At 47.2% G+C, this 144,179-nt stretch overlaps 5 protein-coding genes across 6 annotated transcripts in view; 4 read left to right on the forward strand and 1 right to left on the reverse strand.

The window, feature by feature from the left end:
- Positions 1–916: 916 nt before the first annotated feature.
- On the reverse strand, positions 917–43,842 carry LOC141083199 (uncharacterized). 2 transcript variants are annotated; one of them, XM_073567364.1, is made up of 9 exons: positions 43,775–43,842; positions 34,816–34,886; positions 19,078–19,198; positions 11,369–11,409; positions 10,196–10,296; positions 9,963–10,071; positions 9,162–9,211; positions 8,840–8,906; positions 917–1,396 (listed from the first exon to the last, which is right to left on the reverse strand). In XM_073567364.1, the coding sequence occupies exons 2-9, from the start codon at positions 34,864–34,866 to the stop codon at positions 1,169–1,171; spliced, it is 768 nt and encodes a 255-aa protein (XP_073423465.1). In that variant the 5' UTR covers positions 34,867–34,886; positions 43,775–43,842; the 3' UTR covers positions 917–1,168. The 2 variants fall into 2 exon arrangements, with proteins under 2 accessions (XP_073423465.1, XP_073423466.1); XM_073567365.1 differs by lacking the exons at positions 34,816–34,886; positions 43,775–43,842 and adding an exon at positions 19,564–19,683.
- An 8,904-nt stretch (positions 43,843–52,746) lies between these two features.
- Positions 52,747–69,857, forward strand: LOC141083201 (E3 ubiquitin-protein ligase TRIM11-like). The gene is made up of 2 exons (XM_073567367.1): positions 52,747–62,441; positions 69,476–69,857. The coding sequence occupies exon 1, from the start codon at positions 52,767–52,769 to the stop codon at positions 54,375–54,377; it is 1,611 nt and encodes a 536-aa protein (XP_073423468.1). The 5' UTR covers positions 52,747–52,766; the 3' UTR covers positions 54,378–62,441; positions 69,476–69,857.
- On the forward strand, positions 65,572–69,857 carry LOC141083200 (E3 ubiquitin/ISG15 ligase TRIM25-like). Its single transcript, XM_073567366.1, has one exon. The coding sequence runs from the start codon at positions 67,128–67,130 to the stop codon at positions 69,117–69,119; it is 1,992 nt and encodes a 663-aa protein (XP_073423467.1). The 5' UTR covers positions 65,572–67,127; the 3' UTR covers positions 69,120–69,857.
- A 20,653-nt stretch (positions 69,858–90,510) lies between these two features.
- On the forward strand, positions 90,511–93,093 carry LOC141083202 (E3 ubiquitin/ISG15 ligase TRIM25-like). The gene has a single exon (XM_073567368.1). The coding sequence runs from the start codon at positions 90,618–90,620 to the stop codon at positions 92,550–92,552; it is 1,935 nt and encodes a 644-aa protein (XP_073423469.1). The 5' UTR covers positions 90,511–90,617; the 3' UTR covers positions 92,553–93,093.
- A 43,961-nt stretch (positions 93,094–137,054) lies between these two features.
- Positions 137,055–144,179, forward strand: part of LOC141083203 (E3 ubiquitin/ISG15 ligase TRIM25-like) — a 9,365-nt gene continuing 2,240 nt past the window's right edge. The window contains exon 1 of the mRNA XM_073567370.1: positions 137,055–138,383. Coding sequence (XP_073423471.1) covers positions 137,115–138,383 — 1,269 coding nt within the window. The 5' untranslated portion in view covers positions 137,055–137,114. The remainder of the gene's footprint in view (positions 138,384–144,179) is intronic.

A 144,179-nucleotide genomic window follows, 5' to 3' on the forward strand; every position in this document is an offset into this window, starting at 1 on the left:
CCTACAAGGAAGCAGTATTCCACCTATGAGGAAGATCAATGACTCCACCTACAAGGAAGCAGAATTACTCCGCCTACAAGGAACCAGAATGACTCCATCTACAGGGAAGCAGAATGACTCCATCTACAAGGAAGCAGAATGACTCCACCTATGAGGAAGATCAATGACTCCACCTACAGGGAAGCAGAATGACTCCACCTACAAGGAAGCAGAATGACTCCACCTACAAGGAAGCAGAATGACTCCACCTATAAGGAAGCAGAATTACTCCACCTACAAAGAAGCAGAATTATTCCACCTATGAGGAAGATCAATGACTCCACCTACAAGGAAGCAGAATTACTCCACCTACAAGGAAGCAGAATTACTCCTGATATGAGGAAGATCAATGACTCCACCTACAGGGAAGCAGAATGACTCCACCTACAAGGAAGCAGAATGACTCCAACTACAGGGAAGCAGAATGACTCCACCTACAAGGAAGGTGTACACCATCCCTGAGTCTCATGAAAAAACTGGATGACTTCACCCATGAGGAAACAAAACCTACAAGCAAGCACCTATGAGTAACAAGCATGGTTCCGCAATATAGAAGTATTACCCACTCAGGAAGCAGCATGATTACTCCTCCAATGAGGAAAGACAATGACTCCATCCATGAGGAAGCATTTAACTCCACCTATGAGTAAGCAATTATTCCAACCATGAGGAACCAAGATGACTCTATTCATGAAGAAATAAGATGACTTCACCCATGGAAGAAACAGAACCCACAAGGAAGCACCTATGAGGAACAAGCATGACTCCACCAATAGAGAATTACACTACTCATGAAGCAGAAGGATGACTTCTCCAATGAGGAAAGAGACTGGCTCCACCCAGGAGGAAGCAGAAAAATTCCACCTATGAGGAAGAAGAATTTTTAAAGGATTTCTCCACCTAAAACTTTATTTAGGAAAAATGTAATTACTAAAGCCAAGTCCAAAAACTGAACTCCCTAACAACTGTAGTGTGAGGAGTCTGGCAGCAGGTCCATAGCAGCTAAACTATTTCACTTTACTCCAAACTTCAAGGACAATAAGGATTACAAATTTAGATGGAGACTCTCAAGTCAAGAAGGACAATTCCCCATTCCTGCACCGGATCATGACTGGATATCTCCACAAGGTCACCTTTCGGTGCCAGTATCGGCCTCCGGTGCTATGCTGTCCACAAGACTGGAAGGTTTCTCCACCATCTTGGCACCTTGGTTTCGAGGCTTCATCGTAGATCCAGGAGAGTCCACGGCTTGAGGTCGTTTGTTCTTCTGACTTCGGGAATTCAGTAGTATGGCCTCAGCGGCCTTTTCATGGTCTCTCAAGAAGTTGGCATTGTGTCTGGTGTTGGGAATGGAGTCCTGGAAACAGTAAAAAAAAAAAACCCATAAAAATCACAAAAAATCTAAAAATGTCAATATAATCAATATAATGGGATAAAGGAGGACGTCCCCAACTTCTGCTAAACCCCCTTGCACACTGATTCTTTACTACAAGAGCAATGGATTATTTCTTGTAAGACAAGGGGAATGTTTATTGCAAGAGTAGGGCATTCTTCAGTTTATGAATAAGGAATTCTTTACTGTAAGGGTATGTGCACACACTGCAGATTCACCTGCGGGTTTTTTCCCGCGGAACCGCAGGTAAAACCGCAGGTAAAGTGACCTGCGGTTTTGCTGCAGTTTGGCCTGCGGTTTGACACCTGGACAATGGAACAGGTGGCAAACCGCAGCAGAATCCGCAGAAACAATTGACATGCTGCGGAAAAAAACCTGCAGCTTTTCCGCAGGTAAAAAACCGCAGCGTGAGCACTGCGGTTTTGAAAACCCATAGGCTAACATGGTAAAGTACCATGTCTGCGGAACTGCTGCAGTTCTGCAGGGCCAAAACCGCAGCAAAACTGCAGCAAAACCGCAGCATGTGCACATACCCTAAGGGTAAAGGAATTTTCACTGTAAGAGAAGGGGATTCTTTACTGTAAAAGCAGGGGATTCTTCACTGTTAGAAAAATACATTCTTTCCTGTAGGAGAAGGGGATTATTTACTGTAAAAGCAGGGGATTCTTTACTGTAAGAGCAGGGTATTATTTCCTGTAAGAGCAGGGGATTCTTTACTGTAAGAGCATGAGATTATTTCCTGTAAAATCAATAGATTCTTCACAGTAAGAACAGGGGATTCTTCATTATAAGAGTCGGGGATTCCTTACAGTTAGATCAGGGGATTCTTTACTGTAAAAGCAGGGCATTCTTCACTGTTAGAGCAGTGTATTATTCACAGAAAAAAAAATTACTTTAATAACAGTGAAATGGGGCCTTTGATTGGCCCCTGCTGTCATGGCAAACCAACAGCACTCATGAATTGCTTATCTGGGTCACAAATGAACCAAAGGAGGAAGCACTGTTCTTCTGTCAAATCCCTTAGATGCTGATTCCTTATTCTAAGAGCAATGAATACTTTCCAGTAAGAGAAGAGGATTCTTTTCTGTAACAGTAGGGAATCCTTCACTTTAAGAATAGGGGATTCTTCACTGTACAAGCAGGGGATTCTTTAATGTAAGAGCAATGGATTCTTCACTGTTAGAGCAGGGGATATTTCACTAAGAGAAGGGAATTATTTACTTTAAGAGCCATGGATTCTTCACTGTAAGAGCAGTGGATTCTTCAATGTAAGAGCAGTAGATTCTTCACGGTAAGAGGAGTGGATTCTTCACTGTAAGAGCAGTGGATTCTTCACGGTAAGAGCAGTGGATTCTTCACGGTAAGAGCAGTGGATTCTTCACGGTAAGAGCAGTGGATTCTTCACGGTAAGAGCAGTGGATTCTTCACTGTAAGAGCAGTGGATTCTTCATGGTAAGAGCAGGGGATTCTTCATGGTAAGAGCCATGGATTCTTCACTGTAAGAGCAGTAGATTCTTCAATGTAAGAGCAGTGGATTCTTCACGGTAAGAGGAGTGGATTCTTCACGGTAAGAGCAGTGGATTCTTCACTGTAAGAGGAGTGGATTCTTCACAGTAAGAGCAATGGATTCTTCACGGTAAGAGCAGTGGATTCTTCACTGTAAGAGCAATGGATTCTTCATGGTAAGAGCAGGGGATTCTTCATGGTAAGAGCCATGGATTCTTCACTGTAAGAGCAGTGGATTCTTCACGGTAAGAGCAGTGGATTCTTCACTGTAAGAGCAGTGGATTCCTCACGGTGAGAGCAGTGGATTCTTCCCGGTAAGAGCAGTGGATTCTTCACGGTAAGAGCAGTGAATTCTTCACGGTAAGAGCAGGGGATTCTTCACGGTAAAAGCAGTGGATTCTTCACGGTAAGAGCAGTGGATTCTTCACGGTAAGAGCAGTGGATTCTTCACTGTAAGAGCAGTGGATTCTTCACGGTAAGAGCAGTGGATTCTTCACGGTAAGAGCAGTGGATTCTTCACTGTAAGAGCAGTGGATTCTTCATGGTAAGAGCAGTGGATTCTTTACTCTAAAAGCAGTGTCACTGTGGAACTTTCGACCGTAGGTTGTTGTGACTGTTGTCTGGATACTTTTGTAGAATGAAAAGCTAATAAACTTACAGTTTTGGCTGCCTATATTTTTTTCCTTGAAAGGTTGTTGATCCATGTTTGGAGCCAGGAAGGATTTTCTTTGTCTGTCCCATTACCCTGCAGCCCCGCCATCTACCCTACTCTGGGAATCCATGGGCAGAAGGCTAGCTGAGCCTCCCAGCAATGTACCGAGCGAAACGCGTCAATGCAATGTGGTATTTTATTAGATTTTGTGATTTTTTTTTCCAGACTATATGTATAATGTGACGCTTGTCATCAGCTGCCAGGAGCCTACGTCTCTCGGGAGTCGCTGGTCACCTTGACGCTTGACACAAAGTTTAATCTCCTGTGGTCTCTATTTTAAGTCTTCAACAATCGGCCCTGGGGGCCCCTGATCCAGGATGGCTGGAGGGAAGCAGCTGCTGACACTACTGAGGACTCTGACTGCCAGGGGGGCAAGGGATGCCATACGCCAACCAAACCGGGCAGTCCACACGCCGAAGCTGGGACTCTGTTGTATCCCACTGCGAGAGTTTCAGAGTATTCAGAGCGATACTGAAGAAAGATGTATAAAAACCGGAGGCCATCAATCAATTATTGCCTCTGACTAGATCTCCGAAATATATACTGACTACAGACCAGACCCCCTGGACTAATAGAGACCCCCAAACCAGACCCTAAATAAAGACCCCAGACCACGAGGCTAATGACGACCCCAAACAAGACTCTAAATAAATACAAACAGACCCAAGACCTGACTTCCTAAACTAATAAAGACCTGAAATAAGACCTAAATAAATATAGACCCCCGGCCAGAATCCCTAGACTAAGAGAAAACCCATAAACACAGACCCCAGATCAGACCTAGAAGATCAGTGAACCTAGACCAGATCCCTAAATAAATATAGAACCCAAACCAGACCCCTAAATAGATACAGAACCCAAACCAGATCCCAAATCAATACAGAACCCAAACCAGACCCCTAAATAGATACAGAACCCAAACCAGATCCCAGATACAGAACCCAAACCAGACCCCTAAATAGATACAGAACCCAAACCAGATCCCAAATCAATACAGAACCCAAACCAGACCCCTAAATAGATACAGAACCCAAACCAGATCCCAAATCAATACAGAACCCAAACCAGACCCCTAAATAGATACAGAACCCAAACCAGATCCCAGATACAGAACCCAAACCAGACCCCTAAATAGATACAGAACCCAAACCAGTTCCCAGATACAGAACCCAAACCAGACCCCTAAATAAATACAGAACCCAAACCAGATCCCAAATCAATACAGAACCCAAACCAGACCCCTAAATAGATGCAGAACCCAAACCAGATCCCAAATACAGAACCCAAACCAGACCCCTAAATAGATACAGAACCCAAACCAGATCCCAAATCAATACAGAACCCAAACCAGACCCCTAAATAGATACAGAACCCAAACCAGATCCCAAATACAGAACCCAAACCAGACCCCTAAATAGATACAGAACCCAAACCAGATCCCAAATCAATACAGAACCCAAACCAGACCCCTAAATAGATACAGAACCCAAACCAGACCCCTAAATAGATACAGAACCCAAACCAGACCCCTAAATAAATACAGAACCCAAACCAGACCCCTAAATAAATACAGAACCCAAACCAGACCCCTAAATAGATACAGAACCCAAACCAGATCCCTAAATAAATACAGAACCCAAACCAGACCTCTAAATAGATAGAGAACCCAAACCAGACCCCTAAATAAATACAGAACCCAAACCAGACCCCTAAATAAATACAGAACCCAAACCAGATCCCAAATCAATACAGAACCCAAACCAGATCCCAAATAAATACAGAACCCAAACCAGACCTCTAAATAGATACAGAACCCAAACCAGATCCCAAATGCAGAACCCAAACCAGATCCCAAATCAATACAGAACCCAAACCAGATCCCAAATAAATACAGAACCCAAACCAGACCTCTAAATAGATACAGAACCCAAACCAGATCCCAAATGCAGAACCCAAACCAGATCCCAAATCAATACAGAACCCAAACCAGATCCCAAATAAATACAAAACCCAAACCAGACCCCAAATAAATATAGAACCCAAACCAGACCCCTAAATAAATAGAGAACCCAAACCAGATCCCAAATGCAGAACCCAAACCAGATCCCAAATCAATACAGAACCCAAACCAGATCCCAAGTACAGTTGTGAGAAAACACAGTAGTCTGACAATAAATGGCTTCACCCAACCACTAGCCATGAGTGGAGAAAAAGGTTTAGTGTTATCATTCACATTCTCTGAGAAAAGGCCAAGAAAGCAAAAATTCTGCTGGGGTGTGTAAATTTTTGAGCACAAATGTAAATAGATCTCCAGGCCAGACTCCTAAAGGAAGAGACCTCATAACATAAATACAGACCCATCTAGACTAATAGTACCTGTTAGGCCTGTTTCACATTTCCGTATTTTGATGGCCGGCTAAATCCGCCTGAGCCGTTAAATACGGATCCGTCTCCGTTGTGAGGCAAACGTATGTCACCGGATCCGTGTATTTGACGGATCCGCTGGAGTCGGCATGCAGGGAAAAGTTAAAGGAAGAGAGAGAGAGATTTTCGTCGCTCCCGGAAAGGCATTTCATGGTTAAAATTCTTCCCGGAGTAAAGCTTCTGGGCATGCGCAGTTCAAAATAGCGGACCGTCAAAGAAAAAAAAACGTTGCAGGGTCCGTCTCCTCCGCCCGGGAGACGCTAAAATCTTGGCGGATCCGTGAAAAAGACGGGTGGGACGGACGACCGTCAGTCAAGATCCGCCACTAATGTAAGTCTATGGGGGAAAAAAGCGGATCCGCCCCTTTTTTGGCTGATCCGGTTTTCTCAAAAATTGGCGGATTTAGACTGACGACAAAAAACGAAAGATCATGTCCTTAACTAAATACACACCCTAGACCAGTCCCCTTAAAAATGCAAACCTCATATAAGACCCCCCAAAAGATACAGACCCCAGACCAGACCCCCTAATTAAGTACAGACCTCAGACCAAACTCTTAAATCCAGATACCAGATCCCTCAAAAAGGCCCCAATGCAGACCCTGACACCGAGACCCCAGATTACAGGTGTAGGTAACTGATTGTCGCAGATTCTGTTTTCTACCCATGGCTACCAGCGGGTATGCCAGGTCACTTGACTGACAGCTGCCCATAAACAATATAGATCATTTTGAAGGCAGCTTTGGGTGTGAATGGAGAAGATGAAATCTCAAATCATAATAAAACTCTTTATATAGAGACAAAGTGATTTAGAATTTCCAGATCTTAAGGGGGCAGTACACCCAAATGTCCTGCGCTACTGACGGAAGCATCAGCTGTGAGCGAAGTCATCGCATCCACACGTCTTGTCATGGCCACATGGGTCCCGACTTAATTCTGGGCCGGCGTCATCATAACGATGGCACCAAATGGAACAAATGATCCGATAAACCCTGCGGGAATCACAGCTGATGGGAGCGAGACAAGGAACGCTGAGATCAGCTATTCTGGGTTTATTCTTCCAAAAGGAGGGCAGAAGGACCCAGTGTCTGCAAAACCTTCCCACATCTGACCGGAAGGACACAGAAGAACTCATGCCAAGACTCCCATTCCCAGGTTATACCAGCATGGTCCATACCACTATATACAAGAAAATGTAAAACTCATACCAGCTGTACATATGTAATGACCGTATATACAGGAGATACCCAGGTTATACCGGCTGTACATATATAATTATATACAGGAGATGCCCAGGTTATACCAGCTGTACATATATAATTATATACAGGAGATACCCAGGTTATACTGGCTGTACATATATAATTATATACAGGAGATGCCCAGGTTATACTGGCTGTACATATATAATTATATACAGGAGATGCCCAGGTTATACCGGCTGTACATATATAATTATATATAGGAGAAGCCCAGGTTATACCAGCTGTACATATATAATTATATACAGGAGACGCCCAGGTTATACCAGCTGTACATATATAATTATATACAGGAGATGCCCAGGTTATACCTGCTGTACATATATAATTATATACCGGAGATGCCCAGGTTATACCAGCTGTACATATATAATTATATACAGGAGATGCCCAGGTTATACCAGCTGTACATATATAATTATATACAGGAGATGCCCAGGTTATACCAGCTGTACATATATAATTATATACAGGAGATGCCCAGGTTACACCAGCTGTACATATACAATTATATACAGGAGATGCCCAGGTTATACCAGCTGTACATATATAATTATATACAGGAGATACCCAGGTTATACCAGCTGTACATATATAATTATATACAGGAGATGTCCAGGTTATACCAGCTGTACATATATAATTATATACAGGAGATGCCCAGGTTATACCAGCTGTACATATATAATTATATACAGGAGATGCCCAGGTTACACCAGCTGTACATATACAATTATATACAGGAGATGCCCAGGTTATACCAGCTGTACATATATAATTATATACAGGAGATACCCAGGTTATACCAGCTGTACATATATAATTATATACAGGAGATACCCAGGTTATACCAGCTGTACATATATAATTATATACAGGAGATGCCCAGGTTATACCAGCTGTACATATATAATTATATACAGGAGATGCCCAGGTTATGCCAGATGTACATATATAATTATATACAGGAGATGCCCAGGTTATACCAGCTGTACATATATAATTATATACAGGAGATGCCCAGGTTATACCGGCTGTACATATGTCATTATATACAGGAGATGCCCAGGTTATACCAGCTGTACATATATAATTATATACAGGAGATGCCCAGGTTATACCGGCTGTACATATATAATTATATACAGGAGATGCCCAGGTTATACCAGCTGTACATATACAATTATATACAGGAGATGCCCAGGTTATACAGACTGTACATGTATAATTATATACAGGAGATCCCCAGGTTATACCAGCTGTACATATATAGTTATATACAGGAGATGCCCAGGTTATACCGGCTGTACATATATAATTATATACAGGAGGTGCCCAGGTTATACCAGCTGTACATATATAATTATATACAGGAGATGCCCAGGTTATACCAGCTGTACATATATAATTATATACAGGAGATGCCCAGGTTATACCAGCAGAAATTATATTACGGTATCTATCAAAATCATAATTTCTGAGAGACACATGACTTGATACTCACCGGTTGACCTCTTCTTCCGCCATTCTTTGAGGAGCGCTCTGAAGATCCGTGGGCTTTGGATTGATTTCTACATCATAAAGACATTTTATTATAATGTATGCGACAACTAATATTAAACAATAAATATATAGCGGGAACACCAGATACACGTGCACCTAAAAATGTAGCACTTGGGCTGTGTCAGGAATGATGTTAATGCCATTAAGCTGCAATACCAGACACAGCCTGGGGACAGTAGTGGCGCTGTTTCTGAATAAAAACGTAGATGACTTACAGCTCCAGTAAAAATTTAGAACAATTATCTGGACACAATGAATCTTACCTATATTCCATAGCAGCCACGAATCCGGGAAAATCCAAGAAGACTTCAACCTGTGATACAGGATCAATAAGAAAGATTTTTCCAGTGAAAGTGTAACGCCTGGCCCAAGGACTGAGACTGGTGGCATCACCGCACCAGATGGGCAATGACGCCACATGCAGTAGACTGAAATGATGGTTTCATTCCCAACTAGGCTCTGATTTCCACAGAGGTGAGGTCTGGGGCCATCCTAGACCATTGAGAGCTTAGTCTTCACTTATCATGGGTAATTAAGTTTTACGTCACCAAAAAACACCATCACTGACCCTAAAAATACTCGGGGGTCACATTTGGTTGAGGTAACGTCTTGTTAGAATAGGCCATCCATTTGTGCTTAGACGGAGTCCTATCCCAGAGACCCCCAATGGTGACCTGTCAGTCTTTTCTGAATTAGATAAAGCCTCAGTACCAGGTACAACCCAAAGTACAGACACGGTTCTGTGCCTGGTTCTGAGGCTTTATCTCATTCATATTTTCTACGGAGGGTTCGGAAGGTTGAACCTCGAAGTATCACACATTGACGACTGACAATATTTCTGGAGAACCAGTTTAAAGGAAAAATAACAAATATTAGATTACTTAGGATATCGCCTCACAAATTGGTGGAGGTCAAACCTCTTGGACCTCTGTGCGATTCCGAAATGCGAAACGATCAGTGGGATCAGGTTTTTCTATACGCATAATAGGGAAGTCCTTTTAAGAGGGTGCCATGGCACAAATTCCAAAAGTTGAATGTATCACATTGACATTCCGACTTCTAACCTTTTCCTTGGCCTTGGTCCATTCCACATCCTCTTGGTCATCTTTCTGTGTCCTGTTGACGTTTTCCTCTCGTCGTCCTCTGCTGTTCTTTCTCGTTTTGGTGGAGGAGCTGTACAATAAATCGGTGGCAGGGGTTAGAGGCGGATGCCGGATTGTTATACTGCTCTACAATTAGGATTAGGAAAATTCTATTTGAACGGATTTTCTTTTAGTTGTGGTTTCAAAAAGCCTACCGGGAGGTCGTAGAATTTTCTGGCCTGTTTCTCTCTTTCCCGTCAATTAGGTGCACATCTTGTTGCACTTGTTCCATCAGTTTGGAACAAATGTCCACTTCCTACAAACAATTATAAAGAGAATATATCATTTCTAAAGATGACGTCTTGTGTTCCATATTCGTACATTATATCATGGAATGATGAGAAGGGTCTGGAACAAGTCTGTGAAGCATGGAGATGAAGTCTGTGGTATGGCAGAGGTAGCCCTCTTCTCTGGCTACTGGAGATGGATATTGACCACCCCAATGGGAAATAATCAAAGCAGTGGCCCTATCCCGGAAAAAAAAGGGAAACCACTTACACTCTCTGAAAGTTGGCAAATTCCCCATTGAAGAAGCTTCAACAATTTATTTGTGCATGAATTCAAGCACTGGTGCCCAAAGGCACATTGACATCAAGATCGGGACCTGTCCCGAGGATAGGAGGATCTAAAGGAGACAACCAAGACATCTGCTTAGGGAAGACCCATGTAGCAGGTTTCCCTAAGTTACCACATTCTCCTCCAAGTAGGAGGATCAAAAAAGATGCTACCAAGACAACTGCTTAGGGAAGGCTCACATAGCAGGCTTCCCTAAGTTACCCCATTCTTGTCCAGGTAGTAGGATCAAAAGGAGACAACCAAGACAACTGCTTAGGGAAGGCTCAAGTAGCAGGATTCCCTATGTTATCCCATTCGTCTTCTCCATGGATATTTGCAAACTCTTCTGCCATGCCCAGAAAAAATTGGAGACCGCCTAGGCTGGACCACCACCCATAAAAGACCCCATTGTGCTCTTGGAATTCTCTCTCCTCTATGGTCGCCTTTTGCTTGCTACATCCACATTGTTAACCTAGACTTTACTGATAAAGTTTAGAAAGGCTGATACAGATCTGTCCGCAAAGGTAGTCTATAACTTGAGGAAACCACAGATGTCTCCTGAAGGAAGGAGCCAAAATCAAATTGCCCCATCCTTCTTCTCCGTGGATATCTCAACCCTCACAAGTTTACTTTGATTTGGCCATCATCTCTTTGACTTGCCCATCATATTCAGGGGAGAATTGTCCTTCCTACTCTACTACTAACTAACCATTAACAAAAAGAACCCAATGCAAAGTAGTAGAATAAATTACCATTATTCTTGGGTTACTCACCCTTGCCGGATCTGACGCATTGATTTTCTTCTCTCTGAGCCCTGAATCAAAAATGGAAAAAGAAGAGAAAAAATGGAACTACAGGGGAGGCGATAATTACAGATGAGTCCAAAACTAGGTTCCCATTAATGAATCATATCCTAGCCATGTAGTAACCTAGCCGGCAAAAGTGGAAAGAAAGACTCACCGAGAGGCTTTTACGTCACGACCTCGTCGTTGAGCTAATGCACTTTCATTTTAGCCTGAAATTATGGATATTTTTAGATCTAATTTCACCCATAATTATAGATGAGTCTTAACCAAGAAACAAAAAGTTGCACGTCGTGTTCCAAGCCCTGACGTCTGATGACGAACCAGTGCCCCATTATCTACAAGGTTGGGTGAATGTGACCCAGGTTTCTCTACATTTCCTAATGCTCGGCACATAATTTCTTCTTCTTTGAATAACGGAAATTACCATAGGCAATCTACGTCAACAATTAGGCTTCTTCAATTATCTTGTTAGTCACCGTGAGTCAAATGGTGAAGAGCAGAAGACAAAATAATCCATCAGGAGATGAAAAACTGTTGAAAATTTCTGACTTGGGATCACTGGGTCTAAAAAATTCACAGCTTCTACTATGGTCATGATGGAAGGGTCCAATGGATACATCCACTATGGTCATGGTGGAAGGGTCCAATGGATACATCCACTGTGGTCATGGTGGAAGGGTCCAATGGATACATCCACTATGGTCATGGTGGAAGGGTCCAATGGATACATCCACTATGGTCATGGTGGAAGGGTCCAATGGATACATCCACTATGGTCATGGTGGAAGAGTCCAATGAATACATCCACTATGGTCATGGTGGAAGGGTCCAATGGATACATCCACTATGGTCATGGTGGAAGGGTCCAATGGATACATCCACTATGGTCATGGTGGAAGGGTCCAATGGATACATCCACTATGGTCATGGTGGAAAGGTCCAATGGATACATCCACTATGGTCATGGTGGAAGGGTCCAATGAATACATCCACTATGGTCATGGTGGAAGGGTCCAATGGATACATCCACTATGGTCATGGTGGAAGGGTCCAATGGATACATCCACTATGGTCATGGTGGAAGGGTCCAATGGATACATCCACTATGGTCATGGTGGAAAAGTCCAATGGATACATCCACTATGGTCATGGTGGAAGGGTCCAATGAATACATTCACTATGGTCATGGTGGAAGGGTCCAATGGATACATCCACTATGGTCATGGTGGAAGGGTCCAATGGATACATCCACTATGGTCATGGTGGAAAAGTCCAATGGATACATCCACTATGGTCATGGTGGAAGGGTCCAATGAATACATTCACTATGGTCATGGTGGAAGGGTCCAATGGATACATCCACTATGGTCATGGTGGAAGGGTCCAATGGATACATCCACTATGGTCATGGTGGAAGGGTCCAATGGATACATCCACTATGGTCATGGTGGAAGGGTCCAATGGATACATCCACTATGGTCATGGTGGAAGGGTCCAATGGATACATCCACTATGGTCATGGTGGAAAAGTCCAATGGATACATCCACTATGGTCATGGTGGAAGGGTCCAATGAATACATTCACTATGGTCATGGTGGAAGGGTCCAATGGATACATCCACTATGGTCATGGTGGAAGGGTCCAATGGATACATCCACTATGGTCATGGTGGAAGGGTCCAATGGATACATCCACTATGGTCATGGTGGAAGGGTCCAATGATACATGGAAAAATAGACATCAAGAACCTTAAAAAGCTCATGTCAACCCATTGGTTGGCTTTTGAAGGTGGCCTTTGACCATCTTCTGGTTTTGACCAAGTTGCCCATCACACAAGACTTATTGTAAATGCTAATTTTTTTGATGGCCAAGGGACTTCTCCAGATCATATTGAAACCACTATACACACTAGATTCCCACCAATTTGGTGGGACAGATGATGTTGGTGGAGATATCAAACGCTTGATACTTTTGTTCTCCAGGTTGTGGATGTAGGGAGGTAAGGAGACATAGACCAGCATTTGGCTTAATTTCCTTCATGAGGTCCAAATTCAGACCTCACCTTGGGAAAACCGCACCTCATTGGACATAATGAAAGATGTCATCACTATTTGGGGGTCTTCAAAAGTAATTTTTCTTGCCCAGACACTTCAAAAACCATCTCATTTGGCACCACACTGGTCATTATCATTTTCAGACGTCGAGCTATTGTCATCTCTGAACGCCAACAATGAATTAAAAGGAGAATATTGAATTTGGCCGGTGACTAAAAGTAAAGAGATTTTATGTCTTTCTGGGATTAGAAACAATGGCAGCTTATTATGAAAGACAACGCCACCCCTGTGAAGAAGGTTAAGTCTGGTACTGCAGCTGAGTAATATTTTACTGGCGAACAATATCTGAGACGGCGCTGCCTCCAGAATAATAAGGATTTCGCACCCAGCCAGTCAGCAGTTACCTGCATCCCCCAGGGACAGGCACCGTTAATTGTGTTTCCGAGACAGGTGAGAGAAGACGCCACCAGCGCCGGCTTCCCACAAACAAATATCCTCCGAGCCGAGGAAGATATCGAGATTTGTGATAAAATATCACGTCGCTTCCTAATTAATTTTTCCTTGGCAAAATTTCAATTATTCAATTATCATCTCCCAATTAGCAAAGCATAGCGAGTCGATGTGTCCGTGATGGGGGGAAAAATCATTCAGAAACTCTCATTTTAACAGCTTGGTTTAATCGACAGAGCCGAAGGTGATGCTGGAAAATCTAAGGTGCAAGAGGGCATTTGCTCCCAAAATCAATAAACATCACATGTAAACCTTGGCCTCGAGCCGCCCTTCTGTTCAGAGTCCTCTGATATTCTGTATTGTCTCTTCATCATGCAATGACAATTCTTCTAAAAAAATTTCTGGGACGCTGTCCCTTTAAATTTTGTCATCGTTCATATTTAGGGATAGTATGGCCCGAAGTTTATATTTAGTGGAGTCTGTGGTCTGCATTAAAGGCAATCAGTCATCAGGTTTTACTATGTAATCTGAGAGCCCCTAATTCCAGCGATGTGTCAGTTACTGGGCTGTATGCTCTGCTGCAGATCTAGAAATCTGAGCTCTGTATAACCCCGCCCACACCACTGATTGGATACTTTGTGACCCCTCCTTAACTTATTAAGATAAGATTTGGAAGGAGCAGATATTAAAGGAGATAGATTGGAGAAAGACAGTGTGGCTATAATTTTATATAATTTAAATAGGATCATTTATAATTCTGATCAAGTGTAATTCCCACCACTAGGGGGAGCTCCCTGTATACAGAGACACATGATAAGATCCTGTCTGCAGTCACCACTAGGGGGAGGTCCCTGTATACAGAGACACATGATAAGATCCTGTCTGCAGTCACCACTAGGGGGAGCTCCCTGTATACAGAGATACATGATAAGATCCTGTCTGCAGCCACCACTAGGGGGAGCTCCCTGTATACAGAGATACATGATAAGATCCTGTCTGCAACCACCACTAGGGGGAGCTCCCTGTATACAGAGATACATGATAAGATCCTGTCTGCAGCCACCACTAGGGAGAGCTCCCTGTATACAGAGATACATGATAAGATCCTGTCTGCAGCCACCACTAGGGGGAGCTCCCTGTATACAGAGATACATGATAAGATCCTGTCTGCAGCCACCACTAGGGGGAGCGCCCTGTATACAGAGATACATGATAAGATCCTGTCTGCAGCCACCATTAGGGGGAGCTCCCTGTATACAGAGATACATGATAAGATCCTGTCTGCAGCCACCAATAGGGGAGCTCCCTGTATACAGAGATACATGATAAGATCCTGTCTGCAGTCCCCACTAGGGGGAGCTCCCTGTATACAGAGATACATGATAAGATCCTGTCTGCAGCCACCATTAGGGGGAGCTCCCTGTATACAGAGATACATGATAAGATCCTGTCTGCAGTCACCACTAGGGAGAGCGCCCTGTATACAGAGATACATGATAAGATCCTGTCTGCAGTCACCACTAGGGGGAGCGCCCTGTATACAGAGATACATGATAAGATCCTATCTGCAGCCACCAATAGGGGGAGCTCCCTGTATACAGAGATACATGATAAGATCCTGTCTGCAGTCACCACTAGGGGGAGCGCCCTGTATACAGAGATACATGATAAGATCCTATCTGCAGCCACCAATAGGGGGAGCTCCCTGTATACAGAGATACATGATAAGATCCTGTCTGCAGCCACCACTAGGGGGAGCTCCCTGTATACAGAGATACATGATAAGATCCTGTCTGCAGTCACCACTAGGGGGAGCTCCCTGTGTACAGAGATACATGATAAGATCCTGTCTGCAGCCACCACTAAAGGGAGCTCCCTGTATACAGAGATACATGATAAGATCCTGTCTGCAGCCACCACTAGGGGGAGCTCCCTGTATACAGAGATACATGATAAGATCCTGTCTGCAGCCACCACTAGGGGGAGCTCCCTGTATACAGAGATACATGATAAGATCCTGTCTGCAGCCACCACTAGAGGGAGCTCCTTGTATACAGAGATACATGATAAGATCCTGTCTGCAGTCACCACTAGGGGGAGCGCCCTGTATACAGAGATACATGATAAGATCCTATCTGCAGCCACCAATAGGGGGAGCTCCCTGTATACAGAGATACATGATAAGATCCTGTCTGCAGTCACCACTAGGGGGAGCGCACTGTATACAGAGATACATGATAAGATCCTATCTGCAGCCACCAATAGGGGGAGCTCCCTGTATACAGAGATACATGATAAGATCCTGTCTGCAGCCACCAATAGGGGAGCTCCCTGTATACAGAGATACATGATAAGATCCTGTCTGCAGTCCCCACTAGGGGGAGCTCCCTGTATACAGAGATACATGATAAGATCCTGTCTGCAGCCACCATTAGGGGGAGCTCCCTGTATACAGAGATACATGATAAGATCCTGTCTGCAGTCACCACTAGGGAGAGCGCCCTGTATACAGAGATACATGATAAGATCCTGTCTGCAGTCACCACTAGGGGGAGCGCCCTGTATACAGAGATACATGATAAGATCCTATCTGCAGCCACCAATAGGGGGAGCTCCCTGTATACAGAGATACATGATAAGATCCTGTCTGCAGTCACCACTAGGGGGAGCGCCCTGTATACAGAGATACATGATAAGATCCTATCTGCAGCCACCAATAGGGGGAGCTCCCTGTATACAGAGATACATGATAAGATCCTGTCTGCAGCCACCACTAGGGGGAGCTCCCTGTATACAGAGATACATGATAAGATCCTGTCTGCAGTCACCACTAGGGGGAGCTCCCTGTGTACAGAGATACATGATAAGATCCTGTCTGCAGCCACCACTAAAGGGAGCTCCCTGTATACAGAGATACATGATAAGATCCTGTCTGCAGCCACCACTAGGGGGAGCTCCCTGTATACAGAGATACATGATAAGATCCTGTCTGCAGCCACCACTAGGGGGAGCTCCCTGTATACAGAGATACATGATAAGATCCTGTCTGCAGCCACCACTAGAGGGAGCTCCTTGTATACAGAGATACATGATAAGATCCTGTCTGCAGTCACCACTAGGGGGAGCGCCCTGTATACAGAGATACATGATAAGATCCTATCTGCAGCCACCAATAGGGGGAGCTCCCTGTATACAGAGATACATGATAAGATCCTGTCTGCAGTCACCACTAGGGGGAGCGCACTGTATACAGAGATACATGATAAGATCCTGTCTGCAGTCACCACTAGGGGGAGCTCTCTGTATACAGAGATACATGATAAGATCTTGTCTGCAGTCCCACTAGGGGGAGCTCCCTGTATACAGAGATACATAAGATCCTGCCTGCAGCCACCACTAGGGGGAGCTCCCTATATGCAGAGATACATGATAAGATCCAGTCTGCAGCCACCACTAGGGGGAGCTCCCTGTATACAGAGATACATGATAAGATCTTGTCTGCAGTCCCACTAGGGGGAGCTCCCTGTATACAGAGATACATAAGATCCTGCCTGCAGCCACCACTAGGGGGAGCTCCCTATATGCAGAGATACATGATAAGATCCAGTCTGCAGCCACCACTAGGGGGAGCTCCCTGTATACAGAGATACATGATAAGATCCTGTCTGCAGCCACCACTAGAGGGAGCTCCTTGTATACAGAGATACATGATAAGATCCTGTCTGCAGTCACCACTTGGGGGATTCTCATCATTTTTTCCTTTATTCGTCTGTTGACAGAAGCATTCCTCATTCTTCATTCCTTGTTCCTCATTCCTCACTCCTCATTCATCATTCCTTGTTCCTCATTCCTCACTCTTCATTCATCACTCCTCGCTCCTCATTCCTTGTCCCTCACTCCTCATTCCTTGTTCCTCATTCCTCGTTCTTCATTCCTCATTCCTCCCCGGAGATCTGTCGCAGCCACATTACTATTCCGATCAGGAATATCATTGACATTTGCGGAACAGAAATTTCACTTTCCCCTGAGAATTCCCATCACAGGTAACAGCGCAGACGCCAGAGACAGAAGAAAAAATGAAAAAGAAGAATCCCCTGAAGTTCAGAGAAACTCCAAATTTCACCTGTCATTCAGGAGCCTTGGAAAGTTTTCTAAGAACTTTGTGACAACCGTTATTGGCAAAAGTCTCCGTTTACACCCAACTTACTCACAAACAGATACAAAAACTAGAAGAGAAATCTGAAGGACTTAAACATCCAGAAGTGTCTGCCACAATTAGCTCTGCTGCATCTGATGCACTCAGCTCTGCTACATGTGACAGACTCAGCACTGCTGCATCTGATGCACTCGGCTCTGCTGCATGTGACACACTCAGCTCTGCTGCATGTGACACACTCAGCTCTGCTGCACCTGATGCACTCGGCTCTGCTGCATGTGACACACTCAGCTCTGCTGCATGTGACACACTCAGCTCTGCTGCACCTGATGCACTCAGCTCTGCTGCATCTGACACACTCAGCTCTGCTGCACCTGACGCACTCAGCTCTGCTGCACCTGACACATTCAGCTCTTCTGCACCTGACACATTCAGCTCTTCTGCACCTGATGCACTCAGCTCTGCTACATCTGACGCACTCAGCTCTGCTACACCTGACGCACTCAGCTCTGCTACACCTGACGCACTCAGCACTGCAGCACCTGACGCTCTCAGGTCTGCTGCACCTGACGCACTCAGCTCTGCTACATCTGACGCACTCAGCTCTGCTACATCTGACGCACTCAGCTCTGCTACACCAGACGCACTCAGCACTACAGCACCTGACGCACTCAGGTCTGCTGCACCTGGCGCACTCAGCTCTGCTGCACCTGACGCACTCAGCTCTGCTGCACCTGACGCACTCAGCTCTGCTACATCTGACGGACTCAGCTCTGCTACATCTGACACACTCAGCTCTGCTACATCTGACACACTCAGCTCTGCTGCACCTAACACACTCAGCTCTGCTACATCTGACACACTCAGCTCTGCTACATCTGACGCACTCAGCTCTGCTGCACCTGACACACTCAGCACTGCTACATCTGACGCACTCAGCTCTGCTGCACCTGACGCACTCAGCTCTGCTGCACCTGACGCACTCAGCTCTGCTACTTCTGACGCTCCTCTTTACCTGTGGGATCCGCTTCCTCCACCGTCCACAGTGCGATCTTGGCCGGAATCCTGAGTGTCGGAGAGTCGCCGTCGATCACGGTCATGTGCGCCACGTGCTCAAAGTGTCCGGCGCGGCGGCTCTGAAATGACAAAAGGACAGAAACAATGGACATAGAAAAGCCTGAAGCTTTATCCTCCAGAGCTGCGCTCACAGTTCTACCAGTAGCTGCCGGTTATCAGCAGTGTAATATGCAGACACTGAACCAGCAGGAGCTGCCAACAGCACATTGGGTGCAGCTTTGGCTGTGACTGGAGTAGAAGTATCAGCGTTTTCCGCTTTATCCTCAGCAGGGACCTCATTTTCTAGAATTCAGGTTGCTTGCGCACAGCAGAGGCGACAGGTTTGCCCCGAGTGTCGGAATTAGAGCGCAGCGTTGCGCTCCCGGCGTTTATTCCGCTGCTGACAGCGATTTCTGAGGACGCAGCTGCGGCTTTAGAGCATCACCTGCGACCTCCAGGTCATAAGAGCGCAGGTGGAGTGGATGCACGGTGGGTACAACCATTCCGTCTGATTAGCTGCGGAACGTTACCGCCATCCTGCGATCCGTCGCTCGGGTGACGGGAATTGTAGGGTTTTGGGTTTGGTCACCTGCTGCCTATGGGGAGATGCAGCTGCAGCTGCTGCGCCCGATCGCTACAGCACTGACATCTGGTGGCCAAAAGGAAATCTGCACTCTCATTTCACGCAAAGGCGCATCAATGGCGCTACACTTAAAGAGTTAAAAAGGTTACGGGCTTCCTCTTTACTCATTCTCAGTCCCTCTGATATGGAGAAGCCAACCTGCTCCTGGGTGCAGATTTCTTTCTTTTGGTCGTGTTCCTCCCAGTAATACAGGCTGGATGTAAGGTTAGGGTTAGGGTTAGGGTTAGGCCTGAGTACAGCTTCATTCCTTGGCTGATTTCTCCTTCTACAGCTCCACTGTAGGGGAAATGTTGGATTTCCCTCCCAGAGTCTGTAGTGGGCTCAATACCTCCTCTTCACACTCATACACGGTCTAGGGGATTCACACGCTCTCCCTCCACTTCTCTTTGCGTGCTTTCCTTCCTAGTTGTATTATCTGCCCTCCACGAAGACATGAATCCCCCCGACCACCATCCGTTCAACCATAAACAACCCCCCCCCACCGATAAATGTGAAGATGGAGGAAAAAGAGCAAAAAAAAAAGCGACAGGTGTGAATTGTGCGCTATCGTATCTGCGTTAGGTTTCAGGATTGCCGGATGTGTGAAGGAGTTGCACAGACTCTACAACAAGAAAAGGCGAAAAAGAAAAAGAATGAAGACTAATGTGAAAACTGACCAATCAGAGACATAGAGGCATAAAGTCATATATGGCTACTAGGGAATGACATTCATAGAGTGAAGGCAACAGGGGTCAAGTCTTCTGCTCCACGCCCGACAAGTAGTGCTAGATACAGTCCTCAACAACGACTGTGTCAGAGCGCTGTGACCCGGCAGAGGGCTGTGACCCGGCAGAGGGCTGTGACCCGGCAGAGGGCTGTGACCCGGCAGAGGGGTCCCATCTACCCCACAAGCCGTCTCCTCGTTTATGGTAGATACCGGACTGAGAAGATCAAAAAGGTCTCTTGGAGTACGGTCACCACAGGTCACGGTCTCTTGGAGTACGGTCACCACAGGTCATGGTCTCTTGGAGTACGGTCACCACAGGTCACGGTCTCTTGGAGTACGGTCACCACAGGTCACGGTCTCTTGGAGTACGGTCACCACAGGTCACGGTCTCTTGGAGTACGGTCACCACAGGTCATGGTCTCTTGGAGTACGGTCACCACAGGTCACGGTCTCTTGGAGTACGGTCACCACAGGTCATGGTCTCTTGGAGTACGGTCACCACAGGTCACGGTCTCTTGGAGTACGGTCACCACAGGTCACGGTCTCTTGGAGTACGGTCACCACAAGTCATGGTCTCTTGGAGTACGGTCACCACAAGTCACTGTCTCTTGGAGTACTGTCACTATATGCTTCCGTCTCTTGGAGTACGGTCACCACAGGTCATAGTCTCTTGGAGTGCGGTCAACACAGGTCACGGTCTTTTGGAGTACGGTCACCACATGTCATGGCCTCTTGGAGTACGGTCACCACAAGTCACCGTCTCTTGGAGTACTGTCACTACATGCTACGGTCTCTTGGAGTACGGTCGCCACAGGTCATGGTCTCTTGGAGTAAGGTCACCACAGGTCACGGTCTCTTGGAGTAAGGTCACCACATATTACGGTCTCCTGGAGTACGGTCACAACAAGTCACGGTCTCTTGGAGTACGGTCACCACAAGTCACGGTCTCTTGGAGTATGATCATCACAGGTCACGGTCTCTTGGAGTACGGTCACCACATGTCATGGTCTCTTGGAGTACGGTAACCACAAGTTAATGTCTCTTGGAGTATTGTCACTACACGCTACGGTCTCTTGGAGTACGGTCATCACAGGTCACGGTCTCTTGGAGTACGGTCACAACAGGTCACGGTCTCCTGGAGAATGGTCACAACAAGTCATGGTCTCTTGGAGTACGGTCACCACAAGTCACGGTCTCTTGGAGTACGGTCACCACAGGTCACGGTCTCTTGGAGTACGGTCACCACAAGTCACTGTCTCTTGGAGTACTGTCACTACATGCTACGGTCTCTTGGAGTACGGTCACCACAGGTCACGGTCTTTTGGAGTGCAGTCACCACATATTACGGTCTCCTGGAGTACGGTCACAACAAGTCATGGTCTCTTGGAGTACGGTCACCACAGGTCACGGTCTCTTGGAGTACGGTCACCACAGGTCACGGTCTCTTGGAGTACGGTCACAACAGGTCACGGTCTCTTGGAGTACGGTCACCACAGGTCATGGTCTCTTGGAGTACGGTCACCACAAGTCATGGTCTCTTGGAGTACGGTCACCACAAGTCACTGTCTCTTGGAGTACTGTCACTATATGCTTCGGTTTCTTGGAGTACGGTCACCACAGGTCATGGTCTCTTGGAGTACGGTCACCACAGGTCACGGTCTCCTGGAGAATGGTCACAACAAGTCATGGTCTCTTGGAGTACGGTCACCACAGGTCACGGTCTCTTGGAGTACGGTCACCACAGGTCACGGTCTCTTGGAGTACGGTCACCACAGGTCACGGTGTCTTGGAGTACGGTCACCATAAGTCACGGTCTCTTGGAGTACGGTCACCACAAGTCACGGTCGCTTGGAGTATGATCATCACAGGTCACGGTATCTTGGAGTACAGTCACCACGTCATGATCTCTTGGAGTACCTCACCACATGTCATGGTCTCTTGGAGTACGGTCACCACAGGTCATGGTCTCTTGGAGTACGGTCACCACAGGTCACGGTCTCTTGGAGTACGGTCACCACAGGTCACGGTCTCTTGGAGTGCGGTCAACACAGGTCACGGTCTTTTGGAGTACGGTCACCACAAGTCACCGTCTCTTGGAGTACTGTCACTACATGCTACGGTCTCTTGGAGTTCGGTCGCCACAGGTCATGGTCTGTTGGAGTACGGTCACCACAGGTCACGGTCTCCTGGAGAATGGTCACAACAAGTCATGGTCTCTTGGAGTACGGTCACCACAGGTCACGGTCTCTTAGAGTAAGGTCACCACAGGTCACGGTCTGTTGGAGTAAGGTCACCACATATTACGGTCTCCTGGAGTACGGTCACAACAAGTCACGGTCTCTTGGAGTATGATCATCACAGGTCACGGTCTCTTGGAGTACGGTCACCACATGTCATGGTCTCTTGGAGTACGGTAACCACAAGTTAATGTCTCTTGGAGTATTGTCACTACACGCTACGGTCTCTTGAGTACGGTCATCACAGGTCACGGTCTCTTGGAGTATGGTCACAACAGGTCACGGTCTCCTGGAGAATGGTCACAACAAGTCATGGTCTCTTGGAGTACGGTCACCACAAGTCACGGTCTCTTGGAGTACGGTCACCACAGGTCACGGTCTCTTGGAGTACGGTCACCACAAGTCAATGTCTCTTGGAGTACTGTCACTACATGCTACGGTCTCTTGGAGTACGGTCACCACAGGTCATGGTCTCATGGAGTACAGTCACCAAAAGTCACTGTCTCTTGGAGTACGGTCACCACAAGTCACGGTCTCTTGGAGTAAGATCACCACAGGTCACGGTCTCTTGGAGTACGGTCACCACAGGTCACGGTCTTTTGGAGTGCAGTCACCACATATTACGGTTCCTGGAGTACGGTCACAACAAGTCATGGTCTCTTGGAGTACGGTCACCACAGGTCACAGTCTCTTGGAGTACTGTCCACTTCATGCTACGGTCTCTTGGAGTACGGTCACCACAGGTCACGGTCTCTTGGAGTACGGTCACCACAGGTCACGGTCTCTTGGAGTACGGTCACAACAGGTCACGGTCTCTTGGAGTACGGTCACCACAGGTCATGGTCTCTTGGAGTACGGTCACCACAAGTCATGGTCTCTTGGAGTACGGTCAACACAAGTCACTGTCGCTTGGAGTACTGTCACTATATGCTTCGGTCTCTTGGAGTATGTCACCACAGGTCATAGTCTCTTGGAGTGCGGTCAACACAGGTCACGGTCTTTTGGAGTACGGTCACCACATGTCATGGCCTCTTGGAGTACGGTCACCACAAGTCACTGTCTCTTGGAGTACTGTCACTACATGCTATGGTCTCTTGGAGTACGGTCACCACAGGTCAAGGTCTCTTGGAGTACGGTCACCACAGGTCATGGTCTCTTGGAGTACGGTCACCACAGGTCACGGTCTCTTGGAGTAAGGTCACCACAGGTCACGGTCTCTTGGAGTAAGGTCACCACATATTACGGTCTCCTGGAGTACGGTCACAACAAGTCACGGTCTCTTGGAGTACGGTCACCACAAGTCACGGTCTCTTGGAGTATGATCATCACAGGTCACGGTCTCTTGGAGTACGGTCACCACATGTCATGGTCTCTTGGAGTACCTCACCACATGTCATGGTCTCTTGGAGTACGGTAACCACAAGTTAAAGTCTCTTGGAGTATTGTCATTACATGCTACGGTATCTTGGAGTACGGTCATCACAGGTCACGGTCTCTTGGAGAATGGTCACAACAAGTCATGGTCTCTTGGAGTACGGTCACCACAAGTCACGGTCTCTTGGAGTACGGTCCCCACAGGTCATGGTCTCATGGAGTACAGTCACCACAGGTCACGGTCTCTTGGAGTACGGTCACTACATGTTACGGACTCTTGGAGTATGGTCACCACAAGTCACGATCTCTTGGAGTACAGTCACCACAAGTCATAGTCTCTTGGAGTGCGGTCAACACAGGTCACGGTCTTTTGGAGTACGGTCACCACATGTCATGGCCTCTTGGAGTACGGTCACCACAAGTCACCGTCTCTTGGAGTGCGGTCACCACAGGTCATGGTCTTTTGGAGTACGGTCACCACAAGTCACCGTCTCTTGGAGTACTGTCACTACATGCTACGGTCTCTTGGAGTACGGTCGCCACAGGTCGTGGTCTCTTGGAGTACGGTCACCACAGGTCACGGTCTCCTGGAGAATGGTCACAACAAGTCATGGTCTCTTGGAGTACGGTCACCACAGGTCACGGTCTCTTAGAGTAAGGTCACCACAGGTCACGGTCTCTTGGAGTAAGGTCACCACATATTACGGTCTCCTGGAGTACGGTCACAACAAGTCACGGTCTCTTGGAGTACGGTCACCACAAGTCACGGTCTCTTGGAGTACGGTCACCACAGGTCACGGTCTCTTGGAGTACGGTCACCACAAGTCACTGTCTCTTGGAGTACTGTCACTACATGCTACGGTCTCTTGGAGTACGGTCACCACAAGTCACGGTCTCTTGGAGTACGGTCACCACAGGTCACGGTCTTTTGGAGTGCAGTCACCACATATTACGGTCTCCTGGAGTACGGTCACAACAAGTCATGGTCTCTTGGAGTACGGTCACCACAGGTCACAGTCTCTTGGAGTACTGTCCACTTCATGCTACGGTCTCTTGGAGTACGGTCACCACAGGTCACGGTCTCTTGGAGTACGGTCACCACAGGTCACGGTCTCTTGGAGTACGGTCACAACAGGTCACGGTCTCTTGGAGTACGGTCACCACAGGTCATGGTCTCTTGGAGTACGGTCACCACAAGTCATGGTCTCTTGGAGTACGGTCACCACAAGTCACTGTCTCTTGGAGTACTGTCACTATATGCTTCGGTCTCTTGGAGTACGGTCGCCACAGGTCAAGGTCTCTTGGAGTACGGTCACCACAGGTCATGTTCTCTTGGAGTACGGTCACCACAGGTCACGGTCTCTTGGAGTACGGTCACCACAAGTCACTGTCTCTTGGAGTACTGTCACTACATGCTACGGTCTCTTGGAGTACGGTCACCACAAGTCACGGTCTCTTGGAGTAAGATCACCACAGGTCACGGTCTCTTGGAGTACGGTCACCACAGGTCACGGTCTTTTGGAGTGCAGTCACCACATATTACGGTCTCCTGGAGTACGGTCACAACAAGTCATGGTCTCTTGGAGTACGGTCACCACAGGTCACAGTCTCTTGGAGTACTCTCCACTTCATGCTACGGTCTCTTGGAGTACGGTCACCACAGGTCACGGTCTCTTGGAGTACGGTCACCACAGGTCACGGTCTCTTGGAGTACGGTCACAACAGGTCACAGTCTCTTGGAGTACGGTCACCACAAGTCATGGTCTCTTGGAGTACGGTCACCATAAGTCACTGTCTCTTGGAGTACTGTCACTATATGCTTCGGTCTCTTGGAGTACGGTCACCACAGGTCACGGTCTTTTGGAGTACGGTCACCACATGTCATGGCCTCTTGGAGTACGGTCACCACAAGTCACCGTCTCTTGGAGTACTGTCACTACATGCTATGGTCTCTTGGAGTACGGTCGCCACAGGTCAAGGTCTCTTGGAGTACGGTCACCACAGGTCATGGTCTCTTGGAGTACGGTCACCACAGGTCACGGTCTCTTGGAGTACGGTCACTACATGTTACGGACTCTTGGAGTACGGTCACCACAGGTCACGGTCTCTTGGAGTACGGTCACCACAAGTCACGGTCTCTTGGAGTACGGTCACCACAAGTCACGGTCTCTTGGAGTACAGTCACCACAAGTCACGGTCTCTTGGAGTATGATCATCACAGGTCACGGTATCTTGGAGTATGGTCACCACATGCCATGGTCTCTTGGAGTACGGTAACCACAAGTTAATGTCTCTTGGAGTATTGTCACTACATGCTACGGTCTCTTGGAGTACGGTCAGCACAGGTCATGGTCTCTTGGAGTACGGTCACCACATGTCATGGTCTCTTGGAGTACGGTCACCACAGGTCATGGTCTCTTGGAGTACGGTCACCACAGGTCACGGTCTCTTGGAGTACGGTCACCACAGGTCACGGTCTCTTGGAGTACGGTCACCACAAGTCATGGTCTCTTGGAGTACGGTCACCACAAGTCACTGTCTCTTGGAGTACTGTCACTATATGCTTCGGTCTCTTGGAGTACGGTCACCACAGGTCATAGTCTCTTGAAGTGCGGTCAACACAGGTCACGGTCTTTTGGAGTACGGTCACCACATGTCATGGCCTCTTGGAGTACGGTCACCACAAGTCACCGTCTCTTGGAGTACTGTCACTACATGCTACGGTCTCTTGGAGTACGGTCGCCACAGGTCATGGTCTGTTGGAGTACGGTCACCACAGGTCACGGTCTCTTGGAGCATGGTCACAACAAGTCATGGTCTCTTGGAGTACGGTCACCACAGGTCACGGTCTCTTAGAGTAAGGTCACCACAGGTCACGGTCTCTTGGAGTAAGGTCACCACATATTACGGTCTCCTGGAGTACGATCACAACAAGTCACGGTCTCTTGGAGTACGGTCACCACAAGTCACGGTCTCTTGGAGTATGATCATCACAGGTCACGGTCTCTTGGAGTACGGTCACCACATGTCATGGTCTCTTGAAGTACGGTAACCACAAGTTAATGTCTCTTGGAGTATTGTCACTACACGCTACGGTCTCTTGGAGTACGGTCACCACAGGTCACGGTCTCTTAGAGTAAGGTCACCACAGGTCACGGTCTCTTGGAGTAAGGTCACCACATATTACGGTCTCCTGGAGTACGGTCACCACAGGTCACGGTCTCTTGGAGTACGGTCACCACAAGTCACGGTCTCTTGGAGTATGATCATCACAGGTCACGGTCTCTTGGAGTACGGTCACCACAAGCCATGGTCTCTTGAAGTACGGTAACCACAAGTTAATGTCTCTTGGAGTATTGTCACTACACGCTACGGTCTCTTGGAGTACGGTCATCACAGGTCACGGTCTCTTGGAGTACGGTCACAACAGGTCACGGTCTCCTGGAGAATGGTCACAACAAGTCACGGTCTCTTGGAGTACCGTCACGACAAGTCACGGTCTCTTGGAGTATGATCATCACAGGTCACGGTCTCTTGGAGTACGGTCAACACATGTCATGGTCTCTTGGAGTACCTCACCACAAGCCATGGTCTCTTGAAGTACGGTAACCACAAGTTAATGTCTCTTGGAGTATTGTCACTACACGCTACGGTCTCTTGGAGTACGGTCACCACAAGTCACGGTCTCTTGGAGTACGGTCACCACAGGTCACGGTCTCTTGGAGTACGGTCACGACAAGTCACTGTCTCTTGGAGTACTGTCACTACCTGCTACGGTCTCTTGGAGTACAGTCACCACAGGTCATGGTCTCATGGAGTACAGTCACCACAAGTCACGGTCTCTTGGAGTACGGTCACCACAAGTCACGGTCTCTTGGAGTAAGATCACCACAGGTCACGGTCTCTTGGAGTACGGTCACCACAGGTCACGGTCTCTTGGAGTACGGTCACGACAAGTCACTGTCTCTTGGAGTACTGTCACTACATGCTACGGTCTCTTGGAGTACAGTCACCACAGGTCATGGTCTCATGGAGTACAGTCACCACAAGTCACTGTCTCTTGGAGTACGGTCACCACAAGTCACGGTCTCTTGGAGTAAGATCACCACAGGTCACGGTCTCTTGGAGTACGGTCACCACAGGTCACGGTCTTTTGGAGTGCAGTCACCACATATTACGGTCTCCTGGAGTACGGTCACAACAAGTCATGGTCTCTTGGAGTACGGTCACCACAGGTCACAGTCTCTTGGAGTACTGTCCACTTCATGCTACGGTCTCTTGGAGTACGGTCACCACAGGTCACGGTCTCTTGGAGTACGGTCACCACAGGTCACGGTCTCTTGGAGTACGGTCACCACAAGTCATGGTCACTTGGAGTACGGTCACCACAAGTCACTGTCTCTTGGATTACTGTCACTATATGCTTCGGTCTCTTGGAGTACGGTCACAACAAGTCACGGTCTCTTGGAGTACGGTCATCACAAGTCACGGTCTCTTGGAGTATGATCATCACAGGTCACGGTCTCTTGGAGTACGGTCACCACAAGTCACGGTCTCTTGGAGTACGGTCACCACAGGTCACGGTCTCTTGGAGTACGGTCACCACAAGTCACTGTCTCTTGGAGTACTGTCACTACATGCTACGGTCTCTTGGAGTACGGTCACCACAAGTCACGGTCTCTTGGAGTAAGATCACCACAGGTCACGGTCTCTTGGAGTACGGTCACCACAGGTCACGGTCTTTTGGAGTGCAGTCACCACATATTACGGTCTCCTGGAGTACGGTCACAACAAGTCATGGTCTCTTGGAGTACGGTCACCACAGGTCACAGTCTCTTGGAGTACTGTCTACTTCATGCTACGGTCTCTTGGAGTACGGTCACCACAGGTCACGGTCTCTTGGAGTACGGTCACCACAGTTCACGGTCTCTTGGAGTATGGTCACAACAGGTCACAGTCTCTTGGAGTACGGTCACCACAGGTCATGGTCTCTTGGAGTACGGTCACCATAAGTCACTGTCTCTTGGAGTGCGGTCACTATATGCTTCGGTCTCTTGGAGTGCGGTCAACACAGGTCACGGTCTTTTGGAGTACGGTCACCACATGTCATGGCCTCTTGGAGTACGGTCACCACAAGTCACCGTCTCTTGGAGTACTGTCACTACATGCTATGGTCTCTTGGAGTACGGTCGCCACAGGCCAAGGTCTCTTGGAGTACGGTCACCACAGGTCATGGTCTCTTGGAGTACGGTCACCACAGGTCACGGTCTCCTGGAGAATGGTCACCACAGGTCATGGTCTCTTGGAGTACGGTCACCACAGGTCACGGTCTCTTGGAGTACGGTCACCACAGGTCACGGTCTCTTGGAGTACGGTCACCACAGGTCAAGGTCTCTTGGAGTACGGTCACCACAGGTCATGGTCTCTTGGAGTACGGTCACCACAGGTCACGGTCTCTTGGAGTACGGTCACCACAGGTCACGGTCTCTTGGAGTACGGTCACCACAAGTCATGGTCTCTTGGAGTACGGTCACCACAAGTCACTGTCTCTTGGAGTACTGTCACTATATGCTTCGGTCTCTTGGAGTACGGTCACCACAGGTCATAGTCTCTTGGAGTGCGGTCAACACAGGTCACGGTCTTTTGGAGTACGGTCACCACATGTCATGGCCTCTTGGAGTACGGTCACCACAAGTCACCGTCTCTTGGAGTACTGTCACTACATGCTACGGTCTCTTGGAGTACGGTCGCCACAGGTCATGGTCTGTTGGAGTACGGTCACCACAGGTCACGGTCTCTTGGAGTATGGTCACAACAAGTCATGGTCTCTTGGAGTACGGTCACCACAGGTCACGGTCTCTTAGAGTAAGGTCACCACAGGTCACGGTCTCTTGGAGTAAGGTCACCACATATTACGGTCTCCTGGAGTACGGTCACAACAAGTCACGGTCTCTTGGAGTACGGTCACCACAAGTCACGGTCTCTTGGAGTATGATCATCACAGGTCACGGTCTCTTGGAGTACGGTCACCACATGTCATGGTCTCTTGGAGTACCTCACCACAAGCCATGGTCTCTTGAAGTACGGTAACCACAAGTTAATGTCTCTTGGAGTATTGTCACTACACGCTACGGTCTCTTAGAGTACGGTCATCACAGGTCACGGTCTCTTGGAGTACGGTCACAACAGGTCACGGTCTCCTGGAGAATGGTCACAACAAGTCACGGTCTCTTGGAGTACCGTCACCACAAGTCACGGTCTCTTGGAGTATGATCATCACAGGTCACGGTCTCTTGGAGTACGGTCACCACATGTCATGGTCTCTTGGAGTACCTCACCACAAGCCATGGTCTCTTGAAGTACGGTAACCACAAGTTAATGTCTCTTGGAGTATTGTCACTACACGCTACGGTCTCTTGGAGTACGGTCACCACAAGTCACGGTCTCTTGGAGTACGGTCACCACAGGTCACGGTCTCTTGGAGTACGGTCACGACAAGTCACTGTCTCTTGGAGTACTGTCACTACATGCTACGGTCTCTTGGAGTACGGTCACCACAGGTCATGGTCTCATGGAGTACAGTCACCACAAGTCACTGTCTCTTGGAGTACGGTCACCACAAGTCACGGTCTCTTGGAGTAAGATCACCACAGGTCACGGTCTCTTGGAGTACGGTCACCACAGGTCACGGTCTTTTGGAGTGCAGTCACCACATATTACGGTCTCCTGGAGTACGGTCACAACAAGTCATGGTCTCTTGGAGTACGGTCACCACAGGTCACAGTCTCTTGGAGTACTGTCCACTTCATGCTACGGTCTCCTGGAGTACGATCACCACAGGTCACGGTCTCTTGGAGTACGGTCACCACAGGTCACGGTCTCTTGGAGTACGGTCACCACAGGTCATTGTCTCTTGGAGTACGGTCACCACAAGTCATGGTCACTTGGAGTACGGTAACCACAAGTTAATGTCTCTTGGAGTATTGTCACTACATGCTACGGTCTCTTGGAGTACGGTCACCACAGGTCATGGTCTCTTGGAGTACGGTCACCACAGGTCACGGTCTCTTGGAGTACGGTCACCACAGGTCACGGTCTCTTGGAGTACGGTCACCACAAGTCATGGTCTCTTGGAGTACGGTCACCACAAGTCATGGTCTCTTGGAGTACGGTCACCACAGGTCATTGTCTCTTGGAGTACGGTCACCACAAGCCATGGTCTCTTGGAGTACGGTAACCACAAGTTAATGTCTCTTGGAGTATTGTCACTACATGCTACGGTCTCTTGGAGTACGGTCACCACAGGTCATGGTCTCTTGGAGTACGGTCACCACAGGTCACGGTCTCTTGGAGTACGGTCACCACAGGTCACGGTCTCTTGGAGTACGGTCACCACAAGTCATGGTCTCTTGGAGTACGGTCACCACAAGTCACTGTCTCTTGGAGTACTGTCACTATATGCTTCGGTCTCTTGGAGTACGGTCACCACAGGTCATAGTCTCTTGGAGTGCGGTCAACACAGGTCACGGTCTTTTGGAGTACGGTCACCACATGTCATGGCCTCTTGGAGTACGGTCACCACAAGTCACCGTCTCTTGGAGTACTGTCACTACATGCTACGGTCTCTTGGAGTACGGTCGCCACAGGTCACGTCTCCTGGAGAATGGTCACAACAAGTCATGGTCTCTTGGAGTACGGTCACCACAGGTCACGGTCTCTTAGAGTAAGGTCACCACAGGTCACGGTCTCTTGGAGTAAGGTCACCACATATTACGGTCTCCTGGAGTACGGTCACAACAAGTCACGGTCTCTTGGAGTACGGTCACCACAAGTCACGGTCTCTTGGAGTATGATCATCACAGGTCACGGTCTCTTGGAGTACGGTCACCACATGTCATGGTCTCTTGGAGTACCTCACCACAAGCCATGGTCTCTTGAAGTACGGTAACCACAAGTTAATGTCTCTTGGAGTATTGTCACTACACTCTACGGTCTCTTGGAGTACGGTCATCACAGGTCACGGTCTCTTGGAGTACGGTCACAACAGGTCACGGTCTCCTGGAGAATGGTCACAACAAGTCACGGTCTCTTGGAGTACGGTCACCACAAGTCACGGTCTCTTGGAGAATGGTCACAACAGGTCACGGTCTCCTGGAGAATGGTCACAACAAGTCACGGTCTCTTGGAGTACGGTCACAACAGGTCACGGTCTCTTGGAGAATGGTCACAACAAGTCACGGTCTCTTGGAGTACGGTCACCACAAGTCACGGTCTCTTGGAGTATGATCATCACAGGTCACGGTCTCTTGGAGTACGGTCACCACATGTCTTGGTCTCTTGGAGTACCTCACCACAAGCCATGGTCTCTTGAAGTACGGTAACCACAAGTTAATGTCTCTTGGAGTATTGTCACTACACGCTACGGTCTCTTGGAGTACGGTCACCACAAGTCACGGTCTCTTGGAGTACGGTCACCACAGGTCACGGTCTCTTGGAGTACGGTCACCACAAGTCACTGTCTCTTGGAGTACTGTCACTACATGCTACGGTCTCTTGGAGTACGGTCACCACAGGTCATGGTCTCATGGAGTACAGTCACCACAAGTCACTGTCTCTTGGAGTACGGTCACCACAAGTCACGGTCTCTTGGAGTAAGATCACCACAGGTCACGGTCTCTTGGAGTACGGTCACCACAGGTCACGGTCTTTTGGAGTGCAGTCACCACATATTACGGTCTCCTGGAGTACGGTCACAACAAGTCACGGTCTCTTGGAGTAAGATCACCACAGGTCATGGTCTCTTGGAGTACGGTCACCACAGGTCACAGTCTCTTGGAGTACTGTCCACTTCATGCTACGGTCTCTTGGAGTACGGTCACCACAGGTCACGGTCTCTTGGAGTACGGTCACCACAGGTCACGGTCTCTTGGAGTACGGTCACCACAGGTCATGGTCACTTGGAGTACGGTCACCACAAGTCACTGTCTCTTGGAGTACTGTCACTATATGCTTCGGTCTCTTGGAGTACGGTCACCACAGGTCATAGTCTCTTGGAGTGCGGTCAACACAGGTCACGGTCTTTTGGAGTATGGTCACCACATGTCATGGCCTCTTGGAGTACGGTAACCACAAGTCACCGTCTCTTGGAGTACTGTCACTACATGCTATGGTCTCTTGGAGTACGGTCGCCACAGGTCAAGGTCTCTTGGAGTATGGTCACCACAGGTCATGGTCTCTTGGAGTACGGTCACCACATATTACGGTCTCCTGGAGAATGGCCACAACAAGTCATGGTCTCTTGGAGTACGGTCACCACAGGTCACGGTCTCTTGGAGTAAGGTCACCACATATTACGGTCTCCTGGAGTACGGTCACAACAAGTCACGGTCTCTTGGAGTACGGTCACCACAAGTCACGGTCTCTTGGAGTATGATCATCATATGTCACGGTCTCTTGGAGTACCTCACCACAAGCCATGGTCTCTTGGAGTACGGTAACCACAAGTTAATGTCTCTTGGAGTATTGTCACTACATGCTACGGTCTCTTGGAGTACGGTCATCACAGGTCACGGTCTCTTGGAGAATGGTCACAACAAGTCATGGTCTCTTGGAGTACGGTCACCACAAGTCACGGTCTCTTGGAGTACGGTCACCACAGGTCACGGTCTCTTGGAGTACGGTCACAACAAGTCACTGTCTCTTGGAGTACTGTCACTACATGCTATGGTCTCTTGGAGTACGGTCACCACAGGTCACGGTCTCTTGGAGTACGGTCACAACAGGTCACGGTCTCTTGGAGTACGGTCACCACAGGTCATGGTCTCTTGGAGTACGGTCACCACAGGTCATGGTCTCATGGAGTACAGTCACCACAAGTCACTGTCTCTTGGAGTACGGTCACTACATGTTACGGACTCTTGGAGTATGGTCACCACAAGTCATGATCTCTTGGAGTACAGTCACCACAAGTCACTGTCTATTGGAGTACGGTCACTACATGTTACGGACTCTTGGAGTACGGTCACCACAGGTCACGGTCTCTTGGAGTAGGTCATCACAGGTCACGGTCTCTTGGAGTATGGTCACCACAAGTTACGGTCTCTCGGAGTATGGTCACTACATGCTACGGACTCTCGGAGTATGGTCACCACAAGTCACGGTCTCTTGGAGTACGGTCACCACATGTCATTGGCTCTTGGAGTACGGTCATCACAGGTCACGGTGTCTTGGAGTATGGTCACCACAAGTCACGGTCTCTTGGAGTATGGTCACCACAGGTCACGGTCTCTTGGAGTACGGTCATCACAGGTCACGGTCTCTCGGAGTACGGTCACCACAGGTCACGGTCTCTTGGAGTACGGTCACCACATGTCACAGTCTCTTAGAGAGCGGTCACATGTCAGTCTCTTCTAGTACTGTCATGACATGTCACCGTCTCTTGGATTATGGTCCCCACAGCAGATCTGCACATCTGTAGGGTGAATCTATAATGCCAGACATATGCCTTAAAGCATCACAGATTAGCCGACATGCCGCCCCACCACAAAACACAATAAGTGACAAAATCCTGGTCGCCTGCAGTCACCACTAGGGGGTGCTCACTGTCTATGGATGTATAATGTGCAGGGAGTTCCCTCCAGTTGTGGCTGAAGGTGATGTGCTCATGTCCTTTATTGACCTATGAAGCCGCCTCACACCACATTACAGAATTAACAGGTAGTAAAGTTATTTTCTTACTTGGGGCAAATCCTGATCCTCTGAAAGGAAGTCAGTGTGTGGAGCCTGCATTCCTGCGTCAATGCTGCCCTCTAGTGGAGGAAAGGTGGAAATACAGTGAAAGTTCATTATATTTAGATGCTTGAAAAAACTTAAGAAACATTCTAGGAAGTGACCAAATACTGAGCGCAAAGCTTTCACCCCAAAACATACAGACATCAAACACAGAGCCAGAGGAACCCCATAAAAGCACAGGACATAACAACATTATATGCATAGTAAATGATACAGTATTCATATAAACTGTGTAGCAGAATTATTTATATACACAGTATATGGCGGTTATTTATGTGTAATTAATGTGGTATCATTCATATGCACTGCATTACAGTATTATTTAAAGAAAAAAGTACAATAAATAGACAGTATAAGGCGGTGTTAATTGTGTGTAAAAAATGTGCTATTCATCTGTACTGTGCTGCAATATTATTCAGACATAAGCAAGTCCAATCAATAGATATACAATATATGGTGGCATTGTTCATATGTATAATCAAGGCGGTGCTATTTATATGTGTTGTGTTTCAGAAATATAATGTATATATTAACAGAGTTTGGCCATAACTATTCATAAATTACAAGCAGGGACCCCAAGGTCAACCCCAATACAAGAGGAGACCTCCCCCAATACAAGAGGAGACCTCCCCCAATACAAGAGGAGACCTCCCCCAATACAAGAGGAGGCCTCCCCCAATACAAGAGGAGACCTCCCCCAATACAAGAGGAGACCTCCCCAATACAAGAGGAGCCCTCCCCCAATACAAGAGGAGACCTCCCCCAATACAAGAGGAGACCTCCCCCAATACAAGAGGAGACCTCCCCCAATACAAGAGGAGACCTCCCCAATACAAGAGGAGCCCTCCCCCAATACAAGAGGAAGCCTCCCCCAATACAAGAGGAGACCTCCCCCAATACAAGAGGAGACCTCCCCCAATACAAGAGGAGCCCTCCCCAATACAAGAGAAGGCTTCCCCCAATACAAGAGGAGCCCTCCCCCAATACAAGAGAAGGCTGCCCCAATACAAGAGGAGCCCTCCCCCAATACAAGAGGAGCCCTCCCCCAATACAAGAGGAGCCCTCCCCAATACAAGAGGAGGCCTCCCCCAATACAAGAGGAGCCCTCGCCCAATACAAGAGGAGGCCGCCCCAATACAAGAGGAGGCCTCCCCCCAATACAAGAGGAGCCCTCCCCCAATACAAGGGGAGCCCTCCCTCAATACAAGAGGAGGTGTCCCCCAATACTAGAGGAGCCCTCCCCCAATACAAGAGGAGCCCTCCCCCAATACAAGAGGAGGCTGCCCCAATACAAGAGGAGCCCTCCCCAATACAAGAGGAGGTGTCCCCCAATACAAGAGAAGCCCTCCCCCAATACAAGAGGAGACTTCCCCCAATGCAAGAGTTTCCCTCCCCAATACAAGAGGAGGCCTCCCCCAATACAAGAGGAGCCCTCCCCCAATACAAGAGGAGGCCTCCCCCAATACAAGAGGAGGCCGCCCCAATACAAGAGGAGGTGTCCCCCAATACAAGAGGAGGCCTCCCCAATACAAGAGGAGGCCGCCCCAATACAAGAGGAGGTGTCACCCAATATAAGTGGAGCCCTCCCCCAATACAAGAGGAGGTGTCCCCCAATACAAGAGGAGGCCTCCCCAATACAAGAGGAGCCCTCCCCCAATACAAGAGGAGGCCTCCCCCAATACAAGAGGAGGCCTCCCCCAATACAAGAGGAGACCTTCCCCAATACAAGAGGAGGCAGCCCCAATACAAGAGGAAGTGTCCCCCAATACAAGAGGAGCCCTCCCCCAATACAAGAGGAGGCCTCGCCCAATACAAGAGGAGCCCTCCCCCAATACAAGAGGAGGTGTCCCCCAATACAAGAGGAGGCCTCGCCCAATACAAGAGGAGGTGTCCCCCAATACAAGAGGAGGCCTCCCCAATACAAGAGGAGGCCGCCCCAATACAAGAGGAGGTGTCCCCCAATACAAGAGGAGCCCTCCCCCAATACAAGAGGAGGTGTCTCCCGATACAAGAGGAGGTGTCCCCCAATACAAGAGGAGGCCGCCCCAATACAAGAGGAGGTGTCCCCCAATACAAGAGGAGGCCTCCCCAATACAAGAGGAGCCCTCGCCCAATACAAGAGGAGGTGTCCCCCAATACAAGAGGAGCCCTCCCCCGATACAAAAGGACACCTTCCCCAATACAAGAGGAGGCCTCCCCCAACACAAGAGGAGACCTCCCCCAATACAAGAGGAGCCCACCCACAATACAAGAGGAGCCCTCCCCCAATACAAGTGGAGACCTCCCCCAATACAAGAGGAGCCCTCCCCCAAAACAAGAGGAGACCTTCCCCAATACAAGAGGAGGTGTCCACCAATACAAGAGGAGACCTCCGCCAATACAAGAGGAGGCCTCCCCAATACAAGTGGAGACCTCCCCCAATACAAGAGGAGACCTCCCCCAATACAAGAGGAGCCCTCGCCCAATACAAGAGGAGGTGTCCCCAATACAAGAGGAGCCCTCCCCAATACAAGAGGAGACCTCCGCCAATACAAGAGGAGCCCTCCCCAATACAAGTGGAGACCTCCCCCAATACAAGAGGAGGTGTCCACCAATACAAGAGGAGCCCTCCCCCAATACAAGAGGAGACCTCCCCCAATACAAGAGGAGCCCTCCCCGATACAAGAGGAGGTGTCCCCCAATACTAGAGGAGCCCTCCCCCAATACAAGAGGAGGCCTCCCCAATACAAGTGGAGACCTCCCCCTATACAAGAGAAGACCTCCCCCAATACAAGAGGAGGCCTCCCCCAATACAAGAGGAGACCTCCCCCAATACAAGAGGAGACCTCCCCCAATACAAGAGGAGCCCTCCCCCAATACAAGAGGAGCCCTCCCCCAATACAAGAGGAGCCCTCCCCCAATACAAGAGGAGGTGTCCACCAATACAAGAGGAGACCTCCCCCAATACAAGAGGAGCCCTCCCCAATACAAGAGGAGGTGTCCCCCAATTCTAGAGGAGCCCTCCCCCAATACAAGAGGAGGCCTCCCCAATACAAGTGGAGACCTCCCCCAATACAAGAGAAGACCTCCCCCAATACAAGAGGAGGCCTCCCCCAATACAAGAGGAGCCCTCCCCGATACAAGAGGAGGTGTCCCCCAATACTAGAGGAGGTGTCCCCCAATACAAGAGGAGCCCTCCCCCAATACAAGAGGAGACCTCCCCCAATACAAGAGGAGGTGTCCCCCAATACAAGAGGAGCCCTCCCCCAATACAAGAGAAGACCTCCCCCACTACAAGAGGAGGCCTCCCCCAATACAAGAGGAGGCCTCCCCCAATACAAGAGGAGGTGTCCACCAATACAAGAGGAGACCTCCCCCAATACAAGAGGAGCCCTCCCCCAATACAAGAGGAGACCTCCCCCAATACAAGAGGAGGTGTCCCCCAATACAAGAGGAGCCCTCCCCCAATACAAGAGAAGACCTCCCCCAATACAAGAGGAGCCCTCCCCAATACAAGAGGAGGTGTCCCCCAATACAAGTGGAGACCTCCCCCAATACAAGAGGAGCCCTCCCCCAATACAAGAGGAGACCTCCCCCAATACAAGAGGAGGTGTCCCCCAATACAAGAGGAGCCCTCCCCCAATACAAGAGAAGACCTCCCCCAATACAAGAGGAGGCCTCCCCCAATACAAGAGGAGGTGTCCACCAATACAAGTGGAGACCTCCCCCAATACAAGAGGAGCCCTCCCCCAATACAAGAGAAGACCTCCCCCAATACAAGAGGAGGCCTCCCCCAATACAAGAGGAGACCTCCCCCAATACAAGAGGATTCCTCACCCAATAGAAGATGAGGGCCAAAGGCTCAGAATACCTATCCTGTGTGATACTGACTGCTGAGCCGTGTATCTAATCCTATCCTGTGTGATTCTGTCTGCTGAGCTGTGTATCTAATCCTATCCTGTGTGATACTGTCTGCTGAGCCGTGTATCTAATCCTCTCCTGTGTGATACTGACTGCTGAGCTGTGTATCTAATCCTCTCCTGTGTGATACTGTCTGCTGAGCTGTGTATCTAATCCTATCCTGTGTGATACTGACTGTTGAGCTGTGTATCTAATCCTCTCCTGTGTGATACTGACTGCTGAGCCGTGTATCTAATTCTCTCCTGAGTGATACTGTCTGCTGAGCTGTATATCTAATCCTATCCAGTGTGATACTGACTGCTGAGCTGTGTATCTAATCCTCTCCTGTGTGATACTGACTGCTGAGTCGTGTATCTAATCCTCTCCTGTGTGATACTGTCTGCTGAGCTGTGTATCTAATCCTATCCTGTGTGATACTGTCTGCTGAGACGTGTATCTAATCCTATCCTGTGTGATACTGACTGCTGAGCCGTGTATCTAATCCTCTCCTGTGTGATACTGTCTGCTGACCTGTGTATCTAATCCTCTCCTGTGTGATACTGACTGCTGAGTCGTGTATCTAATCCTCTCCTGTGTGATATTGTCTGCTGAGCTGTGTATCTAATCCTATCCTGTGTGATACTGTCTGCTGAGCTGTGTATCTAATCCTATCCTGTGTGATACTGTCTGCTGAGCTGTGTATCTAATCCTATCCTGTGTGATACTGTCTGCTGAGACGTGTATCTAATCCTCTTCTGTGTGATACTGTCTGCTGACCTGTGTCTCTAATCCTCTCCTGTGTGATACTGACTGCTGAGTCGTGTATCTAATCCTCTCCTGTGTGATACTGTCTGCTGAGCTGTGTATCTAATCCTATCCTGTGTGATACTGTCTGCTGAGACGTGTATCTAATCCTATCCTGTGTGATACTGACTGCTGAGCCATGTATCTAATGCTATCCTGTGTGATACTGTCTGCTGAGCCGTGTATCTAATCCTATCCTGTGTGATACTGACTGCTGAGCCATGTATCTAATCCTATCCTGTTTGATACTATCTGCTGAGCCGTGTATCTAATCCTATCCTGCGTGATACTGACTGCTGAGCCGTGTATCTAATCCTCTCCTGTGTGATACTGACTGCTGAGCCGTGTATCTAATCCTCTCCTGTGTGGTACTGACTGCTGAGCCGTGTATCTAATCCTCTCCTGTGTGATACTGACTGCTGAGCCGTGTATCTAATCCTCTCCTGTGTGATACTGACTGCTGAGCCGTGTATCTAATCCTCTCCTGTGTGATACTGACTGCTGAGCCATGTATCTAATCCTCTCCTGTGTGATACTGTCTGCTGAGCTGTGTATCTAATCCTCTCTTGTGTGATACTGTCTGCTGAGCCGTATATCTAAACCTATCCTGTGTGATACCGTCTGCTGAGCAATGTATCTAATCCTATCCTGTGTGATACTGACTCCTGAGCCATGTATCTAATGCTATCCTGTGTGATACTGTCTGCTGAGACGTGTATCTAATCCTATCCTGTGTTATACTGACTGCTGAGCCATGTATCTAATGCTATCCTGTGTGATACTGTCTGCTGAGCCGTGTATCTAATCCTATCCTGTGTGATACTGACTGCTGAGCCGTGTATCTAATCCTATCCTGCGTGATACTGACTGCTGAGGCGTGTATCTAATCCTCTCCTGTGTGATACTGATTTGTTTCCAATTCTATTCTGTGTGATACTGTGTGCTGAGCCGTGTATCTAATCCTATTCTGTGTGATACATCTGCTGAGCCGTGTATCTTATACTCTCCTGTGTGATACTGACTGCTGAGCCATGTATCTAATCCTCTCCTGTGTGATACTGTCTGCTGAGCTGTGTATCTAATCCTCTCCTGTGTGATACTGTCTGCTGAGCCGTATATCTAATCCTCTCCTGTGTGATACCGTCTGCTGAGCAATGTATCTAATCCTATCCTGTGTGATACTGACTGCTGAGCCGTGTATCTAATACTATTCTGTGTAATACATCTGCTGAGCCGTGTATCTAATACTATCATGTGTAATACTGACTGTTAGGCTATGTATCTAATCCTATCCTTTGTGATACTGTCTGCTGAGCAATGTATCTAATCTTATCCTGTGTGATACTGACTGCTGAACCGTGTATCTAATCCATTATGTATTATACTGTCTCCTGAACTGTGTATCTGATACTATTAAGTGTGATATTGTGTGCTGAGCTGTGTATTTAATCCTATCCTGTGTGATGCTGTCTGTTGATATGGGTATCTAATGCAATCGTATGTGATCATCTCTACTGGGTTGTACATCTAATCTTATTGTGTGTGTGATACTGTCTGTTGAGGCATGTATCTAATCCTATCCTGTGTCAAACTGTCTGCTGATAGATTTTCTGTATACAAAGTGACTTGTGTAACCCCAGGCAGAATTCCTCTGTGAGGCAGTAAGTTGCTTCCCAGAGATTTGCTGCATGAAAAACCAGTGTGATCACAACCTGACTCTCTGTGAGGCATCACATGATCTTGGGCCCTGATTAAAGATCAGTCACATGAACATGCAACTAAGAGTGTAATCTGTAACCATCAAGCACACTGTACTACCTCCTGTGATCTGTAACCATCAAGCACATTGTGCCACCTCCTGTGAACTGTAATCCATCAAACACATTGTGCCACCTCCTGTGATCTGTAATCCATCAAGGACAATGCGTCACCTCCTGTGATCTGTAAATTACTGTAATCCATCAAGGACACTGCGTCACCTCCTGTGATCTCTAACCATCAAACACATTGTGCCAACTCCTGTGATCTGTAATCGATTAAGCACATTGTGCCACCTCCTGTGATCTGTAACCATCAAGCACATTATGCCACCTCCTGTGATCTGTAATCCATCAACCACACTGTGTCACCTCCTGTGATCTGTAACCATCAAGCACACTGTGCCACCTCCTGTGATCTGTAACCATCAAACACATTGTGCCACCTCCTGTGATCTGTAATCCATCAAGCACACTGTGCCACCTCCTGTGATCTGTAACCATCAAACACATTGTGCCACCTCCTGTGATCTGTAATCCATCAAGCACACTGTGCCACCTCCTGTGATCTGTAACCATCAAACACATTGTGCCAACTCTTGTGATCTGTAATCCAGCAAGCACACTGTGCCACCTCCTGTGATCTGTAACCATCAAACACATTGTGCCAACTCCTGTGATCTGTAATCCAGCAAGCACACTGTGCCACCTCCTGTGATCTGTAATCCAGCAAGCACACTGTGCCACCTCCTGTGATCTGTAACCATCAAACACATTGTGCCACCTCCTGTGATCTGTAATCCAGCAAGCACACTGTGCCACCTCCTGTGATCTGTAATCCAGCAAGCACACTGTGCCACCTCCTGTGATCTGTAACCATCAAGCACATTATGCCACCTCCTGTGATCTGTAATCCATCAAGCACACTGTGTCACCTCCTGTGATCTGTAACCATCAAGCACATTGTGCCACCTCCTGTGATCTGTAATCCAGCAAGCACACTGTGCCACCTCCTGTGATCTGTAACCATCAAGCACATTGTGCCACCTCCTGTGATCTGTAATCAATCAAGCACATTGTGCCACCTCCTGTGATCTGTAACCATCAAGCACATTGTGCCACCTCCTGTGATCGTAATCAATCAAGCACATTATGCCACCTCCTGTGATCTGTAACCATCAAAGACATTGTGCAACCTCCTGTGATCTGTAATCCATCAAGCACATTTTGCAACCTCCTGTGATCTGTAACCATCAAGCACATTGTGCCACCTCCTGTGATCTGTAACCATCAAGCACACTGCATCACCTCCTGTGATCTGTAACCATGAAGCACACTGCGTCACCTCCTGTGATCTGTAACCATCAAGCACACTGCTTCACCTTCTGTGATCTGTAACCATGAAGCACACTGCATCACCTCCTGTGATCTGCAACCATCAAGCACATTGAGCCACCTCCTGTGATCTGCAACCATCAAGCACACTGTGCCACCTCCTGTGATCTGTAACCATCAAACACATTGTGCCAACTCCTGTGATCTGCAACCATCAAGCACATTGTGCCACCTCCTGTGATCTGTAATCATCAAACACATTGTGCCACCTCCTGTGATCTGTAACTATCAAACATCAAACACATTGTGCCGCCTCTTGTGATCTGTAACCATCAAGCACATTGTGCCACCTCCTGTGATCTGTAATCATCAAACACATTGTGCCACCTCCTGTGATCTGTAACTATCAAACATCAAACACATTGTGCCGCCTCTTGTGATCTGTAACCATCAAGCACACTGCATCACCTCCTGTGATCTGTAACTATCAAACATCAAACACATTGTGCCACCTCCTGTGATCTGTAGCCATCAGGCACACTGCGTAACCTCCTGTGATCTGTAACCATCAGGCACACTGCGTAACCTCCTGTGATCTGTAGCCATCAGGCATATTATGCCACCACCTCTCATCTGTAACCATCAAGCATGTTGTATCACTGTTGTATGTTCAGCTGCAAAAGTTTTCCTTATTGCAGAGGTAGAGACTCCCGAAAAAGTTTGAAAGAACAAACTGTGCTGAATACATTGATTCCTACGATACCTACCATCACAAGCTGGCCTTCACGAAAACTGGGGGGCGTCTCACTGGTAACGCCGCTCCACAGCTTGAGGAACACTGTGCTAGACCACCACTAATTTCCTGAATGAAGGGCTTGATAGAGTGATACGACCCCATTAACAATACCTAGAGATTTCTGGTACTGGAAATTTGACACAATGATTGAGGCACAGAACCCTTCATACCCATGACAATTTGCTGAGTAACAGAAATCTCTGAGTCGTTCTCATCCTTTTATATCACAGTGGCCAACGATACATCCTGGACTACCGACCCTGGAAGGGGAAACATTACAGAAGCCGCAGTGAGGCAACCGATCGCAATCAGTAGGGGATTTATTATTACTTACCTTAATCTTGTGCTAAAATAATTAATTCCACTATTTACCCTCCGGTGTCCTCCCCTCGGTGTGTTTGTGGCTCTGGAGTAGAGAAGTGTCCCCATGTACACAACCTGACTGTCATGGAGATGGGTTTGGAGCCCTCCCCCAATACAAGAGGAGGCCTGCTGAGCAACCAGGAACCTGAGTGCCAGAGGCACAGATTGCCTTTCCTTTATGATACCATCTTCTACTGAGCCAAGTATCTAATCTTACCATGTGTGATACCAGTCATGATGGAAGCTGCATAATATATCATGAGAGATAATTGTCCAAGGGTGTTGACCATTGGGTGACAAATTTAGGGACACAGGAAACCACACATGTTCTATAACTCTTTCTTTTTACCACTTGCTCCCCAAATTTTTCAATCGGCTCCTCTTTCTTTTTCTTCTCCCTCTGGGTGTTCTGACGCATTGTGACTCGAGGTCACAGGCAGTGGTGGCATAAGAAGAAAGAAGAGGAGACGATTGGTGGACCGGGAGGGAAGCCGAGGGGTATAGGGAAGGTTGAGGAGAAAATATCCTCAAGATTCAATTTCATCTAACGTCACGAATTTTGGGAAATTCTAAATGAATTTGTTGGGTTTTCATGGATACATTCATCCCAAGTCCGAGACATCAGAGTCTCGCACCTTTTCTCCTTTGCAAGGATTATTATCATTTTTAATCTTTGCCTATAAACCTCTCGGTAAGAATGTTCCTTGACTGTCTTTATTCGATTCACTCTTCATTGCTGTAGAAATGGTACATTCTAGAGACCATCTGTTTCTGAGCGTCTATTTGTCAAAATTGTAGCTGGGATTACAATCTCAAAAAGGTTTGAACTGATGAAAAGAACATGCTGTTCTCGAAACGCGTTGTTCTCTAATACAGGAATATTTCAGCCACTTCTGCACCTGGGCATCTTGGCATTCCATTCTGCCAGCACATCCCAAACTCCAATGCTTTTACTTGTGGTTTGTGACCTAAGATTGCTCAAGAAAGCTGTCATGCACTAGATTAATCTATTTGACCTGTCAATAAGCACCTAGCGACACTTTTTGGGAGCTGTGTAGTGAATAGAAGCATGGGTATTGTTCTGTAAGTGTCCTGCATCGCCGCAGGGTGATGTTCTCCTGTTATTCCGGTTCCTATAGATGAGACATGAGAAAGCTAATGGACAGATCTGGTTAACATACTCCTTAGATGTTCAACCCAGTCCCACATTAGTAAATGGCCCCAGTTACCGACTGGTCTGCCATTTCGAGTGTTGCATCCTGCCGACAGCGCCAATGTTAACAGGTGCACGAATGGAACAGAGCAGAGAATGAGGAGACAGTGGCAATTTATCCCACACAGTTAATGGGGTGCCTATGGAACAAAACCAATGAATATAATAAACAGTGAAAATACAGTAAAATTTGGCTACGCTGAATATTTGCACAATTCTAACTGCACACACCTATTCCTATTATTACAGCTAAACACTAGTATCGTCAAAGGCGTCTTGGTCCTAACGTCTTAACCCTAACTGTGTCACTGACTCTATCGGGCTCGAAAGGCAATATGAAAAGTGGTACAGGCCCTAGCAGGAGTCTATGATACTCCGCCGTTAGGCCGCAAGTCCCAGATCTAAGTGTCACTTTCCATGCCCGTCACACTGGCATCCTCCGAACCCCTGAAGCACTGTTTTTGTACCGTACATCTACAATGGAGGTTATAGCTCACACGAACATCCCTCTTCTGCGACCTGGTGGTCTTTCTTTCGGCTTTGGCTCTGCTCACTTGACTTTGATCTCTCAGTCTCTGGTTCTGGTCACTCGGATCTGATCTCTTGGTTCCTTCACTCGGATCTGGTCTCTTGGTTCCTTCACTCGGAAATGGTCTCTCGGTTCCTTCACTTGGATCTGGTCTTTTGATTCCTTCACTCAGATCTGTTCTCTCAGTTCCTTCACTCTGTTCTGGTCTCTCATAATGGTGGCTATAAGCCAACTCAGCAGCCTCACACGTCTGTCCTGCTACAGGTCCAGATGTCGACTTTGCTTCTTCTCCACCCTTCTGAGCCTTTTATAATTATCTGCGTCACAGCTACCACCTGATCTGGTGTATGTTTCATCTTCTCCCTCTCAGGAACCAGGTATGTCATCTTAAAGTTCCTGCTCATGCGACTCTCAGTACTTTCTATCACACTACAATATTTAACCAATAGATTACTATCAGACACTCCATTAGGTCTCAAACTGCAGGGATCTCTGTTTTTGTCCACCTCCTTACATTCCTCCCTTCTTTAAACTCGCCAGTTCTGGGGTGAGAAGGATCACTTCAGACCTTGGATGCTCCTTGGGGTCTGTTACCGCATAATATATTGCCAAATGAAATCGTCTACAGCATACGCCGTGAATGGGAAACCAGCATTGGCACGCTCACTTCTATGAGGCCCCTCTTGGTTTGTCTCTTCAAAAACATTCTGTCTTTCTTGCAATCCTCATCATGGGTTCAGTCTCTAATCTATTCTCTGGATCAGCTTGGAGTGGTAGTGTTGCTTCCCTTGGCATTATAGGTACTACCCAAAATTCATCCTCATCCACAAACCTCTTTGATGCAGCATCCGTCTGCTCTTTCAGGCGTTAAGTCACTCTCTCCACTTCAGCGACACATGCATGTTGCGGTCTAGCACTCTTCCTGGTGCCTCATCTTCTCCCTCAGTTTGGACAACATATACTGGATTTTCGGGGTGCACTCTCCTTGTTACTCAGTGGGGAGTCTCTGCCCATCTGTAATCCATCTTGTCCCTATGGCGCTTTGCTCATATTAGCATTCAATCTCTAGGTAGTAGGGGCATCTTCTGCACCATGGTCACATCAAGATGACCAGACACCTAAAATCTTTGTTCTATGAATCACCTCAGCGTCTACAACCAATGTCGGTGCTCCAGCACCCCGGTGGACGTACTCATCCTTGTGTGTGTAATCTTCCTCTGGGTCAAGATCTATCCACGATATTTTGTGGCCATTACAGCCAAACAGCAACATGTAGGGCATGAGCTCGGTTGTTGTATATCCAAACTAACTCCTCATCAGCCGACGCCTCTGTGACCAGAGGCAAACTTTTACTGCCAGTCATAGCTGCTGGCTTTTGCAGTCATCTGACATTTGTGGTATCTGAATGGAATGTTTTTTAAAGGTTCGTCCGGACCCGAACATCCAGGGGTTCGCCCATCACTAATGATTTTAAATTGTTATATCACTTTTGTGGTGACCGTTAATGAAAGTAAGGAGCCACACAATGGTAGATGAGGTTAAAATATGATACTTTATATACAATTATTAAAACACAAATAACAAGATAGTTTGCAAGACAGAAAATATGGAGGGACAAAAACAAACATAGGACACCCACTAATATTACCAGGCAAGAAACAGAGTTTAGTTACTCAAACTGGAAAATCATTTGCTCATAATACTGATGTATAAAACCACCTGCCTAAGAGTCCTTATTCAAAATTACACGTGGCTCTCATGAGCATCACAATAACTAGGACACTAAGCAGCAATAGCTCTATGACTATCTATAACATACGCCAATAAAGTGCATCGTGCAATTAAAGTGACATGTGAGGATAGAAATAGACCTACCGGCGGCTGGTAAGTGGGGATCCCCGGACGTCCCTCTGCCCCGATGCGCGTTTCGCCCAGCTTCTTCAGGAGGCGTGATTTTAAATTGGACAAAACCTTATCGATAGAACAGAGTGGAAAAGGAGAAGCTACTCTGTTGACATGATGTTACCGGAAGCCACGGAATCCCCAACAGGAGCAGTCCTTAAACTCTGTGAGCTGCAGAGATAGGTATCGGGCGCAACAGGCAGGTAGTTAGCAACTATCTGCCAGCAAGTTCTTAGACCCATATGAAAATAAAAGTAGTCCAGTGGCCAGTCCAGGCAGTGGCTAATATAGGCAGCCTAGGATTCAAGCAGTGTCAATCTCATGGCAGGTTCCCTTTAAATATGTACCAAAATCTTACCGACACCCTCCTATTCATCAACTGCAGAATTAATGCTATAGAAGACCTTTTGAGCAGTACTTCTGAGAAAAAAAAGCACATTTTTTGAGTTTTTAATGCCACGTGGTACGGCAATTTGGGTGGCCAAGGCCCAAGAGGGCTGAAAAGTCCAATATAATTAAATATATTACATACTTTACATACCCTTCAACTTACAGGGGATTGTCTATTACACATCAATAAAACTGTTAATTTGCATTAACATAATCAAAACTGCCATAGGTTTTTGCTTGAATATATTCAGACTGAAGAATAACTATAGACCCCAGACCAGACCCCTTAAAGTAATACAGGCCACAAAATAACTACAGACCAGAGATACGAACCCCAAAACTACAACAGACCCCAGAATAGAAGCCACAAAATAAATATACCGTAGATCCCAAAACCAGTACCCCAAAACTATTACAGACCCATAGAATACAAACCCCAGAATGGAAGCCACAAAATAACTATAGATTCCAAAACCAGTACCCCAAAACTAATACAGACCCATAGAATACATACCCCAGAATGGGTACAGACCTAAGACCAGACCTCAAAAACTAATACAGGCCACAGAATAACTACAGACCACAGAAGGACTACACACTGTAGACCAGACCCCAAAAGCTAATACAGACCCACAGAACACAGACCCCAGAATACAGACCACAAAATAACAAGACTTCAGACCAGACCCGGAAAACTAATACAGGCTCCAGAATGAATGCATACCCCAGACAGGTCCCCAAAAATAATAGAGAGGTAGCGACCCCATACCTGATGCTAACACTAATAAATATCTCAGAAGAATTTAAGACCCCAGACCAGACTCCCTAAACTGATACTGATCACAGAATAGGTACAGACCCATGATCTGACTCCAGGGCCGATTTTGGACAAAAAGGGCACTTATCCAATGATATATAGGTAATTTCTTCCCTTTTACACTGCAGAGTCCTAGTGTATCGATATATCGATGCAGCTTTAGCCTGTGTTCCTGACTCCTGCTTGAGATAGGTTTCTTTGTCAGCTCTTAGTAGTGCAAAGCTACATTGCATAGAAATAAACTGGAGACTCTGCACACAGCACGTCCTTCACCATCTTCAGACCTCCATCAGGATAGATCAAGGGATACCCGGTTTGTTTTAACAACCCAACGTTTACTGGACAGTTCAAGTTCATCAGTACCGAGCATAACGCTTCTTGTTTCCTTAACACAGTACATTCTCAGCATTCCTATCCGTTCCTCCTGGACTCTCCCTTATGTTTACTGGTTCCTTCAGCCACAGAGACTTCCCGTCCAAACCCGAAGTGCACCCAGGATCCATTACGTTTCCTTCACGCGGTTCCACGTCCATCGTCCCCTGTGCGCCAGAGGATAAGGCACTCTCCATAGTACCTATACCGAGTCTTGAGCTCCGAACCTTGCATTAATTTAGAAAAAGGAAGTGAATAACGGTAACACTATAAAAGTGTATAAGGTCATCATGACTACAGAAAGCATATAAGGGTATAAGGTCAACAGTCCGGAAACTTACACCTACACTTATTAAACCAAAGTCTAAAACAGTTCTCACAATTAATGACCAACAAACTGGTAATTTTTACAAAGGACACACTTCTTTACAACACATAGAACCTGGTGATAACCATAGAATAAATACTCTGTGTCACTGGACTTGTGTGGCGCCCTGCGTCTTTACCGCCACAAAAGGGTTAAATATGTACTGTTTTCTATGTGTTTTGTGAGCAATGGGAGTTATGCTTTCTCTGCTAGAGTCCACAACACACCCACACAATTTACCTCACTCCCTAGCTTGTCTGAAGCTTAGAGCTTTGCAGACATACCCTAACTGGGAGGGGGAGGAGCAGAGTTGTTTTCAGTGAAGAAGGAGGAAGATGGAGAATGCTCTTGGAAGCCATGACATGCGCTTCCTCCAGGAGCAAAGCTAAGATGAATCAGGGAGTCAGCCTCTAGGCTATCCATGCTTTCAAAGCAGGATGGTAAGCTGAGAGACTGTGTGGGTTTATACAACCAACAGCAGAGTGTTTTCCCCGGGAAGACTGCAGCAAACTAGGATCAGTGATGGATTGTGCGAGAAGAAACTGGAGCTTCACACAGGATCCAAGCTACAAGTTGCCAGAGGAGGAATACACAGTGAGTAGGGGCTATACTGGAAGTTCTAGACTCTGGGAAGTCTTGGTCCCAGGAGGGATTAGATTAGCAGGAAACTTACACCGAGTCACAGCAGAGTGAAGGATAACTCCCATTCTGCAGAGCAGACTGTAACCTGGTGAGAGTGTGGTAAGGGCCCGGATTGGGGGGTGGTCCACTGCTTACCGTGCATAGACGACACAGACAACAGACGGAGGCAGATTTTGCTTGTAACAGGTCTGAGTTTATTGGCCGTCCTACTCCCCCTTCCTTTGTCTATTGTCGTCCCCGATAATCGTACTCCCTACCTACGTCATCCTGAAGCTTGCCCACTGTCTGTTGTCGGACCGGTTGTTGGGCCAAACCCGCCACACGCGGGGGGCCGAACCAAACCGGGAGCACCATGCTCCGAGCCACCTACTGCTACTCGCCGGCGCGCACGCCACATGACAACTTTTTTCAGGTTGGCGAGATCCACCCGGACTACTCTACGGCATGTACCTCCCACTACTCTCCCCTTCTGTTACCTTCAACTGTCCGGAACGCCATGACCGAGGCCTTTCGCCTACCAGGTCATTGTTAGTGCCCGCCTATCCTTTTGGGGTGTCCGTGGTGTCGGGGACCTGACTGATGGACCACTGTCTGGTTCACTCACTTCCGTCTTGTTGTCCTTCAATTTTTTAAAAAGACTCATGGCCAGCATTTTTATCCTACCCTGTACCCGGGACCTGTTACACATTTTTATACACACTACACATTAAATCAACTTTTAAGCATACCGTTACCTCTACTTTAATAATAATATGAGTTACTCAACAGGAGTAACTCCTTTTTCTTTGTTTGCTTTTTTTTTTGTTTTTCTTTTTTTCTTTATTTCCTTCTTTAAACACACTATTTTAAACATAAAATGGAAGTACTCCCCCTTCCTTTAACATTAACACTTCTTTCTTCGCATCCACGCTATATCAGAAGAAAACAATAAACAATAAAAACATTTTCCTTAACTTGGACGCATAACTGTCCTTTTGGGCCTGCACAACGGTGCAGCGAAATCCCAGAAGTCCGGGTCATCTCCTGATAGCCGATGTCTCATCAGTAGTAAGGGGCTCCACAGCCGTGGAGCTCCCAGGATGCTGGGAGTGTCTCTAGGGGTCCTCTTACGGGGGCTCGTGGCTTTCGGGTTCAGCAATCACGGCTACCGCGTAGTAGCCGCAGGGACAGTACTCCTTGTAGTATGACACTAAGTCCCCCTCCCGCAAAGCCCGGCCGTGACGGATGGAAGTCACGTTGATATATACCTTCTGGCCAGTTTGGGATATCCCGAATTAACCCGTATCCTTTGTCCAGTACAGCTGCAAATGCCTGTGTCTCTTCCTGGCGTTGGAGTACCACAGCCATGTTGTCCGGCTTTTGTACCGCCCCGGATCTTCTGACGACAGCCAATGATCCGGAACAAAGTCTCAAATTTATAATCCACAGGTGAGCAATTCAAGTCCTTTTAGGATCTTCTGCCGCAGGCCTGCCGCTGAAGTTGTAGTATTAGCGGCGGCAATCCTGTTGACTACACCAAATGTGGTAAGGGCCCGGATTGGGGGGTGGTCCACTGCTTACCGAGCACAGACGACACAGACAACAGACGGAGGCAGATTTTGCTTGTAACAGGTCCTAGTTTATTGGCCATCCTCCTGACGACCGTAGCCATACACCACAGTCCCTTTACAGCTCTCCGTATTCAGGCCCGGGTACCTTCACCTTTCTTTCAGTCGTAGTGACATTCCTCGCGGATCTTTCGCTGGGGCTACCCTAGGCCTATCTACCGCCAGCGCTTCACCAGTCCGAGGTCGTCGTCCAATCGGTACCCCCGGGGCCTCGTCTGTCCTGCGGTTCCTCGTGTCAGGGCCACCCCCCTGACTGTCTCTTCCTGTCAGTCCCCTCTCCACCGTTGTCAGTCTTCTGTACTGAGTCTTCTCCTCCTGAGCTCCTCCCGGGACTAGCCTAGCCTGGAACCCTGTCCTGTCCTATATATTCCCTTCCTCGGGAATTTCCCTCCTGGGTTCCTATCTCCCCGCCCCCATAACTAAGCGGTTTCTATAGCCCTAAGCTGCTGTCAAGTCCTGAACTATGCTCCCCCTGCCATCTTGTGGTCAAATCTAGGTACTGCACTCCTTTTCCATCTTCCCCAGCTGTTTCCCTTCTGTCATTGCCAATATCCGTCTATAGTGCACAAACCGTCCCTTCTCCCTTCAGACAAGTCCGTCCGTCAGGTCACCTTCCCTACAAGAGTTGTAATGTCTCCTCTGAACTGCACCTAAACTACAGTAAATGATAAAGTGACTTTCCTTGTCTCCTGCCTTATTACTCCGTGCCTTCTATTTCCGTGCCTTCTATTTCCATCACAATCTCTGGGGGCCAGCCCTGGTTGGAGAGGGTTAAACATCTGCACTGCCATCACCATCTACTCCCCCAGGGATCATCTACAGTGCCGGCTATACTACAGTCGAACACTCCAACTGGCGTCACGAATCACTATATAAACTTTATTCCCATTCAATTCTACCCCTTTTACATGACTGCCTGGGGCCATGGACCGGGTCACTGCCACTGTGACACATCCCTTTAAGACGACCGTCCCGGTACCGTGTATCCCACGGCCCCTGGGGCGCGTCACTTGCAGCATGAAAATACAACCGGGAGGACAGGTTCAGCTGCTCCCTTTCTGATAAAAGTGGATCACACACACAGTGTGTTTGCTGGAGAATTCTACTTCCTTCTGCTGTCCGCGATGGCGTCTGCAGGTCTAAGAAAGGAGCTGGAATGTTCCATCTGTCTGACCCTGTATACAGATCCCGTAACCCTGAGATGTGGACACAACTTCTGCCGGGACTGTATTGATCAGGTCCTGAATACACAGGACGAGTTTGGAGAATATTCCTGTCCTGAATGTAGAGAAAAGTTTCAAGAGCGACCGACACTGAAGAAGAACATAACTCTGTGTAATGTAGTGGAAAACTTCCTGTCTACACAGCCACATCAGGAGGAGATCACCGGGATCTGCTGCACTTACTGTATGGACTCTCCTGTACCTGCTGTTAGATCCTGTCTACACTGTGAGGCTTCTCTGTGTGATAATCACCTGAGAATTCACAACAAAGGAGCAGAACATGTCCTCACTGATACCAGCACTTCTCTGGAGACCAGGAAATGTTCTGTCCATAAGAAGATCCTGGAATATTACTGCACTGAGGACGCTGCTTGTATCTGTGTTTATTGTTCAGCAGGAGAACATCGAGGACACAAGGTTGAGACCCTGGATGAGGCCTCTGAGAAGAAGAAGACAACACTGAGAAATGTTCTGCAGAATCTGATAACAAAGAAGGAGAAGACTGAGGAAAAAGCCCTGAGTCTGGAGGAGAACTTTAGAAAAACCAAAGAAAATGTTAACGAGAGAGTCACTACCCTGTTTATAGACATAAGGAGCCAAGTAGATGACCTGGAGAAGAGGGCCCTGAGTCAACTCTCCAGGTGGGAAGAGCAGGTGTCACTGTCACTGTCTGATGTGATCCAGAAGCTGGAAATAAGGAAGGACCAGCTGTCCAAGATGATTAAGGATATTGAGGAGCTGTGTAACATGACGGATCCACTGACTGTCTTACAGAAACCAGACAAGGGTGATGTCTATGGTTTCGGGGAGTGGAGAGGTAATGATGAGGGCTTTGGGGTAATCCATGGAGAAAATTGGGGAAAGGAGCTGATCTCACACATATCACAAACATTATCTGATATAATGACAGGTGTAAATCTGATCTTCTATGATCAGGATCCTACAGACATATTACTGGATGTAAAGACAGCAAATGATAACATTAATATATCTGAAGACCTGACAGGTGTAGACTATACAGAGATTAAAAGGTTTCGTTATACTACAGATGAAAGATTCAGCTATCATCCCCAGGTGCTAAGCAGCACTACATTTTCTTCAGGGCGACATTACTGGGATGTGGACATCGGTAGATCAGATTCATGGAGGGTGGGGATGTGTTACCCCAGCGTAAACAGAAGGGGATATCGGTCTCTCTTTGGACATTATGACTCCTGGTGTTTATCTGGAGGGAGCGAAGATTCTAACAGTACAGTGATGTATGACGGTTGCACAAAACATTTACCTTACTGTATCTCCCGTGGTAGAGTCAGGATCTATCTGGACTATGAGGCCGGGCAGCTGTCCTTTTATGTCCTGGGTGACCCCATCAGACACTTACACACCTTCACTGCCACCTTCACCGAGCCTCTACATGCTGCGTTACATGTAAAGGAAGGTTCTATAAAGATATCAAATCAAAAAGCATGGTCAAAAAAATCTGATTGGTACACAATATATTTCAGGAATTAATAGTGAGAGAAGTTAATGTTTTTCTGTTTTCTCTAGTTCAACACAAAAGATAAGGACATGATAAGGTGTAGGTGTAGTTATTGAGTTACATTAGGTCTGAGGCTTCCACCTTCATTTCCGCATTCATTCTCAAAGTTTCTGATATGAAGTTTACAATCTGTTCCTAGTTTCAGACTCTTCATGTCCCTTTCAGTAATACAGGCTTAATGTGACGTCTTTATATGCAGGCTCCTGCTGTCATCACTAGCTCTCATGGATCAGCACAGCTTCATTCCTGGAAATAACTAGAAAGGAGTGTATTGGTTTGTGCAGCATCTCCAGAATATGATTTTTTTTGCAATACTGCAAGATGACGACCAGCTGACTGCCATTTTACTGAATTGCCGAGGGCCAGGAAACTGCTTAAAAAAATAATAGTTCCTGTCACGCACAGTGTAGTAAAGACTAAGTGCAACACGAAAGGATGACGGGAAGGGTATCCAACACTAGGGAAGGGGGGTGAGTGGAGACCCCTAGCAGATTTAAAGTCACCTTGTCTGCCCTAAACGTCCCTATATAGGTTCTGCACCTATCGTTAAGCAGGAACCTAATCCCTGCTTGACCCTGGCAATAAGCCCTACTTAAGGAACGACGGGGTGAGCACTAGTCGATACCCACTACCACTAAAAACAGGTGGGATAGACGAATACAGGGAACATTTATCTTGAGTAGACTCAGAGATGTAACACAGACGTCCTCCAGCAATACCAAATAGGAAGATAGCCGACTGCTATAGCTCCAAGCCTCAACAGGGGGAAATTAAAATATCACCGGTAACTCCCAGCAGCAGGCAGGGAGTCTATAAACACTCAGGTCCAGGTGTGTCAGAGCCGGAGAAAAGGTTGCCACTTGGTCAAAGAGTCTGAAGGGTTAAGAATATGTCTGTAAGGCCAAACACAGAGACCTTCTGCAGCTAGATGCAGTGTGACTGTCTGCATCCTCTGACACACCTGTGACTTTTCCTTATCAATTACGCATCCTGACAAAGCTGCAGCCCGACATTTTTTTCAGCCTTTCTTCATCGCGTTACATCCTCTTTGGCCTTCTTCCTTATTGTGTTCCTAGGCTTTCGGTGCTGACAAGGCCTCGAATGTCACGACACATGACGTTGCAAAGTGTGCAGTCATCTCATAAAGTTACGATCTGCATCTCCCAGGGCACTGGTTAGGCCTCAGTCGTTTCCCTTCCCAAGACATTGGCTAGGCTGTAGTTAATACATGTCATAATGTTATAGTGTGCACCGTTACGTCAGAGGTCTACTCTGTGCACAGTGGAAAAGGCTGAAGAGGAGGTCCCATGGTGGAAAAAGGCAGAAAGAAGGGACTGGATGGCAGGGAGGGCCAGATGTTCAGCTCTGGCTGGACGGGTGAGTTGTGATGATAATATTAACTTTTTTTTATTCACACCCAACTTTTCTTATGCTCTGTAGACTGGCGAGACCTCAGAACATAATAAGGAACATTCAATTAATATTGACTAACGTTGATGCAAATTAACTTTCCTACCAAATGTGAGAAGACGCCAAATTCTAATCTCTGATAATGAACCATAAAACAAATAATAATACATGGTGTCCACATAGATTTAATGCTGATCTGATGTATGCCTTTAAAGCCAGTCTTCAGCTTTTCTTTCAGGTATATAGGGTTGCATAAACTAAAGTATAATGTGGAGAATTTTGCCTATGTCTGTTTTTGCTGATATACGATATAAGTTATCTTCCTTTTTTGGTTCAATGTTCCCCTCAGATATGGCTCCTTTATTGCTGCTTGCATTTCCTATGATGCCTCTGCTGATGGCTGCCCTTCTTCTGATCTGAGTCCTATATAAGAACAGTGATAGATCAGTGGCACAAAAATTCTCTTCACTCACACTGCAGAGTCTCAGTTTAGCCCAAGGTATACAGCTTGAACCTGTTTCCCCGCCTCCTGCTTGTAATAAGAGTCTCTCTGGCAGAGCTGAATAGTGTCCGCCTCCTGCTTGTAATAAGAGTCTCTCTGGCAGAGCTGAATAGTGTGTGGCTACATCTTATAGATATGCAACTAATAGTTCTATACATTCACCCACTATATCACTAAATTTCAGAAGCACTATATGCAATGAATATATACAAACACCGAGAAGGCAAAACTTTAGACATTTAAGCCTCGCCATCAAGGTCCCCAAAATTAAGAAGTTTGGATGAGGCTTTGCAAAGACTCAATCTTTTTGAGGTACATTTCACGGAACTGACTGGTAATATTGGTACGGTCAGTAAATTTTGCATTTCGCAGACATACAAAGAAGTAAAAAGAGTAGAGAGCTTGGTGAGAAAATGAGAGTTAAACTGACACCCCCACAGTGGAACATGTACTAAACTGGTGGTTAGACTGTGGTTACACCACGTAATTGCTCATAATATGAGGGTGCAAAATGTATGGCTATAAATGAGCTGAGAAGACGCAGATTACACTGATAGATTACACTGGCCTACAAAATTTTACTTTTTTGTGTTAAATTCATGAAATAGGGCGTTTCTTATGGTAATTTGTCCCCTGAATCGCTGCACTTTTTATTGTTTTTTTTTTCCTCTTGGCATTCCGAGAGCCATAACTATTTTTCTGTAAGTTATTGTGAGATCATTTGTATTTTACAATATTCTTAGAGAATTTACATTATTCCGGATTTTTTTTTTGTAATACTCTGATGGAAAAAAGCACGTTCGGCAATTTATGAGGTTTCGTGTCTATACCATTCACTGTGTGCTGTAAATGACAGTATATCATTATTCGGCAGGTCGTGATTATGGTGATACCATGGATTTATACATAGTTTGTGGTGGTGGTGGTGGGAGTTATTGCTAATTACAATTTTGTTCTATTGTTTTGTGCTTTTGTGTTAATGTACAATGAAGTATTAGTAAGAAAGATTCGGGCCAAGGTCGATTATTTATAAATCAACAGGAACATAATGTTGAAAGCTGTGTATGTGTCCCCTGCATTGTAGAATCACCATTATACAATGTGGTCCTGTTTGTGATATAATGGGGCACAGCGATAACTTGATAAAAAGCTAGTGCGGGAACATTGCCAGAATTCACCTTGTCTGTGATTGTCTAACAAGACCTGGAAATGTCACCAGAACTCACCAGTTATTATGTAATTGTGTGATTTACCATTACAGATCAATGATTGATTTATTGTTATTTTGATTTATATGCCATAAAAAAATGACAATAAAACACGGCGTCTGTATGTTCTGATGAGTGTAAAGTGGAGCTGACACAAAGGGAATCAGGTCTTATGTCTTTCTAAATAACAGCCACTGTACAAATACATTTTTTACAACTTTCTTTGCTTTTGTCAAGATCTCCGCTACCTTCAGATGTCAGTGTGTCTGGTACGTGTGGTGACAATTTTCACACGTGTCAAAGACACTTAAGGCCCCATTACACACAACAATATTGTGAATGATATTGTTTCAACGTCACCAGTTTAGTGACGTTGCAGCGATGTCGAAACGACATCGTTGCGTGTGACATGTAGCTCCAGTGCTTTTCTCTCAAACCATTTTCTAGTGCTTTTTGAAGTGTGTTTTGGGTCATTGTCCTGCTGGAAGACCCATGACCTCTGAGGGAGGCCCAGCTTTCTCACACTGGGCCCTACATTATGCTGCAAAATTTGTTGGTAGTCTTCAGACTTCATTATGCCATGCACACGGTCAAGCAGTCCAGTGCCAGAGGCAGCAAGGCAACCCCAAAACATCAGGGAACCTCCGCCATGTTTGACTGTAGGGACCCTGTTCTTTTCTTTGAATGCCTCTTTTTTTCTCCTGTAAACTCTATGTTGATGCCTTTGCCCAAAAAGCTCTACTTTTGTTTCATCTGACCAGAGAACATTCTTCCAAAACATTTTAGGCTTTTTCAGGTAAGTTTTGGCAAACTCCAGCCTGGCTTTTTTATGTCTCGGGGTAAGAAGTGGGGTCTTCCTGGGTCTCCTACCATACAATCCCTTTTCATTCAGATGCCGACGAATAGTACGGGTTGACACTGTTGTACCCTCGGACTGCAGGGCAGCTTGAACTTGTTTCGATGTTAACATGCATACCAGAAAAGGGGGGTGAGGGGGACCATGCATAACAGGAAAGGGGGGGTGACGGGACTAGTAATTCAGCACTTTAGCTTAAGATATTTGCACAGATTGAATTATCTATAGGCACATTGCACTTTATATTAATAGGGTGTACTTTTTCTGGTTTAATTTATTTTTGTTGTAACTTTGAAATTTTTTTTTTTTTTTACTCTTATTATAGATACCCTGTAAGTCGGTTTATACTGCTATATGAGCACACTGTGTACTCTAAATTTATGTCCTTAATGAACTGTTTTTATAATCGGCACCCGATGTGTAATTAGCATTTAGCACTACAGCACTTTATTTGTCTATTGTTTTCAGAGTCTGGTCCATTTATTAGCATATTGCACTTTCTTTAAAATGGTGGCTAGTTTATGTCTAAGGTTTTATGTGAGCTGACTTATTTGGTTCTTTTTCTGTCCACAATATTATATTGTTCCGGATAAACACTGTGTTCCTGTTCATATTGGTGTCCGGCAGTCTTGTATTAATTTATAATTTTTGATGGAATAATAAAATTGATTGACTGTAGAAGTCAGGGGAAGATCCAAGACATTAGGCCTGGCTGTAAATCTTGAGATGAAGAGAAAGGATGAACCTCCAGGCTTGGAGCCTGGAGGGGGTCAGGAGACCCCTCACATGATGACTGCTCAGGGTCACATCTTGAACCAGACTCCTCAGTGAACCTTCCAGAACCCTGTCTTGTCTCCACAGAGACTGGAGGTAGTTCCTCCCATTGAGCCTTGGTGACAGGGTCACCAACCAATAGGATAACTCTCAATTCTTGTGTCAGACTTCACATTGTGAGAATAATATATAAATCATGAATGTATGAGATTAGTGAGTAATGGATTCATTTACACCATATAACAGTAAAATGATAACTTAGGGGTGAGTTGAGGTGTACAAAAGCTACTCACGGTCCAGGGTTACTTAAAGAGGCATACCCAGTCTGGACTGGGTCACCACACTCATCTCTTGGCAGCACAGACTTGGCCCTATCTTGGATTGCGTCATACCTTACAGACCGGTCATTCAGCGTCTCGCACTCACACACCACCTCCTCACCGCGCCCCCTATCTGTCGGAGTCCCACAAGGTTCAGTCCTTGGGCCCCTGCTGTTCTCTATTTACACCTTTGGCCTGGGACAGCTCATAGAAGCTCATGGCTTTCAGTATAACCTCTATGCTGATGGCACACAGATCTACATCTCTGGACCAGATACCACCTCCCTACTAACCAGAATCCCTCAATGTCTGTCCACTATTTCATCCTTCTTCTCCGCTAGATTTCTGAAACTTAATATGGATAAAACAGAATTCTTCATCTTTCTCCCATCTCACTCGACCCCCCTCAAAAGACCTATCCATTAAAGTAAATGGCTGCTCACTCTCCCCATTCCCACAAGCTTGCTCCCTCGGAGTAACCCTGGACTCTGATCTCTCCTTCAAACCACAAATCCAAGCCCTCTACACCTCCTGCCGACTCCAACTCAAAATATTTCGGATCTGCACATTCCTCAACCAACAATCTGCAAAAACACTAGTGTATGCCCTCATCATCTTCCACCTTGACTACTGCAACCTCCTGCTCTGAGGCCTCCCCTCTAACACTCTCGCACCCCTGCAATCTATTCTAAACTCTGCTGTCAGACTAATCCACAATCCGCTATTCCCCGGCCTCTCCCTTCTGTCAATCCCTGCATTGTGTGACAAGTGTTAGCTTACGCTGAGTCGTTCTTCTTAGAAAGAGTGGACCCTCTGGACCGTGGCACCCACCCACCTAGGGCGAGCTGACCTAGTGAGAACCCACCCCCTGTACAGGGAGTGTCAGGGGCAAGACCAAGGGGGCGAGCCACCACGGCAGCTGGACCAGACGGCCGGCTCAAGGAGACACTATTGAGTGTCTGTCAACAAGACGGACTGGATACCAAACAAAGTGAAGTCACACAGTTTCTTCCTCAAACGTGGATTCACACTTTATTCAGGTGCAAGGCATAACAGGGAATCAGGTGCAGGGCACAAACAGTGAAACACGGCAGGATACGTGCAAGGGCACGCCAAATGTTCCAGGCATAACACGTGCATGAAAACATACCAGGGTCCAGGACAGGATACGTGATAGGGATCACACAAGAGTTCCTAGAAGGAATGCTTGCTAGGACACGCCAGGATCCAAGACGGGGTGCGATGGCATCGGACTCCGGACTACTGGCAACGACCGACAGGGTCCAGGCATCAGGCTGCGGACATCAGCTCTGGACATCAGGCCGCAGTCATCTGGTTCCGGACCTCTGGCAACGGTCGGCAGGTTACGGGAATCCGGCAGGCAAACCAGGTTTCAGGCAAGGAGGCAAGACAGATCTCCAGGCTTGGTGCATGTTAGGGAACATGCCGAGGTCCAAGGCTAGGTGCGAGACAAAGGTGCGTGTGTAGGGGACACGCCAAGGCACAAGACAGAGTGCGTGTGTAGAGACACGCCAAGGCACGAGACAGAGTGCGTGTGTAGAGACACGCCAAGGCACAAGGTACGAGATAGAGTCCTGAGCGTGCAAAGGGGCACACCAGGGTCCAGGCGAGACAGAGGCCTGCGCGTGCAGAGAGGCACGCCAGGGACAGCGTTCAAGGACCAGGTTAGGACCTGTGCGTGCAAGAGGGCACGACAGGGTACATGGCCAAACCTGCGCGTACTATAATAGAAGCACGGGGAGGTATGCCATGAGCAGGCAAGGGCCTGCGCGTGCTTTAGAGAGCACGCAGAGCACAGTGCGGAAACAGCGTGAGGTGCAAGAGAGCACAGAGAGCACGGCTGGGGCACTGGCTAGCTGATCGGGCTGCGGCACTGACAGACGGGCAAGACTCCAGCGAACCCGGCTGAGGCATGGCAGGCGACACAGCTGTCACTGACCGACGAGCACGGCTGAGGCACAAGCAGGCGGGCACGCTAGGGCGGGCACGGCTGAGGCACAGACAGGAGGCTAGGAAGGCCAGGAGCATGCAAGAGCATACGAAGAAACAGAGCAAGGGAAGACAAGACGAGAAACAAGGCAGAGCTTATGCAGAGTAAAGAACCAGGAACGGAAGCAAAGGCAGAAACACGGAATCAGATCAGAGCAAGAACAGAGCTAGCAGCGGAGCGTAGGCCGAAGCCCAGAGCCGGGCCAAGGGAGAACCTTGGGACTAGACATGGAAAAGAGCACAAGAGGAAAGAGAGAAGGAATGGTGCGTGTGCCAGGGAGCACTACAGAGCACCATAGGAGAGAGAGAGAGGCAGAGCAAGCAAAGGCAGAGACCATAGGGAGGAACAAGGCAGAGAATAACAGAAGGACTACAAGTCCAAGCAGGACAAGGACGAACATGGCACAACGGACAAACATAAGACAAGGCACGGGACAAGAGATGGAGTACGAGCACGGAGCGTGTGCAGAGATGCACAACAGGGCAGAGTGCAAGGGCACAGAATAGAGGGAGCACCCCACAGACCAAGCAGCCATGCAGGGACACTACACAATACTCAGCCCCTGAGCAAAGGAAGGGGCGGCCTGATATAGGGCATAGCACCTCCTCTTCCAGGTCAGGACCAGGGGAGCACTTCCGGGTTCAGATCCACAGGATAACAGAGCACAGTCACATGATCAGAGTTCCAGACACGACGAGACGACTGCAGATCCAGTGCTGAAACCTAGACAGGTCACATGATCATAGTTCCAGACATGACGAGATGATTACCGAACCAGACAGTGCAGGATCTTTAGGAAACGTCACATGATAAGCGTTCCAGACATGACGAGATGATTGCAGAACCAGACAGTGCAGGATCCAGGCAGGGACACATGATCAGGGACTCCTAGACATGATGAGAAGATCACAGAAGGCAGAGCAGAAACGCAGGCATCCTGTAGCTCAGACATGAGGTGAGTGTGCACACTGCTCTAGTGAACATGCAGGACAGCAGACAAGATATGCACATCGCTCCAGGAGTTCTTGAGACAAAACAGACATGGCGGACATGACACACTGGCTCCCCATTACCCAGAGACTCCAGTTCAAAACCCTAACCATGACATACAAAGCCATCCACAACCTGTCTCCTCCATACATCTGTGACCTCGTCTCCTGGTACTTGCCTGCATGCAACCAAAAGATCTCCTTCTCTATTCCCCTCTTATCTCCTCTTCCCACAATCGCATACAAGATTTCTCCCACGCATCCCTCATTCTCTGGAACTCTCTACCACAACATATCAGACTCTCACCTACCATGAAAACCTTCAAAAAGAGCCTGAAGACCGACCTCTTCCGACAAGCCTACAACTTGCAGTAGCCACCGATCCACCAAACCGCTGCACGACCAGCTCTACCCTCGCCTACTGTATCCTCACCCATCCCTTGTAGATTGTGAGCCCTCGCGGGCAGGGTCCTCGCTCCTCCTGGACCAGTCGTGACTTGTATTGCTTAAGATTATTGTACTTGTTTTTCATTATGTATACCCCTCCTCACATGTAAAGTGCCATGGAATTAATGGCGCTATAATAATAAATAATAATAATAATAATAATAAGAAAAATATACAAAAAGCATGAGAGGAGCTAACTATAAATGTATTTTCAAAAATTCCCAATGTGGATGTAACTGATGACACTACATGGTAAGGTCCCCGGCATACTGCCTTGTGTTCAGCTTTTTAGCCATTTTTTAACCTTTGTTGTTAATAAAATTGCTCTTTTTTTCATTCATTAGGTGACACTGTCTTGTACATGGCGCCCTTTTTCTCCATTTGTTGTTCCTCTATAGATCCTGATAAGAGTTGGTCTGTTTCGTCACCCTCCCCTCTCACCTCCTGCAGAGAAGGATAAAGCTGCTGCCCCTAATCACTCCCCCTGACAGGACATCCCAGCCCCCTCTCAGGATTCCCTCAGGTGTCATTTACTCTCCAAACTGGTGTGAAAATCTTCAGTCTTCATTATTGAGCTGTTGTTTCCTGTCAGGGGGCAGAGGGGGCAAAGCCGGCCTTGTCCTCCTCTGCAGGGTGTGAGGGGTCACCAGGACGCGGTGCTCATCAGGATTTATAGCTGAAAAATAATAATAATAATTTTATTTTTATAGCGCCGACATATTCCGCAGCACTTTACATTTCAGAGGGGATTTGTACAGACGATAGACATTACAGCATAACAATAATCACATAGATCATAACAGATACCAAGAGGAATGAGGGCCCTGCTCGCAAGCTTACAGTCTATGAGGAAAGAGGGAGACACGAAAGGTGGGTGGTAGCAGTTGCCCTGATTGTATGGACCAGCCATAATGTTAAGTGTGTAACAGTACAGACACAGAGGGCTAATGGTTGCATAAAGCATGTGGGAACATGATGCGGGGAACCTGGTTATGATAAAACTTTTGGCTGTGCCACAAAGGGATAGATTAGGTTAATGTGTTGAGGCGGTAGGCCAGTCTGAATAAATGCGTTTTCAGGGCACGCTTAAAATTGTGGGGATTGGGGACTAATTGTATTGACCTGGGAAGTGCATTCCAAAGAATTGGTGCAGCATGTGTAAAGTCTTGGAGACGGGAGTGGGAGGTTCTGATTATTGAGGATGCTAACCTCAGGTCATCAGCAGAACGGAGGGCGCGGGTAGGGTGGTATACTGAAACAAGGGAGGAGATGTAGGGTGGTGTTGAGCCATGGAGAGCTTTGTGGGTGAGGGTAATAAGTTTGTACTGGATTCTGGAGTGGATGGGTAACCAGTGTAATGACTGGCACAAGGTAGAGGTATTGGTGTAACGATTGGTGAGGAATATGATCCTGGCTGCAGCATTCAAGATAGATTGGTGAGGGGAGAGTTTGGTAAGAGGGAGACTGATTAGAAGAGAGTTACAATAGTCCAGACAAGAATGAATAAGAGAAACAGTAAGAGTTTTTGCAGAGTTGAAAGTAAGAAAGGGTCGAATTCTAGAAATGTTTTTGAGGTGCAGATAACAAGAGCGAGCCAGTGATCGAATGTGGGGGGCAAAGGAAAGCTCGGAGTCAAGTATGACCCTAAGACAGCGGCCATGTTGCTGGGGAGTAATGGTGGAACAACACACGGAAATGGCAATGTCGGGCATAGGTAGGTCAGTAGAGGGAGGAAACATGAGGAGTTCAGTTTTTGACAGGTCCAGGTTCAGTTATAGTGAGCACATGATGTTAGACACAGCGGTAAGAAAATCACTGGTGTTTTCAAAAAAGGCAGGCGTGATGTCAGGAGAAGAAGCGTATAATCGGGTGTCATCAGCATAGAGATGGTACTGGAAACCAAATCTACTGATTGTTTGACCAATAGGGGCAGTGTACATAGAGAAGAGGAGGAGGCCTAGAACTGATCCTTGAGGAACCCCAACAGTAAGGCTGCGTTCACACGTCGTGTTTTTTTTCACGGTGGTTTTTAACGCGCGTTTTTGCCGCAAAAACGCAAAAAAAAATTCCATGGATTGCTATGGGATTCCCCAATGCTGTGCTAATGCTGTGGATTTTCCGGCAGCGGAATCGCATCGCGGAAAAACACGCCCACATAGGAATGCATTGCTCTGCTTACTTTCCGCATGTGGCTGTGCACACCATGCGAAAAGTAAGCAGAACATTTGTGGATGGTACCCATGGTCACGAGGAGACTGTCCTCCAGGCTCTGGGTACCATATCCCTATAAAAAATAGAATTAATAGAAAAAATCGGGTTATATTCACCTTCCAGCATCCCGCGCAGCCTTCCCGGGTCTCAGCGATGCTCCCGTTCCCAGTAATGCCTTGCGAGACCTTTGATGACGTCGCGGTCTCACGATGCTGTAGCGATTTCGCGAGGAATAGGGACCGCTACAGCATCGCGAGACCGCGACGTCATCAAAGGTCTCGCAAGGCATTACTGGGAACAGGAGCATCGCTGAGGCCCGGGAAGGCTGCGCGGGACGCCGGAAGGTGAATATAACCCGATTTTTTACATTTTTTTAAATTATTTTTAACATTAGATCTTTTTACTTCTCATGCTGCATAGGCGGCCTCATTAGTAAAAAGTTGGTCACACTCGTCAAGCACTATGTTTGATGAGTGTGACCAACCTGTCAATCAGTTCTCCAAGCAATGCTACAGATCGCTTGGAAAGCGTTAGCATTCTGCAAGCTAATTACACTTGTAAAACTCTAGTTTTTCCGTGGGAAAATCGCGAGAATTTAAAATGTGATTTTCCCACGGAATGGAATTCCAGAATTCTCGCGGTAACTTCCGCGGGAGTTCCGCAACGTGTGCACATAGCCTGAGGGGAAGATGAGAGGAGGAGGAGACAGCAAAAGATACAGTGAAGGAGCGGTCAGAGAGATAGGAGGAGAACCAGGAGAGAACGGTGTCTTTGAGGCTGATGGAGCGGAGCATAGTGAGGAGGAGCTGATGATCCACCGTGTCGAATGCTGCGGAGAGATCCAAGAGAAGTAGCATGGAGTAGTGACCATTAGATTTAGCTGTTAGTAGATCATTAGATGGCAAAGGCCATCCTAGTGATGTGCGCAGTTTGGAGGAAAAGGAGGTAGCAAAAGAGCTCCTTGGTGTGGCATTTCTTCAGGCAATGTGCTGCTGACAACAAGCAACAGGTGGTTTTCATGCTGTGCCACCAGAGCCTGAAGTGAGGCATAAATCTTCTGAACCTGAGCACCACCTGTATGACAAGGCATCTGAATTCCAAGCACGAGGCGCAGTGGAGTCCACACCTTAATGGGAGTCTGTCACCTCATTTTTCCGATATGAGATGCTGCCACTGCCATCAGGGGCTTATCTACAGCATTCTGTAATGCATTCTGTAATGCTGTAGATAAGCCCCCGATGCAACCTGAAAGATAAGAAAAACAAGTTAGTTTATACTCAACCGGGGGTCCGGTTCGGTCCGATGGATGACGCGGTCCGGCGCCTCCCATCTTCTAACGACGATGTCCTCCTCCTTACTTCTGCCGCAGCTCCTGTGCAGGCATACTATATCTGCCCTGTTGAGGGCAGAGCAGAGTACTGCAGTGCGCAGGCGCCAGGAAAGATCAGAGATGTCTTATCTTTTATATTGTTTTAGACTATAATCTATTTACATTGGCCCTGAAAGAAATTTTGGTTGTACATAGCAGCAGGAAGGACTGTAAAGCAATAATTCCTGACTGAGTGCCTCTAATACGCTATCCCTACTCAAGCAGCTAACCCTACACTTAGTGCAGGTAAGAGTGGTATTAACACAGAACAGAATCTATTAAAATTGGCCCTGGGATTGGTTCAAATACCACCAAGGACAACATCTGCAAGGAGTTTGTATGTTCTCCCCGTGTTTGCATGGGTTTCCTCCCACATTCCAAAGACATAGGGAATTTAGATTGTGAGCCCCACCGGGGACAGTGATGATAAGGTGCGCAAACTGTAAGGCGCTGCGGAATATGTTACCGCTATATAAAGATTATTATTATTACAAAAGACCCTCGGTGGGGTTAAACCTGTGGCTACAGTAAGAAGGAGTTCAGCTTTCTTTCGGATTCTGGAATCACACCCATATTGTATGCATGGGGGAAGTGCGTTTGTTTTCACTTCCTCCTGCCTTCAGTGATGGCGTCTGCTGGTCTTGAGAAGGAGCTGGAATGTTCTATCTGTATGGACATTTATGAAGATCCTGTAACCCTGACATGTGGACACAACTTCTGCTGGGACTGTATTGATCAGAATCTAAATGCACAGGAAGAGTCTGGAGATTATTCCTGTCCTGAATGCAGAGAAGAGTTTCAGGAGCGGCCGACACTGCAAAAGAACATAACTCTGTGTAATGTGGTGGAGAATTTCCTGCCTACTGAGCCACATCGGGAGGAGATCACCGGGATCTGCTGCTCTTACTGTGTGGACTCTCCTGTACCCGCTGTTAGATCCTGTCTACACTGCGAGGCTTCTCTGTGTGATAATCACCTGAGAATTCACAGTAAAGAACCAAAACACATCATCACTGATCCCAGCACTTCTCTGGAGACCAGGAGATGTTCGGTCCATAATGAACTCTTGAAGTATTACTGCACTGAGGACGCTGCTTGTGTCTGTGTGTCCTGCTGTCTGATTGGAGAACACAAGGGACATAAGTTGGAGTCTCTGGATGAGGCTTCTGAGAAGAAGAAGAAAAAGCTTAGAAATGTTCTGCAGAAACTGAACATGAAGAGAAAGAAAGCTGTGGAAGAAGATAGATGTCTGAAAACGAGCAGGAGAAAAGCTCAAGATAAAGCATCTGGAGAAGCCCAGAGAGTCAATTCCCTGTTTACAGACATCAGGAGGCGGGTGGACAACCTGGAGAACAGTATCCTCAGTGAGATCTTCTGGTGGGAAGACCAGGAGTCACTGTCTGATGTGATCCAGAAGCTGCAAATAAAGAAGGACCAGATGTCCAGGAAGATGAGGCACATTGAGGAGCTGTGTAACATGACGGATCCACTGACTGTCCTTCAGGATCCAAACATCAGTGCCTTGTGTGATTCTGAGGGGGAGAATGAAGGTGATGTGGCCAGAGGAGGACATGATGGAGGTGATGAGGCCACAAAAGGACATGATGGAGGTGATGAGGCCACAGGAGGACATGATGTAGGTGATGAAGACACAGGAGGGCACAATGGAGTTGATGAGGATGGAGGAGTGCATGATGGAGATGATGAGGACACAGAGGGACATTATGAAGGTGATGAGGATGAAGGGGAACATGATGGAGGTGATGAGGACACAGAGGGACTTGATGGAAGTGACGAGGACACAGAGGGACATGATGAAGGTGATGAGGACAAAGAGGAACATGATGGAGGTGATAAGGACACAGAGGGACAAAGTGAAGGTGATGAGGACACAGGGAGACATGATGGACATGATTACACACGGGGACATGATGGAGGTGATCGGGGTGCGGAGCTGATCTCACACATATCACACACATTGTCTGCTATGATAAGAGATATAAATGTGATCTTCCATGTTGAGGATCCTGCAGACTTTTTACTGGATGTAAACACGGCTGAAAATAATCTCCTTATATCAGACGACCTAAAAACTGCGACCTGGACAAGAATAAGACAGAATCGTCCAGAAAGAGCCGAGAGATTCCAGGATTGTCCTCAGGTGATGAGCGGGAGGGGATTTACCTCAGGACGACATTGCTGGGATGTAGAGATCGGAAACTCAAGATTGTGGATGGTGGGCATGTGTTACCCCAGTATAGACAGGAGGGGGTGTCAGTCATGCATTGGATATAATAACAAGTCCTGGTGTTTACTTAGCGGGATGTTGCTTAATAATCGGTCTGCAGTGAGACATGAAGGTAAAATAATCAAATTTCCTCACCAGATCTCCAGTGATAGGTTCAGGATCTGTCTGGATTATGAGGCCGGGCAGCTGTCCTTTTATTTGCTGTGTGACCCCATCAGACACTTACACACCTTCACTGCCGCCTTCTCCGAGCCTCTACATGCTGTGTTATGTGTATGTGGTGGTTCTATAAAGATATCAGGAGGAGAAGCTGTGAGGAGCCGTAAACGTAGAAGAATCTGCCTTGAGAATGGTGACATCATAGGTTGAACTATTATTATTATTTATTGTTATAGCGCCATTTATTCCATGGCGCTTTACATGTAAGGAGGGGTATACATAATAAAATCAAGTACAATAATGTTAAACAATACAAGTCATAACTGGTACAGGAGGAGAGAGGACCCTGCCCGCGAATGCTCACAATCTACAAATATCCAGATCTCCACACCTTATGGGCTATGGACACCTCTGATTTTGAAATAATTTTTTTTGTCCAACTGTTACTGGTTTCTTGAGTTCCTCTAGTGTTCAGGCTGCAATGTTCATTCCGACATTAATGTTTAGACCTCCTGTTATGCAGTTTATAAACTATTCCTAGTTTCAGATTTTTCTCTTGTTGTCAGGTCCCTCTCAGTAATACAGGCTGGATGTGATGTCTTTGAGTTAGCACAGCTTCATTCCTGGACTGATTTCTCCTTGTGACTCATAGCAGCAAAATGTTAAAAAAAATAATGTGTTATGAAGATTACTTAGAAAGGAAACGAACATGAAACATACGGTGTGAAGGTGTCTCTATTATTAAAACGGGTCCGCACATTTTACCCATATATTATAGTGTAGTTTATTATAAAAGTATAATGTCGAGACTTTTGTATGTCGCTTTTTTAGCTGATGTGTCATATTTGAAGTGTTATTCTCAGAATTGTATTATTTGTCACAAAGTACAGTAAATGTATACTTATTGGAATATTCTGATTGAACACAACATAAAGTTTCTTTCTTACAGCCTGTGTCTTTTTTTTTCTCTCCTTCCCTCTGTGAATCCAGTGTTACATAGCTGAATGGGTGGTCCTATTCTTACTCTGCCAAAACTACATTTCCCAGCAGCTCTTGCTTCTCCTCAGTGCTGCAGAGCCCTCCCTCCCCTGTGTGCTGCTGACCGGCCTTACCTCTCAGTGCAGTTGGGGGAGGTGGGAATGTGGGAGCTGCCAGGGGAGATCTGGAGATGATCGGAGCTAATCTTGTAGCTCGTAGGATGTCCTCAACACGGAAGGGATCGATATTCAGGCTGAACAGGGGGATCATGTGCGGGGTCTACATGACACATTTGTCCATGTTTTAGGTTTAATACTGAAAAGATATAGCTGAGCTGGGATGAGGCGGATTACACTAATGGATTATATGCCTCATATAAAATCTAGTGCTTGTTTTTGCATTTTTGGAGCGGGGGCGGGGAATTTTACTTTTCACTGGTTTTGTAGTTTTAGGGGGCGGTGTACCAGGTGGTTAAATAAAGGACATAATAAGTAATAAGGTCCTTTCAACTTTTGTGGTTTTTAGCTGGCATCCCTTATCTAACGTACAAAATAAGGTGCCATAGCTTGTTCTCTCTGGTATCGTAGGTAATAGAATGCTTACGGTCAAGCTACAGTTGATATCAGAAGTTTCCATCCACTATATATTATTATTATTATTTATTTCTACAGCACCATTGATTCCATGGTGCTGTACATGAGAAGGGGTTACATACAAATTACAGATATCACTTACAGTAAACTAACTAATAATCACAGACTGATACAGAGGCGAGAGAGGACCCTGTCCTTTCAGGCTTCCATTCTACAGGACAGTGGGGAAGCTTCTCACAATAGTTGGTCGGAATTTATGCCTATTTCTCCTGACAAAACTGGTGTCACTGGTCCTGGTTTGTAGGTCGCCTTGCTCTCACCGGCCTTTTTAGCTTTGCCCATAAATTTTCAATAGGATTGAGATCAGGGCTTTGTGATGGCGGCTTCAAAACATTGACTTTGTTATCCTGAAGCCAGTTTCTTACCAATCTGGCAGTATGCTTCGGGTCATTGTCCATGTGGAAGACCCATTTCCTCCCAAGCTTTAACTTCCTGGCTGATGTCTTGAGATGTGGCTTCAGTATTGCTACATAATCTTCTTTTATCATGATGCCATCTATTTTGTGAAGTGCACCAGTCCCTCCTGCAGCAAAACAACCCCACAGCATGATGCTGCCACCACCGTGTTTCACAGTTGTGTTGGTGTTCTTAGGCTTCCAAGCATCTACCTTTTTCCTCCAAACATAACAAAGGTCATTATGCACAAAAAGTTCAATTTTAGTTTCATCAGCCCACAGGACATGTCTCCAAAAATGCATATGTTCCTGTGTGCATTTGAAAAGATTAATCTGGCCTTTTATGTTTATTTTGGAGTAATGGCATCTTCCTGGCAGAGTGGTGTAGTGCGAATATAAAAATGGCTATTTTGAGTCCATATTGAAATATGCAGAATGCATTCAAACCATTATTTAGCTGCATTTCTGGTCAAACAGTTACAGACAAGACAATGGTTACAGTGACACAATCTTGAGAACTGTTGTTTCACAAATATTTCTAAGTTTATCTATGTTTGTTTGTCATTGTAAAACATTAAGGTTTATTTAACCTCTGTCTGTGGTGGTTTTATCTGAAGATCTCTTGTGGCTTTTATATTCTAAAGCCCCCGTCACACATAGCGATCGTGCTAGCGAGATCACTGCTGAGTCACAAGTTTTGTGACGCCACAGCGATCTCACCAGTGAGATCGCTATGTGTGACACTGACCAGCGACCGGCCCCCCGCCGGTTATCGCTGTTCGTCCTGGATTGGCCAGGACATTTTTTTGATCACTGGTCTCCCGCTGGCCAGCACACATCGCTGCGTGTGGCAGGCGGGAGACCAGCGATCAGCGCACTGGTAACTAAGGTAAATGCAGGGTTTCTAAGCACTCGGCATCACTGGTGCTGATCGCTGGTGAAGCTGTCTGTGTGACAGCTCACCAGCGATCATGTAGCGACTCACCAGCGATCCTGACATGTTGATATCGTTGTCGGGATCGCTGGTGAGTCGCTATGTGTGACGGGGCCCTAAGGGTTTACGACCCATTGTCTGATGATGCCATATTATCTGTGAAGGCTGGCCACTGGAAGGGTTGGATGAAGCTACTATTTAAGACCAGAGAAAGATGACTTAGGGTCCCGTTTCACACAGTGACAACGCACCAGCAATCCCGACAACGATACGTTGTCACACAGCTGCTATTCTGACGACTCACATCTTGATCCCTGAGTTCTGTATCACCAACGAGGTCGCTCGTCGGCGTCACACACAATGAGGCATGCTGGCCAGCGGGACGCCGACGATGAAAAAATGGCCCAGGACATTCGAGCACGATCAGCGATATCCAGCAGGGGGGCCGGTCGCCGCTATGTGTCACATGTAGCGAGATCGCTATGTGAGATGGGGCCTTTAGACAGAAGCAAAACTTGGACACCTGTACACATGTGCTGTGCTGATACCTGCATAAGTGGGGACGCCCGTGCAGTGTTGTGAATCTTCCAGGGGTCTCTGTCTTGGTGTGGCTTCTCTGATATTCCAGACGGATGATGTTTAAAAGCCTCTTGGTGATTGATGATGTGAGTATACTGTATATAGTTAATCTTTATATATACCTAATCATTATATGTATTCAATCTTTATATGTACTTAACCTTTGTATCTTAAAATATACAAAAGTGTACGCAATCATACTATCCAATCATACTATTCCTTTAATTTTGTACTTTGAAATAAAATTGTGTTATATCGCAAGCAGTAGCCGTCTTTAAAGCCGTATCCGAACCTTAGTGTTGAAAACTTGGCAATACAAGTGGCCTTTCAGCCCATGTTGATACAGTGCTCTCTTCACTGTGGATATTGACACAATCTTACCAGCTTCAGCCATCATCCTCACAAGGTCCTTTGCTTTTGTCCTTGGGTTGATATGCCCATGTCGGACCAAAGCACGTTTATCTCTGGGACAGAGAACCCGTGCACATATACTCATCATACATATCTTCTATCCCATAGTCCAGTGCCCATATACCATCACACATCCTCCATCCTATAGTCCCGTGCCCATATACCCATCATACATCCTCCATCCCATAGTCCGGTGCCCATATACCCATCACACATCCTCCATCCCAAAGTTCCGTGCCAATATACCCATTATGACATCATCTTCACCATGGCAACCTATCATGACATCATCACCATTGCAACCATTATGACATCATCGTCGCCATGGCAACCTATTATGACATCATCACCATGGCAATCATTATGACATAACTGTCACCATTGCAACCTATTATGACAACATCGTCGCCATCGCAACCATTATGACATCTTCGTCGATACACACAAATGCACACACATGCACGTTTTTATATATATAGATAAATGTGTGTTTGACGGACTCGCACGATAAGCCAAAAGACTTTCTCCGGACTTAAGTTTTATGTACGTTATTTATTAAAGTGATGGTCTACCAACACTGCATGGTCAGGGACGACCATATTTAAAGGAGAGAGATGTGTAAGGGGGTACAGAGACACACTCCTTGAGCACATCCCTGTAAAGCTGGTATATCTGATAATGTAATGTATATTTGATATGTGTCATGATCCAGGATGGTGTTTCGCTTTGGCCCGTCCTGATCAGACTGGGGGTTAATTGTTCAGCCTCTCTCTGGCAGAGGGCGGCTATTTAATGCTCACTGAACCTACGTCCGGTGTCAGTTACACTCCTGCCCTCCGCTGAGTTAGTTGACCTTGTGCATACGTGTGCCTTGTGCTTGATATCTTGCTTGCTTGTTTGGTTTTGATCCGGTTCTGTCCCTGTTACGAGTTCTGCCTGGCCCTCTTGTACTGCGCTACCTCTCGTGTATGACTCTCTGCTTGTGACCTCACTTCTCTCTGCTTGTCCCGTTGGTACCACGTCGCCCTCTTGTGTATGACCTTTGGCTTTGTCTGACTACCCGTCTGTTTGTCCCTCCTGTGCCTCGTTTGCCCATACTGTTGTGACCTCCATTTTGCCTGACTCTGAGTTGTATGGTGTCCTGTCATATCTGAAAGCAGGACGCTAAGCCCCGCCCCCTTGCAGTCACCTGACCATAGGTCCTGTGCCAGCTTGCTAACTTCAGTGTCCGCAGGTCCTGTGCCTCTTTACTTTCCGGTGCTGACTGGACCCTGACACTAATAGTTTGAAGCACGCATTGTCACCTCTGCTGCCCGCTCCACAGGTATCTTTTAGCACTGTTTCTGTACTCAGGACATGCGCACTGGCTCTGTGAGTGAGTGTAGTGCGGTGTCTCTGACAATATGTCTTATAATGCTGCTATATTGTGTAATGAATTGTATATATATTCCTTGTATTAAATAGATGTAGAGAAAGTGTAGGATTTAGGTTAGCTCACTAGAGGGGGCACAATAGAATAGAGTAAGTTAGGAATTAGACCAATAGGATTTAGTTAGTTAGGAGGGGCCATCTGGGTGTAAGTTAGAGAGCTTCCTGAGTTCAGTTAGTAGGGGCTGGGAACCCAGAAAGGACAGTTGAGTCCCGTAACTTTTAAGCAAGGAGCCTAGTCGTCCAGGGCCTATGGGCTGACAGTCACATGGTAGTGGAGGAATACAGGGCAGCATCAACATGGTAGCAGCTAACTTTGTGGGAACAACCCTAAGTGTCTGGGGCGAAACGGATGAGGTACTCCTGAAGTGAATTAGTCTGGCCAGTCAGAAAGCTGAGGTACCGAAGGAGACAGTACGACCCTGTGATATTCCTGGATAAGTGAGGGACAACACAGGGAAAGGAATGGCTATACTCTTTGAAGAACCTTATGCTGTTTCTGTGACTAAAGTGGACGTGCCCTGAAAATAACTGAGTAAAGTTGTTTTATTAAAAATGGATCCGGATTCTGCCTGTCATTGTGTGCTGATGAAAGGGAAGAAGCCCTGGCAGAACAGAGAGGACCCTGATGGACAGGAGAGAGGACTAAAAGGTACACTACAGCAGAGACAATGTATTTATGTGGCGGGAGGCCAAAGCAGCCACCGTTAGTCATGACTACAGCCCTGGCCACCGTTGCACCATGCTAAGGCGATTCTCGATATTAGTATGCATTAGCCTTCTGACTGAGCACTCTACCCCTTAGCCTCAGGCATTTTTAATTGCACCAGGTTTCTACCCCCCATTGAGATATAGACTTTAGTTCAAGAGAGGATTCATATTAGTCTCCAAGAGAGATGTAGACTGTCTGAGAGAGGATTGACATTAGGTCCTGCCAGGGAGAATTGCCTTATCGTGTCTGCCAGGTACATATGAATTGGCTAATTTATGCGCTAAGCATTCTCAGTTTTTCATATTTCTAGTGCAGAAATGCAATTCAATTTTCATATTTCATGTTTGCATGCTATAGCACTACAGAGAGCTGCTTAATTTGTTTCATTGTATATGAGTTGGCGACTCTAGGTAAGCGCCTGTTCACACCTGATTTGTGTTTGGCTGTGACAGTCAGTCTTTTGATATTTGTTGCACTTTATTGTCTCTAGCGCCTACTTTTGCATTTTGCCCATTATTGCTTATTTTGCAAGTTAGTCTTGGGTGTCCTTTTGGAAATATTATTATACCACTGGTCATTTCTATGTGAATACTAGCTGAAGAGCCCGGCGCTGCCTGGGCATAGTAACTAACTGTGGTTATAGCAAATTATAATTATCCTCCATCCCATAGTCCCGTGCCCATATACCCATCATACATATCCTCCATCCCATAGTCCCATGCCCATATACCCATCACACATATCCTCCATCCCATAGTCCCATGCCCATATACCCATCATACATATCCTCCATCCCATAGTCCCGTGCCCATATACCCGTCATACATACTCCATCCCATAGTCTCATGCCCATATACCCATCATACATATTCTCCATCCCATAGTCCCGTGCCCATATACCCATCACACATCCTCCATCCCATAGTCCCGTGCCCATATACCCATCATACATATCCGCCATCCCATAGTCCCGTGCCCATATACCCATCACACATCCTCCATCCCATAGTCCCGTGCCCATATACCCGTAATACATCCTCCATCCCATAGTCTCATGCCCATATACCCATCACACATCCTCCATCCCATAGTCCCGTGCCCATATACCCATCACACATCCTCCATCCCATAGTCCCGTGCCCATATACCCATCACACATCCTCCATCCCATAGTCCCGTGCCCATATACCCGTCATACATACTCCATCCCATAGTCTCATGCCCATATATCCATCATACATATTCTCCATCCCATAGTCCCGTGCCCATATACCCATCACACATCCTCCATCCCATAGTCCCGTGCCCATATACCCATCATACATATCCGCCATCCCATAGTCCCGTGCCCATATACCCATCACACATCCTCCATCCCATAGTCCCGTGCCCATATACCCGTAATACATCCTCCATCCCATAGTCTCATGCCCATATACCCATCACACATCCTCCATCCCATAGTCCCGTGCCCATATACCCATCACACATCCTCCATCCCATAGTCCCGTGCCCATATACCCATCACACATCCTCCATCCCATAGTCCCATGCCCATATACCCGTAATACATCCTCCATCCCATAGTCTCATGCCCATATACCCATCACACATCCTCCATCCCATAGTCCAGTGCCCATATACCCATCACACATCCTCCATCCCATAGTCCCGTGCCCATATACCCATCATACATATCCTCCATCCCATAGTCCAGTGCCCATATACCCATCACACATCCTCCATCCCATAGTCCCGTGCCCATATACCCATCACACATCCTCCATCCCATAGTCCCGTGCCCATATACCCATCACACATCCTCCATCCCATAGTCCCGTGCCCATATACCCATCACACATCCTCCATCCCATAGTCCCGTGCCCATATACCCGTCATACATATCCTCCATCCCATAGTCCTGTGCCCATACACCCATCACACATCCTCCATCCCATAGTCCTGTGCCCATATACCAATCATACATATCCGCCATCCCTTAGTCCCATGCCCATATACCCATCACACATCCTCCATCCCATAGTTAACCATTATGACATCATAATGAGCGGCGGGGCTTGCAACCTATCATGAAATCAGCGTCACCATGGCAACCATTATGACATCATAATGAGGGGCGGGGCTTGATACGCACACACTTTTTCCCCCAGTATGTAGATAGGGGCAAAATTGTTTGGTGAATTGGAACGCGCGGGGTTAAAATTTCGCCTCACAACATAGCCTAGGACACTCTCAGGGTCCAGACGTGTGACTGTGCCAAATTTTGTGGCTGTAGCTGCGACGGTGCGGATGCCAATCCCGGACATACACACACACACACATACATACACACACAAACACACACACACACATACACACACACACACATACACAAATACATACACACATACATACACACATACATACACACATATACACACATACACACACACATACATACACACATACACACACACATACATACACACATACACACACACATACATACATACACACATACATACACATACACACACACACACACACACATACATACATACATTGAGCTTTATATATGAGATTTGAGGCTTCCTCTTTATCTAGCCAGCCTTATTTTCCCATGTCACACTTATAATCCTGTGTGACCTATTGTCGGATGTGACTGGTGACACTACATGGTAAGGTCCCCGGCATTCTGCCTTGTGTTCAGCTTTTTAACTATTTTTAACCTTCGTTGTTAATAAAATTGCTCTTTTTTCATTCATTAGGTGACACTGTCTTGTACATGGTGCCCTTTTTCTCCATTTGTTGTTCCTCTATAGATCCTGATAACAGTTGGTCTGTTTTGGTCACCCTCCCCTCTCACCTCCTGCAGAGAAGGATAAAGCTGCTGCCACTAATCACTCCCCCTGACAGGACATCCCAGCCCCCTCTCAGGATTCCCTCAGGTGTCATTTACTCTCCAAACTGGTGTGAAAATCTTCAGTCTTCAGAATTGAGGTCCTGTGTCCTGTCAGGGGGCAGAGGGGGCACGGCCGGCCTTGTCCTCCTCTGCAGGGTGTGAGGGGTCACCAGGACGTGGTGCTCATCAGGATTTATAGCTGACAAATAGGTTCTCCTTCCTGAGATGTGAAGTAATCACGCACACATTATATATATATATACAGTATATAGTGTATACATATCACAGGCACAGTATATGTAGGAAGCAAAAATTCCACAGTATTACAAAAATAAAGGTAATTGAGGCCGGACTCCAGCATGAGAGGCTGATGAGAGACAATAGAGAAGATGGAGAAATTATGTTCTCCATCTTCTCAATGTGCCTCGAATCTCTCATCCAAGAGAATCAGATCACAGTAAGCTGAAACTCGGATGAGAGCCGGGTGTCGGTAGCATAATGGAGCCGAGTATCTCACATACCAACAATTCTGAGAGTCTGAGATCCCTGTGATTAAGGGCGGTGAGAGATCTCCAGGTGACCCAATAAAACTGTTTTATGAGTGGACGTACCAAGCATTCATGCCTACCTCACCTCACCCCCCACTCATTGTATAGAGACAGCTCTCACTAACGCCAGGTCACATATGTGCCACTGATGCAACAACCCTCAATAATGGTGACAAAGTATCTCAGACTGGAAAGGAAAGGTGCCATGTATGAGGGTGGGGAACAGAAAATGATGAATTGTGGGTGAGGGACAGGGGACAGCAAATGATGTACTGAGGGTGGGTGGTGTGAGCACAAATAATCATGAATTTAGGGTGAGACCGAGGGACAGCAAATGATGAATTGAAGGTGAGGAGAGCAAATAATTGATTTGGCGAGGGAGAGACCATACACTAATGAATTGGGGATGGGGGAGAGTAAATGATGTATTGAGGGGGGGTTCTGTTACTGTGCAGGGCGGTACTATGTCGCTTTTTTCTTTGCCTGACGTAGTGTAGAAGTTGGAGAAAAAGTGGGGAATGTGCTCTGGAAGAGGTAGATAGATAACTGTGTCTTACTTTCTGCAGAGACAAGTCCTGGACAGAGTTCCAAGGGGGCCTGAAACTTTTGCCAGTATGGAGTCCTGAAACTTCTGGTGGCAGCCCTGGACATAGACACAGCCTGTGTAAAATCCTATGCGGATAATGCAAGAACTGCCAAACATTAGAAGGAAGAGGGACTCCGACACTCCCTGTATAAGACAGAAAGGAGTGATCACACACACTCTGTTCAACTTGTTAGGTAGTGGGACTCCTAGTGTACAGCAGGAATCCGGAGCCATACATCCAGCCAATGGCGGATCTTAATAGGGGCGGATGGGGCGGTCGCCCCGGGCCCAAGGTTTTTTGGGGGCCCAGGGGCAGGGGCGGGCTGGGCCGGGTGGCAGAGAGGCAAATGCCACCCGGGCCGCTCCCCCAGCACCTGTACAGGGCCGGCCGTGCCCTGTGCTGTGACGCCGCCGGCAGCAGACAGCCGCCCGCGTCACATTCTATGAGGGGCCGGGAGCTGTGCACGGCCGTCACCTTGACGGCTGCTCAGCTCCGGCTCCCTCCGGCTGTACTTCCGGGTCAGATGTCGGGCGTGCGCGATGACGTCATCGTGCACGCGCCGAAATGTCCCGGAGGATGCTGAAAGCAGAGGCGCTGCTGGGGAGCGAGCCGGCTGTGAGGTAAGTATGGGGAACTGTTTTTCTTTTTTTTTATTTATAAAATGAATTAAATGGGGGAGGGGGTGAGTGGGGGCTGTACACAATGAAGGGGGGGTGACTGGGGCTGTACATGATGAAGGGGGGGTGACTGGGGGCTGTATATGATGAAGGGGGGTGACTGGGGCTGTACATGATGAAGGGGGGGTGACTGGGGCCTGTATATGATGAAGGGGGGTGACTGGGGCTGTACATGATGAAGGGGGGGTGACTGGGGCCTGTATATGATGAAGGGGGTGACTGGGGACTGTACACAATGAAGGGGGGTGACTGGGGACTGTACACAATGAAGGGGGGTGTCTGGGGCTGTACATGATGAAGGGGGGGTGACTGGGGCCTGTATATGATGAAGGGGGGTGACTGGGGCCTGTATATGATGAAGGGGGGTGACTGGGGCTGTACATGATGAAGGGGGGGTGACTGGGGCCTGTATATGATGAAGGGGGGGTGACTGGGGCCTGTATATGATGAAGGGGGGTGACTGGGGACTGTATATGATGAAGGGGGGGTGACTGGGGCTGTACATGATGAAGGGGGGGGTGACTGGGGCCTGTATATGATGAAGGGGGGGTTACTGGGGACTGTACACAATGAAGGGGGGTGACTGGGGCCTGTATATGATGAAGGGGGGTGACTGGGGCTGTACATGATGAAGGGGGGGTGACTGGGGCCTGTATATGATGACGGGGGGTGACTGGGGGCTGTATATGATGAAGGGGGGTGACTGGGGACTGTACACAATGAAGGGGGGTGACTGGGGACTGTACACAATGAAGGGGGGTGACTGGGAACTGTACACAATGAAGGGGGTGACTGGGGCTGTACATGATGAAGGGGGGGGTGACTGGGGCCTGTATATGATGAAGGGGGGTGACTGGGGACTGTATATGATGAAGGGGGGGTGACTGGGGCTGTACATGATGAAGGGGGGGTGACTGGGGCCTGTATATGATGAAGGGGGGGTTACTGGGGACTGTACACAATGAAGGGGGGTGACTGGGGCCTGTATATGATGAAGGGGGGTGACTGGGGCTGTACATGATGAAGGGGGGGTGACTGGGGCCTGTATATGATGACGGGGGGTGACTGGGGGCTGTATATGATGAAGGGGGGTGACTGGGGACTGTACACAATGAAGGGGGGTGACTGGGGCCTGTATATGATGAAGGGGGGTGACTGGGGCTGTACATGATGAAGGGGGGGGTGACTGGGGCCTGTATATGATGACGGGGGGTGACTGGGGGCTGTATATGATGAAGGGGGGTGACTGGGGACTGTACACAATGAAGGGGGGTGACTGGGGACTGTACACAATGAAGGGGGGTGACTGGGAACTGTACACAATGAAGGGGGTGACTGGGGCTGTACATGATGAAGGGGGGGGTGACTGGGGCCTGTATATGATGAAGGGGGGTGACTGGGGACTGTATATGATGAAGGGGGGTGACTGGGGACTGTACACAATGAAGGGGGGTGACTGGGGCCTGTATATGATGAAGGGGGGGTGACTGGAGACTGTACACAATGAAGGGGGGTGACTGGGGCCTGTATATGATGAAGGGGGGTGACTGGGGCTGTACATGATGAAGGGGGGGTGACTGGGGCCTGTATATGATGAAGGGGGGGTGACTGGGGACTGTACACAATGAAGGGGGGTGACTGGGGCCTGTATATGATGAAGGGGGGTGACTGGGGCCTGTATATGATGAAGGGGGGGGTGACTGGGGCCTGTATATGATGAAGGGGGGTGACTGGGGCCTGTATATGATGAAGGGGGGTGACTGGGGCCTGTATATGATGAAGGGGGGTGACTGGGGCTGTACATGATGAAGGGGGGGTGACTGGGGCCTGTATATGATGAAGGGGGGGTGACTGGGGACTGTACACAATGAAGGGGGGTGACTGGGGCCTGTATATGATGAAGGGGGGTGACTGGGGCTGTACATGATGAAGGGGGGGTGACTGGGGCCTGTATATGATGAAGGGGGGGTGACTGGGGGCTGTATATGATGAAGGGGGGTGAGTGGGGTCTTCACATGATGAAGGGGGGTGAGTGGGGCTACACAGGATGAAGGGGGTGAGTGGGGCTACACAGGATGAAGGGGGTGAGTCGGGGCTACACAGGATGAAGGGGGTGAGTCGGGGCTACACATGATGAAGGGGGTTGAGTGGGGCTAGACATGATGAAGGGGGTGAGTGGGGGCTTCACATGATGAAGGGGGTGAGTGGGGGCTTCACATGATGAAGGGGGGTGACTGGGGTTGTACAGGATGAAGGGGGGATGAGTGGGGGCTTCACATGATGAAGGGGGGTGAGTGGGGCTGCACATGATGAAGGGGGGGTGAGGGGCTGCATAAGATGAAGGGGGGTGAGTGGGGCTGAACATGATGAATTGGGGGTAAGAGGGACTGCACATGATGAAATGGAAGGGGGGATAAGGGGCTGCAAATGATGAAGCGGCACTGCAGATGAAGTGAGTGGGTGATAGGGGACTGCAATGGATGAAGTAAGGGGACTTCAAATTAAAGTGGGGACATTAAAGTGGATCCCCTATGGCCAGGATCACGTTGGGCGATTTTGTGCGTATTGGCTGTAGGCCTACAGCTTATGTGCAACGTCTTTTTAGGCCATGTCCACACGTGGTGGAATGGTGGCGGGTTTTCCGTATGGACCCGCAGCAAACCAAGTACTGCGGTCCGTACGGCTGTCAATTCCCACACGGGTACCTCAGCGCTCAGGTGGGAAGGGGGGTACAGGGGCCCAGGTTTTATGAACAGCCCCGGGCCCATAGTTTACTTAATCCACCACTGTATCCAGCAGTCTCCCATTCCTTTCCAACCGCTCAGGGACCTGCACAGCAATCTCAGCGATCCAGGCGTTCTGCTCAGACCAGCTCTCTGGGTCTGGATGTTGCTGCCACCTCTGGTCCAGCAAGGGTAGCGCAACCTGCTTTGCAGGAAACCACTCCAGAGGCTAAGTCCTCTCGCCGCGCTACTGGGCATGCCCACGAGACGATCTCCCAGTGGAGATCGGGAGTCACGTGCTCAGGTCCTTCTCCTGATCTGATTGGCCCATCTCAGAGATCTGGAAGGTCCCGGAAGCGCATAGCTATAAAAGGCCTGCATGGCCGCTCGTCCATGCACTAGTATAGATTATACTTGCTATGTGTGAATGGTGACGGATGTATGATTCTGGTGACTGACTCATTATGAAACCCCTTCCCTCTGATATTACGCATGTGGATAGGGAATTAGAGTTATAGTCAGCGCCAGTCAGTGGCAAGCCATACGCCACAGTGCATACCGCACCGCTACACTAGCGTCCGATAGTGTGATGCCTCACGGCACCATCATATAGCGGCAGTAGTTACTGCCACGCTGCAGTTAGCAGCACTTACCGGCGTCTGCGGTAATGACGCCGCACGCACGGTAGGTGAGTCTAACAGAGTCCGCTCTGCGCTCCTCAGGTGACGTTTAACCCGAGTGCAGTATACTGCCATATAGCGAGTCTGCCTTTACTCAGCAGCGGTTGTTACACCTACTGCACGGTGGACCCCAGGCGGCGAACGCACTTCCTATTATTTATATTTAGTGCGTTCCGCCGTCCCTAACACCTAGACTGATAAAGCCTATGCACTAAGTGCAAGGGATGGCAAAACTTAGAAGGAGGGACGGCAATACACCCTGGAAGACACTTCGAGTAGGGCCTCAGAATTAATTATTTGACAATTGTTAAAAGACTGTGAATTGTAAATAGATTGTATCACACGGATACACCTTACGACACATGTCTACTAATTCACATGCTGGCTTACCTGTCCCACCGCCGGAAATCCACGTCCACTGCAGTTCTCGCGGTATGCTAAGTTCTCGCGATAACTTAGCTTACCGCGAGAACTGCCGTGCACGTGATCGGGGGTTATCTCCTGTCACACTAGGCTGGTTCTCACAGTCAGCTGATTGTGAGAACGCTGCATTGTAGCGGTCATCTACAGGCTCTGCTATGTCTGGATGTCAGGCATCCAGATGTAGAAGAGCTGGACTTGTCGTGGGACACTCATTATTAAATGGACTACGTCGGACTCAGGGAGTATACTGTTGGTTTTTTATTTTTCATTTTTTCTAGGAGACGAGGGCTTCGCTTGGATTACCAGTACAATAAAAATATGGTCAAAACTGTGTGGTGTTTTATTTAATTAAAATACTTTATTCTGCATGTGTTGTGTTTTATTAACCCTTTCACTACTTTAGGATTAGTAACGGTAGGTGTCTCATTGACGCCTCTCCATTACTAAGCCAGCTTAATGTCACCTTACAGAGGTGACATTAACCCCTTATTACCCCATATCCCACCGCTACTTGGGAGTGGGAAAAGAGAGGCTAAGCACCGCAATTGGCGCATCTTAAAGATGCGCCATTTCTGGGGCAGCTGGGGCTGGTATTTGCAGCCAGGAGGGGTCAATATCCATAGTCCCTCTCTAGGCTATGAATATCAGCCCGCAGCTGTCTGCATAGCCTTTCTGGCTATAAAATATAGGGGCACCCCACGTCATTTTTTGGGGGGGGTCCCCCTATTTTAATAGCCAGTAAAGGCTAGGCATACAGCTGCGGGCTGATATTCATAGCCTGGGAGGGGCCATGGATATTAACCCCTTCCCAGGCTACAAATATTGGCTCCCGGCCCGTCGGCTTTCCCCCTCTGGCACAGAAAATTGCGCGGGAGCCCACGCCATTTTTTTTCCTTTATGTTAATTAATCAACATCAGCCTATCTATGGATATATCTATGTATAGATATATCTATAGATACATAGATGTTTCTATCCATATATCTATCTGGCTAATTTTACACATCAGGTTTTTGCCGTCAGGCACAATCCGGCGAGTTTTGAAAAAAAACGATCCCTTTTTTTTCTGCTGGATCAGTTTGTTCTCATAGAGTTGTATTAGCGATGGATTGAGACTGATGGCCACACGTTTCATCAGTTTTTTGCAGGATCCGTCAAAAAAGCTGTTTCCGCTGGACGGAAAACACATACAGAGGAACGTTTTTTCTGTCCGGCGAAAAAACGCACAGCGACGGATCTGGCGAAAAACGTATAAAACTGAGATGTGAAATGATGAATGCGGCCTCCGAATCCGTTTTTTCATGCATGTTTCCATTCAAATCATGCACATTTTCTGTTTATTTATTTATTTCCAAAAACTGCATCAAAACTGCACCAAAAACTGCATAAAAAATGCATCATAAGGCCATGTGCACACGATGCAGATTTGCAGCGGTTCCGCAACAGATTTTACCGCGCAGAAACGTTGCATATCCGCATTGTGATGTACAGTAGCCTTAAAATCAATGCAAAAAAAAAAAACCCGCTGTGCAGACGCTGCGGATTTTTCCGCGCGATTTTCCCACGGTACAAAATCCGCAGCATGCTACTTGTTTTGTGCGGTTTTCCATTTCCCCTGTCACCAAATCTACAGGGGGAAAACCGCAGTGGAAAACCGCACAAAAACCGCAGGAAAACCGCATGAAAAATGGAAGAAATCCGCAGGAAAAATGCAGGTCATTTGACCTGCGGTTTTCTTCCATTCTGTGCGGAAAAATCTGCAGGGCCAAAAAGTACGTCTGCACTCAGCCTCACGGCACCAAAAACTGCATCATAACTGCACCAAAATTGCAACAAAACCGCACCAAAAACTGCATCAAAACTGCACCAAAAACTGCATCCAAACTTTGGTGCGGTTTTTGGTGCAGTTTTGGTGCAGTTTTGATGCAGTTTTTGTAGCATTTATGATGCCGTTTTTGGTGCAGTTTTGATGCAGTTTTTGTAGCATTTATGATGCAGTTTTTGGTGCAGTTTTGATGCAGTTTTTGGTGCGGTTTTTTATGCAGTTTAGGTGCAGTTATGATGCAGTTTTTGGAGCAGTTATGATGCAGTTTTTGGTGCATTTTTGGTGCAGTTTTTGGTGCGGTTTTTGCACGGTTTTGATGCAGTTTTTGGAAATAAATAAATAAATGGAAAATGTGCATGATTTGAATGGAAACATGCATGAAAAAATGGATTCGGAGGCCGTATTCATCATTTCACATCTCAGTTTCATACGTTTTTCGCCAGATCCGTCGCTGTGCGTTTTTTCGCCGGACAGAAAAACCGTTCCTCTGTATGTTTTCCGTCAAACAAAGTGACAAGTGATGGTGAGTATGTACTCTATGTTATATGTACTGTATGTCTATGTGTATGTAATGTATGAATGTACTGAATGTATGTAGTATGTATGTAGTATGTCTGTATGTTGTATGTATGTAGTATGTTGTATGTTTGTTCTATTTATGTAGTATGTTGTATGTTGTATGTATGTAGTATATAGTATGTTGTATGTATGTAGTATGTTGCATGTATGTTGCATGTATGTGGTATGTGTTATGTATATAGTATGTATGTAGTATTTTGTATGTTGTATGTATGTGGTATGTTGTATGGATGTATGTATGTGGTATGTTGTATGTATGTAGTATGTGTGTAGTATGTTGTATGTAGTATGTATGTAGTATGTTGTATGTATGTAGTATGTTGTATGTATGTTGTATGTATGTGGTATGTGTTATGTATATAGTATGTATGCAGTATTTTGTATGTAGTATGCATGTGGTATGTTGTATGTATGTTGTATGTATGTTATATGTATGTTGTATGTATGTAGTATATAGTATGTAGTATGTATGTTGTATGTATGTAGTTTGTATGTAGTATATAGTATGTATGTAGTATGTATGTAGTATGTATGTTTGTGTTGTTTTTTTTACATTCAACACATTAGCCAGATGATGGGACTACTACTGTCCCATCATTGGCTAATGTGTCAATCACTGTCATTGTAGCAGGCATCGCCCGATGGGACTTGTAGTCCCATCGGACGATGCCTACACACAGACACAAAGACCTCCGGCAGGTCTGCAAAGACACCCGAAAGGCCCGTGCAGACCCCCGGCAGGCCCGCACAGACCCCCGAGAGGCCCGCACAGACCCCGATGGTCACGTACAGACCCCGCCCGCACACAGACACGCAGTCTCTGCCCACGCACCACCCACACTCCATTATAGTGCATCATGACATCATTTGAGCAGCCAATCACAGCCTTGCCATTAGTTAACATGGCTAACATGCGTAACAGGATGTGGCCACACTTCTTAGGATCCTCATTGGCTGAATAGAATAAAACTGGCTCATTGCATTATGGGAACTTCCGATTCCGGCATTCGATATTGTAAAAGTATCAGAACTCAGTATCGTAACTGCGATACAGCGAATATTGGCCGATACCCGAACACTAGTGGTTAGTATGGGCTGAAAACAAAGATCACTGAAGTGCAATGGACAGTGAGCTTATTTGTCTATAAGAAGACATTAGATGTCACGGCGCGGTGTGGTTATTTTTACATGAAAACAAAAACAAGTATGTTTCCAAATGAATAGCACTACACTCTTTGGGCAAATGTATAACCTGTGATTTAAGGTAAATCCTTTAACATATTCAACAAACAATGTCATAAACATAGAAAGCAGATTGTACCATCTTCCCCTATGAAATAAGTCAAATTAATTAATTTCACAAATGACCAATTCAGACCCAAAGATTATTATTCTGCGCCATTTATCATTGTCATGGAAACATACTTGGGTTACTTAGGAAATTATAAAAACATTCTAATGGACAATGACAGACACAACACTTAATTTGTATTTATGAAATCTCAATTTTGTATTACCGAGCTAACCCGGTGATTTATATCTTTATTACGTGTTCAGAGTGGCACAGGTGTGTGATATTTTAGTGTAAGTGTATGGAATGTTTATTTCAGTGCTCAGTGCGCCACATTAGGGTTCTAATTTAAATGTAAGTGTGTGTAATGTTATTCCGTCACCTTTACAATGGACAACATTCCCGATCACAAAGACTATAAACAGGACAACAGACCACACATATCTTCAGGCCTAAGCCAACTAGAACGCCAATCATACAACCCTGATGCAAGACGGCCACACAGATTATCGCCCTGCAATAGCGAGCATGCACGCGGTAACATTCCGTAAACTCAAACCTGTTAGTCCAGCGATGGGTATAGACTCAACCACTGAGACATACTAAAGTCTCTCATCTGCCTTTTAAAGATCTTAATGTGACTATGGCTGCTCTTCCTACATCAAAACATTCCTAAGCCGACAACCTAAAAGTTTTATGCGCATTGAAATGATCTCCTGTATATAGAATGCAGGAAGGTTACACTTTCCACAATGTATCTGTCTTGTTAGATGTTACTTGTTGTAGCTGTTGTTATATATTATGTTGCCTCTTTGCCACAAAGAATTCCTTGTATATATGTAATATGTACTTGGCGATAATAAATTTGATTGATTGATTGATTGATTGATGACACAACTCACTTTAGTTGCATTTCATAGATATTACAAGGATTGGTAACAACAAAAATTTATGTCTAATTATCTTAGTTACTAAAACCATACTACTAACTCAACAAACAACCTTGATCCGGTACATAAAACGTAATAATCCACATATGTAGAAATTATTGTCAGTGACATGAATATAATAAGCATTTATCATATGTAAACTTTCTAATGTTATTATCAATTAATTTCACCTAATTTGTGCCTATAATACATAGAGGATGAATATCTATGTGAAGCACGACTTCCTTGCACACGAGATGATACTTGGCGACAACATTTTTTATACATACACTGGAGCAGTTCCGTATTTATAGCAAGACCTCCAACATCGAACCTGTCTGAGATATCAAAACAAAAACATTCAAAAAATTTGCATCAAGCAAGTACATTTTTAAGTAAAATGTTGAGACTGATCTCATCATTGACTTTTATTCTTAAACATATTAGATATTTTCTATAGCCAAATATAAATATAGCTTTCAAACAGGACAAACACAACAACACTGAAGTTCAGACTGGAGGTTACGGTGTACGTTCGCTCACGTATGGCAACTCAACACAAACCCTTCCCCTGGACAGATGACGCTAACGGACAATCCTCCAGGTAGGGCCACTCTACGGAATACTGCGATGGCTTCCAAGTGAGTGTATCACTTCAGAACTCTGATGACATGGACTCTTTCAATGCCTAGCATGGGTTGAGTTTCTTAAACTTTGGTCACACATGGAGGTATTCCGTTTATGACCATGTGATAAGCCCCTCATTGTTTCTACAAGACTCTATGGAGTCGAGGTTTACAGTTCCTGTTGACTCCTGTAATTACCTTTGCCAGGGAAGGTCACAGACTCCGACAAATCAATGATGCTAACCTTTCATTGTGTTGCTCCATTCTATGTAAATTAGCTGACTCTTCCTCATCTCTGTTAGACACCATTACTACTATGGATATTATGTATGCGGCTTGGAATCTAGCACCCTCTTATTCCACAATCATGAAGCCCCAAGGGTCTGAATTGAGAGCTCAGGGGTATAGAAGGAGGACTGTCCAGTGACCAAGTCTCTCTTGCTGCATGGTACCAATTTTGGATCTGCGGATCCGATTGGCAGGCCATAACCCCACATGGATTATAAGACTACATGGACGTCAGCATCGAATGCAAGGATTCGGCTGAGATATCAAAGACTACATAAGGATGGTATCCAGCTTGGGACAATCCAGTCACCTGACTACAGAATTTGCTGTAGTCAGTCAGCTTCCTAAATCTGGCATCATTCCTTTCTCGGTGGGTGCCGAAAGCGGGGTGCTGCTGGCTTGGAGTAAGTAGCCCTGGAAGCTCTGAGGAACGGATATTATAATCCCTGGTGAGCCAGTGGAAGGGTGATAAACTGTTTGCTGTTACATTTTGTGTTTTGCTGGTTGTGTGATATATGCCATTAATTGTTTGGGGATCCAAGAAAGTCCTAATATTGTGATTCCCGCACCCTGTGCTGTCTGAGTAGTGTTCTACCCACTGTTAAGGAGGTCGGGCGTTCAGTTGAGATGAGCCATGGTCCATGCTGTCTTTGTAAAGGCGGCCGGGCCAGCGGACGAGAGCACCCACTGACCCCCCGTGTCTACACAAGAACCACTATGTAAAGTTAAAAAAAAGGTTAATAATGACGTTACAATTACATATAAATAATTTGATGACATAAAACTTTATTAAGTGTAATTTCACACACAAAGTTAGCATCTGTTCAACAACTCTTGAATTAAACAGATTAGTGGGTTAAGCCCTTGCGGAAACTTCAGGTAAGTTGTGATAGCAAACAGTGAGGTGCCTATAAAATGTTTCACAGGTGGAGTTAGCATATTTTGTGTAATTCTTCGACTATACATAGAGTTGTGAATTTTTTGGGCAAAATTTGTTAGATTGAGTGCGTTTGATTATGCGCGACATAAGCGATTTAGGTGAATAACTTCTGAACTACACATAGAGATGATCTTTTTTTGGCAAATATTATTCAGGACATTGAGCTGGTCATTTTGATTTTACCCACTCTATGTATAATTCACCATACATGAAAATCTAATGGCTAACTAATAACTAATAGCTAACTGCAGACTAACTTCATGAAAATCTAATAGCTAATAACTAATAGCTAACTGCAGACTAACTTGAGTCCGGTATTTTTGCCTGGCAATTTTGGGATTTGCTATCCTTGTCTTTTTTCAACATTTATGGCGATTTATCGCTTTGACATCAAAAGAAAATGGAGGAAGTCACATTTCAGCACTGGCTATAGTAATGAAACCAGAAATAAACACCTAATATTTCTTTACAGCACAAAGAAGCTGGTGATGGCAACAGAATCAGCATTGTTACCACAAGAGACCCTCGGTGGGGTTTAACCTGTAGCTACAGTAAGGAGGAGTTCAGCTTTCTTTCGGATTCTGGATCACACCCATATTGTATGCATGGGGGAAGTGTGCTTTCACCTCTGCCTTCAGTGATGGCGTCTGCTGGTCTTGAAAAGGAGCTGGAATGTTCTATCTGTATGGACATTTATGAAGATCCTGTAACCCTGAGATGTGGACACAACTTCTGCTGGGACTGTATTGATCAGAATCTAAATGCACAGGAAGAGTCTGGAGTTTATTCCTGTCCTGAATGCAGAGAAGAGTTTCAGGAGCCGCCGACAATGATGAGGAACATAACTCTATGTAATGTGGTGGAGAACTTCCTGTCTACTCAGCTACATCAGGAGGAGATCACCGGGATCTACTGCACTTACTGCATTCACTCTCCTGTACCTGCTGTTAGATCCTGTCTACACTGCGAGGCTTCTTTGTGTGATAATCACCTGAGAGTTCACAGCAAAGGAGCAGAACACGTCCTCACTGATCCCAGCACTTCTCTGGAGACCAGGAGATGTTCTGTCCATAATGAACTCTTGAAGTATTACTGCACTGTCGACGCGGCTTGTGTCTGTGTGTCCTGCTGTCTGATTGGAGAACACAAGGGACATAAGTTGGAGTCTCTGGATGAGGCTTCTGAGAAGAAGAAGAAAAAGCTTAGAAATGTTCTGAAGAAATTGAACATAAAGAGAGAGAAAGCTGTGGAAGAAGATAGATGTCTGAAAACGAGCAGGAGAAAAGCTCAAGATAAAGCATCTGGAGAAGCCCAGAGAGTCAATTCCCTGTTTACAGACATCAGGAGACGGGTGGACAACCTGGAGAACAGTATCCTCAGTGAGATCTTCTGGCGGGAAGACCAGGAGTCACTGTCTGATGTGATCCAGAAGCTGCAAATAAAGAAGGACGAGCTGTCCAGGAAGATGAGGCACATTGAGGAGCTGTGTAACATGACGGATCCACTGACTGTCTTACAGGAACCAGACACCGGTGACTTGTGTGATCCTGAGGAGGAGGATGAAGGTGATGAGGACACAGGAGGACATGATGGAGGTGATGAGACCACAGGAGGACATGATGGAGGTGATGAGACCACAGGAGGACATGATGGAGGTGATGAGACCACAGGAGGACATGATGGAGGTGATGAGGCCACAGGAGGACATGATGGAGGTGATGAGACCACAGGAGGACATGATGGAGGTGATGAGACCACAGGAGGACATGATGGAGGTGATGAGGACACAGGAGGACATGATGGAGGTGATGAGGACACAGGGAGACATGATGGACATGATTACACAGGGGGACATGATGGTGATCGGGGTGCGGAGCTGATCTCACACATATCACACACATTATCTGCTATGATAAGAGATATAAATGTGATCTTCTATGGACAGGATCCTGCAGACATATTACTGGATGTAAACACGGCTGCTAATAGACTCCTTATATCAGACGACCTGAAAACTGTGACCTGGACATGGAATATGCAGAATCGTCCAGAAACAGCAGAGAGATTCCAATACAATCAGGTGATGAGCAGGAGGAGATTTGCCTCAGGACGACATTGCTGGGATGTGCAGATCGGAAAGACCAAATTGTGGGGTGTGGGGATGTGTTACCCCAGTATAGACAGGAGGGGGCGTCAGTCATACATTGGATGTAACAACAAGTCCTGGGGTTTATTTAGCGGGATGGTTTTTAATAATCGGTCTGCAGTGAAACAAAACAGTAAAGTGATCCTGTTAACTCACCAGATCTCCAGTGATAGAGTCAGGATCTGTCTGGATTATGAGGCCGGGCAGCTGTCCTTTTATGAGCTGTGTGACCCCATCAGACACTTACACACCTTCACTGCCGCCTTCTCCGAGCCTCTACATGCTGTGTTATATGTATGGGGAGGATTTATAAAGATATCAGGGGGAGAAGCTGTGAGGAGCCGTAAACGTAGAAGAATCTGCCTTGAGAATGGTGACATCATAGGTTGAACTATCCAGATCTCCACACCTTATGGGCTATGGACACCTCTGATTTTGAAATAATTTTTTTTGTCCTACTGTTACTGGTGTCTTGAGTTCCTCTAGTGTTCAGGCTGCAATCTTAATTCCGACATTAATGTTTAGACCTCCTGTTATGCAGTTTATAAACTGTTCCTAGTTTCAGATTTTTCTCTTGTGGTCGTGTCCCTCTCAGTAATACAGGCTGGATGTGATGTCTTTGAGTTAGCACAGCTTCATTCCTGGACTGATTTCTCCTTGTGACTCATAGCAGCAGAATGGTAAAAAAAAATAATGTGTTATGAAGATTACTCAGAAAGGAAACGAACATGAAACATACGGCGTGAAGGTGTCCATATTATTAAAGCCCACACATTTTACCCATATATTATAGCGTGGTTTATTATAAAAGTATAATGTCGAGACTTTTGTATATCGCTTTTTTAGCTGATGTGTTATTCTCAGAATTGTATTATTTGTCACAAAGTACAGTAAATGCATACTTATTGGAATATTCTGATTGAACACAACATAAAGTTTCTTTCTTACAGCCTGTGTCTTTTTTTTTCTCTCCTTCCCTCTGTGAATCCAGTGTTACATAGCTGAATGGGTGGTCCTATTCTTACACTGCCAAAACTACATTTCCCAGCAGCTCTTGCTTCTCCTCAGTGCTGCAGAGCCCTCCCTCCCCTGTGTGCTGCTGACCGGCCTTACCTCTCAGTGCAGTTGGGGGAGGAGGACTGTAATCCAAAGAACAATTGGTGGGAATGTGGGAGCTGCCAGGGGAGATCTAGAGATGATCGGATCTAATCTTGTAGCTCATAGGAAGTCCTCAACATGGAAGGGATTGATATTCAGGCTGAACAGGGGGATCATGTACGGGGTCTACATGACACATTTGCACTTTTTTTAGGTTGAATACTGAAAAGATATAGCTGAGCTGGGATGAGGCGGATTACACTAATGGCTGGCACTGCATTGATTAAGGAGACTGCCACTGACTGTTGTGCCTCTCTTCCCCTCCCCTTCCATCATAGTGTCTGGTTCTGCCCACTTACGTTCTGGTGGGGTTGGGGTTAAAAATTATGGGACCAATGGGAGGAGGAAGGGGGTAGCACAGCCCCTTCCTGTGGGATATATAGCAGTGCATCCGAGGCCGCCCTCCCTCTTTCCTCCTGGAAGCACATCCTGGAAGTGCTTGTTTGGAATCACTTTCCATGGCAGATCCCCTTATTGAGGCTCTGCGCTTGCGAGTGCAGCAGGAGTGGGAGTCGTGGCTCCACAGCGAGTTGGCAGGTATAGGGGCTCACCTGGGAGCTTCTCAGGCTCCTGCTGCTGTAGGGGTCCCGGGTCCGGTCACCGATTCCCTGACTGAGGGATTGACCACCGCCGTGGTGGTTCATGCTAAGCAGCCGGAGGCGGTGGGGCTGCAGGGAGGTAGGCGGTCCGCACGGCGCTCCCGCCCTCCGTTGTGGCTGACAGATGCCTTGCCGGCCGCTGGGTCTCGGCGGCGCGCGGCAAGGCGGAAGTCCCCGCCCCCCGACTTCCGGCCCTGCATCACGGGGAAGGCAGCGCCGGCTACACGTGTCAGCGGTGCGCGCCGGGTTAGTGGGGAGCCGCTGCACTGCCTGTCGCCGGCCGGGAACCGGGTTCCGGTGCCCACGATAGCGGCGGTAGTGGGGAGTGGGTTAGGGGCGCGGCGGGGGATAAGAAACTTTACTGGAGCACGGGGGCGTAGGATGGGAGGGAGGCATAGCGCTACATCCTCCGCTTCTGCGGAGGAACCGGGAAGTGTTCAGCCCCCGGTGCAAAGAGGGGGAGAAGGGAATTCACCCAGGGGAGGTCAGGCTTCGGCCCCAATGGGTGTCCTGCCACTTTCGCCCCCCACGGGGTTGGTTCTGGTGGGCGGTACTGGGCCCGCCCCTGCCACACAGGTGGGAAGCTTACAAGGGGAATTGGGTCAGAGCACGGCTTCGGCTCCTGCCGTTGCCGGGGGTAGCGGGGAGGCTTTCTCGGCGGGGACGGCTGGCACGTACCCCCCGGAGGGGAGGCGGGACAGGCGTAGGCGCCGGAGATCCTCCTCCTCTTCCTCCTACTCCTCTTCCCCGCGGTCGCGTCATCAGGGGCGGCATGCTTCAAGGAGGCGCAGAAAATCACGGCGTTCAGGCCACAGCGTGTCATCTAGGGGCCACCGCCACACCCGGTCCTCGAGGCGTGGCTCTCCGTCTCCAGCGTCTGGGGCGTCGGGCACGTCTGTGAGTCCCAAACATGCTCTCAATCCTCCTGGGCGCCGGGAGTCGAGGGTTCCGTCAAGGACTTCCAACCTGGCTGCGTTGAACGCACTTCCTGAGGCTACAAGTCATCACAGCAGCATCCAGGCAGGTTATTCGGGAGCCGGAGTTCCTCCATCTATGGGAGTCCCTCCTCCAATGGCGAATCCGGGTGAGTGTTCCCTGCTGGGTTCTTCAAGTGTGGATAATGCAACGGTGATTTCTGTTTTGAGAGCGTTGGTCGGGCAATTGCCCCCCGCAGCTAATGCGGGTAAGGAGGGTAACAAGGTTGATTCCTCGCTTGCCGGGGTGTACAAGGACGCCATGTTCTGCGGGGTTAGTGCGCTGGGTTCGCACTTGGACGAGGATACTAAAGAGAAAATTTGGAGTAATGAATATGTGGATATTTGGTCGCTGATTGCGGTGGACCAACATACCGTGGACAAGGAAAGGAGACCTGTGGAAAGGTTTGCGGATAGAGTGCGCCCGAAAGTGGCGAGGAATATGAATAATTGGCTGCAAGCATTTGCCGTATTGGGTTGTGTTATGGGTCAGAAGCACCCGGGTAGATGTTCAGAGTTGTTCATTTATCAGGATATGATCTACAACTCGTACAAGGCTCACGGTGGGTCTGCGTGGTGGAGGTATGACGAGGAATTTAGGAGGCGGTTAGCTATTCATCCGGAGATTGGTTGGGGGGTTAAGGCGACTGAGGTATGGCTGCGTCTTATGATGACGCAGAAACAACCCCCCTTTCCAACAGCGGCCGCTAGACAGGGTTCGTCGGGTTCCAGTTCAGTGGTCGTACGGAGACCCGGTACCTGTTGGCTGTTTAATGAGGGACACTGTCGATTCTACGGTCTCTGCAAATTCCGGCATGAATGTTCCTCATGCGGAGGTTCCCACCCGGCGGCTAGATGCTCCCGCCCTGCGGGAAAGTTGCCAGTCAAGCCGCAGCCAACTGAGAGGAAGGACACCGGTGAACGTAGTCGCGATGGGACCGTGGTTAGACCGGTATCCTAATAAAGAGGCGGCTGGTCAGTTGCGTTTTGGGTTGTCGGAGGGTTTTTTCATCCCGTTTCGATTGCATAGGTCCCCTGGTTTTTCTGAAAATTTGACGTCGGCTCGGGAACATCCTGATGTTTGTTTTCGACAGGGCTGTGGCCTTGATTAGGAGCGCGGGGGAAGGAGCATGGTTGGCGAAATCGGATATCGATTCGGCTTTTCGCCTGTTGCCGGTGCATCCGGATTGTTTTCATTTGTTGGGTTGTCAGGTTGCAGGAGAATTTTATTTTGACATGTGTCTTCCCATGGGGTGTTCTATTTCGTGCTACTACTTTGAGCCTTTTAGTTCTTTTCTGGAATGGGTAGTTAGATGTGAAGCAGGAGTCAGGTCAGTTACTCACTATTTGGATGATTTCCTTTTTGTAGGCCCGAAGGACTCGGATGTGTGTCACAGGTTGCTCGCTGCGTTCACGGCTATGGCAAAGGAATTTGGCGTTCCTCTGTTTCCAGAGAAGACGATTGGCCCGGTTAGCATTTTGTCGTTTCTTGGAATTGAAATTGATACGGTAGCGATGGTTTTCCGCTTGCCTGTGGACAAGATTCAAAAATTGGTTTCCTTGATTTCGGGTTTTCTGTCTGTTTGGAAGGTCACCCTGTTGCAGATGCAATCATTGCTAGGTTTGTTGGTTTTTGCATGCAGGGTCATGCCGGTGGGCAGGGTTTTCTCGCGACGGCTGTCGCTGGCTACAAAAGGTGCCTCTAGCCCGCACCACAGGGTGTGGGTCACGAGGGCCATGAAGGCGGATTTGGAAGTGTGGCTTTCTTTTTTGCAGTCATTTAATGGTCATACTTGTTTCATGTTACCGCGCCGGACGGCTCAGGAATTGGATTTGTTTACGGAAGGCGATGTAGTGGCAGGTTTCGTGGCTGGATTTGGCAGACGACACTGTCGGGAGGGCTGGCCGGAGTCGTGGTCTAAGACGGGCCTTTGTCAGGACAAGACGCTATGTGAGATTTTTCCAATCGTGGTTTTGTTTGAGTTGTGGGGTGAGTTTCTGTGCAATCAGGAAATTCAGTTGCGGTCTGACAACCCGGGTGTGGTTCGCTGTATCAATCACATGTCGTCCAGGTCGTTGCCGGTTTTGGGCCTACTGCGTAGACTTGCCCTACTATGTTTGAGGTTCAACATTTGGCTTCGGGGTCAGTTGGTGCATGGGCAGGATGGTTTGTTCTCTAATCTTTCTGATTTCTCTGTTTTTCAGGTCTCCACGGTGCATGGCCCCAATGTCAGTCCGGAGGATTTCAAATGCCCGTTGGTCCTGTGGGATGCGGTCGGGAACAGTTGATGTCCCTTGTCCGCTCCTCGGTGTCTCAATCGACCTGGCATGCATATGGTTCCATCAGACCGACCGTTTGGTTGCTGGGACATTCTTATATATTCTGGGCTGCGCAACTTGCTGAGTGTCGCCCAGGTGGATGGCACCTTGGATTCCGGGATGTGGAGTTCATGTGGAGAGGCGTTAGGGGCCTGCAATGGCCGCAGGTCTTGCCTGAGGTCATTTCGGTGGCAAGAGGAGCTCGGGGTCCTGTTATTTTGATTCTCCACGCGGGGGGAAATGACCTGTGCTCCTACAAAGTGGCGGAGTTGTTGACGATGATGCGGGCTGATATGGAATGGTTCCATAGTTTCTTCCAAGAACTAGTTTTGGTGTGGTCCGAGATTGTCCCGAGGGCGGTGTGGCAAGGGGCTCGTGATGGGATGGCGGTTGAACGATCAAGGAGATCGATTAATGCTCGTGTTTCTAAATTTGTGCGTGATAGGTTTGGTGTGGTAGTACGGCACCGACAGTTGGAAGGGGACAACAGCGCCCTGTTAAGGCCTGATGGGGTTCATTTAAACGATATCGGGCTCGATATATTCCTATCCGGATTGCAGGATGGTGTGGAGCAGGCTTTGTTATTGATGGGTGGGGGTCGGAGTCCTGTTTAGAAACAGGATCCTCCGTGGCGGTGAAAGAAGGAATGGCACGGAATTACGGCTTGCTGGCTGACTTGCCTGCGGATATGGAGCAGGGCATTTGCGGCAAGCGCGTGTTAAGAGAAGTTATGTGCCTTCAAAATGGTGTTTAACAAAGCACTTAATAATGCTGTGACCGACCTTCACCCATCACTTGGTTTCTGAGTTGATTTATTTTGGGGGGGCAGAGGTAATGTGTGCGGGTTTGTCCCTGGGTTGCAACGTCTGGCTGGCACTGCACTGATTAAGGAGAGTGCCACAGACTGTTGAGCCTCTCTTCCCCTCCCCTTCCATCATAGTGTCTGGTTCTGCCCACTTACGTTCTGGTGGGGTTGGGGTTAAAAATTATGGGGCCAATGGGAGGAGGAAGGGGTAGCACAGCCCCTTCCTGTGGGATATATAGCAGTGCATCCGAGGCCGCCCTCCCTCTTTCCTCCTGGAAGCACATCCTGGAAGTGCTTGTCCCACCCTCCCTCCCTGTTATGTGTACTATTAATGTTCCTTTTGTTCTGTTTTTTGTAGTTACAAGTCACAGCGGTAAAAGAAGGAATGGCACGGAATTACGGCTTGCTGGCTGACTTGCCTGCGGATATGGAGCAGGGCATTTGCGGCAAGCGCGTGTTAAGAGAAGTTATGTGCCTTCAAAATGGTGTTTAACAAAGCATTTAATAAAGCTGTGACCGACCTTCACCCATCACTTGGTTTCTGAGTTGATTTATTTTGGGGGGGCAGAGGTAATGTGTGCGGGTTTGTCCCTGGGTCGCAACAGTCTGGATTATATTATGCCTCATATAAAATCTAGTGCTTGTTTTTGCGTTTTTGGAGCGGGGGAGGGGAATTTTACTTTTCATTGGTTCTGTATATTTAGTGGGCGGTGTACCAGGTGGTTAAATAAAGGACATAATAAGTAATAAGGTCCTTTCAACTTTTGTGGTTTTTAGCTGACATCCCTTATCAAAGTAAGGTGCCATAGCTTGTTCTCTCTGGTATCGTAGATAATAATAATAATAATAATAAATTTTATTTTTATAGCGCCGACATATTCCGCAGCACTTTACATTTCAGAGGGGATTTGTACAGACAATAGACATTACAGCATAACAATAATCACATACAGTAGATTATAACAAATACCAAGAGGAGTGAGGGCCCTGCTCGCAAGCTTACAGTCTATGAGGAAAGAGGTAGACACGAAAGGTGGGTGGTAACAGTTGCCCTGATTGTATGGACCAGCCATAATGTTAAGTGTGTAACAGTACAGACACAGAGGGCTAATGGATGCATAAAGCATGTGGGAACATGATGCTGGGAACCTGGTTATGGTAAAATTTTTGGCTCTGCCACACAGGGATAGGTTAGGTTAATGTGTTGAGGCGATAGGCCAGTCTGAATAAATGCGTTTTCAGGACACGCTTAAAATTGTGGGGACTGGGGACTAATCGTATTGACCTGGGAAGTGCATTCCAAAGAATTGGCGCGGCACGTGTAAAGTCTTGGAGACGGGAGTGGGAGGTTCTGACTATTGAGGATACTAACCTCAGGTCATCAGCAGAACGGAGGGCGCGGGTAGGGTGGTATACTGAAACAAGGGAGGAGATGTAGGGTGGTGCTGAGCCATGGAGGGCTTTGTGGGTGAGGGTAATAAGTTTATACTGAATTCTGGAGTGGATGGGTAGCCAGTGTAATGACTGGCACAAGGTAGAGGCATCGGTGTAACGATTGGTGAGGAATATGATCCTGGCTGCAGCATTCAAGACAGATTGGAGAGGGGAGAGTTTTGTAAGAGGGAGACCGATTAGAAGAGAGTTACAATAGTCGAGACGAGAATGAATAAGAGAAACAGTAAGAGTTTTTGCAGAGTCAAAAGTAAGAAAAGGTCGAATTCTAGAAATGTTTTTGAGGTGCAGATGACAAGAGCGAGCCAGTGATCGAATGTGGGGGGCAAAGGAAAGCTCGGAATCAAGTATGACCCCAAGACAGCGGGCATGTTGCTGGGGAGTAATAGTGGAACCACAGACGGAAATGGCAATGTCGGGTGTAGGTACATTAGTAGCGGGAGGAAACACAAGGAGTTCAGTCTTTGATAGGTTCAGTTTCAGATATAGTGAGGACATGATATTAGACACAGCGTTTAGACAATCGCCAGTGTTTTCTAGAAAGGCTGGCGTGATGTCAGGAGAAGCAGCGTATAATTGGGTGTCATCAGCATAGAGATGGTACTGGAAACCAAATCTACTGATTGTTTGACCAATAGGGGCAGTGTACAAGGAGAAGAGGAGGGGGCCTAGAACCGATCCTTGAGGAACCCCAACAGTAAGAGGAAGGTGAGAGGAGGAGGAACCGGCAAAAGAAACAGTAAAGGAGCGGTCGGAGAGATAGGAGGAGAACCAGGAGAGAACGGTGTCCTTGAGGCCAATGGAACGGAGCATAGTGAGGAGGAGCTGATGATCCACAGTGTCGAATGCTGCAGAGAGATCCAAGAGAATTAGCATGGAGTAATGACCATTTGATTTAGCTGTTAGCAGATCATTAGAGACTTTAGTGAGGGCAGTTTCAGTGGAGTGTAAAGAGCGGAAACCGGATTGGAGAGGGTCGAGAACAGAGTTTTCTGAGAGATAGCGGATAAGACGGGAGTGGACCAGGCGTTCCAGGAGTTTAGAGATGAAGGGAAGATTAGAGACAGGTCTATAGTTAGCGGCACAATTTTGGTCGAGGGATGGTTTTTTAAGTAGTGGATGTATGATGGCATCATAGATAACACAATGCTTACGGTCGAGCTACAGTTGATACCAGAAGTTTCCTTCCACTATATATTATTATTACAGAATGCTGTAGATAAGCCCCTGATGGCGGTGGCCTCATCTTATATACGATAAAATAGGTGACAGATTCCCCTTAAGGCTTCCATGTGCACTTGTATCCCAGTGAAAGATAAATTCACATTATATTGTCATTCCGTCAATGAATCTTGAGAAATCCACATTTTTTTTTAGCTGTATGCAAATGAAGTGTTAAGTGCTATGGGCGGCAGAATGCACTTAACGAAACTCCTCCTTCTTTGTTCAGTAAAGCTTCGAAGCAATGTGAGCGTATGTCGAGATGCCACACATGGGAGACACTGATGTAGGCTCAGAAAACTGGCTAACGGCGAAGAAGAAAGCCTTTATTGACAATGTATTTTAAGGCTCGCGGGCCATTTTGTCAAGTAAGAGAGACATCTATCCATCTATAACACACCGGAATCCTTTACATATTCCTGATAAGGCGCCAGTCCTGCTCATATTACACTTAAAATACACAAAAGGGGCTAAAACACAAAAAAACCTCCATGCGAATAAATAAATGATATCACATCAATTCATATATAACAGATTAATAACTTTGGCCAGAAGCTGAAAATACCATAAGATGATAAGGCACAAAGAGCGTCGTCACAAAGGAAGAGACCTATAGACGGCGTAGGTACAGGCCGGTCTGTCAGTGTGCGTAGTGCCAACCGGCCATGGAAAATGAGACCCTCTACACAACAGATGTCACGTCTCTTAGTGTTACATATACAGTAGATGGAGGCCGGATACTATCGCATCGGGAGGGCGGTAATGTCACGATGGGGGCAGGTTCTGCAGCATTGAGAATCTCCCCCCCCCCATGTGCTCACCCACCTAAACTGCGCATGCGCTTCTCCTGTACAAAGATGGCAGCGGTCAGTGAATCATTCGGCAGATCCCGGTGGTGGTGTGTTTGCGATGGTGTTCCGCTGGTGGTACCGTGCAAGAGGCTGCGTATGGCGTATACAGTGAGTGTGTGTGTTCGCCGTATACAGTGTGTGTGTGGTGGTGCGTATGGTCGTATACACTGTGTGTGTGATGGTACGCACGGCGTATACAGTGTGTGTGGTGCATACGGTGTATACAGTGTGTGTGTGTGTGGTGCATACGGTGTATACAGTGTGTGTGTGTGTGTGGTGCATACGGTGTATACAGTGTGTGTGGTGCATACGGTGTATACAGTGTGTGTGTGTGTGGTGCATACGGTGTATACAGTGTGTGTGTGTGTGTGTGGTGCATACGGTGTATACAGTGTGTGTGTGTGTGTGGTGCGTACGGCATATACAGTGTGTGTGTACGGTGTATACAGTGTGTGTGTGGTGCGTACGGCGTATACAGTGTGTGTGTGTTGTGTACGGCGTATACAGTGTGTGTGTGGTGCGTACGGTGTATACAGTGTGTGTGTGTTGCGTACGGTGTATACAGTGCGTGTGTGGCGTATACAGTGTGTTTGGTGTGTACGGCATATACAGTGTGTGTGTGGTGTGTACAGCGTATACAGTGTGTGTGTGTGTTGTGTACGGCGTATACAGTGTGTGTGTGTTGCGTACGGCATATACAGTGTGTGTGTGGTGTGTACAGCGTATACAGTGTGTGTGTGGTGTGTACAGCGTATACAGTGTGTGTGTGTGTTGTGTACGGCGTATACAGTGTGTGTGTGTTGCGTACGGTGTATACAGTGTGTGTGTGTTGCGTACGGCGTATACAGTGTGTGTGTGGTGCGTACGGTGTATACAGTGTGTGTGTGTTGCGTACGGTGTATACAGTGTGTGTGTGGCGTATACAGTGTGTTTGGTGTGTACGGCATATACAGTGTGTGTGTGGTGTGTACAGCGTATACAGTGTGTGTGTGTGTTGTGTACAGCGTATACAGTGTGTGTGTGTGTTGTGTACGGCGTATACAGTGTGTGTGTTGCGTACGGCATATACAGTGTGTGTGTGGTGTGTACAGCGTATACAGTGTGTGTGTGGTGTGTACAGCGTATACAGTGTGTGTGTGTGTTGTGTACGGCGTATACAGTGTGTGTGTGTTGCGTACGGTGTATACAGTGTGTGTGTGGCGTATACAGTGTGTTTGGTGTGTACGGCATATACAGTGTGTGTGTGTGGTGTGTATGGCGTATACAGTGTGTGTGTGTTGCGTACGGCATATACAGTGTGTGTGTGGTGTGTACAGCGTATACAGTGTGTGTGTGGTGTGTACAGCGTATACAGTGTGTGTGTGGTGTGTACAGCGTATACAGTGTGTGTGTTGCGTACGGCATATACAGTGTGTGTGTGGTGTGTACAGCGTATACAGTGTGTGTGTGGTGTGTACAGCGTATACAGTGTGTGTGTGTGTTGTGTACGGCGTATACAGTGTGTGTGTGTTGCGTACGGTGTATACAGTGTGTGTGTGGCGTATACAGTGTGTTTGGTGTGTACGGCATATACAGTGTGTGTGTGTGGTGTGTACGGCGTATACAGTGTGTGTGTGTTGCGTACGGCATATACAGTGTGTGTGTGGTGTGTACAGCGTATACAGTGTGTGTGTGTTGTGTACGGCGTATACAGTGTGTGTGTGGTGCGTACGGTGTATACAGTGTGTGTGGTGCGTACGGCGTATACTGACATTACAGCAGGAGATCGCAGAGGAGACATTTTCTGAGGTAAAATATTGTTTAATAACTGTCAGTGAAATATTTTACCTCACAAGATGACTCCTCTGCGATCTCCTGCTGTAATGTCAGTATTGTCTTTTGCTTCCTCCCCTGCCCAGGAGATGTGGTATGTGGTACCACCAGCAGCTTCCATATTGAGGCACTCATCACTTGGGTGTCCCAATATGGCGGTCGGTGAACTTCCTCCGCTTGGAATTCTGGGATACGGTGACTTCTGGACAGAGCAGGAAATGAAGCCATGACACGGCAATTATGTAAATAGCTGTTACGGATATTTATTTCTAGGGGATAGCAGCACTCACTTGCTTTAATACCTTTTATGGGAGGACGTCACAATAATTCTTATAACAAAGCTCCCAACCTTCCCAGATTCAGCGGGACTGTCCCGATTTCAGGGCGCAGTCCTACTGCAGTAGCGTAGCTACTGGGGGGGCAGAGGGGGCCGTCGCCCTGGGCCCCGTCACCTGAACGGGAGCCATCGTAGCTGTAGTCAGGATTACCTAGTTAGGGCCCACTCAGATGTTTGGCCCCCATAAGCTGAAACCTTAGCTACGCCTCTGACTCACGGTTTATTTCCACCACTCACTCTCATCTCTGCTGTCTACATCGCTCTGTAGCTCCTCTTTTCTGGGGAGAGGGGATTAACCCCCCCACCCAGAATATACCCGGGGTTAAAGTGGCCTGGGCCAGATTATACCCCTCCAGGTCAGAACATGCCCCAGCTGCTGTAGATCAGATTTTTCACGCTTTTGAGAACCATCAAAAACAGAGCCCCAGGCAGCACACGGGGCCCCAGGCAGCACACAGGGGCCCCAGGCAGCACATGGGGGGACAGAGACAGCAAACAGGATCCCAGGCAGCACACGGGGCCCCAGGCTGCACACAGGGGCCCCAGGCAGCTCATGGGGGGACAGAGACAGCAAACGGGATCCCAGGCAGCACACAAGGGCCCCAGGAAGCACACAGGGGCCCCAGGCAGCACATGGGGGGACAGAGACAGCAAACGGGATCCCAGGCAGCATACGAGGGCCCCAGGCAGCACACAGGGGCCCCAGGCAGCACACGGGGCAGAGACAGCAAACGGGGTCCCAGGCAGGAAATGGGGCCCAAGGCAGAGCACAGGAACCCCAATCAGCACACGGGGCCTGAGGCAGCGCACAGGGTCCCAAGCAGCACACGGGCCCCAGGCAGCCCACAGGGGGCAGAGACAGCAAACTGGGTCCCAGGCAGCAAACGGGGCCCAAGGCAGAGCACAAGGGCCCAGGCAGCACACGAGGCCCCAGGCAGCACACTGGCGCAGAGACAGTGAATGGGGTCCCAGGCAGCACACAGGGCCCCAGACAGCACACAGGTCCCCAGGCAACGCACGGGGCCCCAGGCAGCACACAGGGGCCCCAGGCAGCACACAGGGGCCCCAGGCAGTGCCCAGGAGCCCCAGGCAGCGAACAGGTTCCAGGCAGCAAATGGGGCTCAAGGCAGAGCACAGGGGCACAGTGTGACCAGCATGGGTATAATCTGGCCTAGGCCACTTTAACCCCGGGTATATTCGGGGTGGGGGGTTAATCTGGCCTGTTACACCGGGCATCTCTGCACACATTAATTAAATGTAAGGGCCCTGTTACAAGCTTCAATGTCCCAGCAATCCCACCAACGATCCGACGTGGATGGGATCGCTGGGACATAGCTAGCTGATCGCTGGTGACCTGTCACATAGACAGACTCACCAGCGATCAGGACCAGTGAGAAGCTGATCATTGGTCTCCCTCCTGCCACACGCAGCGATGTGTGCTGGCCAGCGGGAGACCAGTGATCAAAAAATGGCCCAGGATGTTCCAGCGCGATCAGCGATACCCGGCGGGGGGGTCGTTGATGTGTATCAGCGATCTCGCTTTGTGTGACGGCCGGGGCCTTAAGTCTCTACTTGAGACTTGAGATCTTCTCTCCCCGGGAATCAAACCCACAGTCTCTATCTTTTCAGGCAGGAGCTAAAGATATAAGACACAGCCAACCCAGGCACATATGGAGGAATTTTGTAATACTTGAAGCTGTATTGCAGGCTCTGACCCCACAGTCAGATTATATAGAGATACATCTGTACCTAGCAGTGTATTTTTATGTTCTTGTATTCTAGAGGTAAAGAAAAATTAAGATGCTTTTCCTATAAAACTAGAGAAATTATTTAAAAACAGTTACAGACTTGTCTTTTTCCCTTCTTTTGATCTAGTGTCCCAGGAATCTAAAGGGCCTGTCACACTAAGCGATATCGCTATAACGTCACCGATTTTGTGACGCAGCAGCGATATCGCTGCATGTGATACTTACCTCCGACCGGCTCCCCCGCTGCTCATCGCTGATCGCGCGGGAACGTCCTGGACCATTTCTCGTCGTCAGCTTCCTGCTGGGCTTCCTGTGGCGCCGACGAGCGACGCGTGGACGCGGGCGGGAGGACGTCAGGATCGCCTCGTCTGACAGGTAAGTAGCGACCCCCGAGCCCTGCGATGTCGCTGGTGAGATCTGCCTGTGTGGCAGCTCATTAGCGACCACTTAACGCTGCAGCAGCGATCCTGACCGCGTCATATCACTGGTGCATCGCTAAGTGTGACAGTACCTTAACCCACAACCTCTGTCATTGCAAACAGCAGTGAAAGATATCAGCTGCAGCCAGCACGGACAGGCACGGGAGGATTTTCTCCACCAAATCCATAGGCAGATTATACTGTTACATAGAGATACATCTATACATATCATTGTATTTCTATGTCCCTTTATTCTAGAGGGAAAATAATAGAATTTTTTTTTTCCTGTACAATTCCTAAAAATTAATGAAAAACAATTTAAAAAATGTCATTTTAAAGCGCTCTTTTAAAAAAAAAAAACAATAAACATCACCAATAAGACATATTTGATGTCCCTCTTATCGTAATGACCCGCACAACACAGCGATCAAATTATAGTGATCGGTTATGAAACCCGTGGCCGGCGTCCATAGATGGTAACTTCTGCTACACACTGCTATGTATAACTCCAGCAATCAGACAATCGCAGCTTCAAGTCCCCTAATTAGTCTGATCGGGGTTGGAAGCCATTGTGTGTCCGGTGGTGTGGAGCCTTTTGTTCTGTTAATAGAGTAAAGAGAGGACCTATAGGGGAGATGGACATCTTGTTTGGCCTCTTGGACGGTCAATAACCCCTGGGGTGTTTTAATTACAAGCCATTGTTCTTGATGAACATCTTGTCTCCAGCCTAGATGAAGTTTCAACCTGTCCTCAGGGGCCTTTTAGATACAAGAACCTTTTGGCGAAATGCAAGGGCGCCATCTGCAGGAATATGAAGACCACTGCAATCAAGATGCATTCTGCACCTATGAGTGCCACCTTCAGGAAAGCATTGGCATCTGCAGCCAGGTGCATATTTCTGGTGAACTACAAAAACTGTGACCCGATTGGGTGGTACTGTTATGTGGAGGTGTTACAGGGATGGGCAATGCATGAGCCATGTGTGACTGGTTGAGATTTTGGTTTTGGCTCCTTAAAAGGATTCACTTTTAGGATTGGTACTTCCAATAGGAGGCGCTAGAGTTCTCGTCCTCGTCTTCTCTCGTGAGGCATTTGGTATAAAGGTAGCACACAAAGCTACTCAGGCATCTCCCCACTCCCCATCTTCCTCCACCTTCTCTGGCCTCAGCTTCTTAAATTCATAGTTTCTAATGTTATAAAAGTTTGTGCGCAATTTTTAGCTCATTTTGCAGATCCTATAAGTTTGTTATATTAGTAGCTCCAAATATCTGACATCTATTCTTTTCTTCCAATAGAATCCTTCATTATGTTTATTCTACATCTTCCTTGGATTCTTCTCCGGTGTCATCTGTGCCATCATATGTGGGTAAGTGTTCTACTGATTTATGGGCTACACGGGAGTCTATAGAAGAAATATCCCTTCTTCAGGTCGCCACACGATTCAGGAAAGGGAATCATCTAGTGGGTCATAACCGGGCTCTGACCCGTCCGAGCACAATAGACATGCAACATGACTTCTGTTTTATCATTTTATAGACTTCTGATAAAGAAGAAATGCTGGAGAAAAGACACAGGAAAAGATTCCACGAAGGCGGAGACAGAGAATCGGGCTGATCCTGACGGTACATCCAGCCTAACTAAGGCTAGTTTAACATTTGCGTTTAAGGCAGCAGCGGCGGCCTGCGCACGGCCGCCGCTAAGCCCCGCCCCCTGCTGTGCCTCCGCCAGTAGCTCCGCCTACGGGCGCATGATGCTGCATGCATCATGTGTCCCCTATCTTTAGCACTGGGGATGCAGGCCGTGCGCAGGTATGCGTTTGGCGGCGCATGCGTCCTTTTGACGCTGTGCCGAGCCCATCAAATTAGAACCTGTTCCGATTGGCGCTGGTCGGCGCAGCGTCAAATGGACGCATGCGCCGCCAAACGCATACCTGCGCACGGCCTGCGTCCCCAGTGCTAAAGATAGGGGACGCATGACGCATGCAGCGTCATGCGCCCGTAGGCGGAGCTACTGGCGGAGGCACGGCAGGGGGCGAGGCTTAGCGGCGGCCTGTACAGGCCGCTGCTGCTGCCTTAAACGCAAATGTGAAACTAGCCTAACCCCACATTATTCTCTATGTGCATACAAAGACTTCTCGGCAGCTTTTCTACCACATCGTAAAGCTGAATAATTACTCCAGTCATATCCTGATTAGTTTCTTTCAATATATGAAATCTCTTTCAGAGTACGGTCACACTAGGAGTTTTTTTTTCTCCCAGCATTTTTTTTTCTGCAGCAAAACCTGATCTCTTGGCAGGAAAGAAGCTGCAGAAACCGAGTCTGATTTCCTTGTTTGGTTTCTTGCATTTTGCGGCATTTTTGATGCTTTTTTGTGTGTTTTTTGCAGCGGTTTTGGATTTCTCAAATTATCTTTTGTGCATGTTGATAAAGTTTAGTGTTAAAAAAAAAAAAAAGTCCTATTCCATAGAATCAGGTTTTAGCACAAAAAATACAGCAAAACACGATACTTGCATTTGTGGTGCGGATTTTCAGCGGTTTTTCACCTCCCATTCAAGTCAATGAATGAAAAACGCTGAAAGAAGTGACGTGCTTTACGTCCAAAGAAACATGCAAAGCACAAAATACTGATGACAAGAAAGCAACGTGTGCGCAGGAGATTCCTGAAATCTCGTAGGTTTTGCTGGTACTGTAAAACACAACTGAAAATTAGCATAAAAAAAACAGAAAAGCACTAGTGATGAGCGAGTATACTTGGTGCTCGGCTTTTCCTGAGCGTGCTCGGGTGGTCTCCAAGTATTTTGGCGTACCTGGAGATTTAGTTTTCGTCGTCTCAGCTGAATGATTTACGACTTGTAGACAGGTTGAATACATGTGGGAATTATGCAGATAAGACGAAAACTAAATCTCCGAGCATGCCAAAATACTTGGAGGACACCCGAGCACGCTCAGGAAAAGCCGAGCACCAAGTATACTCGCTCATCACTAAAAAGCACCTTTTTAAACTAAAACTAATCTCTTCATAGATCTTGACAGTGAATTTACTGCAGACATAAAGGAAACTATCTAGAGGAACCATAGAATATTTTCCTTTCGATATGCTGATTTCAATGCTTTGTGTTACAGGAGATCAGGATTGTCCTCATGGACCCATGGCTGACAAGAGAGAGGACCTCTGTAGCACCATCATCCTTTGGCTTGCCCGCAAGATTTACCTTACGACTTCCTCCCAAAGTGAAGAAATCAGCACCTCATCTGACGGTAAGTTCTCAGGATTACCTGCCGCGCCACCTCCGGTAGCTCCGCCTACGGCCGCATGACGTTGCATGCGTCCTGCATCCCCTATCTTTAGCACTGGAGACGCAGGTATGGGTTTGGAGGCGCATGCGTCCTTTAGACGGGTGCGCCGACCAGTGAAAAATGCAACCTGTTGCAATTTGGTGCGCTCGGCGCACCGTCAAAAGGACGCATGCGCCGCCAAACGCATACCTGCGTCCCCAGTGCTAAAGATAGGGGACGCAGGATGCATGCAGCGCCATGCGCCCGTAGGCGGAGCTACCGGCGGAGGCGCGACAGGGGGCGGGGCTTAGCGGCGGCCGTGCGCAGGCCGACGCTGCGGCCTGAAACGCTAATGTGAAACCACCCTTAGAGATTATGATTCCTGTAAACATTTTTATATTTGTAACAAACATATAGAAGCTTTTATTTTATCAATGCTAATGTCCATGTTCTGTGTTACAGATGATGTAAATGATGATGCTCCTCATGGACCGGTGGCCACAAAGACAGATGTCGTCAAAAACAATAACTCTTCATCTGGCCTTGGTTATATGGTCATCGAGATAGATCCAGATGAGGATATGATCATCTCCACTAACAGTGAGTTTTTATGATTTTTTTTAATATAAATAGTCTCTGAAAGAAGCGTGTAGGTGATTACCCCCTATACACAGAGGTAACTTGTGGTTTGCTCCCCCTATTTTTATACTGTACTGTATCGTCAGCCTTTTTCCTTTGATCACACTCATCTTCATGATGCCTTACGCATGTCCGCCAGATTAAAAAAAAAAATATTAGAAAATAAAATATTTTTTAAGAGACTATGAACTATGATACTTTTAGATTTTTTATTTTTAGACTATGGGTGAAAAGAGACCAACGGCTGTGTGAGGTCATTATAGCGGGATCTCTTGGCAGGATTTATATTGATTACCCCAATGAGCTTATATGTGAAGCAGAGTGTGACCACTTATATATGAAAAAATATATAAAGTGTTCGCAGTGAGAGAAACATAATAGGAATCTTGTGGGTACGATACATTATAATGGCTAACAAATTATAGTGAATGATGTTACAAAGCAAGCTTTCGAGACAACTTAAGTCTCTTCATCAGGCTAATATAACAAAATATTTGAAGAAACCTTATTTACCGTATTTTTCGGACTATAAGATGCACCCCATTTTTCAGAAGGAAAATAGGGAAAAAAATAATAATGTGTCAAATGGGGGTCCGTCTTACAGTCCGAATTCAGCTTACCTGGGAAGGGATCCGGCACAGGTGGAGGAGTGGTCTCAGGGGTCAATCAGTGGTCCAGGCTGGTGCGGTGGCGGCTGCTCTGTGCTGGGGCAGGGGGGCTGTGCTGGGGCAGGTTGGTTGTGCTGGGGCAGCTGGGCTGTGCTGGGGCAGGTGGGCTGTGCTGGGCTGGGGCAGCTGTGCTGGGCTAGGTGGGCTGTGCTGGGGCATGTGGGCTCTGTGGGGTGAGGGTGGCGGCGGGCTGTGCTCCGGTGCAGGGGCGGCGGCTCCGCCGGCATTTCCTTGAAGCCCGGAGGCCCCCGCACATCCGTTGCTGGCTGCTGCCATGTTGCGGTGGCCTCCGGGAACTTGGACGCCGGGAAGATGGCCGCCGGTCCGGGGACGGTGCATGCGCAGGATCAGATCTCGTCCCGACGGATGTGCGGGGGCCTCCGGGCTTTGAGGAAATGCTGGTTGAGCCCCCCACGGAGCACAGAGAGCCACTACCCCTGCACCGAAGCACAGCCCGCTGCCACCACCGCACCGCAGAGCCCCCGGCACCCGCACCAGCCATGGATGGATGTAAGTATATTGTGACCATAAGACGCACCCCCCACTTTCCCCCCAAAGTTTTGGGGGAAAAAAGTGCGTCTTATGGTCCAAAAAATATGGTATATACAGTGGAGAGCACAGGCTTGGTGTGATACATGGACATTTCAATAAACAAACACTGAGCTTGAAGAGAGAACCTTTAATTAGGTAAGATTAGATAAGTGGTGTGAAAGTTCTGTGAGATCAAAGGGCTATTTGGAGGAAATAGCTCAGATATGGTAATGGGCCATAAAACCTCCTGACAAATGGAGTCCTGTGTGAATAGAATCAAAGATTGTAATGAATTTATACTCCCACACCCTGCGATGTTTCTGTGATTTAAAATTGCCTTTTAAAATCACAACTTTCATATTGTTTATGTTGTGTCCTGGATCACAGAACTGTTTGGCCACAGGTACATTTTTTTTTGTCTGTAATTGTATGACCATGAGACCTCATCCTTGCTCTCAATCTCTGTCCTGTGTCTCCAACATAGAGGCCACCCACAGGACATATATTGCATAGAATTAAATACACCACATTGGAAGAGGAACATCTGAATGTCCCGGGGATCTTATAGTCCTGCTGTGTGTTGGGGATTTGGATTTGGTCTCTATGAATGCAGGTTTTGCATCTTCTCCCATTGCAAGGATATGTTCCTCTTGGTGAATTTGAGGGCATTGAGGAAGAGTTACTTTCACGCGCAATAGATGGGACTACAACCACAACTGTCATACCGTCTGTTCAGTGTGGATGGCCTGAGGACAGAGAAGAAGAAGTAGGAGGACACCTTGGTCAGTCATCCTGTTGGTGAGGACAGGGAAGGCTTGCCTGTTACCAGTCTGGCACGCAAGGCTGACTTTATATTGCGCTGCCTTTCCTGTGACCCTCATATTGTCAAAATATTTGGTAACAGTCATTACTGGCTAGTGACACATTTAGACCCACGCTACAAGGATAACTTTGCATCTCTTGTTCCAGAGACAGACAGGTGTACCAAAATGGTGCAGTACCATAGGGCCTTCATTGCAAAGTTATTAAAAAAAAATTCCCCTTCTCAGAACGCAGGCAGCATTAGATAACATGTCGGTGGCCGACCAAGCAGGATAGGCGACACAGAGGCAGGGAACACTGGCAAAGTTCTGGGACAGTTTTCTCAGACCCTCCCATTGCTCATGCACTGAGGCGCAGGGCAATCGGACAAGGAATGCAATCTTTTCTAAGATGCTGAGGGAGTACCTTGCTGACCGTACCAACGTCCTCTGATTCCTCTGTGCCTTTTAATTATTGGGTATCCAAGCTGGACACGTGGCATGAGCTGGTTCTCTACACCCTGGAGGTCCTGGCCTGCCGCTACCATTTTGTCCAAGCGGAATTTTAGGGCTGCTGGTGGCATCATCACAGATAAGCGCATTCGCCTTTCTGCGGAAAATGCAGACAGGCTGACTCTTATAAAAATGAACAAGGGATGGATTGGGCCTGACTTCACGACACCAAATGATGACAGCGAAGCATAAACTCCAATGCAGTGTTTTTTTTGTGAGGTGTATTCACATGCACCTCTTCACAACCAAACATGGATATACGCTCCATGCTTTTTGCCATTTGGTGTCCTCCTCCTCACTATCCACCACCACTTGAACACCAGGGTGAACGTATTCAATCATGCTCTGGCCACTCAGTTGCAAGGGTGTCATGATGGCCGTCAAATTTTAAAAAAATATTTACACCCCCAACGGGAAATGTTTGCCAGCTCATACACTAAATGGATGGGAATTCCAAGTGTAGGAGACCCACTCCTTTAAATTGGGCCTATTTTGTGTAATCAGGCCTTCCTCCAAGTCTCAACATCCACCCCCACTAGCTCAAAAGGGTTTACGTGTTCTGTGCAGCTACTGCCAGTGTCGAATTTGTAACAAGGGTGGGTGTTTAGGCTGAACGTCAAATACTTGTTCTGCCAAAGGTTGAGGTGTACCCCACAGGGGAAATGTTTGCCAGCCCATACAGTATGGGCATTCCAAGTGAAGGAGACCCGCTCCTCTGGACGGAGTCTGAGCAACAGCTAAAGATGTTCCACGAACAGTTTAATCAATTTCATCCCACCATCAACTTAACACTCAACTACTCCAACACTGAGATTAACTTTAGACACCTTCATTAAGCTAAAGAACAATGAAATAGAGACATCCTTGTATCAGAAGTCAATCGACCGTCCAACATACCTTAAATGGGACAGTTTCCATCCAATACACACAAAAAAACAAACAAAAAAACAAAACTATTGTCTACAGCCAAGCCATCAGATACAATCTTATATGTTCTATCCCCATGGATAGAGACAAACTCCTTGGTCACCTCAGAAAGACCTCTTTGAATCAGAGCTACTGTGGTGCCCCTGAGGCTCAGTCGCCACAGAGGTACTGCACCTTCTCCTAAGGTGTAGTGCCCCACCACCTAGGTAAGTTGGGAACTCCTTTCCACGCTCCAACACCTGCACCCACACACAGGATAGTTCAGCAATGGACCAGATTGCGGCTCCATGCTTAGAGGTTAGCAGAGCACCTTTCGTGGGTCCTTGCTTCGTAACACGAGATGTGCTGGGAGGTGGGTGGAGTTAGATATAAAAGAGTGGGAAAGTTTAGAATTACAGGACAGTCTAGCGGGAGGTCAGGCGAGAGCAGAGAGCAGGCTGACAGGAGGTCAGCCTGATGGGAGGTCAAGGCGGAGGAAGACAGTCAGTTAGGAGAGGCTGAGGACTGGTCTTAGTGGAACGAACTCCCTAGGAGAGAAGAGAAGGAGTGCTGCAGCTGCCTCAGTGATCTGAGCCAGCTGGCACGGGAAAGGAACAGAAGGAGAAAGACGTAGAACTGCAACCTAAGCTTCCATAAGAGAGAGAAGGAACAGCGCGGAACGAAGGAGTAGGAGAACAGAGAGGAGTTGTGGGTTGGAAGAGGAACCCTGCCTATAGGTTCTCAGCGCAAGGCAGGGGCCCGGTCTCCAAGGTTGTATGGACACTTATGGTTCTGCAGCAGACACCGGTTGAGTAGTTGGTTGTAAATGCATTACTCCCATCCAAGACTTGGGGCAAAACAGCATCTGTATAGGGAGCCGGGACTCAGGAGAAGGGGAGTCCCCGAAATAGGCTACAGCTGTCTGCCGTACAAGGAAGAGTTGTTAGGAACATCTGACAGGAGGAACTTCAGAGTACCACGGTACTGGAGCTCTTCACACCAAAGGCGCAATGTAGGAGTCGTTCAGGACAGGTACATGTTGGCGGAGTGTTGGAGAGGAGAAGCCTGACTTGCCCGGGAGATTGATTGAGTCTCTGCCCCGGAGGACACGGCATGGAGGCAGGCACCAGTGTGTACCATGAACTGTGAGTAAAGCTTTGGAACTGCAAGCCCTGGTGTCTTCCAGTCATTGTGCGCCAACACCGTAAGCACCGCTACATCTGGGTATCATCCTTTACACTACCTGCGCCTACACACTGCCCTGGGGTTACAGCTTCACCTGTGGGGAGCTATACCATCTATGCTGCAACACACCATCAGCCCCAGAGGATCTGCACGCAGCGTTGGCTTAACATCTTGCTTGCCAAACACCACAGGTGGCGTCACAAACTATTTCATTTCATTAACTACAAACCACCATTACTTGGTCGCCCAGGGCCACGGACCGGGTCACTGCTGCTGTGACACATTCCCCTGACACCGGGCCCGGTACCCCACAGCCCTGGGACGGAGGGCGACCCACTACCATCCAAGAACAATTGAAAAACCAAATTGCAAGAGCCACCAGAATATCAAGGAATCACCTGCTACATTACAAAGCTAAAGAAGAAAATAACCGGGTGCCTCTAGTGGTCACCTACAAACCAAATCTGGAGGTGCTAAGGGGAGCTGCACAGAAATTACAACCTTTACTACAAAAAGCCCAATTAAAATCCATTTTTCCAGACCCCCCACTGCTGTGATTTAGGCAGCCCCTGAATCTAAGAAGCATCATTGTCAGAAGCTCCCTGTCCTCTCCAACAGCTGCAGGAACCTTTCCTTGCAACCAGAAAAAATGTAAAACCTGTCCATGTATAATGACCACGGACAAGATAAAGATCCCAACTCACATCAGGACTACAAGATCCCAGGTACTTTCAGCTGCATCACATCTAATGGGGTGTACTTAATTATTTGTACTAAATGTCCAACTAGGGGTCTGTATGTGGGGGAGACAGGGCAAAAACGGAGAACAAAGATGGAGTCTCATTGTCACAATAAGAAAAAAAAAAGAATGGATCTACCTGTGGCAAAACATTTTTGTATCCCTGGTCATAGCATGATGGACATGAAATTACTTGTATTAAAAGGTAACTTCAAGTCTGAGAGACAGAAGAGTCTGGGAGTATAAATTTATGACAACCTTTGACATACTCAGTGCAGGAATGAATGTGTCACATAAATTTATGTCTTTTTTACATCAATTAAGGAATTTTCTCTTCAGACCTTCTGGGGTCATCACACAACCAGACCCCAGAGGGCAATAAAACTTTCACACTCCTTATCTATGAACTGTTCCAATGTTTATCCCTCTCCCATAATGACAATTCTGGTTCACATCACTTGTCTTATCTATTGTGTTATTTCTGTGCTGTTTTGTGTATAAATATGTGAATCTTCAGCTGTTGTACTAGTCTAGCCTGATGGAGACCTGAGTAGTCTCCAAAGCTTGCAGTGTGTTACTTTTTACTGGCTAACTGAAAAGATGGTTTCAACCACTGAGGCATTATTCTTATCAATTTATTCATGTAACCCTGAATAAACACCACGACCATTGATTTCTAATTTATTAAAGGGTGGGGGTGTCTCATGGGAACATAGGCCCCATTGTATTTTTTGTGCTGGTATTTGGGGTCAAAGGTCAATTGGTTAAGCCGTGTGTAAGGAGCTGGTTATTTTTTTTACCAGTTTTCCTTGGCCTTCTTTTTTTGTAGTCCGATTGGTCAGTTCTGGAAAGAGCGTGAAGAATTTTTATATAAATATATACCAGTTATTATTATTATTATGCATTTATATAGCACCATTTTTTCCATGGCGCTTTACATGTCAAAAGGGGAATTATAGACAAGTGTAATATATACAAGAATAATAAATAAGTGTAAGACAAGGGACGCACAAGTACATAAGGAGAGGGGACCCTGCCCGCGAGGGCTCACAGTCTACAGGGATGGGTGAGGATACACTAGGAGAGGGTAGAGCAGGTCGTGCGGTGGTTCCGTAGACCGAGGATCATTGCAGGTTGTAGGCTTGTCGGAACAGGTGGGTCTTCAGGTTCTTCTTGAAGGTTTCTGTTGATGGTGAGAGTCTGATGTGTTGCGGCAGGGAGTTCCAGAGTATGGGGGAATCACGGGAGAAGTCTTGTATGCGGTTGTGGGAAGAAGCGATAAGGGGGGAGTAGAGAAGGAGATCTTGAGATGATCGAAGGTTGCGTGCGGGTAGGTACCTAGAGACCATGTCACAGATGTATGGAGGAGACAGGTTGTGGATGGCTTTGTATGTCATGGTTACGGTTTTGAATTGGAGCCTCTGGGCAATTGGAAGCCAGTGAAGGGCCTGGCATAGGGGGGAGGCTGGGGAGTACCGGGGAGACAGGTGGATTAGTCGGGCAGCAGAGTGTAAGATGGACTGGAATGGTGCCAGAGTGCTAGAGGGGAGGCCAGAGAGGAGGTTGCAGTAGTCGAGGCGGGAGATGATAAGAGCGTGCACTAGTGTTTTTGTCGTTTCGTGGTTGAGGAATGAGCGGATCCGGGAAATATTTTTGAGTTTGAGGCATAACTGAATAACTGAGTTATTCCTCAGTTCATTACAGTTTTAGGAGAAAGAAGATCCCGCCGACCCTCCCTATATTTCTGTATCCTTCCCCTGTCGTGGTTGTTTATTTGAGGGTAAAATTGCCCAGTATAAGGGTGGATTGGTTCGGTTATAAGTTAATGGTGTTGGTATTATTCTTATTGATTTATTAATTCATGTAATCCTGAATAAACACCAAGGCCATTGATTTCCAGTTTAGGTCTTTGAGTCTTTATTTTAATGGGTTTTGTGTTACAGTGATCGAGATACAGAACTGATATCACCATCAGCCCCATCATGTCCTCATCTCCCTCCTCAGGATCAATGACACCAAATGACGCCAAATTGCAACCTGTTGCGTTTGGCGCTGGTCGGCGCAGCGTCAAAAGGATACATGCGGCGCCAAACGCATACCTGCGTACGGCCTGCGTCCCCAGTGCTAAAGATAGGGGACGCATGACGCATGCAGTGTCATGCGCCCGTAGGCGGAGCTACTGGCGGAGGCACGGCAGGGGGCGGGGCTTTGCGGCGGCTTTTCCTGAGCATGCTCGGGTGGTCTCCGAGTATTTTGGCGTACCCGGAGATTTAGTTTTCTTCGTCTCAGCTGAATGATTTACGACTTGTAGACAGGTTGAATACATGTGGGAATTATGCAGATAAGACGAAAACTAAATCTCCGAGCACGCCAAAATACTTGGAGGACACCCGAGCGCGTTCAGGAAAACCCGAGCACCAAGTATACTCGCTCATCACTAAAAAGCACCTTTTTAAACTAAAACTAATCTCTTCATAAATCTTGACAGTGAATTTACTGCAGACATAAAGGAAACTATCTAGAGGAACCATAGAATATTTTCCTTTCGATATGCTGATTTCAATGCTTTGTGTTACAGGAGATCAGGATTGTCCTCATGGACCCATGGCTGACAAGAGAGAGGACCTCTGTAAGGCCGGGGTCACACTGGCGAGGAATACGGGAGAGTGAGAGGCGCTAAAAGCACGCATTAGACACGGACCAATGATTCTCTATGGGGTCCCTCGCACCAGCCGTATATTTCTCATCCGTATTCTACGGTCCGTGCCAATCGCAGCATGCTGGGACTGTCAGCGTACTACACCCGTAATACGCCAATGCAAGTCTATGGGTGCGCAAAAAATATGGATTACACACGGAGCACACATGTGACTTGTGAGAAATACGCACCCGGTGTCTTTTAGCAAAGCCGGCAATTCAGTGCGCGATACAGTAAACTCACACTGACAGGTTTAATAAAGAAACGAAAGAATAGATATATACACATAGAATGTATATATACACACACACGTCATTGAGACAAACATATATATATATTTATACTTCACAGAGTTCTTCATAGCAGAATAGCCGCTAATTAAATTGCCGGCTTCTATCAAATCATTCCCCAACCTGACATGAAATGACACATGGTTTACATTCAGTAAAGCATTTCATTTCATGTTTTTTTATATGTCCCTGACTAATAATTAGATGAGGGTTTGTGTGCAAAATTTGGGAGTTGTAGTTGTTATTTTAAGGGGTTAATTCATTGTTAAAAAATGCATGTTGCAATCTGGTGTGCTCGGCGCACCATCAAAAGGACACATGCGCCGCCAAACGCATACCTGCGCACGGCCTGCGTCCCCAGTGCTAAAGATAGGGGATGCAGGATGCATGCAGCGCCATGCGCCCGTAGGCAGAGCTACCGGCGGAGGCGCGGCAGGGGGCGGGGCTTAGCGGCGGCCGTGCGCAGGCCGACGCTGCGGCCTGAAACGCTAATGTGAAACCACCCTTAGAGATTATGATTCCTGTATACATTTTTATATTTGTAACAAACATATAGAAGCTTTTATTTTATCAATGCTAATGTCCATGTTCTGTGTTACAGATGATGCAGATGATGATGCTCCTCATGGACCGGTGGCCACAAAGACAGATGTCGTCAAAAACAACGATAACTCTTCATCTGGCCTTGGTTATATGGTCATCAAGATAGATCCAGATGAGGATATGATCATCTCCACTAACAGTGAGTTTTTATGATTTTTTTTAATATAAATAGTCTCTGAAAGAAGCGTGTAGGTGATTACCCCCTATACACAGAGGTAACTTGTGGTTTGCTCCCCTATTTTTATACTGTACTGTATCGTCAGCCTTTTTCCTTTGATCACACTCATCTTCATGATGCCTTACGCATGTCCGCCAGATTAAAAAAAAAAATATTAGAAAATAAAATATTTTTTAAGAGACTATGAACTATGATACTTTTAGATTTTTTATTTTTAGACTATGGGTGAAAAGAGACCAACGGCTGTGTGAGGTCATTCTAGCGGGATCTCTTGGCAGGATTTATATTGATTACCCCAATGAGCTTATATGTGAAGCAGAGTGTGACCACTTATATATGAAAAAATATATAAAGTGTTCGCAGTGAGAGAAACAAAATAGGAATCTTGTGGGTACGATACATTATAATGGCTAACAAATTATAGTGAATGATGTTACAAAGCAAGCTTTCGAGACAACTTGAGTCTCTTCATCAGGCTAATATAACAAAATATTTGAAGAAACCTTATTTACCGTATTTTTCGGACTATAAGACGCACCGGACCATAAGACGCACCCCAATTTTCAGAAGGAAAATAGGGAAAAAAATAATAATAATGTGTCAAATGGGGGTCCGTCTTACAGTCCAAATTCAGCTTACCTGGGAAGGGATCCGGCACAGGTGGAGGAGTGGTCACAGCAGTCAATCAGTGGTCCAGGCTGGTGCGGTGGTGGCGGCTCTGTGCTGGGCCAGGTGGGCTGTGCTGGGGCAGGTTGGTTGTGCTGGGGCAGCTGGGCTGTGCTGGGGCAGGTGTGCTGTGCTGGGGCAGCTGTGCTGGGCTGGGGAAGGTGGGCTGTGCTGGGCTGGGGCAGCTGTGCTGGGCTAGGTGGGCTGTGCTGGGGCAGGTGGGCTTTGTGGGGTGAGGGTGGCGGCGGGCTGTGCTCCGGTGCATGGGCGGCAGCTCCGCCGGCATTTCCTCGATGTCTGGAGGCCCCCGCACATCCGTTGCTGGCTACTGCCATGTTGCGGTGGCCTCCGGGAACATGGATGCCGGGAAGATGGCCACCGGTCTGGGGACGGTGCATGCGCAGGATCAGATCTCGTCCCGACGGATGTGCGGGGGCCTCCGGGCTTTGAGGAAATGCCTGCGGAGCCCCTCACGGAGCACAGAGAGCCACTACCCCTGCACCGGAGCACAGCCCGCTGCCACCACCGCACCACAGAGCCCGGCACCCGCACCAGCCATGGATGGATGTAAGTATATTGTGACCATAAGACGCACCCCCCACTTTCCCCAAAAAATTTTTGGGGAAAAAAGTGCGTCTTATGGTCTAAAAAATATGGTATATACAGTGGAGAGCACAGGCTTGGTGTGATACATGGACATTTCAATAAACAAACACTGAGCTTGAAGAGAGAATCTTTAATTAGGTAAGATTAGATAAGTGGTGTGAAAGTTCTGTGAGATCAAAGGGCTATTTGGAGGAAATAGCTCAGATATGGTAATGGGCCATAAAACCTCCTGACAAATGGAGTCCTGTGTGAATAGAATCAAAGATTGTAATGAATTTATACTCCCACACCCTGCGATGTTTCTGTGATTTAAAATTGTCTTTTAAAATCACAACTTTCATATTGTTTATGTTGTGTCCTGGATGACAGAAATGTTTAGCCACAGGTAAATTTTTTTTTGTCTGTAATTGTATGACCATGAGACCTCATCCTTGCTCTCAATCTCTGTCCTGTGTCTCCAACATAGAGGCCACCCACAGGACATATATTGCATAGAATTAAATACACCACATTGGAAGAGGAACATCTGAATGTCCCGGGGATCTTATAGTCCTGCTGTGTGTTGGGGATTTGGATTTGGTCTCTATGAATGCAGGTTTTGCATCTTCTCCCATTGCAAGGATATGTTCCTCTTGGTGAATTTGAGGGCATTGAGGAAGAGTTACTTTCACGCGCAATAGATGGGACTACAACCACAACTGTCATACCGTCTGTTCAGTGTGGATGGCCTGAGGACAGAGAAGAAGAAGGAGGAGGACACCTTGGTCAGTCATCCTGTTGGTGAGGACAGGGAAGGCTTGCCTGTTACCAGTCTGGCACGCAAGGCTGACTTTATATTGTGCTGCCTTTCCTGTGACCCTCATATTGTCAAAATATTTGGTAACAGTCATTACTGGCTAGTGACACATTTAGACCCACGCTACAAGGATAACTTTGCATCTCTTGTTCCAGAGACAGACAGGTGTACCAAAATAGTGCAGTACCATAGGGCCTTCATTGCAAAGTTATTAAAAAAAAATTCCCCTTCTCAGAACGCAGGCAGCATTAGATAACATGTCGGTGGCCGACCAAGCAGGATAGGCGACACAGAGGCAGGGAACACTGGCAAAGTTCTGGGACAGTTTTCTCAGACCCTCCCATTGCTCATGCACTGAGGCGCAGGGCAATCGGACAAGGAATGCAATCTTTTCTAAGATGCTGAGGGAGTACCTTGCTGACCGTACCAACGTCCTCTGATTCCTCTGTGCCTTTTAATTATTGGGTATCCAAGCTGGACACGTGGCATGAGCTGGTTCTCTACACCCTGGAGGTCCTGGCCTGCCGCTACCATTTTGTCCAAGCGGAATTTTAGGGCTGCTGGTGGCATCATCACAGATAAGCGCATTCGCCTTTCTGCGGAAAATGCAGACAGGCTGACTCTTATAAAAATGAACAAGGGATGGATTGGGCCTGACTTCACGACACCAAATGATGACAGCGAAGCATAAACTCCAATGCAGTGTTTTTTTTGTGAGGTGTATTCACATGCACTTCTTCACAACCAAACATGGATATACGCTCCATGCTTTTTGCCATTTGGTGTCCTCCTCCTCACTATCCACCACCACTTGAACACCAGGGTGAACGTATTCAATCATGCTCTGGCCACTCAGTTGCAAGGGTGTCATGATGGCCGTCAAATTTTAAAAAAATATTTACACCCCCAACGGGAAATGTTTGCCAGCTCATACACTAAATGGATGGGAATTCCAAGTGTAGGAGACCCACTCCTTTAAATTGGGCCTATTTTGTGTAATCAGGCCTTCCTCCAAGTCTCATCATCTACCCCCACTAGCTCAAAAGGGTTTACGTGTTCTGTGCAGCTACTGCCAGTGTCGAATTTGTAACAAGGGTGGGTGTTTAGGCTGAGCGTCAAATACTTGTTCTGCCAAAGGTTGAGGTGTACCCCACAGGGGAAATGTTTGCCAGCCCATACAGTATGGGCATTCCAAGTGAAGGAGACCCGCTCCTCTGGACGGAGTCTGAGCAACAGCTAAAGATGTTCCACGAACAGTTTAATCAATTTCATCCCACCATCAACTTAACACTCAACTACTCCAGCACTGGAATTAGCTTTAGACACCTTCATTAAGCTAAAGAACAATGAAATAGAGACATCCTTGTATCAGAAGTCAATCGACCGTCCAACATACCTTAAATGGGACAGTTTCCATCCAATACACACAAAAAACAAACAAAAAAACAAAAAACAAAACTATTGTCTACAGCCAAGCCATCAGATACAATCTTATATGTTCCATCCCCATGGATAGAGATGAACACCTTGGTCACCTCAGAAAGACCTCTTTGAATCAGAGCTACCATCCAAGAACAATTGAAAAACCAAATTACAAGAGCCACCAGAATGTCAAGGAATCACCTGCTACATTACAAAGCTAAAGAAGAAAATAACCGAGTGCCTCTAGTAGTCACCTACAACCCAAATCTGGAGGTGCTAAGGGGAGCTGCACGGAAATTACAACCTTTACTACAAAAAGATGCCCGATTACAATCCACATTTCCAGACCCCCCACTGCTGTGTTTTAGGCAGCCCCTGAATCTAAGAAGCATCATTGTCAGAAGCTCCCTGTCCTCTCCAACAGCTGCAGGAACCTTTCCCTGCAACCAGAAAAAATGTAAAACCTGTCCATGTATAATGACCACGGACAAGATAAAGATCCCAACTCACATCAGGACTACAAGATCCCAGGTACTCTCAGCTGCATCACATCTAATGTGGTGTACTTAATTATTTGGTGATGGGTACATGGGCACGGGACTATGGGATGGCGGATATGTATATGGGCACGGGACTATGGGATGGGATGGAGGATATGTATGATGGGTATATGGGCACGGGACTATGGGATAGAGAATATGTACGATGGGTATATGGGCATGGGACTATGGGATGGAGAATATGTATGATGGGTATATGGGCATGGGACTATGGGATGGAGGATATGTATGATGGGTATATGGGCATGGGACTATGGGATAGAGAATATGTACGATGGGTATATGGGCACGGGACTATGGGATGGAGGATATGTATGATGGGTATATGGGCACGGGACTATGGGATGGAGGATATGTATGATGGGTATATGGGCATGGGACTATGGGATAGAGAATATGTACGATGGGTATATGGGCACGGGACTATGGGATGGAGAATATGTACGATGGGTATATGGGCACGGGACTATGGGATGGAGGATATGTATGATGGGTATATGGGCATGGGACTATGGGATAGAGAATATGTACGATGGGTATATGGGCATGGGACTATGGGATGGAGGATATGTATGATGGGTATATGGGCATGGGACTATGGGATAGAGAATATGTACGATGGGTATATGGGCATGGGACTATGGGATGGAGGATATGTATGATGGGTATATGGGCATGGGACTAAGGGATGGAGAATATGTATGATGGGTATATGGGCACGGGACTATGGGATGGAGAATATGTACGATGGGTATATGGGCATGGGACTAAGGGATGGAGAATATGTATGATGGGTATATGGGCACGGGACTATGGGATGGAGGATATGTATGATGGGTATATGGGCACGGGACTATGGGATGGAGAATATGTACGATGGGTATATGGGCATGGGACTAAGGGATGGAGAATATGTATGATGGGTATATGGGCATGGGACTATGGGATGGAGGATATGTATGATGGGTATATGGGCACGGGACTATGGGATAGAGAATATGTACGATGGGTATATGGGCACGGGACTATGGGATGGAGGATATGTATGATGGGTATATGGGCACGGGACTAAGGGATGGAGAATATGTACGATGGGTATATGGGCACGGGACTATGGGATAGAGAATATGTACGATGGGTATATGGGCACGGGACTATGGGATGGAGGATATGTATGATGGGTATATGGGCACGGGACTAAGGGATGGAGAATATGTACGATGGGTATATGGGCACGGGACTATGGGATGGAGAATATGTATGATGGGTATATGGGCACGGGACTATGGGATGGAGGATATGTACGATGGGTATATGGGCACGGGACTATGGGATGGAGAATATGTACGATGGGTATATGGGCATGGGACTAAGGGATGGAGAATATGTATGATGGGTATATGGGCACGGGACTATGGGATGGAGGATATGTACGATGGGTATATGGGCACGGGACTATGGGATGGAGAATATGTACGATGGGTATATGGGCATGGGACTAAGGGATGGAGAATATGTATGATGGGTATATGGGCACGGGACTATGGGATGGAGGATATGTATGATGGGTATATGGGCATGGGACTATGGGATGGAGAATATGTATGATGCGTATATGGGAATGGGACTATGGGATGGAGGATATGTATGATGGGTATATGGGAATGGGACTATGGGATGGAGGATATGTATGATGGGTATATGGGCACGGGACTATGGGATGGAGGATATGTATGATGCGTATATGGGCATGGGACTAAGGGATGGAGGATATGTATGATGGGTATATGGGCATGGGACTATGGGATGGAGGATATGTATGATGGGTATATGGGCATGGGACTATGGGATGGAGGATATGTATGATGGGTATATGGGCACTGGACTATGGGATGGAGAATATGTATGATGGGTATATGGGCATGGGACTATGGGATGGAGGATATGTATGATGCGTATATGGGCACGGGACTATGGGATGGAGGATATGTATGATGGGTATATGGGCATGGGACTATGGGATGGAGGATATGTATGATGGGTATATGGGCATGGGACTATGGGATGGAGGATATGTATGATGGGTATATGGGCATGGGACTATGGGATGGAGGATATGTATGATGGGTATATGGGCACTGGACTATGGGATGGAGGATATGTATGATGGGTATATGGGCATGGGACTATGGGATGGAGGATATGTATGATGGGTATATGGGCATGGGACTATGGGATGGAGGATATGTATGATGGGTATATGGGCATGGGACTATGGGATGGAGGATATGTATGATGGGTATATGGGCACGGGACTATGGGATGGAGGATATGTATGATGGGTATATGGGCATGGGACTATGGGATGGAGGATATGTATGATGGGTATATGGGCACTGGACTATGGGATGGAGAATATGTATGATGGGTATATGGGCATGGGACTATGGGATGGAGGATATGTATGATGCGTATATGGGCACGGGACTATGGGATGGAGGATATGTATGATGGGTATATGGGCATGGGACTAAGGGATGGAGAATATGTATGATGGGTATATGGGCATGGGACTAAGGGATGGAGAATATGTATGATGGGTATATGGGCACGGGACTATGGGATGGAGGATATGTATGATGGGTATATGGGCACGGGCCTATGAGATGGAGAATATGTATGATGGATATATGGGCATGGGACTATGGGATGGAGAATATGTATGATGGGTATATGGGCATGGGACTAAGGGATGGAGAATATGTATGATGGGTATATGGGCATGGGACTAAGGGATGGAGAATATGTATGATAGGTATATGGGCACGGGACTATGGGATGGAGGATATGTATGATGGGTATATGGGCACGGGCCTATGAGATGGAGAATATGTATGATGGATATATGGGCATGGGACTATGGGATGGAGAATATGTATGATGGGTATATGGGCATGGGACTAAGGGATGGAGAATATGTATGATGGGTATATGGGCATGGGACTAAGGGATGGAGAATATGTATGATGGGTATATGGGCATGGGACTAAGGGATGGAGAATATGTATGATGGGTATATGGGCATGGGACTAAGGGATGGAGAATATGTATGATGGGTATATGGGCATGGGATTAAGGGATGGAGGATATGTATGATGGATATATGGGCATGGGACTATGGGATGGAGGATATGTATGATGCGTATATGGGCATGGGACTAAGGGATGGAGAATATGTATGATGGGTATATGGGCACGGGACTATGGGATGGAGGATATGTATGATGGGTATATGGGCATGGGACTATGGGATGGAGGATATGTATGATGGGTATATGGGCACTGGACTATGGGATGGAGAATATGTATGATGGGTATATGGGCATGGGACTATGGGATGGAGGATATGTATGATGCGTATATGGGAATGGGACTATGGGATGGAGGATATGTATGATGGGTATATGGGCATGGGACTAAGGGATGGAGAATATGTATGATAGGTATATGGGCATGGGACTAAGGGATGGAGAATATGTATGATGGGTATATGGGCATGGGACTATGGGATGGAGGATATGTATGATGGGTATATGGGCACGGGCCTATGGGCCTATGAGATGGAGAATATGTATGATGGATATATGGGCATGGGACTATGGGATAGAGAATATGTATGATGGGTATATGGGCATGGGACTAAGGGATGGAGAATATGTGTGATGGGTATATGGGCACGGGACTATGGGATGGAGAATATGTATGATGGGTATATGGGCATGGGACTATGGGATAGAGAATATGTAGGATGGGTATATGGGCATGGGACTAAGGGATGGAGAATATGTATGATGGGTATATGGGCATGGGACTAAGGGATGGAGAATATGAATGATGGGTATATGGGCATGGGACTAAGGGATGGAGAATATGTATGATGGGTATATGGGCATGGGACTATGGGATGGAGGATATGTATGATGGGTATATGGGCATGGGACTATGGGATGGAGAATATGTATGATGGGTATATGGGCATGGGACTAAGGGATGGAGAATATGTATGATGGGTATATGGGCATGGGACTAAGGGATGGAGAATATGTATGATGGGTATATGGGCATGGGACTATGGGATGGAGGATATGTATGATGGGTATATGGGCATGGGACTATGGGATAGAGAATATGTATGATGGGTATATGGGCATGGGACTAAGGGATGGAGAATATGTATGATGGGTATATGGGCATGGGACTATGGGATGGAGGATATGTATGATGGGTATATGGGCATGGGACTATGGGATAGAGAATATGTATGATGGATATATGGGCATGGGTCTATGGGATGGAGAATATGTATGATGGATATATGGGCATGGGACTATGGGATGGAGAATATGTATGATGGGTATATGGGCATGGGACTAAGGGATGGAGGATATGTATGATGGATATATGGGCACGGGACTATGGGATGGAGGATGTGTGATGGGTATATGGGCATGGGACTATGGGATGGAGGATATGTATGATGCGTATATGGGCATGGGACTAAGGGATGGAGAATATGTATGATGGGTATATGGGCATGGGACTATGGGATGGAGGATATGTATGATGGGTATATGGGCATGGGACTATGGGATAGAGAATATGTATGATGGATATATGGGCATGGGTCTATGGGATGGAGAATATGTATGATGGATATATGGGCATGGGACTATGGGATGGAGAATATGTATGATGGGTATATGGGCACGGGACTATGGGATGGAGAATATGTATGATGGGTATATGGGCACGGGACTATGGGATAGAGAATATGTATGATGGATATATGGGCATGGGTCTATGGGATGGAGAATATGTATGATGGATATATGGGCATGGGACTATGGGATGGAGAATATGTATGATGGGTATATGGGCATGGGACTAAGGGATGGAGGATATGTATGATGGATATATGGGCATGGGACTATGGGATGGAGGATATGTATGATGCGTATATGGGCATGGGACTAAGGGATGGAGAATATGTATGATGGGTATATGGGCACGGGACTATGGGATAGAGAATATGTATGATGGATATATGGGCATGGGTCTATGGGATGGAGAATATGTATGATGGGTATATGGGCACGGGACTATGGGATAGAGAATATGTATGATGGATATATGGGCACGGGTCTATGGGATGGAGAATATGTATGATGGGTATATGGGCATGGGACTATGGGATGGAGGATATGTATGATGGGTATATGGGCACGGGACTATGGGATAGAGAATATGTATGATGGATATATGGGCATGGGTCTATGGGATGGAGAATATGTATGATGGATATATGGGCATGGGACTATGGGATGGAGAATATGTATGATGGGTATATGGGCATGGGACTATGGGATGGAGGATATGTATGATGGATATATGGGCATGGGACTATGGGATGGAGGATATGTATGATGCGTATATGGGCATGGGACTAAGGGATGGAGAATATGTATGATGGGTATATGGGCATGGGACTAAGGGATGGAGAATATGTATGATGGGTATATGGGCATGGGACTATGGGATGGAGAATATGTATGATGCGTATATGGGCATGGGACTAAGGGATGGAGAATATGTATGATGGGTATATGGGCATGGGACTATGGGATGGAGGATATGTATGATGGGTATATGGGCACGGGCCTATGGGATGGAGGATATGTATGATGGGTATATGGGCACGGGACTATGGGATGGAGAATATGTATGATGGGTATATGGGCACGGGACTATGGGATAGAGAATATGTATGATGGATATATGGGCATGGGTCTATGGGATGGAGAATATGTATGATGGATATATGGGCATGGGACTATGGGATGGAGAATATGTATGATGGGTATATGGGCATGGGACTATGGGATGGAGGATATGTATGATGGATATATGGGCATGGGACTATGGGATGGAGGATATGTATGATGCGTATATGGGCATGGGACTAAGGGATGGAGAATATGTATGATGGGTATATGGGCATGGGACTATGGGATGGAGGATATGTATGATGGGTATATGGGCACGGGCCTATGGGATGTTGGATATGTATGATGGGTATATGGGCACGGGCCTATGGGATGGAGGATAATTATAATTTGCTATAACTAACCACAGTTAGTTACTATGCCCGGGCAGCGCCGGGCTCTTCAGCTAGTTTGTACATGACATGGGCATGAAATTACTTGTATTAAAAGGTAACATCAAGTCTGAGAGACAGAAGAGTCTGGGAGTATAAATTTATGACAACCTTTGACATACTCTGTGCAGGCATGAATGTGTCATATGGATTTATGTCTTTTTTACATCAATTAAGGAATTTTCTCTTCAGACCTTCTGGGGTCATCCCACAACCAGACCCCAGAGGGCAATGAAACTTTCACACTCCTTATCTATGAACTGTTCCAATGTTTATCCCTCTCCCATAATGACAATTCTGGTTCACATCACTTGTCTTATCTATTGTGTTATTTCTGTGCCGTTTTGTGTATAAATATGTGAATCTTCAGCTGTCGTACTTGTCTAGCCTGATGGAGACCTGAGTAGTCTCCAAAGCTTCCAGTGTGTTACTTTTGAATGGCTAACTGAAAAGATGGTTTCAACCACTAAGGCATTATTCATTCATGTAACCCTGAATAAACACCACAACCATTGATTTACAATTTATGAAGGGGGGGGTGTCTCATGGGAACATAGGCCCCATTGTATTTTTTTGTGCTGGTATTTGGGGGTCAAAGGTCAATTGATTTCCAGTTTAGGTCTTTGAGTCTTTATTTTATGGGTTTTGTGTTACAGTGATCGAGATACGGAACTGATATCACCATCAGCCCCATCATGTCCTCATCTCCCTCCTCAGGATCAATGACACATAGTCCTCTGGATCCTGTAGGACAGTCAGTGGATCCGTCACGTTACACAGCTCCTCAATGTCCCTCATCTTCCTGGACTGCTCGGCTTTCTTTAGTTCCACATTGTTTGTGATCAGTTCCTGCAGATTTCTCAGTTTCTCCTTTTTCTTCTCTGAGGTCTCATCCAGAGACTCCAGATTATGTCCCTGGTGTTCTCCAAACAGAAGGCAAGACGTACCGATACAAGCAGCATCGTCAGTGGAGTTATAACTTCAGGAGCTCCTTATGGACAGAACATGTGCTGGGATCAGGGAGGACGTGTTCTGCTGATTTGCTGTGAACTCTCAGGTGATCATCACAGAGAAGCCTCGCAGTGTAGACAGGATCTAACAGCAGCTTCAGGAGAGTCCACGCAGTAAGTGCAGGGGATTGAGGCCTCAGCCACACGATTAGGCGGGAAATTCTCCCCTTCGTTTTGCAGACCTGCAGACGCCATCGCTGAAAGTAGAGAAGTGAATTTGTAAGGATCAGAGAACAGCGAGTGCAATCTCAGTTTATGAGCTTGAGAAGGTATAAAAACAAAAAAATAAATAACGCAGCAGGAGATCTACTAGGCAAAGACGCCCATTTCTTTCTGATATGAAAAAAAAATAAAAAAAAAAATCTGATAGTCAGTGAGCTGGATCACATTGTCAGTGTCCGTCTATACCAGTGATGGTCACTACATTAAATACAGACATCATATAAGTAGGCGATAAAGTCTACAAGACACGGATGTTACAAGTACAATGGATGTCTCCATGAGGCCTAAGGCCGTGTTCACATGAACGTGTTTTCTGTCCATGTGCACAAGGTGCAGCATACCACCACCATGACCGGCCTATATGTGCCCGTGGTCTTGTTTCCACACAGATCAGATACAGACATTTTCAGCCTTTGTTACTCTGGTTTGTGCATGTATATAGTAGGCACATTAGCATAGGTATTGGGGCAGAGGGTGCTGTCACCCCAGACCGCACCCCAGAGCTACTTACCGTATCAGCATGCACAGCGCACCGATCGTTGTACTCTGCACACAGCAGTGCGATATCGTCTCCCTGCACCGCCGCGCTCCGCTCTGTAGGCCACAAGTCACATCAGACCCGAGCCCTACAGAGCGGCAGCTCCAGGGTGGAGCGAGGCAATGACTTCATCGCGTTGGAACTGCCGCTGTCTGCTGGATTTGCAGAATTTAGGCTAGAAGGTGAGGTTCGTTTATTATTTTAAAGGGAACCTGGATTGTGCACAGTAACCTAGAGGCAGCGTCAGGTCGGCGCCGTTATACTGTTACAGTGATACCTGGTGATGAAGTCTGTCTTGTGGTTGTTTAATTTTTATTTTCAGTTTTGTGTTATTGATACGTCTATGCTCCGGGGCAGCCTGTGGGGGGTCTGCATGTGGTGCTCTGATTAGGTATTCATACTGATGACTTCTGACCGATCACTGATCCCTCAACGTTGGGGCGACGGGGATACCGAGGTTATTCACCAATTGACTCCAGTAAGTGTACTCACTCTCACTCTATTTGCCTGGTTTATGCAGTAGCATTCAATATTGTGGCTCCAGGTACCAAGTGGGATCTGTATAGTGACTATCAGATGATTGAGATTTTACTCACTTTATTGGATTGAATCCTGAATTCATTATGCCACATTTCTATTAGGCTTGTTAATTTAGTCACATTTATTATCTTTAGCACTTAGTAATGGGATATCAGGTGCAGTAATAGGGACACATACGGCAGCGGCTCAGTATTGGGGTATCAAGTGCAGTAATAGGGACACATATGGCAGCAGCGGCTCAGTATTGGGGTATCAGGTGCAGTATTAGGGACACATATGGCAGCAGCGGCTCAGTATTGGGGTATCAGGTGCAGTATTAGGGACACATACGGCAGCAGTGGCTCAGTATTGGGGTATCAGGTGCAGTAATAGGGACACATACGGCAGCGGCTCAGTATTGGGGTATCAGGTGCAGTAATAGGGACACATATGGCAGCAGCGGCTCAGTATTGGGGTATCAGGTGCAGTATTAGGGACACATATGGCAGCAGCGGCTCAGTATTGGGGTATCAGGTGCAGTATTAGGGACACATACGGCAGCAGCGACTCAGTCTTGGGGTATTAGGTGCAGTAATAGAGACACATATGGCAGCAGCGTCTCAGTATTGCAGTATCAGGTGCAATAATAGGGACACATACGGCAGCAGCGGCTCAGTATTGGGGTATCAGGTGTAGTAATAGGGACACATATGGCAACAGCGGCTCAGCATTGGGGTGTCAGGTGTAGTAATAGGGACACATATGGCAGTAGTGGCTCTGCATTGGGGTATCAGATGCAGTAAAAGGGTCACATACGGTAGCAGCGGCTCAGCATTGGGGTATCAGGTGCAGTAATAGGGACACATACGGCATCAGCGGCTCAGTATTGGAGTATCTGGTGCAGTAATAGGGACACATACGGCAGCAGCGGCTCAGCATTGGGGTATCAGGAGCAGTATTAGGGACACATACGGCAGCAACGGCTCAGCATTGGGGTATCAGGTGCAGTAATAGGGACACATACGGCAGCAGCGGCTCAGTATTGGAGTATCTGGTGCAATAATAGGGACACATACGGCAGCAGCGGCTCAGCATTGGGGTATCAGGTGCAGTAATAGGGACACATACTGCAGCAGAGGCTCAGCATTGGGGTATCAGGTGCCGTATTAGGGACACATACGGCAGCAGCGACTCAGTCTTGGGGTATTAGGTGCAGTAATAGAGACACATAGGGCAGCAGCGGCTCAATATTGCGGTATTGGGTGCAGTAATAGGGACACATACAGCAGCAGGGGCTCCGCATTGGGGTATCAGGTGCAGTAATAGGGACACATATGGCAGCAGCGGCTCAGCATTGGGGTATCGGGTGCAGTAATAGGGACACATACGGCAGCAGCGGCTCAGTATTGGGGTATCAGGTGCAGTAATAGGGACATATATGGCAGCAGCGTCTCAGTATTGCAGTATCAGGTGCAATAATAGGGACACATACGGCAGCAGCGGCTCAGTATTGGGGTGTCAGGTGTAGTAATAGGGACACATATGGCAGTAGTGGCTCTGCATTGGGGTATCAGGTGCAGTAAAAGGGTCACATACGGCAGCAGCGGCTCAGTATTGGGGTATCAGGTGCAGTAATAGGGACACATACAGCAGCGGCTCAGTATTGGGGTATCAGGTGCAGTAATAGGGACACATATGGCAGCAGCGCCTCAGTATTGCAGTATCAGGTGCAATAATAGGGACACATACGGCAGCAGCGGCTCAGTATTGGGGTATCAGGTGTAGTAATAGGGACACACACGGCAACAGCGGCTCAGCATTGGGGTGTCAGGTGTAGTAATAGGGACACATATGGCAGTAGCGGCTCTGCATTGGGGTATCAGGTGCAGTAAAAGGGTCACATACGGCAGCAGCGGCTCAGTATTGGAGTATCAGGTGCAGTAATAGGGACACATACGGCAGCAGCGGCTCAGTATTGCGGTATCAGGTGCAGTAATATGGACACATACGGCAGCAGCGGCTCAGCATTGGGGTGTCAGGTGTAGTAATAGGGACACATATGGCAGTAGCGGCTCTGCATTGGGGTATCAGGTGCAGTAAAAGGGTCACATACGGCAGCAGCGGCTCAGTATTGGAGTATCAGGTGCAGTAATAGGGACACATACGGCAGCAGCGGCTCAGTATTGCGGTATCAGGTGCAGTAATATGGACACATACGGCAGCAGTGGCTCAGTATTGGAGTATCAGGTGCAGTAATAGGGACACATACGGCAGCGGCTCAGCATTGGGGTATCAGGTGCAGTAATAGGGACACATACGGCAGCAGCGGCTCAGTATTGGAGTATCAGGTGCAGTAATAGGGACACATACGGCAGCAGCGGCTCAGTATTGCGGTATCAGGTGCAGTAATATGGACACATACGGCAGCAGTGGCTCAGTATTGGAGTATCAGGTGCAGTAATAGGGACACATACGGCAGCAGCGGCTCAGCATTGGGGTATCAGGTGCAGTAATAGGGACACATACGGCAGCAGCGGCTCAGCATTGGGGTATCAGGTGCAGTAATAGGGACACATATGGCAGCAGCGGCTCAGCAATGGGGTATCAGGTGCAGTAATAGGGACACATACGGCAGCAGCAGCTCAGCATTGGGGTATCAGGTGCAGTAATTAGGGACACATACGGCAGCAGCGGCTCAGTATTGGAGTATCTGGTGCAGTAATAGGGACACATATGGCAGCAGCGGCTCAGCATTGGGGTATCAGGTGCAGTATTAGGGACACATACGGTAGCAGCGGCTCAGCATTGGGGTATCAGGTGCAGTAATAGGGACACATATGGCATCAGCGGCTCAGTATTGGAGTATCTGGTGCAGTAATAGGGACACATACGGCAGCAGCGGCTCAGCATTGGGGTATCAGGAGCAGTATTAGGGACACATACGGCAGCAACGGCTCAGCATTGGGGTATCAGGTGCAGTAATAGGGACACATACGGCAGCAGCGGCTCAGTATTGGAGTATCTGGTGCAATAATAGGGACACATACGGCAGCAGCGGCTCAGCATTGGGGTATCAGGTGCAGTAATAGGGACACATACTGCAGCAGCGGCTCAGCATTGGGGTATCAGGTGCAGTATTAGGGACACATATGGCAGCAGCGGCTCAGTATTGGAGTATCAGGTGCAGTAATAGGGTCACATACGGCAGCAGTGGCTCAGCATTGGGGTATCGGGTGCAGTAATAGGGGCACATACGGCAGCAGTGGCTCAGTATTGGGGTATCAGGTGCAGTAATAGGGACACATACGGCAGCAGCGGCTCAGTATTGGGGTATTGGGTGCAGCAATAGGGACACATACGGCAGCAGTGGCTCAGTATTGAGGTATCGGGTGCAGTAATAGGGACACATACGGCAGCAGCGGCTCAGTATTGGGGTATTGGGTGTAGTAATGGGGACACATACGGCAGCAGCGGCTCAGTATTGGGGTATCGGGTGCAGTAATAGGGACACATACGGCAGCAGCGGCTCAGTATTGGGGTATCAGGTGCAGTAATAGGGACACATACGGCAACAGCTGGATTGGAAGGGTCATGGTCCAGAGGCTCGGTCCTGGGAGCCGGTGGAGAACATCCACGCTCCACTTCTCATTGCGGAATTTGAGCGGAGCGAGGCTCAGAGAGGAGGGTACCCTAGGAGGGGGGTAATGTTAGGCGTCGGGTTCTTGTCGCTGCACAGCGGGAATCCCGAGCCTTACTTCCGGCGGTCTCCCATTCTTCTCCAGTCGCAGAGGAGGTTGCTAAGCAAACTCGTCGGTCCCGGTGGTCTGCCCAGGCCAGCTCCGTGGGTTTGCTTGCTGCTGCCACCTCTGGCTCAGCTATGGCAATACATGCTGCTCAGCAGCAAGATTCTCCAGGGACTAAGTCCCCATGTCGGGCCACTGAGCATGCCCGTGGAGTGATCTCCCATTGGAGATCGAAAGTCACGTGCTCAGGTCCTGCTCCTGTTCGGTTCGGATTGGCCCATCTGAGAAGCAAGGAAAGTCCCGGACGCTCGCGGCTATAAAAGGGTCGCATGGCCGCGCTGCCATGCGCTAGGATAGACTGTATTTTCAGACTATAAGGACTGAGTGATGTATGCACGTATGAATGTCTGTGGTGACTGGCTCATTATGAAACCCCTACCCTTGGTACGCATGTGTTGTGCAGCCTAGCCTGCTAGCACCAGGCTTAGACGTAGGTAGTTCAGAGTCTGAGTCAGGCATAGTCTTCATCAGTGACTCGGCACGCTCTAGTGCACGTGCTCCACACTCCATAGCCAGCGTCTATAGCGGCGTTCGTGGCAGCGACGCCACACGCTCAGTGGGCCTAGAGGGACTCTAACCCCGTGTCCTTGGGTTAGAGTTGTGTGGCTGTTTGCTGTGCACTCTTTGGCCGAGCTCTGTGAGCTAAAGAGGCACCGGCATCCACGTTCAGCGGTTGTGCGGCTCTGTGAATTAACAGAGTCCGCTCCTGTTCACACTGGGTGACGTAACCCATGTGTGACTGTTTTCACGCCGCTCTATTCTTCCGCAATTGTCTAGCAGCAGTGTACCACCCCTGCACAGTGGACCCCGGGCTGCGAACGCACCTACCATTACTTTATAATTTGGTGCGTTCCGCCAGCCCTGACAAAGGGTGTTACCATCTTTGTGTGTTTCAGAGGTTGAGAGCTGTGAGAGGCCTAGAGAGGTGGTTAGTGATAGAAGCTGGGATGCAGATGTGTAAGTGGGGCTGTTAATGGGGCTGTTGAAGTCTCCCAGGATAAGGGTTGGGAGTTCTGAGGACATGAAGTGCAGCAGCTAGGCAGAGAAATGGTCAAGGAAGTGGGTGGGTGAGCCTGGGGGCCGGTGTATGACCTCTACTCTGATGGAGAGGGGAAGGAAGAGCCTGATGGTGTGGACCTCAAAAGAAGGGAATGAGTGATGAAACTGGGGGATGACCTGGAAAGTGCATTGTGGGGACAGGAGTATGCCGATTCCACCACCAGGTCTGTTTGTGGGTCTCGGGGAATGGGAGAATTGTAAGCCACCATGGGAAATGACAGCAGGGGAGACAGAGCCATGAATAAAGGTTTCAGTGAGGGCCAACAGATTCAGAGAGTTGTTCAGAAAGTAATTGTGCAGTAAAGGAAGTTTGTTACATACAGGCCGTGGATTCCAGAGGGCACAATTAAAAGAAGCAGATGAGGGAGTGCAACTAATATTAATAAGGTTAGTAAGGTTTCGACGTGAGGTAGGGTAGGGGTTGAGGAATGGTGGACCAGGGTTGCAGGAAATGTCCCTGGAAATCAGTAGGAGTAGGAAGATAAAGAGCAAGTAGTTATTGGAATTGTAAGAATTTTTTTTTCTTAAATCTTTTCTGAATTCTTCTACCTCTGATTACAGAAGAACCACAAGACTTCACCCCAGGTATCATTTTAATCAGTATAACGGTGCCAAACTGACAGTGTCTCTAGGTTATTTAGGAAAATCCTGCTGACAGGATCACTTTAAGGTATTTTCTGAGATGTTTGCTGTCAGTAAGGCTACAGATTAACCAGACGGACAAGTTCAGCGGCTCCCTTTCTGGTAAAAGTGGATCACACCCACTAAGTGTCAGCTAGAAAATTCTACTTTCATTTCTTCCTTCTGTTATCAGCGATGGCGTCTGCTGGTCTAAGAAATGATCTGGAATGTTCCATCTGTCTGAGCCTTTATACAGACCCTATAACACTGAGATGTGGACACAACTTCTGCCGGGTCTGTATTGGTCAGTTCCTGAATACACAGGATGATTCTGGAATTTATTCCTGTCCTGAATGTCGAGAAGAGTTTCTGGACCGTCCGGCACTGAAGAGGAACATAACTCTATGTAAAGTAGTGGAGAATTTCCTGTCTTTTCTGCCAAGTCAAAAGGAGATCACCGGGATCTGCTGCACTTACTGCATTCACTCTCCTGTACCTGCTGTTAGATCCTGTCTACACTGCGAGGCTTCTCTGTGTGATAATCACCTGAGAGTTCACAGTAAAGGACCAGAACACGTCCTCACTGATCCCAGCACTTCTCTGGAGACCAGGAAATGTTCTGTCCATAAGAAGATCCTGGAATATTACTGCACTGAGGACGCTGCTTGTATCTGTGTGTCCTGCTCTTTGATTGGAGAACACAGAGGACATAAGTTGCATCCTGTGCATAAAGCCTCTGAGAAGAAGAAGGAGAAACTGAGAAATGTTCTGCAGAATCTGATCACAAGGAGAAAGAAGACTGAGGAAAGAGTCCAGAGTCTGGAGGAGAGCAGGAGAAAAGCTCATGAAAAAGCAGCTGGAGAAGCCGAGAGAGTCACTGCCCTGTTTATAGACATCAGGAGACGGGTGGAAGACCTGGAGAAGAAGGTCCTGAGTGAGATCTCCAGGCGGGAAGAGAAGGTGTCACTGTCACTGTCTGATGTGATCCAGAATCTGGAAATAAAGAAGGACGAGCTGTCCAAGAAGATGAGGGACATTGAGGAGCTGTGTAACATGACGGATCCACTGACTGTCCTACAGGAGCCAGACACCGGTGAATTGTGTGATCCTGAGGAGGAGGGAGGTGGTGAGGACACAGGGGGACATGATGGAGGTGATGAGGACACAGGAGGACATGATGGAGGTGATGAGGACACAGGAGGACATGATGGAGGTGATGAGGACACAGGAGGACATGATGGAGGTGATCGGGGTGCGGAGCTGATCTCACACATATCACACACATTATCTGCTATGATAAGAGATATAAATGTGATCTTCCATGTTCAGGATCCTGCAGACATATTACTGGATGTAACCACGGCTGGTAATAATCTCCTTATATCAGACGACCTGAAAACTGCGACCTGGACAGAAATAACACAGAATCGTCCAGAAATAGCAGAGAGATTCCAGGATTATCAGGTGATGAGCGGGAGGAGATTTACTTCAGGACGACATTACTGGGATGTGGAGATCAGTGGGTCATGGAAGTGGAGGGTGGGGATGTGTTACCCCAGTATAGCCAGGAGGGGGCGTCAGTCAGTAATTGGAGATAATTACAAGTCCTGGGGTTTATGTGGAGGGCTGGCGTATAACAATCAATGTTCAGTCAGATATCATGGTAAGACATTCCAGTTACCTCACCAGATCTCCAGTGATGGGGTCAGGATCTGTCTGGATTATGAGGCCGGGCAGCTGTCCTTTTATGAGCTGTGTGACCCCATCAGACACTTACACACCTTCACTGCCGCCTTCTCCGAGCCTCTACATGCTGCATTTTATGTATTTGGAGGATGTTTAAATATATCGGGAGGCTCCACAGTTGTGAGGAACCATCAAACTGGAAAAAAATCTACCCAAAGATTCAGAAATTAAGCAATCTGATTGGAGCATCCTTCAGCCAGTTGCGTGCTGTTGTGAGAGAGGCAATTGCTCAGCTCTTCCTGTTTTCTCCCTGTTGTCATGTTAGGCCGCTTTCACACATCCGTCTTTCACCATCAGTCAAAATCTGCCGTTTTGAAAAAAAACCGGATCCACCATTTTTGTTGGCGGATCCATTTTTTTCCCCCATTGACTTGCATTAACGGCGGATCTTGACGGACGGTTATCCGTTGGATCCGTTTTTGTACAGATCCGCCAAAATTTTAGCGTCCGCTGACATGACAGGACGGACACTGCAACTTTTTTTGGTTGCCGGATCCGCATTTCTAAACTGCGCATGCCCGGAATAGGCTTTGCCGGAAAGTTAACCCTAAATGCCAATCCATGTGGGTGAAAAAATTCTCTCTCTCTCGTCCTGACCCCGGACTCGTCCCCCTCTCTCTCTCTCATCCTCACCCCGGACCCGTCCCACGATCTCGTCCTGACCCCGGACTCGTCCCGCGATCTCGTCCTGACCCCAGACTCTTCTCGTGGCTCGTCCCGTGATCTCTTCCCAGTCCCGCGGCCCCACTACCACGGCAATACTTTTTGATTTCCTGCTGATCTCTTCCCAGTCCCGCGGCCCCGCTCTCTTCTCGCGGCCCCACTACCACGACGGTACTTTTTGATTTCCTGCGGTTCCTTTAACATTCCTACATCGGCAGACCCCATCAATGCAACGGTCCGTTGGCACCCGTTCGTGTCTCGACGGACACGGATCCGTTCTCCGCCTTTTTGGTGGATGGCAACTGATGGGAATAACGTAAGTATGAAACAGGCCTAAGAGTTATGGACGCCTTTGACATGTAAGAAATGTGCACAAATGTTAGTGGTTTCCTTAATTTTCATTAGGTTTCAGGCTGCAATATTCATTTAGAATGGATGAAAAAAAACAAAAAAACATAAAAACTACACAAAACCTAAGACCGTATGTCTTAAAGATTGCTTTAATTTTAGAAAATCCTGAGAAATAGTACAAAATTCAAATCAATATTATTCACATCTAAGTGAGGTCAGACCTCAGGGCCCGGACCATCATCATGGTGACCACTCAGAGCCGTCAGGTGAAACACAAAAATTTCGGCATCAGAAAGGTTCATCGCATTGTACCGAAATAAACTGATCCCTAAATAAATGATGACATAGATAATACAGCTTCCAAAGCTTTGTAAACACAAGTGAAGAAATTATATTACTGCCCACAGTGGATGTGGAGTCCCCATGGGTATAGCTGTCATCAGAGCTTCATCAGGGGGTCCTGATGCTGACAAATTCTGAGTCATAATTTTATTTTTTATTAGAGGGATGTTTTAATTTTCCTCATATTTTTGTTGGTATGATTTTTAAAATACATTCCACTATTTCCTTACTTTTTTAAATCCAGATAACATAAAGATCAACAATTTACAATGCTATTCATTTTTTTTTTTTTACAGAGTTCTTCATTTAAATAATGTGACCATAGATCCATTATAATAAAATTACTTCTCTTTATTGAATTATAAATAGGACAGGACAAAAAATGGGGAACTGTGCAAGGAACAAAAAAAAAAAAAAAAAAAAAAAAAAAAAATTGTGCAATAGTATAAGTGCTCATACAAGCAGAACCCGCCCCAGTCAGCCTGAACCATCATATACCAAGATAGATGCATATATTTCCTGTGTTAATGTTCCATATGAGGAGCATTATATATCTTGCATAAAGAGGGAAACACTGCCCATCAACTATCACACAGGATAAATCTGTGCACTATCACAAAAGAAGGTAACTAGAGGGGTTAACAAATAAACAATACTACCCTCGGGCCATATAAACCATGTCTTACATCTATGGAAAGACGGAGGATGGTGCAGCAAACAATGCCCGAATTGCACCGGCAGGCAATCACCCGCCCTAAGAAAATAAGGACCCAAATCGTTACCTTAATGAGGCTCAAGGATGACCGGGCGGACCGCTCGTACCCCGACGCGCGTTTCGGAGCGATAAGCTCCTTCCTCAGGGGGCATAAATGTCAGCCACAAAGGCATCTTTATTTAAATGCGCCTGCCGGAAGTGCCGCAGCACGCGCCGTCCATCCCTCCCCCCTGCGGACACATCCCCCACCGGTGACGAGGCCGGAAGCACGTGGGCCCACGTGATCCGGCACCCGACGTCGGCAGGATACGTCACACCAGGGGTGGAGAGTGCGCGCATGCGCAGTATAATTGAAGCTCCGGCGGCCATATTGCAAGAGGGCTGATAAATGGATTCTACCCACGACAATACACCAATGCAAAACCATGTGAGCGGAGAAAAAAACAAACAAAGAAAAAACAACAACATGACATTATAAAATCATTATATATAAGGTCATTCAACATACTGAGATCCAATCCTCGGTTATTATGGTAACCTTAATAAGAACCATGATTATTAAGGAGGGGGAGACAGAAGGAGGAAGGAGGGGAAAAAGAGGAAAAGAAAGGAAGGGAGGGGGGAAAAAAAGGAAGGAGGTAAGAAAAGGAAAATAAGGAAAAAGGGGGGATAGAAAAGGGGGGGGGGGGGGGAGGGGGGGGGTGTTATGAGACAGTATACAAAACTATAAAAAAATAAAAATATTTTTACCTGTCTAAATATTCCCTAATATTAAATATATTATTACATCCAAAACAGGATTATCTATAATGTATAATATGTCCCATATAACCCCACAAATACTAAAGAACCACAATAATAAGACCAAATAATCTCATATGTATAATAATCATATTCACAGACTCAATACCCAGATAAGGGGGCCCAATACTATCCCCCAATTAGCGCAAAATGTCCCATATAGATGTGTTACACTGCAAGGTATCAAAACATAATATCTGCATACAAATATGGATAAAAGATCAAAATGTCTCAATAGATGTGCCAAAATTCACATCACTTCAGTCATGAAGAAAGCTGTATGCCACGATGTCCAAGGTAAAGAGATCTGGATCTTCTCCATATGGTTCCATAAGAATTACCAGGTAGCCAAAATTCTGTTCTTCTTCACCGAGAGAAATATTTAAAGATATCCCCAGACCATCACCTTTAAACGACCTTAATAATAAACCAATAAAAACTAATGTTAAAAACAATTAAAACCAAAAACTACTGCACCATTATATGACCCCACACAGTCCCAAAACGAAGAACTGTCATCACAGGAAAGGGGCATAAGATAAACTTTCATTTAGTCCCCTAGGATGCACCGTATTAAGCATCCAGATCCAACGTGATTCTTTTTGAGCTAATCGTTGGGAGATATTCCCCCCTCGAATACCCATATCCACTATATCTATACCCTTAAATTTGAGGCCACTACTATCACAGTTATGATATAATTTAAAATGTTTGGGTAACGTTTTTAGTAGTTGCACCTCTTCCTCATTGGCCGCAGCCTGTATGCCCAGCACATGCTCCCTAACCCTAACTTTCAGTTGCCTAGTGGTAAGCCCTATATAGATCAGGGAGCATGGGCATGTGGCATAATAAATGACATTTCGGGACAAACAATTGATTTTTTTCTTAATAGCAAATTGTTTCTGTCCTGTGGAATCCGTAAATGTATCATCTGTAACCATGTTAACACATGCCACACAGTGTCCACACGCCACACTACCACCTTTCTTATCACGAGTGAAATTATCCAGAAAGGTTCTGGGAGGGTCTCCAACATAGTGGCTACGTACAAGATGATCACGTAGGTTCCTTGCTCTCCTAAAAGTGATTTGTGGTTTCTCCGGAATAATCTTACCCAAAATAGGATCAGTTTGCAGGATACTCCAAAATTTATTTAGAATACCCCGCACCTGACCAGACCGGGCATTGAAACTCGTGATAAACCTAACTATATCAGGTTTCATAGACTCATCCTTCTTTTTGTATAGAAGGGCATCCCTATTGTTATGTTTGGCACGTATATAGGCCCTTTTTATTGATCGGTTACTATATCCCCTATCTGCAAAACGGCCCCTCATGTCCTTAGCCTGAATTTCAAATTCTTCCTCTGTAGAACATAAACGTCTAAGACGTAAAAATTGACCTATCGGTACAGCACGTACCATGTGTCTCGGATGTGAGGAGGATGCGTGTAGGAGCATATTTGTGGCCGTTGGTTTCCTAAAGATCGTAGTCTGTATAATCCCTTCCTGGCCCTTACTAATTAGGACATCCAAAAATTCAATCCTTTCCCTGTCGTAATTGGCAGTGAGATGGACATTCAGACAATTATTATTTAATTCCAAAATGAATCCATCCAATTGATTCATATCCCCCTGCCAGAACAATAAAATGTCGTCTATGTAGCGCGTCCAAAGAGGGACGCGCTCCATAGACGACAGTTGATCTGACATCAGGAGGTCTCTCTCCCACAGCCCCAGGAACAGGTTAGCATAGGAGGGCGCGAAGGCTGCCCCCATCGCTGTCCCCTGGAGCTGTAGGAAGAAGGACCCCCTGAACGTGAAAAAATTATGCGTGAGGGCAAATTCCAAAACTTCCAAAACCAAGGTCCTCAAACTCGGGGAAAGACTGGATGTCGATAGAAAGAACTTAACTGCTCGTAATCCATCGTCATGTCGAATATTCGTATATAACGATTCGACATCCATAGTGACGAGGATAGTATCAGCATCCAACGTCAAACCATCCATTTTACACAGCAATTGATTAGTATCCTTAAGATAAGATGGTAGATCTTCCACCAGTGGCTGAAGGAGAGAATCCAGCCACCTATTGACACGCTCCAAATAGCCACCACTCCCCGAAACTATAGGCCTACCCGGAGGGCATTGAATATTCTTATGAGTCTTGGGGAGGAGGTAAAACGTTGGCACCATAGGTTCCACTACTAGCAACGCCTTAAATAATTCTCCAGAAATAATATCAGCGTCCCTAGCTTTTATAAGGATCTTTTTCAACTGTGTACAAAAGGCGGACAAGGGGTTGAAAGTCAATCTCTTATAACATGTTGTATTCAAGAGCTGACGCATGGCTTCCTTTTCATACATATGTTTAGGCCACAAGACAACATTCCCCCCCTTGTCCGCCGGCTTGATCACAATATCAGGGAGGCTTTTCAGGTGTCCCAAACGCTTCCTCTCCTCCCCTGTCAAATTGTCCCCTCGTATATGTTGTGGTATCTTAGCAAACTCATTACCAACAACTTTCACAAAGAGATCAATAGCACTACAGTTCGAGAGAGGGGGAAACTTCCTAGAGCGTACCCTCAAAACCGGAGGAATCTTACCTCCCTCGGTGGCTGAATGCTCCTCCGCCAATTCCTC

This window comes from Dendrobates tinctorius, unplaced genomic scaffold, assembly GCF_039654945.1.
Source record: "Dendrobates tinctorius isolate UK_male_01 unplaced genomic scaffold, ASM3965494v1 ptg000020l, whole genome shotgun sequence".
Taxonomy (NCBI): domain Eukaryota; kingdom Metazoa; phylum Chordata; class Amphibia; order Anura; family Dendrobatidae; genus Dendrobates; species Dendrobates tinctorius.

Bases quoted from the DNA above. Each gene is read 5' to 3' on its own strand.
- LOC141083201 (XM_073567367.1), top strand. From the start codon at position 52,767: ATGGCGTCTGCAGGTCTAAGAAAGGAGCTGGAATGTTCCATCTGTCTG.
- LOC141083202 (XM_073567368.1), top strand. From the start codon at position 90,618: ATGCATGGGGGAAGTGTGCTTTCACCTCTGCCTTCAGTGATGGCGTCT.
- LOC141083199 (XM_073567364.1), bottom strand. From the start codon at position 34,866: ATGCAGGCTCCACACACTGACTTCCTTTCAGAGGATCAGGATTTGCCC. The intron at 11,410-19,077 runs GTAAAGAGGAGC...TTTTTGATTCAG, and splicing joins GGAGGAAGCGGATCCCACAG to GGCTCAGAGAGAAGAAAATC. The intron at 9,212-9,962 runs GTTAGAAGTCGG...CCTGTATCACAG, and splicing joins GGACCAAGGCCAAGGAAAAG to GTTGAAGTCTTCTTGGATTT.
- LOC141083200 (XM_073567366.1), top strand. From the start codon at position 67,128: ATGGCGTCTGCTGGTCTTGAGAAGGAGCTGGAATGTTCTATCTGTATG.